Raw genomic sequence first — 111,632 nt, 5'->3', positions numbered from 1 at the left:
GCCCATGCCACAGGATGCCTTGGACAATCTGGGCCACACATTTATGGCCATGGACCTCTGTGGTTCACAGCACAAATTTGGGAACCCACAGCTGACCATGGACACATCACTCATTCTTGAAATGTAGGCCACAAAGCTGCTTTAGTTCTGCTTTTGCTTGTAAATCAAGGGCTTACATATGTAATTGGCCCAACTTTAAGAGCAAACAACAGCAGTGGTAGCACCGTGCCAGCAATTATTCATGCCTGTAATAAACGGCTGTAAAATTGAAAGCCAGCCTTTAAAAATCTGGCTCCTCACTGCACAAACAACAAAAACTCATTTGCAAGGCTTGGCCAGGGGAGTTTTTAATTTGGGGAGAGAGATTGAGGTGGGTGAGGATTTATTTTTTCTCTTTTCATTCTCTAAAAACACTATTCATGCCCACATTTAGGTCATGGATTACACTGGCTACATTTCAGCACTGTGGAATAAACCCAGTGAGAGGCACAGGGGACAAATCTGCCCTCTGCATTCCAAGAGCAGGGCCCTGGGAGCAGGCACAGCTGATCCCCTTCCCCTGGCACGTGGGAGCAGTGAATCCTTTGCAGCCCTTCCTGCCTCCTGCTGAGCCAGCAGCGAGCCTGCAGATGAGCCACCATCCCTGGGGAAGGCACAGCCACAGCAAACCCCGTGCTGCTGTTCCACACCAGGACAGGGATGCTGAGCCTTGCACAGGCCCTGCCAGTTAACAAGAGCATCCTGGCTGATAAATCACTCCTCAGGGTCAAGCAGCAAACATCCCTCTGTCTCTTGTGCCCTCTTTAACCAACCATGGCTGCCATGCAGCGCTCCTGGACTTGCAGGGGCAAAGGTGTGATGAGATCATTCCTTTTGCTATGCACATTTCTCACCCACAACGCCAGAGCAACTCCTTCTCTTCTAGCAACTCTTCAGAGCAACTCTTCTAGCACATGGCTGAAAATCTCCTTGGTGGTGCTGAGCAATGGCACCAGAGATGATCCCTGTTCCCAGCACGAGTAGATTTTTCCCACTCCAGCAGCAAATGACAGTAGCAGGCACCTTCCACATGCTCTGGACAAGATTAGAAGGTCTGAGGCACTGACAGACTTCCTTACTAGGGAATCAGCTGTTTTACATCCTCCTTTGGCATTTCTGGTTGGCTTCCTCCTGCTTTAAGCAGTGGCAGAGCACGAATGGAAGAGCTCTGTGAGGACTGCTCTCCCTGTCTGCTGTGGAAAGCTTCCCTCGTCAGAAATCCCCTCTAACTACCAAGTTGCAGTTTCTTCTGAAGGAAGCCGCATTCATCACAGTTCAGAAGGGACCTTTTGGCCTAATCCCCACTAGAAAAACTGCCAAACTGATCCTCCCATCACACAATTAGCAGCCACGGAGACTTTGCTACACCGGGCGATGCGGTGCTGCTATGACAACAGGAACAGGAGCCTCGTTGAGGGTCTCATCGAGAGGGATAACGAGCAATCATGGCTCCAAGAGGAGCAGGAATCAATGGGAGCTGTTGATACCAGCGCGTTTTGCTGCATCGGGCCAGGTACTCGGGAGCCCTGGAAGCCTGACTCGCATTGTTACTGCACGGTCGCCGCGAGTACAACTTGTGAGGACAGGCAGATTCCTGGGGAGTTGAGATGAATATTCATGAAGGAGCTCAGTTTGGGAGAGGAAATGAATCAAGTGTGACAAATGCCGCCTATTAGGAAAAGAGGGTGTCGTCTATTTTTAGTGGAGTTAAGCAAACATTAAAGCTCACTCTCTAAGAACTCCAAATAATACCACTCCCTGCTCTGCCTCCCCATCTGCAGATAAGAATTTAGCAGCACGTTCCCACCAGCCAAAACCCGCTCGCCTCAACAGAACTTTTCCGATTTAGCCCCCGTGAGTGTTTTATAAAAATACAAATTTTAATCTCTCATCTGCATAGGAAGATGTAACGGCTTCCACCAGGATTTATTTCCCCCCCCCCTTCTCCAGCATCATAAGGCTTGAAGGAACCTTTTTAAGATGGAAGAAAACGCTGCATTGAAATCTCCTAAAAGAGCACTCACGTGGAGCTGTAATCACTTCAGATGCACAGAATTATCAGGAGGAGAAAATTCATCTCACTTAGAATCAAGCCCCAATTTGAAGCAGAAAGGAAGAGGCTTGGTTTGCCACCATGCCAAGCACTCAGACTTTTCACTGAAGTCAAAGAAGCTACAGCTGCTCTGAGCCATTGAAAATCATGCCCAGAATCTCTAGCGAAACTTGTTTGCAGAGATGGCAGCAGGCTGATAAGGATGTTGACTATTCCAAATAGGCCCATGTTATTTTATATTTTTAGAGATACTTAGTCTGTCTATTATTATTATGAAGCAGAGGTGGAGTATTTACTGCCCTTTTCTAGAAATCTGTACAAATGCTGCTTTTCAGCAGGCTTCTCTGTTCTTCTGGTGAATGTTCCTTCTTTTACTTTTCAGGCTTATAAATGTTCAGTTAAGGAAGACAACAATGAGAGGATAGTGCCTAACAAAAACACCACCATGCCCACAAAGCTACTTGAGAGGTCTTCAGCCCACAAGATAAGCTGCTCCCCAGCCAAGATTATGACCAGAGCATTCGGGGAGCAGTAGGACATGGGTGGTCCTAACAGTGATCCCTAGAGGACCCCTGGGTGGGATGGTGGGGAGATGAGCCAGGGGTGAAGGACCCTTGGCACAAACTCTCCAGGCTCAGTCCAGGCTCTGCTGGCTCCTCCATGCACCAAGGGCCAACTCTTCAAGGCAAATGCCCAAACTTCCCCACGTGCAACACCACATGGCCTCTGTCACCCCTCCTGTAGAGCATCAAACACAGTCTCAGCATGTGTTTAAAAAGAAGTTGCTCTGAAATTAGACATGCCAAGTGTTTATTATTGATACCAGTCTCTGGCACCAACAGCAGAGAGACACAGCCTTTCCCAGAGCATCCAAACCCTGGGAAATCCTCTTTGGCTTTGGGATCACAGGTTGTGTCCCTCCCTGAGCTCCCCTCCTTGGCCCTTCCTTTCTGATTGAGCATCCTCATGATTCCCCCTCAGCTTTCAGGTTACAAGCTCCCCTTCCATGTGGAGGGGAAGACACTCATGGTTAACAAATTGTGACTTGTAACTGGGTGCACTGGGGCAGCCTGCATACCCAGCACATCTGGGACCCCACCAGGACAACAGAGCTGTCCATACATCACCTCCTGGTGCTCAGCAGGGCTATTTGTCAGGGCAGTTGGGCCCAGAGTCCTTTGGAGAGCACATCTCCGTCCCTCACCATGCCAGCCCTCAGCAACTGTTGCCATGGTTATTTTATTGGAGTGCTTTTCATCAAGGAGATGCTGCAATTGCTGAATTGTCTCTTGCAAGAGTTATATAGGAATAACTAGCTGATAAGTAGGAATAACAGGTTCAGACTGCACACGGAAGCCAGCGATCCCAATTATTTTTGTTTTGATCCTGCCTTTCTTTTGGTCTCTGCCAGGCTCAGGTTTAAAGCAAGGGTTAGAGATAAGCAGCAGAGAAGGAACACTTCCTGATGGGAAACGCACTTGGCTCTGCCAGGAGATTAAAGGTCTGTCCTCACACAAAGCCTCTGCTTTTCAATCAACTCTAAATAGGCTCTAACATGGCACAGCAATCAACCAGGCAACATATATCCATCCTCACCTGTCGGCTTGGGGCGAGGAACAAGATGTATTTCCCAGTTCCATCATGCTAATTGTTAATCAAGATATTATCAGCACAGCCCCAGAGCCGTCCGTCAGTGGGGCAGTGAGGGATGGCCGGGCTGTGCTCCTGCCCACAGTGGGAGCGGCTCTGCCGCCGGCCCACGGCTCTGCTGGGGCTCATGGTGAGGCGGCCGCTTGCAGACCCACTTTCAGCATCACAGAATGCAGGAATAAAGCCTGCTCTGGAGAGCCAGGGCCGTTTTGTTTAGTGCTGATTGAAAGCTCTGGGTAATGATGGATCTGCTCTTCCCCCGCTGACGGGGTCCCACAGTGCAGGCCATTAGGCTTTGAGCAACAGAAATGCCTTTTTGTGCTCTCTGCTGTCCCTGGCACAGGGCTTGGGTAGGGAGGTTCTGCCTCAGCCCTGGAGAGGCTCATGGAGCCCACTGCAGCCTGCACAGCCACCAGCAGCACCCAAACCCCAGCCTGTGACAGTGGAGGGGCTGCCCAAGGAACAGGACTCTCCCCACAGACGGATGCAAAAGAGCAGGGGAAGATCTCAGCTTCCTTCACAGGAATGAGCCCAAGGGCAAACAAAACCTATTAGATCTTTCTTTCATCTTTTTTGGAGGCATCAGGCCCAGCATTGCCACACAGGCAAGGGAAGGGATTGTCCTGCTCTATTCTGCACTGTAGTGGCCTCACCTTGAGTTCTGAGACAGTTTTGGGTGCCACAACATCAGAGCCCCAAAGCTGTTCCAGATGCCCAAAGGAGGGGCCGGGCTGGGGAAGGCTCTGCAGGTGCCACCCGAGGAGGGCTGAGGTCACTGGGCTGGTTCAGCTGCAGAGAGGAGCCCAGGGAAGAGCTCAGGGAAGGAGGGAATGGCTGCAGGGGAGCTTTGGGATGGACACCAGGGAAAGGTTCTGCCCCAGAGGGTGCTGGCACTGCCCAGGCTGCCCAGGGAATGGGCACGGCCCTGAGGCTGCCAGAGCTCCAGGAGCCTTTGGGCACCAGGGATGCACAGGGGGCACTGCTGGGGGGTCTGGGCAGGGACAGGGGCTGGATGGGGTGATCCTGGTGGGTCCCTTCAGCTCAGGATAGTCTGACTCCAGATGTAAGCCAAGCGCACCTCACACCTGGAGCTGGACAAACACTCTGTGCTGTGCCATGGAGGCACTCAGTAGAGCCATGGGGTTGGACAGGGTGTCTGCCTGGTAGAGACACCTGAGCTGCTACCAGTGGGCTCAGACAGCCAAGCTGGAGCCCCCAGACTGGTGCCAGCCCCTCTCCCTCCCTGGGGCTGAGCTCCCCTCCTTGCACTGGCATAGGCAGACGTGGCTGCAGAGAGCCACAGCCCCTGGCAGCACCTGGACACTGCAACCACACATGAGGGATGGGCCCTTCCTGGAGAGCACTCTGCACTTCTGGAACAGCTACAGGCTAAAGACAAAGAAGTGAATGTGGATGATGTGACCCCAGGGAGATCAGGATTCAGCCATTCTCAGGGTACCAGAAGAGACAGAAGATGACTTTGCCAATTCCAGCTGAAATAGCTGGATTTAAAGAAATTAAATTTGTCAGTTCATCAGTGTGTAACATAAGAATGAAAAAGGCATTTCTAATTCCTGATCCGCTAATCCACAATCTGCTGATCTGCAATCCCCAGAGTCCCCAGGGAAAGAAAAGAAAATCCACAGCAGCCTCATAGTGTCTCTCCACAACTTCTGGCCAGCTCCTGCAGAGAGAGCTCAGCTACAGAGCCTTCCTCCCTGTACAAAACCTACCTCAGCAAACCTGCTGCCACCCTAGGGGGCTCAGGGGTAACAAAAATCAAACTGCACTTGTTGGACTGAGCAAACACTGCATGTTTGGTGAGGTGCTGGGTATGATGTCCCAGGAGTTGGCTCAGCTCCCCACAGATCTGCAGGATCAGCTCATTTCCAGCTCATTTCCACTCATCAGGACAATTAGCAAGGTCTCAATCACCTTTTTAACTGAGAGGGCTGCTACTGCATCACAGGAAGGGATGCTGGTGCCTGTTAAAACACTGTCCTGGCTGCATTTGGGAGATGCCCTCTGTACCTTGTTCCCAGCTGATGGCCCCATGGATGCTATTTGTTATCCAGTTTGCCCAGCAAGACCAGTTCAGTGCACACACACCCTCTGAGCACACATAGCTGTGGGCCCCCAGCCACGTCCACACTTTAAACCATCATCTCCACAGCCAATTTCAACTTCCCACACCAAATCCTTCCTTAAATTATTGCCAACACTCAGCCCCATTTGGCTGCCTCAGGGGGAGGCACCCACAGGCCTCTCTTTGGCATGTGGGCCATGGCAGCACAGCCTGTGCACAGAAGCCAGACCAGCAGTGAGCACCAGGTGGGAAACTGGGAACCCCCTGGGGCTGCCACCACTGCCCTTGACCATCCCCTTCATGCCATTTCCACAAAGAAGTGCAGACATAGCTCCAGAATTTGCCCTTGCAGAGCAACTTTGCCTTCACTTGCTGCATCTCCCCAGCTCAAGAGCTGCTCAGGACCTGCTGACCATGAAAGCACCACCATGAGCAGTAAAGCCAGGGAGGCCTGGCTCCCAAAACATTCTCCCAAAGTTCTCTTCCAGAGAAGAACTCTCCTTTCTGCAGCACCTTTTTCTCCTCCTATCCAGCAGAAAATGCTGTAAATGTCAGTGGCTACAAACCTCAGAAATATCCACTAATGCTAAAGCCACCACACATAACACCACGTGGTGTTTCTTCATTATTCCTTTCCCTCTCACAGGCAAGGATGGGAAACCTGAGGAAACTGTACAGGTCACACATGGAGCAGGAACCCAGAGCAGAGCTCAAATCCCCATTGCTCCACATTGCTGAGTTTTTTGGAGTGTGCCTCATGAAATAAACAGGGCCAGGAGACTTCTTCTCCTTTTTAATGCCTTTATTAAAAGTGATCAGCTCAGGATTGGGCGGCCCGACGGGTCTGCAGCGTCCGTCGTCTCTCCCAGGGCGACTCAGAGGAGGAGGATATGCACAGCTCTGTCCACTAGGGGCAGAGCTGGGGGATCCAGTCCTCGTGGGAGCCTTTAGGGCGTGGTGGTCCCCGACAGGTCTTCCTACTTTTGCCGGCTGTCTTAGCAGGCCCTCATCTCCGGGGACTACTCTCATGGTCAGGGCGAGAGGCTCCAAAGGTGTTCCACATCTCTGCAGACTCAGCACTCGGCTCCTCATGTCCAGACATCACTCCAGTCTCTCAACTCTTATTTGGCTCGTTGTTTTTGGGGTTTTCTCCGTGAGTTTGGGTCGGGGGTCCCACAAAGAATGCTGGTCTTGGAGTCACTTTGCACAACCCCTCCCCTCTAGGTCTCTTCTCCTCACTGTTTGGGAAGGTCCCCACCCGTTACTGTCTCGGAGAAGGGCCATTACCTCAACCTAGCCAGGGCTTTTACTAATATAAAAACAACCATTAACGACAACGACCCGCAATTACCATAACACAGGCAGCAGCCCAGCAGTACTGGTAGCTTTTTCCTCACAGAAAAAAAATCAACTGAATTTTTGTTCATAACACCTCACAACACTCCCCTGCTGCCTGCTGAGCTCCCTGGACACGGGAGCCATCGTGCCCAGCCACAGGAGGCTCGAGGCAGGAACAGCAGCTCATTACCCAAGCACATCATGCACACAAGGACCCCGACACACCACCATCCCTCCCTGCCCCCAGCCCACACCTGGGCCACCCTGCCCTCCTCCAGCCACAGGTCCCACCAGGAGGGGACAGCTCGGGGCTGGCTCTGCCAGGTGGCAGCTGTGTGTCTCCCCCTGAGCTCTTCATGCCTGCTGAATTGATCCCCAGGTGCTGCCAGGGCAGGACCAAGCCCTGATTCCACTGCACTCTTGAAGATTTCAATTAATCAGAAAGCCAATTCCATTTTGGGCTCCATCTATCTTTATTCCTTCAGGGACTAATAATGCCACACCATGTGTTTTCACACACTAGCTGAACTGAAATTAAGACAGATTTCAAAATGAAGTACCTGAGAAGAAAATGCATTTTTTAAAAAGAAATCTCAGAGTCGTTACTGTTCTCAGCTTGGAAAAAACACCTTGTTAAGTAAAACCAGCGGGGTATTAATTTGGAAAACAACTAAGGTGAGTTCCTGCTCATTGCAAGATATGCAAACAAACAAAAATCATATTTAGGGGCTTTTATGACAAAGTATGTATGGAAATATAACACAACCTGCTTCCAGAAGCAGAGGAGGAACATGCATAGGAGCTCACACAGGCCTGAGCAGAGGGATGCTGGCAGCAGCATCCAGGCACGGCCCAGCACCCAGGAACCCTCTCCAACCCTCCCTGTTGCAGTGACAGAAATAGATAAAACCCAAGAACCCTTGTGGTTCATCGTGTATGGCAGGTTTGAGCTGCTAAAGGCTTCAGGAAACCTCATTTACATGTCAGCACACTGTTGGCACCTGGGTTTTGTGTTCCTTCCTCTGCAATCCCTCCATGGGGCCTTTCCAGCCAGCCAGGCCTGCATATCCACTTCAATAAGGCAATTCCCATGTGGATCTGGGGGGTTTTACAAAACAACAGCCCTAATTATTGATCTCAGCAGATGCAGCTACGGATTAATGATCTGTCCCTTGGAACTGCCACTGCAGGGCTGTGCCCATTGTCCCCTGGCTGTCAGTCTGGCAGCACCCTCCTCACCCACATGGAGGTGTTGTCCCACATGGTGACAGCTGAGGCTGGGATGGCCAAAGCCAGCTTCAGGATGATTAACACAAGGGAACAGTTATGGTGAGCCCCAGGAGGGAATAACTGAGGGAGTCATGGCCGTGGGGAGCAGCAGTGACAGGACGTTTAGCATGACCCACATTTCGCCTGGGCTCCAGCTAACACCACCTTACTGCAGGAAGAGCCCTTCCTCTCTCTCATGCCCTGTGTTCAAGGCATTCAGGAAAAAAGGAGAGACAGTCTGGAAAGGATGTTTGCAAGAAATTATACGATGTGCTCTGTGTTGAATTCATAAGAGACATGTGAGACGTGAGAAGTGCAGAGCGCTGAGGGGCACGAGGATTCTGATGGAAGCCAAGATCCTTTGATGGCAGCCTTCTGGCTGCAGTACCTTGGAAACTCATTAAATGCAGCAGAAAGGACAAGATGAGAGAAAACTTATCAAAGCACTGTATTAAGAGAACAGATAGGCTGGAAGATGCCAGCCTGGAAAAGAAGTTGATCCTTCTTCAGTCAGGACAGCCCAGGGCTGTTCTTGGATGCCATGGGAGCCTGTAGTTGCTGGTTTGTGTTATTTTGCCTCCTGTGAAAGATCTGCTGCCCTCTCCCTCAGCACAAGGAGAGGAATGGGAAAGAAAATATGGCTAAATCCAAAAAAGAGGCTACAAGAGGAATTGGCAGCCCCCCAACATCCCTCTGACAGTCCAGTTCTGCCAGTTGGCAATGAAATCCAACAAAGCCACCATCAGAAAGGGCTGAGGTGCAGGCAGCAGGACCTACAGAGGCAGAGATGGGATCTGCACCCTTCCATAGCAAAGAGCAAATGCAGGTGCCTCCTCTTGGTGAGTGCTCTACACCTATTGCTTGGAGGGGATGCAGAGAACATGCCAAGACCTGGGAAAGTCACAGTAGGTCAGGAAAATAATGTAGGTGGTTAGGGAGGAAAATCTCTGAAGCCTATGAAGGCATTAGCAGAGTGTACAGGCTGTAGTAAAAAGGATAAACAGAAAACATAGGATCACAAAATCATTTAGGCTGGAAAAGACATCCAAGATCATCAAGGCCAACCATTAATCTCACACCACCATGTTCACTGCTAAGCTGTGTCCCTAAGTGCCAAATCTGTGTAGCTTTTCAACCCCTCCAGGGCTGCTCCAGTACTTCACAACCCTTTCAGTGAAAAAAAATTTCCCTAATCTAAACCTCCCCTGGCAGAACCTGAGGCTGTTTTCTCATGTCCTACTGCTTGTTACTTGAGGGAAGAGACTGACCCCTGCCTGGCTCCACCCTCCTGCCAGGGAATTGTAGAGAACAAGAAGGATGAATGAATAGTGGCTGAAGAGACAGAGGAATACATGTTGTGTCCAGCTACAGAACCATGTCTGCACTGGGAAACAGCAAGTTTGGGCTGGTTTTTTTGGCAGAAAGTGATGAGCTGGCTGTGATGAGTCTTTCCCTCCCTGCTGAAGCTCTGCTGGAGCAGCTTCCTGGTGCTCCCCATGCCTTTCACAGCCCTGGGCAGCACTGGCTGTTCTGTGGCACTGTGTTTGCAGGGCAGGACACCTCCCACAGCTCTCAGAGCACCAGCAGCTGTGGACTGAGGAGACCCTGCAGGCTCTGGGAGCACCCAGTGCTGTGTGAAGGACTCAGGAGGACAAGGCCACCTGCCTGACCCCGGGTAAGGGGGAGAAGCCAGTGGAGCCCAGTGCTGGGGGAGTGTGTGGGAGCTCACTGCCCACATGGGGTGTGAGGCCAAACACACATTTCATCCCCACTGCTTGACCTCTGTGTCCTCTCACAGCACCAGCCCAAGTCAGAGAACTCACTGCAGAATTCCCCTGTTTTACAGAAAGGACAATGTCCTCAGCCTAAGCCCAGTCCCTCAGCTGAGGCCAAGGTGTCCATCCCCTCTCCAGCAGCCACAGGCACCTGGGAAAACACACCTGGCACAAGGCAAGGGCCTGCCCTCACCCCCTGCCACTCCCAGCCATCAGCATTGCCCCAAATATTTCTCCCTAAAAACCCAGGAGCAAACCTTGGATTCTAGACTTTTCCCTCCTTGTCTTCCTGAGAGCACAAGGATGGCAGTTTACTCTCTAATTGTTAATTACACTTCCTTGTTAGATTTCAGAGGCTGAAAAATGTTTAGGGATTTATTCTTCTGTGTAATTAACCACAATGATGAAACACCCATTTATACTGCACTGCAGTTTTTGTTAAGGTTATTCATAATGGGAAAAGGCTAAATAGGTTGAGTTCATTATCATTACAGAAAAAAAATTGAGGTGACCCAATCAAATTAATTTGAAATTAGGTGCAGTGAGGCTGATAACTTCACACAAGTCAGGAGTTCGAATGAAAATAGAGGACACAATCTACAAAGCAAGAAATTATAAGCAGTCAAAGGGTGGAGCTGGAATTACTGCAACTGGGAGATGAAACACATGGTGTGGGAAAACAGGGCCACTGAAAAAATCAGGGAAAGTGGATAAAGAGATGGGCAAATACTGCAGGATGTAAAAGGAAAAGCTGGAGGAGGAAGGGATGAAGATGGATTGGAAATAAATGGGTAGGGACAGTGCTTGTTAAGCTAATCAGATTTATTTCTCTGCACAGAAATTCTTATGTCCTTACAAGACAACATTGAAGCAAGGTCTTTAATTTTACTTTTCCTGGGTTTATTGCTTGGGCCTCTGTGTTATTTAAGCATGCACCAACCAGTTTCAGTGCACAGCTGGACCTAACTCAAACCCCTTAAATCTGGTGGAAGCTCTTTCCTCTTGTCAGAGGCATCCTGGAGGGGCTGCTGCTTCTCCAACAGAGCAGGGAAGTCTTGTGCTCTGGGAAAATGGGCACCACCAGGGGACTGCTGGACGGAGCAAGGAGACAGCATTGCCACATCCCTCTTCCCTCAGAAAAAACAATGGAAAAGCAGAAGCAAAACCAGGTGGACCCCATGATGCTGAGCTCTGTTGGACACCCCGGCACAACAGCAGGAATCAGAGCCCATCACTCTAGGAGCTTCTCTGAGGTTTCTCTTGAGAAGTAAACACATGTTTTGTGCCTCTCTTGGCTTTACCAGAGTGGGGCAAGCTCTGAACGAGCCTCACAGTTGGTGATACAAATAATAGTAAATGGGGTATTCAGGATGCACATGATCATCCCTTAAGGGGTTTAATCTCTGGGAAACAGCTAAGACAATCCATGGAAAACTCTTGTGTGTGGCTACAGGATCACGCTTCAATTCTCACCAGTGATGAGTTTACTCCCAAGCCTTTACCAAGCCCTGTGACATTATTTTAGCACTCAGGGCCCAAAGGGAGCAGTGAGAGCCCAGCAGTGCTGGGCTTGTGGGCAGAGGCTGTGCTGGGACTGTCCTGTGCCCATCTAGGACACATGGTAGATGTCAGCTTGGACCATCAGTGGGACATCCTTGTCCCTGGCCACCCCACAGGGTGGGCTTTGGAAGGTCTGGCCAAAATGCCACGAGTCTCTCACTGCAGCTGCACAAGTGGCTGCCCTCCCAGTTCCCCACTCTGGTCAGGCCAAAATCTCACCTTCTGAGCCTTCTGCCTTGTCCCCATGAAATACAAACTGCTTCCCTTTGCCTTGAAGGTCCTACACCTACAGCTTAACTTCTCTCCATCCTCACCTCCAACTCATCCCTAAGTACACAGGGAGCGTTTGGGATAAAGCTTCAAGAAATCATTCAACATAAATTATTATTCCCCTTCTAAACGGATTACAAAAATCCTTTTATTACAAAATACTAAAATGTTCAAATTATTGGTGTGGAAAAACATTTCCTGTGGGTAAAATTTTCAAAAATGGAGGTTTTAATCGCACACATAATCCTTTCTGGCTAACATTTCCACTCTTGTGAAACATGGAGATACAGATTGCACAGAGGCCTGGCTGTGCCACGAACAAAGGGAGATGCTGCCTGTAAATAGCTCAGAGGACATCAGAAGACACTTCTCTCATCAGCAATCTTTTTTAGCTTAATATAGCTCCTCTTTGCATAAAACATTGACATTTTTGTAATGTTTGGACCCAATGGTGCGAATGCTGATTGTCATGTGAAGATACTGGAGTGTACCTTCAAAATATGCAGGAACATTTTACAGACAGTAGTTTCACTTGCCTCTAAAATGCTGGATCTTAATATTTCATACTTATATATATTTAAATGTTAGTACCACAGGATAAATTCTAACATGCTTTTATGCTAATGCAATCACTGGAAATCCAGATAATGCTGTGTATTGGCATATACTGTTAGTGAATTATGGATACCTAAATGTACAACCCCACGTGCCTAGCAATTATTTTTGTTAGTGCATTTAACTTTTATTTGCAATCAGAGCACTTGAGGATTGTTCAAATGAAGTTTACTTTTGCAATCCGCTGAATGGAAAAACATTTTGTTAAAGGCTTAAAAACAGTAAGAGTGTGATGAGGTTTTAGTCTTGCAAGAAGGGCACTGCTCAGAGAAATCCACCAGATGGAATGATGTTTGATTTGGTCACAGACTCAGCAATCAAAACCCAAATGCCTGAAGTGAAGGACATATAAGAGAAACATGAGATGAAACCTTGATTTCCTCCCTGTCAAGTGAAGATATCTGCCTCTCCTATGGCAGAGGCTTCCAGAGGCAGATGGATGCCAGGAGGTCAGACCCTGGCAGCTGGACCTGGGACCCTGTGCCCCGAGGTCCCAGTCATGCTATGCTATGGCTGCTTTTCAAGTCTGCTTTAGCCAAATAAATAGGAGCGATAATATCAGGAAGGGGAAATCCTGAGCTGGCCCTGTTGTGCCTTCTCCTCCTGCTGCCTTTGCTGATCCAAGTCTTGGCCAAGCCCCCTGGCCTGTTGGCTAAAGATGCTGATCCCCTGGAAAACCTTTTTGTTCCAATGGGCTTCCAGCACAGCCAGAGCTCTGAGCCAGGTCCTGGCAGGGCCATGTGCAGGCAGGACCTGGGGGCTGCAGCTTTTGTTCCATCCCTTACCTGCTTGACTACCTGAGCAGAGTTAAGGACAGTGCAAATCTGGAGAAGTTCTGGGTATTTCTGAGAGCTGAAAAGTTCTGGATGTGTCCCAGGCATGTCTGGAATCACTCTGTGTCCAGTGATTTCCTCCTGTGTTAAACACTTGTCTACAGACAAGGCCAAACTCCCTCTTCCAGACTGAGCTGTGCCAGGAGTTACTGACCTCCTGTGCCAGGCTCTGGAGCTGCTCTCATCATGCCCAGATTTCCCTCTGGGAATGTTTGCCTGGCTTGAAACCACTGGCCTGAGCCAGCCTGGCTGAAGAGACCTGGGAGGTGGCCACAGACCCATTTGGTGAGCAGCAGACCATTGCCTCTTCCCAGGCTCAGCATCCAGCAGAGGATCTGACACCAGCCCCAGGCACACAAGCACCGAGCAGATCATGTCCCTGCAGCCCAGCGAGCTGTGACACCTCTGGGAATTTACTGGAAAGCCCTACCACCTCTCTAAGAGTCTCAGGAACAACCATGAGGGAAGAAAATAAAAAACAAGCCCTCAGAAAAACACAAAATGCTGTGTGAAGTACCTGAAATGCCTCCAACAGTTTGACTAGAGCATGGAGTAAGCTGAGAAAATGTATGAACAAACGAATTAAACAAGTGAGCACACAGCAGACAAGTTGGCATGTAGGTGTCTACTGAGAAAGCTTAAGCACAGCAAGGGGAGAAAAAGCAAACTCAAACCAAGGCATAATATCCCTCACATTTTGGAGCAGAGCTCTCAGACCATGTATCATCCAAACCACTCCAAATTACCATCTGCCAGAATGTCCTTCAGAGAAAAAAGGTCCACAAGTTTGCAAAGCAGCAGTTTAATGTTGTCATATCAGATGAGAGGCTCTCTCCAAAGAAGATTTTTGCACTTGAGTAAGAAACACTACACAAAAGTGCGACTCTCGTGGCCAGTGCTACACTGTCAGGTACCATGAGACAATGAATTTTTGGAGTCCTGGCCATGTCATGGCAGGTGCATCTGGAAAGAAGCTCTTTAGCAGCCCCTGTCATTTCATAAGTTACCTGCAAATGTTTCCAGATCCTCTGCATGATCTTCTCGGTATGCAGAAAGAGTCTACATAAAGAACCTGAGCAAACCACTCTGGTATTGTTTCAGAGACAAAGATACACCAGAATATGAAGAGCAGGTTTTGTTTCTCATGTATCTTCCTGTCATCCCTAAATGAGGCTCTGTTTCAGACTAGAAGCTGGATCCTTCTCTGGTATAAATCTGGGTACCTGCTCCTGTCCACGAGGCCCATCACTCCACACGCGCTGAGGGCCAACTGCATTGCATATGAGGTTGCCAAGTAAATGCAGGTCTGTGCATGCACCATGTGTTAGACTAGGCCATAAATAATTTATGATGCTGGAGAAGTTGACTATATTTTTAGGTGTAGAAATATGCAGATAAAACAGTCCTGACCTTCAATTTTCACTCTGCACTTCTGATCCTGAATTTGAGTCCATCCAATGCATTTCTAAAGCCTCTGCGCCTCTGAATGAGCAACACATCCCCTGCAAAGCCCCAAAACCCATAAATCAAAAAAGGGGCACCAGGAAAACCTATGGAGCCCACAGGACACCTCCTGCAGCCAGCACTACACAGGATGCCCCAGCATAAGGAAGAGCAGGCTCCTTCCCCTGAACCTCAAACATTCTGCAGGTCAGTCTCCTCTGGATTCTGGCTGCTGACCCTTATTCCTGACCCCACATCTAATCAACACGCCTTTGATGTCAGAGGCATGTGTTCATGGGGCCCAAATCTCTCTCTAAAGACCACGAGAGCTGCTCAAATCAGCACCTTGCCATCATGAGGCAGCCCAGGAGCAAGCATGAGGAAGGACAAAGGTGCTCACTGGGGTGCTTGTAACTGTACCCTCTGTTACATCTTCCCCCAGAGAGAGCTGTCAGTGGGACAGAAGTAGAATTATTCCTTCCTTGGACTTTGTAGAAACAGGGAGCCCAGGGAAGCCAAGAAACAATCATAGATGTGACACCACATTACTTCTGGATGTATCCAATGAGCAAGATAAGGACACACCGAGGAGAAGGGGAAACAGATGTTGCAAGGGCGAGGAAGGGGACAAGACAGTTTTGTGGTGTGTCACAACACAGCTTTTGGTCTCTGCTATCAGAAATAAACCAAGGGAGGTGGAGAGAGGCACAGAGCCCAGGTGAGGGCAGGTTTCACCTGGACAGGGCAGCTCCCAGGACAAAGGCAGCGTGTTCCTTCAGCGAGGCCTCGCTGCTGTTCAGCCCCTCGATCACCAGCCGGAGCCCACCCATGGACAGGAAATCCTTGGCATTGTCCACCTGGGAGAGAACAGCTTCCATCAGCACAAAGCCCCAGCCCCTGGAGAACACCTCCCTTCACACCCACAGCATCCCTTCCCTCCTGCTCTGACCAGCAGGGAGTTTTACAAGGAATTAAAAATTCCAAGGGAATGGCTGTGGCTGAGCTTAGCACAGCCCTGCCCACGAGCAGAGATGTCACAGCTGCCCAGGCAGGGTCCCTGTGGGAGGACATTGTCACACTCAGAAGGCATCACTGGAAACTCAAATACTTGATTATAGCTATCAAAACTGCTCTTGCCATGTATTTTGGCAATTCAGGTGGTGTCAAAAACTCGATATATCTGCTGATGTCATAAAACTCCAGCTCTTTGCTCTCCCCTGAGCAAGCCTTTACTAGGGATCCAGGGAATTGCATGTTTTGCAAATGAAGTTAATTCATTGATGCTGTAATTGTAGCACCAGGAGTCAGGGATGTTTAGGAGCCTGTCAGCACCAACAGGGTGCAAAGGGGGCATGGGAGCGAGTAGCATGGGCAGTTCTGGGAGTTCTCCATGAGTTCCATCAACAACTTCCCATGGACAAGGAAGGAAAAAGCCAGTCCCAGCTTGGAGGGGTCATCCAGGAGCTTCCCCAGGGAGCAGCCCCACAATGACTTTTCTAAGCAAACAATAATGGATTAACTGCCAGTAGGGAAAAGTTTGCACATTAGTGGGAATTCATCAGCCTCTGGCTCTAAGTGGATCAGGGGCTAGCCAGGCACAGTCCCAGTGGGCATCTGCTCTTGGAGAGGAGATCAGAAAAGGCTCTGAGGGCTGACAGACAAAATTTAGAGAAACAGCACAAACTACTTCAAGTACAAAATTCAGTCCAAAGTCACATCAATGCATTTTGGTATTCAATGATTTTTTTTTCAGTTTAAAAGAGGATCTGATGAATGCTCAGAACTGTCTGCACAGAAAAATCAGTTTCTGCCTGCACAGAAAAATCAGGTTTAGAAATTCGACATATCTCTCTGAAAGACAGGGACACAACAGCAATCGTTGGCTGATGGAAACAGAATATAAAAATGAGTTATCAGCAGGGCAAGCCGACCCCCTGATGAGGTGGAACAGGACCACAAGCCATGCAGGGCATGTGGGACCCTCTTCTAGTCAATGACTTCATGCTCAGTGTTATATTTATCTCAACCATGTACCTTCATCAAAATTGGCCCTAAGTCAGATATTTCAGGTACCCAGGAGAAGAAGAAGCTTTGTGTCCAACAGATCTGTCGTTACCAACCAAAGCAGGACCTGGGGAGCTCCAGCTCATCTCTGCTCCCCAGTGGGACAATACCCACCTGTCCCTCTGCAAAGCTGCTCTCTGCAGGTCTGCTGGGGCTGATTCAGGATTTGCAGCAGCTTTTGTATCCTTTCAGATGCTGTTCTTTTAACTGTCCCTATAAACCAGGCCTGCCAGAGCTCTCACTTTTCTGCAGACCCATCTTTATCTACAAAGAAATCTATGCAGCAACCCAATTTCAGCTGCCAGTGGGTCCTTTTATTACTCAGCCTCTGTAAAAACTGGTTTAGTGCTGGAATCAGACATTGACTTCTGCATGAGAGGGAATATATGGACAGGCGAGAATTTGCATCCAGCAGCTGGAGTGGTAAAACCATCCCCTGCTGTAACCTCAGCAGCACCAGAATCCTTTGTGCTGCCCCAGCATCAGTGACACCACAACAGCAGAATGTAAATTGTGCTGTTGTGCTGTAAAGCTTATTCTGAAGATGTGTTTTTCTTTTTTAACCAGAGTCTGTTGTGAGAGCTCCAGTTCTAAAACTAACAAAATCCCCAAACTTAACAACTTGAAGGTATTAACCTCTCTGGGGAGCAGTGTATGCTGCAAGGCAGCAGCTCCTACCTCACTTCAGTCCACTGAAATCAGCACAGAAGTAAAACCAAAGATCAAAAGAGCTCTTGAGTAAAGTACACAGGCAAAGCAGGCGAGGGAAGGGATGGGAGAAGAGCAAATATGACAGCAGTTATTCAGGGAGCAGGTTTGAATTGGAGGAGAAAGAAAATAGGGAGGGAAGGTGAGAGAGAAAATGTTAGAAAACAAGAGCGAGGGAAAGCAGCATGTCAACTGCACACGATGGAGAGGAAATTAGCAGAGAGAGATGGTGTAGCATGTCAGAGCAGAGGAGAGGGGAAGATAAGCAGAGTAAATAATTGAGAGAAAGAGCCTGCAATGCCTGAGAACGGGTCTTGGCTCCACACACTGCTGTGCAAGCACCGTGAATGCTGTTTATGAGTTACGCTCTGCCCTCTTCACATTTGCATTTGGGTTTTCTGCATTACAGATAACCCAGCAAGCCAAACCTTCCTACTCCTTCTCCAAGACGGGCTCCCGAACATGCCAAGCTGAATCGTGGCTGAGGAGAAGCAAACCAGAGCTGGCAACCAAAAGCTGAGCAAAGGCAGAGCCCTTGGGCTGACTCTTCAAAGGCAGGAGAGAGCACTGCCCGGGCTGGGCACCAGCCATGGCTCCCATGACACGCTCCGAGGCACGAGCTGCCCCACACCCACTGCCCCAGGGTGACCACGGCACAGAGCAGGGAGCAGCCTTTGCTTGCACGCCCTCCAGGGCATGGCATTTTCCACTCCACAGGGCATCCTGTGTCCCGGAGACAGCAGCAGGATGGCCGGGAGCTGAACAGTTCTGAAAAGCCACGGCACGGCATGGTACTGCTCTGATGGAGGCTGGGGAAGGTGGGACTTGCAAAGTGGCCCTACACAAGTCCTTGGCCACCCACACCTGCAAGGATCCCCTGCTCCCACAGCAGGGCTGTGACTCGCTGCAGAGGAGTCCTGGCAGTTCAGCCCTTCCAGAGTTATGTGGCACCAGCATCCTTTGGCTGCTCTTCAGTAATTACATTAAGCCACTGCCGCTGAAGTCAGTCCCAAGCAGAGATAATGCTCTGGACGCATTCAACTGACTGGAAGAAGAAAGAGGAGGAAAAGCCATGCTGGCTTAGAGACAAGTCATATTTCTTATCAGCTTCCTGCCTGATGAGAAGGTGCTGCCCAGCCATCTGCCCCGACACCGTGGGCACAGAGCAGCGCTGTGATCGGCGCACAAAGGAGCCCCTGTGCTCCTGCCAGCCTCCTGCCATTCCCCCTCTCTGACCTCTTTGATGCTGCATGTGCTTCCCTTTGATGCTCCAGTCCCTGCTCCTCTGCCATTCTGAAATTGTTTGCCCCATCCTGTGCTGCAGGGATTTTCTGCTGGAATAGTCCAGATCGCTATGCTGGAATTCAAGGCATGCCAGGGCATTTGGGGGTTGCTTTTTAGCACAATGGCCTGATGCTCTGGCACCCTTAATCAGGCAAGATTAGCCCTGAGTACAAATATGAAGCTCTTTGGGTGCCCATTTTTCACAGTTATTCTCTGAGTCACACAGATGCCCTCAGTGACACAAAAGCAGGGAGAACAAACAGCAAGGAAGCCTCTGCATGCCCACAATGACAATTCAGAGTGGAAATTCAAGACAAAGAGCCCTGGAAATAACACTTGTATCAGCTGGCACATGGACTCTCTCTCTCACAGCAGCAACACTTCAGCTACCTGCCTCCAAATACCACATTTGGTTCAACAAGTGCTGTTCCAGTGAAAGGGCTTGCACTGGCACCTCCCAAGAGTTGTCCTATTCACCCTCTGAAATGAAAAAGTGCCATTGGAAACTCTCCCAGTGCACTCCAGACTCTCCCCAGTCACTGGGGAAGGAGAAGCCAAGTCCCTTCCCACAGGGCAGAGCAGAGGCTGGATGCCCAGACACCCTCCCAGGGGTGGCACCAAGGCAGGCACCAAGCCCAGGGGAGCAGAGCTCTGTGCCTGCAGCTGCATCCAAGGGGAGGTAGGAATGTGTGAGCTGAAAGCAGAGAAAGAGAGATCAGAGAGAGGGGGGAAAAGTGTGAGCACAAACCCAAGGAAGCGAGATGCCAGGAAATATGTTCACCCTCACAAAGAGCTAATTAGCACAGCGAGGCTCTGATTGCCACTGCTTACTCACACCAAGACAAAATAGGGGGTTTTGGGTGGCTGTCACCTTTCCTGGTAAAAAGACGTTCTCTGTGAACTGATATAAAGGCATCTACCATCAACCACGGCAGCTTTCCATGGAAGCAGAGAGAAAATAATTATTTTCTGAGCAACCACCACTCTACTTACCCAAAAATGGCAGCTAAACCCCCATTTTGTAACATTAAGGAGATAAAAAAGGAAAACGAGAGGATAAGAAAACCAGCCTGAGAACAGACAACATACTGCTGTCTCCTGGCACAAGTGATGATTAATTCCAACCTGGATATAAAATAAGCCTGCGCTAGTCCTCTGCTGTCTGTTATTGTCCCAGGATTATGGTAATTAAGCAATTTGTATTACCTGATACTGATAAGAAAAATAAAGCCCCGTTTATGACACCGTATCCCCTAGATTTTACATGGTAGTTACTGAGGCATTCTTGTTACCTGGTGAACATAATATTCGAGATCATAAAGCGCCGTGACTTTCTCATCCAGCATGGAGGCAGAGCTGTTGAATTTGCTGATTAATTTAACCATAATTTCATAATCTGTTTCTATCTTCATGTTCAGCTTTTCAAACTCCTCCTTCAGCTGCTCTATGGGCCGGAACTTCTTCCTCACCTCTTCCTCTCGGGCCTTGGAAACAAAAGGAGGAAAAACCAGATGTGAGATAACAAGATAGGAGATGAAGAGAGACAAGACAGACACAGAAAGGAATGCCAGCCCCAAAATTCACAAAGGGAACCTGGCTGTCTGTGCCAATGGATTTATTGCTCTACATCAGAGGTGCAGGGGCAGGGTCCTTCTGAGAAGCCCAGGAACCCAGTTAGCTGTGATATACCCACAATATGAGTGAACAGTAGAGCTCTGTGCACCACTTCTACATCTCTACAGCATTTGTGCACTATTTCTACATCCCATTTCCATCCAATTCAACATCAAGCCCACAGGCAGCAGTACTGCGGTTCTCTGCTTGCCTGCAAGTGAATCTTCTCAAAACCTGGCTGCAAAAAGCCCTGAGGCACCTCCCTGATCTTACAGCTGAACCTCTCTGGAACTGGACATGAGGCTGGAGAGCTCCAGAGGTCCCATCCAGCCCAAAGTGCCCAGTGACTCCAACGAGTTCTCAGACACAGACAAAGATGCTTTTGCCTTTCCAAGCGTTGAGCAAATTCCTGGAAGGGTCTATCTCCTAGGGAGAGGTGTGAGGATAGAAGCTGTCAGAAAGGGAGGCAGAAGGAGCAGTGATAAGCTGGGGGCAGCTGACGTGCTGTGCCATGGGGCTTGGCCAGCACACAGCCTGTCCTGAGCTCATCTCCCTCACAGTAACAGCACTCCAAGGGCTGCCCTGAACAGAGAGCTGACACAAAACATGTGGTGAGGAGGAAAGGCTCTGTCAGAGATCTCAGAGAGCCCCAGAGGTACAGGAACATCAGCACTGGTGGCACTGGGGACAGAGCCTGCTGCTGCAGGGGACAGAAGCAGCAGAGAGGCCATGCTGGAGCTGGGCTGCCCCAAGGACAGGAGAAAGGCAGAAAGCCCCTTTTGGAAGGCATTTGTCACAAATGCCAAGATGTGTTTGTATGCGGAGTGAGCCTCAGCTGGAGGGTTTGCACTGTCCTGCTCCCCATGAGGGATCAGAGAGGGCTGGAGGAAAACCAAGTAAGCAATGGAGGTGAAAGCTGTGTCAATGGAATGATAAATTACCAGAGGTACCACACCCAACCCATCCCTCCCCGAGCTGCCTCGGCCGGAGCACAGAGAGGCTCGGTGTAACTCCATTTCCTCTGACACTGAGCCTTCAGGGATGGATTTCTCTCTGCAGGAGTGACTGCAAATGGAATACTTTAGGTCCATTAGATGTAGCTGCATTTAGCCCAGTTGCTGGGACAAAAGCTATTCTAACAGGGGGTTTTAAAATATGGCTTATTTTCACCTAATAGAGTATCACTAATTTTTGCATTTCAATGATCCTCATTTCCAGCAGCCCTTTTCAGCAGCCCTGCAATCAATCAGCAATGCTGCTATGGAAATAATCTCCAGCAAATGAAATCATGCCGTGCTGCCACATAAGGGAAGAAAAAGCCTTTCTGTGACACCAGAACTTTAGAGCCTTGACTCCTCTTTCAGTTTTTGTTTGAGTGAGCCAAGACCAAGGCAGCAGGAGGAGCGAGGGTTAAAGAAATACTGCTGAGGGGGAGAAGGGAAAGAGGCTCTGATGTACCTGATGAGTCACACATCTTCCCACCTATTTACTTTGGGCTGTGGGTTGTTTTGTAACTAAATGGACAACTTGGAGCTTGTGTAAGGAAACGTCAGCCCCTGCTTCACCATGGCCACTTGGGTTTTGCTATCCAGAGCACAAGGTTGGAAACCCAAAGCAAGGAGAGTAAAGGGAAATAGCATCTGTAAATACTGTCAGCTGCAATCCAGTTCCCTTTGGGGTCTGCAGACATTTTTGTGAATTGAGCTACAGTGAAACAGATAAATTACATTGTTCAGAGCAGCTGTGGCTGCCCCTGGATCCCTGGAAATGTCGAAGGCCAGCTTGAATGGGGCTTGGAGCAACATGAGATAGTGGAAGGTGTCCCTGCCCATGGCAGGGGTGGGACTGGATCAGCTTTAATGTCCTATCCAACCCAAACCACTCACAGAATCTTTGAGTCGTACAGAAAAGTCAGGGAACAATATCACTAACAGGTTAATAAAGGTATTTCAGGTCCATATTCACCACAAAATTAGTTTGCACAGTGTTTTCCAAGCAATCGTTTTAACCATTGTGTTTCAGCAGAGTGTAACAGGGTATTTTCAGATCCCTGCAATGTGCATTGCTTTAGAAATGGGAAACTCACCTTCCTTTCTGCCTTCTCACTTTCCTTCATTTTAGCCAAGGCCTTTTTAAGCTCCTCAGATGTGAATGAATTTGCATCAAGATCAACCTTGCCCAGCCTTGCAGAAGAAACAAAACAAACAAGAACATGCAATGAGTGAAAAATGGTCTCAATTCTATTTTCACTGTGACATTCTACCAATGGCTAAGGACAGGAGGAAAGGAATGAAAAAACCTACCATACTCAAGAAAAGATTAGTCTGAGTGCTGGATTCTGTATCAGGCTCACAGACACCTCCCCGTGACAATATAGGGCTCTGCTGACCCAAATTCTGAGATCCCACCAAAATAAAAACAGCTGATGAATTGATACCTCAGAATTTCGTGTTGCAATTAAGGAACCACCCCAGTGCCACTATATAACTGCAGAGGGCCTACAAGCTACAACTTGCAGATTTCAGCTTAGGAACATTGTACAGAGAGTCACAGGAGACCTCAGCACCTTTCCAGTGAGGGAAGGGACAACAGAGAAGTGGGAGAGGACTCTTGGTCAGGAACTTTAGTGATGAGACAAGGAGGAATAGGATCCAACTGCAAGAGGTGGAAGAGATTTGATGATGGGAAGAAGTTCTTCACTCTCAGGGTGCTTGTCCCTGACACAGGGACCAGGGCAGAGAGGCTGTGGATGCCCCATCACCAGCAACATCCAAGGCCAGGTGGGACAGGGGCCGCAGCAACCTGCTCTGCTGGGAGCTTGCTCAGCTTGGAAACAGATCATCTTAAGGATCCTTTCCAAGCCAAACCATTCAAGGATTTGATCATTCTGCCATCCCGATCTCCCACTGCGCAGCACCCCTGAATCTTCAGTGACATCACAGCTCCCAGAGGGTTCCAGGTGGAATGTCCAGGACCTGGAAACGAGCAAAGCAGACACTGCAACGGCTGCCAAGGGTCAGTTGCTGCTCACTCTGCGCTCTGACCCTCAGCGCTGAGGTGCTGCTGCCTGCTCTGGAGAGCCAATCCCAGAAGGATGTGCTCTGCTGTGCCAATGCAGGTACAGTGCCATGCCAGGCAGGGGGCACCTGGCCTGGGCAGGCATTAGCCATGTGGGAATGGATGGTGTGGGACAGGAAGCCCACTGGGAGATTGTGCTGCCCCTTGCAGACTGACAGAGACACTGTGGAGGACATGGATGTGGACCAGGGGCTGGAAGAGAATGAAATGATGGAGGTGGACTCCTCCTCTACTTAAATGTCCTCTGTAAGGTTTTCTGTGTTGCTGTTCTGGTGGCCTGGAAAGGCCCAGGGATGGCCTTGGAGAGCCGACGCTTCAAAGGACGAGGAGAGACTTCTGATCTTGTCTCGGTCTTGGTGTTTATTAATTGTTTATCTAAAAGATTTTCTTTCAGCCCGACAGAGGTCTGCACAGCAAGTCAGCCATGGGCACACTCCCGAAGCCCCCAGGGCGGTCACTTATCTTTATACTCGAAGTTACGTATACAATATTTATTATTTCTCCCCAATACCTTCTACCCTTGTTAACCGGTGCACTTTTAGTAATGACCAATCCCAAAGTGCCACCACCACCACAGGAGATGGAGGCCAAGAAGAAGAAGAAGAAGGACAGGACACGCCCCAATTCCTCCATCTTACTTCTTTAGACCCCCCTGTACCAAAATCCTAAACCCTGTGTTTTACACTTTAACTAACTTATCCCTTCACCATTCACCCAGTGGGATCCTCCCAGTCCTCATACAGGTCTCATCTCCTGTGTAGGATCAAAATCCTGCCACCAGACACTTCTGGCAACATTCCAGGATTCCCGAGCCCCCCAAGGGTGGTCTCGGCCTCTCTGCACCTCCATCCTGAGGTGCTGAGATCCCACAGTCCTCCACTGTTGAGGACATGGAAGTAGACGAGGAGGAGATGGAGGTAGATGAGGAGGATGACACGGAAGAGATGCAAGTCCATGAGGAGGATGATGAGGAGCCCATGGTCCTTGGATGAAGATGGAGCCCCACAGGTAAGACAGGCAGATGCTTCCCACGCCCTGCCCACACACACATTGGGTCCCCTGACGCCGGGCTGGGGCTGGCCTGGACGGCCCCACTCAGGGACACGGTGCCCGCAGGGGGCCTGGATTGTGCTGCCACAAGCACCAGCCCCGGCCTGCCCTGCATTTGCCTGGGGCCACGCCAGCCCTGCCAGCCCCGGCCCAGCCCCTGGGGCCCAGCTGCCAGCCCTGCTGGGCCCAGTGCTGCCAGCTGACTCCAGCTCTGCTGCTTCCTTTCTAACAGGACTCATGCACATGATGGCAAAGATATCACACCTTTGTAAATACGTTCGAAGCATAGAAGTTCCTTGTAAATATGTTAACTACATGGGAAGTTTTTTGTAATTACGTTTTGAAGATTGTTAGCCCATCGGATCCCATGTAAATATGTTCTGTATATTGTTGTTGTTGTTGTTATAACGATTTTTATAATGACACATATTCTGTAAATCCTAGATTTGCCGATCTTCGGCAAATAAATACTGTTTCTTTTTAACACCTGACTCTTCTTGGCCATTCCTGTGGGCACAGGCAGCATTTGCACACTTGTGGGTTCCACTTGTTCCATGTTCCCAGGGCTGGAGGTCCCTGCAGGTGCTGGCACAGCCACCCCAGGGCTGGGGGTCCCTGTGCACAAGGCTCCCACTGACACCACTCCTGCCACTGGGCACTGCTGCTCTTCCTGGCCTGGGGCACAGCGCTGTCCCCAAGAGCTCAGCTCTCACCAGCTCTCACACAGGGGGCTTTCACAGCACTGGCCCCTGCAGCCATGCCACCAAAGCAGCCAGCAAACCTTCAGCCACCCTTCCTGCTGCAGCCACAGGCACTCCTGGGCCCAGAGCCGCCAGCAGGCCACAGCCATGCAAAATCCACCAGCACACTCTCAAGGCCACCACAGCCTTGGCAACTGGGCCAGCTACATCTGGGCTGCTGATCTTTAAGCCTTGGTGCCTCCATAGGCCCTGGGCTCTGCTTCCCAGACTGCTCTGCACTGCCGTGAGGCCCGCATTGTTCCAGAGACAAAAGCCAAGCCAGGGCATCCTCACCCTGCCCGCATTCCTGCTGCTGCCAGTGGCCACCGGCCCTGGGCCCCACTCGGGTGACAGCTGCAGGGACAGGGCAGCCTGTGCTGGGCAGGGGGCACGGGGCTTTGCGCCCTGGGGCTGCTGCTGCTGCTGCTGCTGCTGCTGCTGGGGGCCATGGGCCCAACAGGGCCCCGAGCTTAGGCCCTGCCCAGCCAGCTACCCCCAAAGCCCCACACTCCCCAAGCATCCCCATCACAGCTGCCAGGGGGAAAATCCCACAGGCTTCAGGAAAGAAATTCCCCATAGTGACTAAACCAAGGGGTCCAAGGGGAAAGTCAGCACAGGCTGAGGTTAACAGCACCTTGACAATGGTGGCTGCAGGGCAGGTGAGATCTCCAGGGCCTCTGGCAGTGCCTGCTCTGCGCGTGAGCCTGTGTGGCTGCTCCCAATGGGACACAGCACCGGGCTCAGGCCAGCCCTCAGCCCTTCACAGCTGATCCCACGGAGCAGGCTCAGAAAGCATTTCCAGACCACTGCCTGCATATATTTCAAAGGACTAAATGTCATTCAAAAAACCCAAAATACCAATTTAGTTTTGGTGTCGTGGCATGAGAAGCCATGAAGGTGCCTCTCAATGTGCACTCAGGGCACTTCCACTGCCATCCCATGGGGAAAACAAATGACAGGCCTCAGCTTTCAGCACTGCTGAGCTCCTTACCCAGCAAGGAAGTCTGAGGTAAATGCAGGAACTGAGTGCACCAGGGGACCTGGCCTCTAATAAAAGGCATAAATCCCTCAGGCCACTCAAACCAATGCCTTGCATGTCTGTACATATTTTTGTCCTTCTCTCATCCTTCATGTCACTTTCCCCAAAACCTACCATTGGACAAATGGTCAAGGCATGCCCCATTAGGGCATCCTTACACCGTGATGCCAGCTTATATAATGCTAACAGTCAGGGTGTAGTGGAGATGCTAGTAGCCTCCCAAGTTTTTCAACAACAAACATGAAAAAGAACCGTGCATTATATGTGGGGAGATGGGGCATTTTCAATAGATTTGTACAAATAAAGGCTATCACCAGGGACCTTCTAACTCTCACAGGCACTGTCCTCACTGCCCCCTCGTCCACATGCTTTCCAACACCAGCAAAACCGGTGGCCTGCGGGAAACACCACAAAGACAAAAATGGCCCTGTGCAATGACACCAAATGCGAGGCTGTTCCGCCCTACTCTCCCCAACATCGTGGAGAACCAGCACAGCGACCTTCTCAGATCCAGCGGGACAGCTCGATTGCTGCAGAAAACTCGACAGAAGACAGCTCTGCCCTGGAACCTAAAGGCAGCTGGTAAGCGCCTTTTCAATTCCAATCCACGATATTTCTGTTCACCATATTCCCACAGGCAAATACAGGCCTGAGGAACATCCCAGAGACATTTTGATTTTAACCAACACCAGGGAAGGGATGGAGACACTCACTATACTACCTGAGGTACTTGCCTTGACGTCTTTGCAGGAGATAACTGTCCAGGCTCTATGCTTATTCCCTCCCCTTTTCATTCCAAAAGGAACAGTTACAGCCAGAGCCTACCTCCCAGGGGACATGATCCCCACACCAACTGATCCAATGGTGATGTGGGCACAGATTATGGGCCCAAATAGACCCATTCTAAATTGTGCTTTGTTATGTAGGGGGAGAAATAGATGTCTCTTGCGACTATTAGATACCGGAGCTGACATCATCATAATTTCCTGCTCTGATTGGCTAAAAGAAGGGCCCCTGGTTCCAGCTGCTGGGGTAATTATTAGCTACCAAGGGAGCCACTACCAGCTTCTGGAGTCAAGGTACCATCTGCATGGAAGGTCCTGAGGGCACAGTTGCTAGAGTAAAATCATTTGTATCCTGGGCACCAATAACACTTTGGGGAAGGGACCTCTTGTCCCAATGGAGGAGAAGGCTAGAGATCTGTCATGGTTTGATGCTGGCACAATGCCAGTGCCCCCATGAAAATACACACTCCCTTGTTTCTGCTGTTAGATGTGACCAGTAATAAATAAAGGAGGGTCCCATTTAGAAATAAAGAAAACTTTATTAACTAAACTACAAGTAAAAATAAACACAGAGGGAAAATGAAGACCTGCCAAAAACTTTTCCTCCTCCCCCCACCAAATCTCCAGTACATCTATCCCCAAATCACCACCTCTTGGTCCAGCACCCCCCTTGAGATAATCAATACTCAGTTCATCAAGATGAGTGGAGTCCTTCTTGTGCCATAGGCTTCCCCATGAGATGAAGTGGGGGTCCATTCTGAATTAGGTTAAGTGCCTGGAAGAGGTGAAAGGTCTGTGGGGCCAAAGCTGAAGAAAAGGCCGCATTCCAGAGACAGCAAGGAGACAGAGAAAGAAAAACAGAAATTACCGCAAGGTCGATGTGCCCCAGACCTAGGAATTCCTCCGATAAAGAAGAACTAGTGCTAAATGTCACGCGGAATGAATATGAATGAACTTATTGTGAAACTGTATGCATATGCATTTGGGGGGGGAATAAAAGGCGACCTGAGGTCTTCAGAGGTACGCTTGCCTATTGGGGAGGCTTGCGTCCGGCGCGCGCTGTAATAAAGCATACCGGACTTTACAACTTTTACGAAGTTGTGAGGTTCCTTCTTTTCTCCGCAAAACATTCTTGGCGAGCCAGGCAGGAGAAGGAGACACTTTTCGTCTCCATCTCTGTCCCTGCAGGGGCAGGGAGGGGACCGACGGACTCCTAGGCGCGCCCCAGGATTTTCCTGGCGGGGCTCCGCTCGTCTCGGCTTGCCTCCTGCTGGGACAGACAAGGACCTGCTGGCCTGCGGAGGAGGATACGGTATGTACTGAGGGGCCCCGGGGGGGGGGGAGGAAGGAGAACAAGAGAGTAAATCACCTAGAGACCCAGAGACGTCTGAGTTCAGCTGATAGAGCAGCTGAGTTCAGCTGATAGAGCAGCTGAAAACTGTATTAGAGACGGGGTTCATCGATTCTGATAGAGCGGAACCGCTAGCAGCTCTGGGGGTGGGCTGGGTGAACCCGTGTATGCGTGTATTGGGGTTCATTGTTCTGATAGGGCAGATCTGGACCCGTGTATGTTTTCTTTGCGTGTGTGTGTGAGTGGTGTCCGGACACTGTGTGGCTGTATGTTGCATTGAGTGATCAGCGCGCTGTATTTGCAATTGTGCAAGTGTATGAAGTGTATGGTGTAGATCCATAGTGCTCTACTGCACGGGGGGGGGAGGTCCTACCCGCCGCTGGAGAAGCAGAGTAAACATCGGCCGAAGCAGGCTCGCGCGGGGGGGGGGAAGTCCTACCCGCCGCTGGAGAAGCAGAGTAAACACCGGCCGAAGCAGGCTCGCGGGGGGGGGGAAGTCCTACCCGCCACTGGAGAAGCAGAGTAAACACCGGCCGAAGCAGGCTCGCGGGGGGGGGGAAGTCCTACCCGCCGCTGGAGAGACAGAGTAAACACCGGCCGAAGCAGGCTCGCGGGGGGGGGGAAGTCCTACCCGCCGCTGGAGAGACAGGGTAAACACCGGCCGAAGCAGGCTGCGCGGGCGGGAAGCGCCCGACAGAGAAAACAGAGGAAAACGGAGTAAACTGTAGAAAAGTGTGGGTGAGGACGGTTATTGGATAAAGGTGGTAAATTGTGGTGTAGGTTGTGCACGCTCTCACCGTGGCTAGACGAACCCGGGGGGTTCCTCTGCCCCAGTGGTTTGGACTCGACCCCTGGGAGTTTGTGAATCCGGTGAATTATCGGATAGATAGAGGAGAAGAACGAGTTAATTTAGAGGGGCTCTACCGGACTTCAGCTGGTGCTCTCGTAAGTCTGGACTGGGAACAGCCTGCCGTAGAGGATTTAGAGCTCCCTGTAATAAATGGAATAGCTTGCCTTTGCGGGAAATTTCCGGTAGCCTTTGGTGCATCAAGGGGCTGGCACGCTGCGTGGGTATTATTACAGTGCATAGTTTGTGGGAAACGCTGGTATTGCTGTTCTAGCAGGCGACGGGGCACTTGCCCCAAGTGTAAGTTAGAGGTTTCTCATCGAACTAATTCAGAGCCTAAGATTCTAAAGCTTTTGTGTGGAAAATCACATCTGGTACCTGCCACTTGGAGTGTGTGGGAGAAGGACTGGGAAGCTACTGTGAAGTCCTGTGAAAAGAGGTTTGGGTGGAAGCGAGAGAGGGCAAGAAGGAAGTAATGGGAACTAACCAGAGCAAGGAAGTTCCACGGGCTAGCCCCTTAGGGTGCATTTTGGCCCACTGGAAGGAAATCACTAGCTGGAGGGGCTCTGAGAATAAAAAGGATTTAATCCAGTATTGCACACGCTGGTGGCCCTTGTACAGGTTAGGGGACAGAGCAAGGTGGCCACCCACTGGAACCCTGGACTATAATACTTTACTGCAGTTAATGTTGTTTCTAAGACGGGAAGGTAAATGGGATGAGGTTTCATATGCTGATATGTTTTTTGTTTTAAGGAATCACCAAGAGTGGCAAAAGGACTGTGGGATTAAATCACCCTCAGACCCACTGGTTTTGGCCCTTGAAAAAGATAACAAGGCAAAGAGAGGGCAAATCAAACGCTGTTGTTCAGCATGCAGTATAGGACAACGGTGTATGAGATCGGATAAGGTCTATCGCTCTGAGGAGCAGGAACGGGACACATTTGAATGGGTGAAAGGTCCTCCAGCTCCTCCCCGGGGGGAGGCGGAGGAGGTTGAGGCTGAAACTGAGGATGAGGAGGAAGGGAACCTCCCCAAAAAGGAGGAGGACTCAGGTGGGGAGGGCACATCTACCAGAACCTACCCCACGCATGGGAGTCCAGTTGCATCTAGAACTAGGAGGCAAGTAGTGCTACAGGCCCCTCTGCGACAGGCAGTGGGACCAGAAGGGGCCAAACTAATGATCAAAGTGCCATTTACCACCCTTGATTTAGAAGCATGGGAAAGGATTGCAAGGAATTATCGTGTTGACCCGATACTCACTGCCAAACGCCTACGATATGTTATCAAACAACACAATCCAGACTGGGCTGACATCCAGCTACTACTAGATGCTTTCACTGAGACTGAAAAACAGCTGATCTTAAAGACAGCAGGGAATTTGGCAGAGGATTACTGTAAGGCCACACAGCAGGATGTAAAAGAACATTTCCCCCTCCAAGATCCAGAATGGGATCCTAATGTGTCGGCAGAGGTAAAGAAATTAACAGAGTATCAAGAGTGGATAGCAACAGGGGTAGAAAGAGCTATTCCAAAAACCATAAACTGGTCTGCCTTATATTCCCTTAAGCAGGGGCCTTCTGAGACTCCATCTGAATTCCTAGAGCGTTTGAGGGATGCTATGCGTCGTCATACATCATTAGATCCGGAGTCTGAGATAGGGATAAATCAACTAGTTAATTCATTTTTGGGGCAGTCTGCTGGAGATATCAGGCATAAACTTCAGAAAATTTGGGGACCAGATGGGAGGAATCTTGAAGCTTTGTTAGAGGAAGCCTGGAGAGTATTTAGTAACCGGGAGGAAGGATATAAACAAGGAATGAAAAGGTTGGTGGCAGTGGTACAGGAGGAAAGGCAGAGGAAATACAACCAGAGACCGCCGAGACAGGGACCACCTTGGCTGGAAAGGAACCAGTGTGCAATCTGCAAAAGAATTGGTCACTGGAAAGGCCAATGCCCAGAACGAAGAAGGAGTGGCCAGCAGATGGCTTCAAACGTGCAAGACAACTGAAGAGGACCGGGGGATTCTACCCCAGCGGATCCACTGGTTATAACAATGAGGCTGGGGGAAGAAGGGAAAAGGGTGGAATTTTTGGTTGACACGGGGGCTACATATTCAGTTTTAAATAAGGCTTTAGTACCTGTGGAAAAAGATTATGTTGTAGTGCAGGGGGCAACTGGCCAGTCTGAAAGGGCATATTTTTGTAAACCTTTAAGGTATAAATTGGGAAAACAATGGGGTATTCATAAATTCCTGTACATGCCTAACTCACCAAGAGCACTCTTAGGGAGAGATTTATTGGAACAGTTACAAGCAACCATTACATTCAAAAAGGGGGAAATTACTCTGGAGGTAAATGATCAAAAGTACATAGAGTTATTAAGTTTAACTCTGACAGCTATTGGCATTAAGGAAGAAATTGATGGAGAAATACTGAGTCAGGTATTTCCTGGGGTGTGGGCCTCTGATGTGCCAGGGAGGGCGAAAAATGCCTCTCCCATAATAATTAAACTCAAGGAGGGGGCGCAACCAGTGAGAATCAAGCAGTACCCCCTAAAGAGAGAGGATAGGGAAGGAATCAGCCCAATAATTGAAAATTTTCTGTGGTTAGGATTATTGAAAGAATGCCAGTCTGATTTCAATACCCCCATCTTACCTGTTCGGAAACCTGATGGGTCATACCGGATAGTACAGGATTTGAGGGCTGTCAATAAAATAACAGAAGATCTGTATCCGGTGGTAGCCAATCCATACACTTTATTAACTTGCCTAACACCTGAGCTAACCTGGTTTACTGTTTTAGATCTAAAGGATGCCTTCTTTTGCCTCCCCATCCATGAAGCCAGCCAAAAAATCTTTGCATTTGAATGGGAAAGCCCTAAGAGTGGGCGCAAAACCCAGCTCACATGGACCAGACTACCCCAAGGCTGGAAAAATTCCCCCACTTTGTTCGGGGAGCAACTTGCAAAGGATTTGGAGTCCTGGGAAGCTCCACAGGAAGAAGGAAGGCTTTTGCAGTATGTGGACGACCTTCTAGTGGCCACTCAGACGAGAGAAGCATGTGTGGCCTGGACGGTAAGCCTTTTGAATTTCCTAGGACTCCGAGGATACAGAGTATCAAAGAAAAAGGCACAGGTAGTGAAGCAGAAAGTTATCTACCTGGGGTACGAGGTGAGTGCTGGGCAACGGACTTTAGGGCAGGCTCGCAAGGAAGCCATATGCCAAACCCCAAAACCCCAGACCATAAAAGAGCTCCGAACCTTCTTAGGCATGGCAGGATGGTGCCGGCTGTGGGTTTATAACTATGGACTGCTTGTCAGACCCCTCTATGCCCTGATTGCCGATGGAAGCAGAGATCTCCAGTGGACAAAAGAAGCAACACGGGCCTTTCACCAGCTGAAGAATGCCCTCATGTCAGCTCCAGCTTTGGGACTTCCAGATGTGAGTAAACCATTCTTCCTGTTTTCCCATGAGAAACAGGGAATTGCCCTGGGAATACTGGCTCAGGACTTGGGTCCATACCGGAGGGCGGTTGCCTACCTCTCTAAACAACTAGATGCAACAGCCAAAGGATGGCCAGGTTGCCTCAGAGCTGTAGCAGCAGTTGTGCTGAACATTCAAGAGGCACGCAAGTTTACCCTGGGACAAAAATTGACTGTGCTAGTGTCCCACACTGTATCTGCAGTACTGGAAGTAAAGGGTGGCCACTGGCTTTCGCCACAGAGATTTCTGAAATACCAGGCCATCATGGTAGAACAAGATGATGTAGAGATCGTGGTGACTAATATTGTCAACCCAGCTTCCTTTCTCAGTGGAAACCAAGGAGAAGCAGTACACCATGACTGCCTGGAGACCATCGAAGCGACCTACTCCAGCCGCCCAGACCTAAAGGACACTCCTCTGGAGGATGCAGAAACCTGGTTCACTGACGGGAGCAGCTACGTTGCCAATGGGAAGCGGCATGCTGGGTATGCAGTGACCACCTGCAGAGAGGTAATCGAGTCTGGACCCTTACCAACAGGTACCTCCGCGCAGAAGGCTGAGATAATTGCCCTGACCCGTGCCTTGGAAAGGGCAAAAGGGAGGAGAATAAACATCTACACAGACTCGAGGTATGCATTCGGAGTTGTACATGCACATGGGGCCATCTGGAAGGAGAGAGGACTGCTTACCTCACAGGGAAAGAACATCAAACATGCACAAGAAATAATCCAGCTGCTGGAAGCAGTTCAGCTGCCTGAAAAGGTAGCAATTATGCATATTAAGGCACACCAAAAAGTGAGCTCAGAATTGGAAGAAGGAAATGAGCTGGCGGATAGAGAGGCAAAAGAAGCAGCAAAAGGTGAGGTAGCTACTGAAGGAGCCCTTATTCCAGATGGACAGATCTCCCCTGAAGGTAAGCCAGAATACAACAAGAGAGATAGGAAATTAATCGAAGATCAAAAAGGGACGTATAACCAAGAAGGGTGGGCTACCATTGAAAAGAAGCTGGTAATCCCTTCCCATCTATTGTGGTCACTAGTAAGGGAGGAACACCAGAAAACACACTGGGGAATAGATGCCCTATACACCTACCTGATTGAAAGAATTGTTGCTAGAAATTTATATGCCACTATTACTCAGGTGACCCGACAGTGTGATCTTTGCCTCCAGACTAACCCCAAAAATACCCCCAGACCGAAACTCGGTCAGATTGGGAGAGGCCATGGGCCTGGACAACAGTGGCAAATTGACTTTTCAGAACTCCCAAGGAAAGGGGGGTATCGATATTTGCTGGTATTGACAGACACATTTTCAGGGTGGCCAGAAGCGTTCCCCACAAGAACTGTCAAAGCTAGAGAGGTGACCAGAGTACTATTACAAGAAATAATACCACGCTTCGGAGTTCCAGCCACAATATCCTCAGATAGAGGATCACATTTTGTTTCCAAAATAGTACAACAGATTAGCAGCCACCTGGGCATAGACTGGGAACTCCACACCCCATACCGCCCCCAATCAAGCGGCCAGGGGGAGAAGATGAATCATTTGATTAAACAGCAGATCATAAGACTGGGGCAGGAAGCTAATCTACCCTGGCCCCAAGCTCTTCCAATAGCACTGTTGCGAATTCGAACAAAACCTCGAGCTAAAGAAAAGCTCAGTCCTTTTGAGATACTTTATGGAAGACCATATGGAATACAAAAGGGAGTGTCCACTCATATTGGAGAGGTAACACTAGCCACCTACATGGTGGCTTTAAACAAACAGCTCAAGGAAATTGAGAAACATGTGGCTGGAACTCGGAGCAGGGAATTAGATGGGCCAGTACATAATATACAACCTGGAGATTATGTATATGTTAGGTCTCTTACAGAAAAGACCTTGGAACCACAGTGGGAAGGACCATTCCAAGTGCTTCTCACCACCTTCACTGCCATCAAAATCAAGGAGCAGAACACCTGGATTCATCACTCTCGGGTGAAGAAGGCCCAGAAACCTCTTGAGGAGTGACGCCAGGAGACAATGAACTGAGACTAAAACTTACTCGGGCAAAATGAGTATATTGCGGTCGGGAGTAGCTCATATTTTAGTTTGTAGAATTGTTTTGTGTGTAATCATAACTGAAGTTTTAGGAATTGAAAGTACCCTTATTCAGAGCAATGCTGAATGGCCTTGGTCCCAGGCGTTTAATCAGTATACTGGATCCATGGGAAAATCTTCTGAGATAAAGAATTTAAACCTATCCACTGTGGTAATTCATGGAGATCAGGTATATGAGGAGCAGGAATGGCAGGAACGGAAGCTGTGGACACTTCAAGGGATCAGAGGGGAAAGAATTAAGGTAGGATGCCGGATGACAAATGGGACAGCTTATGAGAGACCAAATGAAATTAGTGTCTCCACCTCTCCTGGTGTACATGAACGCCAGGAAATCTGTGATAGCCCAAATGAATCAGACTGCTGGTGCAATTTCACCTTAATACAGCCTGTAGAAATAACTTGCCTTTGGGCACAGGAAGATATCGGGCTTTCATTTAAATTCAAAATAGATACTACACCTTTTACCACAGCAGGACCCTATACAGCCCACACCGAGGCTCAAATAGTTCAGACTCAACCCAAACTTGAACCTGAGGTGTATGGGGTAGTCCCCTATGTAGTAAGGAATGTGGGTGAGCAGCAACTATTATTCAATCCAGAATGGTCTCTCAAACGTGTGGAGTTGATAATGCAAATTAACATCTCGAAAATCCAACCAGCCTGCTCCTCCTTCCTAAAAACTTCATTTGGGGGCTGGACAACATGGTTACAAAAACAGGCATACCTCAGGAGCAGAACAAAAAGGGATCTAACTGGCATATTAGGGACAGGATTAGGAGTTTTAAACGGAATAGATTCAGAAATACTGATGAATAAATTGGCCACTGCAGCAGGTAGCCTAACAAAATTGAAGCAGCCCTTGAAGTCATCTCTACTGGCACTAGGAACTAGCCAGTGGCAGATTTCAAAAGTTCTGTCAAAATGGGAAACGGCCGGGGACCAAGACCACAAGCTGATAGCAGAAGCACTTGGTACAGTTCAAGATAATGTGTCCTTAGCTTTCAGTTGTATACAAGCACAGTTATGGATGCAGGCAACAGCAGCTCTGATCATACGGGAAGGGAGCGAAGGTAGTTTTCCAGCTGAAATTCGGAAGGTTGTGTGGGATAATGCAATTGATTTTGAAAGGAAATTTCAGTCCTGGTGGACTATGGTGAATTTCACCTATGATCCTGTTTCTAGTGTGGCAACTGCCTTTGTGCTTACCATACGTAATGCCACTGTTTATGTTATCCATCCCATCATTGCCCTAGGATTAAACCACGAAAAAACTATACTCTATCCTTCAGAACATAGAGTGTGGGCATGAAAGATGAATGGAAAGTGGCAGACAGTAAACTTAGAATCCTGCATTACTAGAGAACAGATGGGATTCATTTGCGAAAGTAATACTATTAATGCTCAGGATGTGTGTTTGGACACTGAACAGAGTATTTGTCACTTTGAAATTCATCCAGTCACTGACCAGAAAACTGTGCTCGTATATGCTGGAAAAGGGTGTGTGTGTTTGAGGACTGCTTGTGTTGCAGTAAATATTGATAGCAATGATGTTATTCTGTCTAGTAAAAATCACTCTAACTTCTGTATTTGTAATTTTGTTAAGATTATCGGGTGTGACTTTTCATACTTGGCCCCAGTGACATCCCACCAGCTGATTAAAGCTAATTACACAATGTATCACAGACTACCACCTGCCCCTATTGGGATGAACCTTACATTAGTGAAACAATTAATTGAGCACCAAGACTTATTGGAAATCCTGAAGGAAATCCAAGAAAGTGGAAAGAAAACCTTAATTACTGTCCAACACGATACAAAGGAGATAACCAGGGTTCTACAAAGAATAAAACAGAATATAGATCATCACTGGTGGGATGTGATCTTTGGGTGGTCACCAACTGCGAATGGAATCTTTAATAAGTTGTGTCACCCCATTGTAGTTTTACTAATATTAGTTGGGATAAGTTTAGGACTATCTATTACATTGTTAATTTGGAACTGTAGGATGCTACAACGAATAGCTGTACTAACCTCTTTGTCAAACGTGCATGGGGAAGCATTAAAAGACACTTATCGTCGTGGGGGTTTTTCTTAAGTAAAAGAATTTACTTATTTCCTAGGAAAGGGGGGAATGAGATGAAGTGGGGGTCCATTCTGAATTAGGTTAAGTGCCTGGAAGAGGTGAAAGGTCTGTGGGGCCAAAGCTGAAGAAAAGGCCGCATTCCAGAGACAGCAAGGAGACAGAGAAAGAAAAACAGAAATTACCGCAAGGTCGATGTGCCCCAGACCTAGAAATTCCTCCGATAAAGAAGAACTAGTGCTAAATGTCACGCGGAATGAATATGAATGAACTTATTGTGAAACTGTATGCATATGCATTTGGGGGGGGAATAAAAGGCGACCTGAGGTCTTCAGAGGTACGCTTGCCTATTGGGGAGGCTTGCGTCCGGCGCGCGCTGTAATAAAGCATACCGGACTTTACAACTTTTACGAAGTTGTGAGGTTCCTTCTTTTCTCCGCAAAACACCCAGCAAACACCATTGAAACCTCGTGTGTTCCCATGTCACTCGTGGCACCACCCAGAGAACATCTGCCATCATGACCTCTTCCTTCCATCTCCAGTGCTCTCACCACTGCACATGGACAAGAGCTGCTTCTAGGGTCATCTTTTAAGGATGCTTTGTCCCGTTCCAAAAAGAGCACAGTCTCACTTTTGGGACACCTGTCTCCCCCAAATTTCACCTCCTGGGGCCAAGGGGTACCAACACTGAACCCTCTTGGTTCTTAGCCATTGTCTCCCCCTGGATGCAGTCTCTGTGTCACAGAAAACATGGTTCTGTCCATGGCTATAACAAGAAGAGTCCAGCTAAGGCCACTTCATCATCTCTTCCCACCTAAGATTCTTCTCTCCCAACATCTTTCACTTGCCCAGACCTTCATCACACTTGCCCATTTCCTTCTTAATCTTCCACTCTATCCCTCTTCTAGGGAAGGTTAATGTTCTGTAAAGTTTTTATTGTACAAAAAGGGGTTAAACACTCAGGCTCTGCCTGCCCGGAGACTCCCACAAGCGGCCGGACACCTCCTCGCTGCACCCCCCTTTGTCCGCAAGCCAGGCTGTTCTGCCAGGACATGATATTAAATTTCAAGGCGGTCCAGGCTCTCTCTCTCTCTGTCTCCTGGGGGGGTCTGCCCGATGCCTCCTGGTGCTTCTCTCTCTTTAACCCCTCCAGACTCGGGGACGGGCCTACCTCTCCCGGCCGCATGGCTTTTACCCTCCCCCCGCCCAGCCAGCAGCTGGAACAGGGGTGAGATCCCAACTCTTTCCCACCAGAAACCCAAAAGAGCTTCCCCCGGGGTGTGCTCTGGTTTTGAACCCCTGTGTTCTCAGAAGCGTGTCCAATGTCCCCAGTGGCCAAACCAGGTGCCAATATTAAAATCTGAAAACCTATTGGTGTGACAACAGCGTCCCAGAAAACTTACTTCCTCTCAAACCACGAAAGATCCTATTCTCACCTCAGGATTTCTAGACGGCGCAACTGAGCAGCCCGCCACACTTTGCTCAACCTGGAAGACCAACGACCCTATATGGGTGGATCAGTGGCCCCTCCCAGGCAGAAACTTAATGGCCCTGCAGTCCCTCGTGCCGGAGCAGCTGCCTGTGGGCCACATTGTACCATCTACTAGCCTCTGCAATGCGCCAGTCATTATCATATGAAAGCCTGGCAAAGACAAGAGGCGGCTCCGGCAGGACCTCAGGAAAATCTACGAGGTCATCGAGGACATGGGTGCCCTCCAGTCCAGCCTGCCCTCAGCCTCCATGTTACTTCGAGTTTGGAAGATGGTTGTTACAGATCTAAATGACTGCTTTTTTGACTTCTCCTTGCACCCCAATGAAAGCCCCTTGTTTGCCTTTTCCGTCCCCAAATCGACAGCACCGTTACAGAGGTACCAGTGGACTGTATTGCCTCAAAGAATAAAGCAGAGCCCAACTATTTGTCAATGGCTTGCAGCCTTTTATTACATGGGTGATACATTAATTTGTGCAGAAGCTCAAATCATTTTGGATGTTGCAGTACAAGATGTCATCACTGTGGTACAGGAGAAAGGTTTTGAGATTGCAGCAGATAAAGTCCAAAAGACAGCCCCCTGGAAGTTCCTCGGCCTAAAAAGCACAGAGAGAACCATCACAGGCTAAACACTGCACATCAAGGACAACCCAAAGACTCTGCAAGAACTCCAAACACTCTGTGGAAGCATCAGTTGGGTACGTTCACTGCTGGGAATCACCACAGAAGATCTCGTGCCACTGTTCCTGCTCCTTAAAGGCAGAGAAGGACTCAATTCCCGTGATCACTGACACCAGAGGCAGAAACAGCTGTACAAAAGGTCTCCTGGGTGATTCAAACTAAACAGGCACACAGATACCACACCACTTTTCCTTTCTCCCTGGCAATCCTTGGTGTAAGTCCAAAATTCCATACATTATTGTTTCAGTGGGACTATACTATCTCAGGTGCCCTGATAATAATTCATTGGGTTTTCAGAGCACACCAACCTACTGAAATGATAACAACCCAACAGAAAGTTATTGCACAACTTATCAGGAAAGCTAGAAAGTGTCTGTACTCCCTATCAGGAACAGACCTTGTGAATATTTACTTACTTCTCACTCAAGAGGACCTCAATTGCCTACTTCAAACATCTGAACCACTGCAATATGGCTTAGATAGTTTTTGAACAGGCTGGGATCAGCCACCAATTCTACCATCAAAAAATTCCTGCGCTGCTCAGGATGTTCAAAATTACCCCAGACCTGGCAAGATCCCTTGTTGCCACCTGCCCAAATTGTCAGGAACATGGCCTTGCTTCTCTCAGAGCTGGAGTCAATCCAAGAGGACTAGAGAGTCTCCACATCTGGCAATCAGAAATCACAAACTAAGCCCTTTTTGGCAGACTAAAGTGCATCCACGTCTCAATCAAGACCTTTTCCACTGGGATTTTTGCCTCTGCCCATGCTGGTGAATAATCAAAGACGCTATAAAACATTAATTTTTAATTTCTCCACCTTAGCAATTCCACAGGAAATTAAAACTGATAATGCTCCTGCTTATACCTCACACTGATTCCAACAAGTTTCTGACCACTGGGGTATAAAACATGTCACAGGCATACCACACTCCACCACAGGACAGTCCATAGCTGAGAGGGCACACTGATCCATCAAAAGGATCCTTGATCAACTGAGAGGGGTAATCCAGATATTATCTTCCATTGACAGACTGGCCAAGGCCTTTTATGTACTCAACTTTTTGAACAACTCATTCATGGAGCCAACTCCCCCAGTCATCAGGCAGTTTACTAATTCAACTGCAGCCCAATTAAAAGAAAAGCCACCTGTGTTGAGCAAAGACTCTGAATCTGAACAAATTATGGGCCCTTTTCCATTAATTACTTGGGGAAGAGGAGATGCCCTTGTCTTTACAGCAACACTCCTAAGATGAATCCCAGCAAAATACATAAAAACTGTTTCTGGGAACTGCGAGGCAAACACCAGAGCCACCATCAGAAGAACAGAATGAAAGCTTAAGAGAGACAGCAGCAGCCTGGGAAAGAAGAACAAGGACAGAAGATCTCCTAAGCAGCGTTGACCACACACACCAAGACCAAGATAGCTCAGACACCACTAACCAGGATCTATGTCTTAACATTTGTAAAAATTATATTTTAGCATTGATACATGATTCTTCTAATAAGCTGTGTTCACACCCTTGGCTTATAGAAGAGAAAGTTTAGTGGGAACACAACTTAAGTTTCATCTTCTCATCTCTTTATCTGTTTACTTTTAGCCCAACCAAGCCTCCAGATACGAAATTAGCCCAAGTCAGAGGATGCTGCCGTTTGTAGCCGCTGCAGCAGAGAACTGGATGCTCCTCACTGAGCCGCATGCCTTCAGCTGGCTGCTTCCACAGACAAGCCACAATTTCTTCTCCATGGCCATGGCGGTCAGGCACTTGAAGGCATGTGTTTTTTCAACCTGTTCTCACATAGGGAGTCAGTATACCAGGGCATCCAGCTGCTGAAAGATCAAGGAAAGAAGATCCAGATGGAAGGCAAAACGACTGGTTCACTGGAACTTTCAAACACTGGGTGATGAAAGGCTGCTTTTCATCTTTAGTTAAGACTGTTTTGTGGACTTTGTTTATTGTAATCATTGTGCAGGTTATATTATCCTTTTTTGCTAAATGCCTGCAAAACTCTATGGCAGAAGCCTTCTTTATAGGCAACAAAAAGGGGGAGTTGTGAGGGCCCAGGGGCCTACCACTGGAACTGTAATACCTCAGGGCAAAGTGACCAAGGTAAAAGAGAGACACCACTCTGAATGCAATGGTGTCGCCCATGAGCATTTGCAGGCTCATGGTGATGCAGCACGTTTTGTTGATATCACCCAGTTCAACTGCTGCATTCTCCTTATATGTACTCCCCCAAGAATGTTCTCCCCTCTCTTGTACCATTTTGGTTGAGGCTTACTGCATTGCACCCCTGCTTTTCCCCCCCTCATTTTCCAACTGTGTGCCCAGCCCCATTTTGTCTCCCTTCCTGGACCCTCTTCAGGGCAATCCACAGTGTTTGCACTTCCACACAAAGATCCCTCATTTGCCTTATTCACCAGCAGTTTAAGCAAGCGTGCTCCCAGCTCTGGGAATGCAGGTCGCTCAGAGAGGCTGGCTGTGGGCAGGCTAAAACACAGGAACTGAGTGCAACAGGGAGCCTGGCCTCTAATAAAAGGAATGAATCCCACAGGCCACACAAACCAATGCCGTGCATGTATCTTTTATTTCCGCATTCTCTCATCTCTTGTGTCACTTTCCCCATTTTCTCTGACTGGGAATTTAGATCTCTCTCTCCTGTCTGCAGGTTCAGCCAAAAGTGTGACCCTGCAGGGAGATCCTGACCCAAAGGGAAGTGGGACAGGACTCTTGGTCAGGAAATATAGTGAAAGGGCACAGGAGAGTGGGATCAAACTGCAAGAGGTGAAAGAGATTTGAAGATGGGAAGAAGTTCTTTACTCTCAGGATGCTTGTCCCTGACACAGGGACCAGTGCAGTGAGGCTGTGGATGCCCCATCCCCAGCAACATCCAAGGCTAGGTAGGACAGGGGCCGCAGACACCTGCTCTGCTGGGAGCTTGCTCAGCTTGGAACCAGATCATCTTTAGGGTCCCTTTCAAGCCAAACCATTCAAGGATTTGATCATTCTGCCATCAACATCTCCAACTGCGCAGTGGCTCTGAAACATCAGTGACATCACAGCTCCCATAGGGTTCAGAGGGTTCCAGGTGGAACGTCCAGGACCTGGAAACGAGCACAGCAGACACTGCAACGGCTGCCAAGGGTCAGTTGCTGCTCACTCTGCGCTCTGACCCTCAGCGCTGAGGTGCTGCTGCTGCCTGGGCTTTTGCTGCTGCCTGATCTGGAGCGCCAATCCCAGCAGGATGTGCTCTGCTTTGCCAATGGAGGTACAGTGCCATGCCAGGCAGGGGGCACCCGGCTTGGGCAGGCTTTAGCCATGTGGGAATGGATGGTGTGGGACAGGAAGCCCACTGGGAGATTGTGCTGCCCCTTGCAGACTGACAGAGACACTGTGGAGGACATGGAAGTGGACCATGGGCTGGATGAGGAAGAAATGATGGAGGTGGACTCCTCCTCTACTTCCATGTCCTCCCCTGTTGAGGACGTGGAAGTAGACGAGGAGGAGACCATTGAAGAGATGGAGGTGGATGAGGAGGATGACATGGAAGATATGGAAGTGGATGAGAACGATGAGGAGGAGCCCAGGGTCCTTGGATGAAGATGGAGCCCCACAGGTGAGACAGGCAGATGCTTCCCTCGCCCTGCCCACACACACACTGGGTCCCCTGACGCCGGGCTGGGGCTGGCCTGGATGGCCCCGCTCAGGGACACGGTGCCCGCAGGGGGCCTGGATTGTGCTGCCGCAAGCACCAGCCCCCGCCTGCCCTGCGCTTGCCTGGGGCCACGCCAGCCCTGCCAGCCCCAGCCCAGCCCCTGGGGCCCAGCTGCCAGCCCTGCTGGGCCCAGTGCTGCCAGCTGACTCCAGCTCTGCTGCTTCCTTTCTTAAAGGACTCATGCACATGATGGCACCGATCCGATGCCTTTGTAAATACGTTTGGAAGTTTAGAAGTTCCTTGTAAATACGTTCACTATGTTCCAAGTTCCCTGTAAATATGTTCACTACGTTCAAAGTTTTCTGTAAATACGTTTTGAAGATTGTCAGCCCATCAGATCCCATGTAAATATCTTCTGTACATTGTTCTTGTTGTTATAACGATTTTTATAATGACACATGTTCTGTAAATCCTAGATTTGCCGATCTTCGGCAAATAAATACTGTTTCTTTTGAAAACCTGACTTCTCTTGGCCATTCCTGTGGGCACAGGCACCCTTTGCACACTTGTGGATTCCACTTGTTCCGTGTTCCCAGGGCTGGAGGTCCCTGCAGGTGCTGGCACGGCCACCCTGGGGCTCGGGGTCCCTGTGCACAGGGGCTCCCACTGACACCACTCCTGCCACTGGGCACTGCTGCTCTTCCTGGCCTGGGGCACAGTGCTGTCCCCAAGAGCTCAGCTCTCACCAGCTCTCACACAGGGGGCTTTCACAGCACTGACCCCTGCACCCATGCCACCAAAGCAGCCAGCAAACCTTCAGCCACCCTTCCTGCTGCAGACACAGGCACTCCTGGGCCCAGAGCTGCCAGCAGGCCACAGCCCTGCAAAATCCACCTGCACGCTCTCAAGGCCACCACAGCCTTGGCAACTGGGCCACCTGCATCTGGGCTGCTGCAGGGGCTGATCTTTAAGCCTTGGTGCCTCCATAGGCCCTGGGCTCTGCTTCCCAGCCTGCTCTGCACTGCCCTGAGCCCGCTTTGTTCCAGAGACAAAAGCCAAGCCAGGGCGTCCTCACCCTGCCCGCATTCCTGCTGCTGCCAGCGGCCACCGGCCCTGGGCCCCACTCGGGTGACAGCTGCAGGGACAGGGCAGCCTGTGCTGGGCAGGGGGCATGGGGCTTTGCGCCCTGGGGCTGCTGCTGCTGCTGCTGCTGGTGCTGCTGCTGCTGCTGCTGCTGGGGGCCATGGGCCCAACAGGGCCCCGAGCTCAGCCCCTGCCCGGCCAGCTGCCCCCAAAGCCCCACACTCCCAGAGCATCCCCATCACAGCTGCCAGGGGGAAAATCCCACAGGCTTCAGGAAAGAAATTCCCCATAGTGACTAAACCACGAGGTCCAAGGGGAAAGTCAGCACCAGCTGATGTTTACAGCACTTTGACAATGGTGGCTGCAGGGCAGGTGAGATCTCCAGGGCCTCTGACAGTGCCTGCTCTGCACGTGAGCCTGTGGGGCTGCTCCCAGTGGGACACAGCACCAGGCTCAGGCCAGCCCTCAGCCCCTCACAGAAGATCCTAAGGAGCAGGCTTAGAAAGCAGTTTCCTGACCACTTCCTGTAGATATTTCAAAAGACTGAATGTAATTTAAAGAAGCCACCTTGCACATTTAGTTTTGGTGTCATGGCATGAGAAGCCATGAAGTTGCCTCTGAATGTGCACTCAGGGCCCTTCCACTGGCATCCCATGGGGAACACAAAGGACAGGCCTCTGCTTTCAGCACTGCTGACCTCCTCACTGCAATGATATCTCAGGAGAACGCAAGGTTGTGGAGGCCCAGGGGCCTATTACAGTAATTATAATACCGCACGACAAAAATGAAAAATTACAATAAAGTGAGGCAGCCCTTTCAATGCAATGTTTTATCAGTTTAATCAGGGCTTACTGAATGCAACGTTGGCACCCTGCAGCAGCAACAGGGCCAGCTCAGCTGCTGAAGCTCAGGGGACATTTTGAAACATCTGCATCCAGCACCACCAGAGCAGTGAACTAGGGGATAGCCACCTGCAGTGCAGGATCCTTGGGTGATTTTTTAGTCCTGTGGGTGGGCCACCCTTTACATCAGGGGCAGCTCTGAGTAACAAATTATCCAAAGCTGAGAGGTTATGGTAGTCTCTCCTTTCAGAGTGGAAGACTTTTACTAAGGGAAGTTGGAAGTCATTTGTTCATTGGCTGTTTACGGAGTTCCCAGATATTTCTGTATATTCTGTTCGTTTTATAGCATTCTGGGACTGAGTAAGGAAAAGTCTCTATTTTTAGAAAACTCAGGTAGTGATAAGAGGTGCAACATTTTACCCAATTTTTCATATGATTTATAGAGTTTTCTCAAGGGTTCAAAGTTCTTATATTCAATCCAGTCTTTGCGTTCTGCCCCCCGCATTCCTGAACTGTCTGACACCAATAGGATGAGAGACAGAAACTGCTGAAAAGTACAGACAAGACACCTGCTATCTGCCATCTCCCCTCCTTCTCTACCCCCTGCCCAGGTCACACAGGCCTGGATTCTACCCTAACTCATTCTCCAGTACCTCTCCTCACTGGATCCCCATCAGATAGCTCACAAAATGGAGTCCCTCCTCTGGAGGGGGTCATCAATGTCAAACTCCCTCCCACTCCCAGCTCTTTCATCGGGTCTTCCCCCTGTTTGGGTCCTACCCCTGCATCAGGAACCACCCCTGCATTGGGATCCAGCGCTTTCTTGCCTACTCCCGCTGGCCTACCCCCTCCAATTCAGCCCCTTACGGATCCCACACTGTCGGAGCTGGAAGTGTGAGGGGCGATAACCGGAAGGCCGCCATCTTGGCTACCAGAGGCCCACAACACCGGGCCTGGCCAGGCACCTCAAGGCCCCGCTCCTCTGCCAAAGATCAAGTTCCCTCTTCTGGAGAGGAAAGGGAAGGTTCATCCCACCTTCAGCATGAGCCTGAGGATTCTTAGCAGAGGATGGAAAAGCTGGCAGCTGAACAGGGGGACTGGGAATTGGTAGCTAAAATACAAGCAGCACCGGTGCAGTACCAGAGGGGGGCTAACACCTGATGGGAAGCTGTAACACACGGGGAGATGAAAGATCTTTGTAAAGCAGCGAAAGACCATGGGAGGGGCTCACCGTACTTTAATAATTTGTTAAATGCCATCTTCACTGCACATGTTATTGTGCCTCACGATCTGCTCCATTTTATGCACATCCTACTTTCTCCCACTGAAATTATTCTGTGGGAAGAAATGGGGAAAAAACTAGAAAAACAATTATTAAAAGACTATACTAGGGAAGACAGGTGGACACACCTAACACTAGTCCATCTAGCCAGTGAGGTAGATTTAAAAAAACCTCATTCAATAGACCTTCCCTGAGCTCTGTTAGAAGAGATAAAAGTGCTGCAAACACAGCTCTCATGCAGACAGCCAATGGAGAAATACCTACTCTAGATTTCACAGACATTCTGCAGGGACTGGGCAATCCTTTCTAAAATTTATTGACCACATTCCACAAGCAATAGAGAAACAAGCTGAATATTCAAAAGCCAGGAAGGTACTCCTTACTAAACTTGCTGAAACAATTGCTAATAACACCTGTAAAGACATTTTTCCTTCGCTACCCCTTAACCCAAAGCTTACCATTGCACAAATGGTCGAGGCATGCACACTTAGGTCATCCCTACACTGTCACGCCAGCCAAGCTAAGGCTACCAGTCAGGGTGTAGTAGAGGTGCTAGTAGCCTCCCAAGTTATTCCCTGACATACACATGAAAAAGGACCTTGCTTTCAGTGTACGGAGATGGGGCATTTTCAACACAATTGTAAAAATAAAGCCTATTACCGGGGACCTTCTTGCTGTCACAGCCACTGTCTCCACTGCCCCCCTCGTCCACATGCTTTCCAACACCAGCAAAACCGGTGGCCTGCGGGAAACCCTACGCAGACACAGAGAGGCCCTGCACGATGACACCAAATGTGTGGCCGTTCCGCCCCACTCTCCCCAACACCATGGAGAACCAGCACAGTGACCTTCTCAGATCCAGCGGGACAGCTCGATCACTGCAGAAAACTTGACAGAAGACAGCTCTGCCCTGGAACCCAAAGGCAGCTGGTAAGCGCCTTTTCAATTCCCATCCACGATATTTATGTTCACCATATTCCCACAGGCAAATACAGGCCTGAAGGATGGCCCAAAAACATTTTGATTTAAACCAACACCGGGGAAGGGATGGAGACACTCACGATACTACCTGAGGTACTTGCCTTGACGTCTTTGCAGGAGATAACTGTCCAGGCTCTATGCTTAGACTTTCCCCTTTTCATTCCAAAATGAACAGTTACAGTCAGAGCCTACCTCCTACGGGACATGATCACCACACCAGTTGATCCAATGGTGATGTGGGCACAGACAACATGCAGAAATAGACCCGTTCTAAAGTGTGCTTGGTCATTTAAAGCGAGAAAGAGAGGTCTTTCAGGATTATAAGATACAGGACTTGACACGACCATAATTTCCTGCTCTGATTTGCTAAAAGAATGGCCCCTGGTTCCAGCTGCTGAGGTAAATATTAGCTACCAGGGGAGCCAGTACCAGCCTATAGAGTCACAGTAACATCTGCATGGAAGGTCTTGAGGGCACAGTTTCTACAGTAAGATCTTTTGTCACCCGGGCACCAATAACAATTTGAGGAAAAGACCTCTTGTCCCAAAGGGGGACAGGGCCGGCGATCCTATCAATACCTCAGGATTTCTAGACGGGGCCACTGAGCAGCGCGCCACCCTTCAGTCAACCTGGAAGACCAACGACCCCATATATGGGTGGATCAGTGGCCCCTCCCAGGCAGAAAGTTAAAGGCCCTGCAGTCCCTCATGCAGGAGTAGCTGCCTGTGGGCCACACTGTACCATCTACTAGCCCCTGCAGTGCACCAGTCATTATCATATGAAAGCCTGGCAAGGACAAGAGGCGGCTCCTGCAGGACCTCAGGAAAATCAATGAGGTCATTGAGGACATGGGTTCCCTCCAGTCCAGTCTGCCCTCAGCCTCCATGATACCTCGAGATTGCCGATGGTGCACCATGCCGTAGTTGAGGGTGGCAGTTTTTGGAGTCCTCCTTTTTTTCGGATATCTTCTTTGCCACTTAGGCTGTGATTGATGGAGCCTGAGCATAGGAAGAGCATTGCTTTTAAGATTGCATAGGTTGAGATGTGAAGGAAGGCTAGTTCAGGGAGGTTTAGTCCAATTGTAACTATGATTACACTGTTATTGGCAGATGGTTGATATAGATCTTAATGACTACTTTTTTGACACCCCCATGCAGCCCAATGACACCCTCCTGGGTTGCCTTTTCCGTCACTAAATCGACAAGCACCTTTACAGAGCTACCAGTGGACTGTATTGCCTCAAAGAATGAAGAGTAGACCAAATATTTGTCAATGGCTTGATGTCAAAATTCTCTCGCCCTAATGCTAATCGCTTTTCGTTATATGGACCATTAAATGAACATCCTAATGCTATCATTTTTCATTACATGGACATCACAGTCATTTGTGCAGAAGCTCAAATCATTTTGGATGTTGCAGTACAAGATATCATCACTGTGGTACAGGAGAAAGGTTTTAAGATTGCAGCAGATTAAGTTCAAAGGACAGCCCCCTGGAAGTGTCTCGGCCTAAAAACTGCAGAGGGAACCATCACACCACAAACACTGCACATCAAGGACAACCCAAAGACTCTGCTAGAACTCCAAATGCTCTGTGGAAGCATCAGTTGGATACGTTCACTGCTGGGAATCACCACAGAAGATCTCATGCCACTGTTCCTGCTGCTCCTTAAAGGCAGTGAAGGACTCGATTCCCGTGATCACTGACACCGGAGGCTTAAGCAACTGTACAAAAGGTATCCTGGGTCATTCAAACTAAACAGGCACACAGATACCACACCACTTTTCCTTTCTCCCTGGCAATGCTTGGTGTAAGTCCAATATTCCATGCATTATTCTTTCAGGGGGACTCAACTATCTCAGATCCCCTCATAGAAATTGAATGCGTTTTCAGATGACACCAACCTACTAAAATGATAACCCAACAGAAAGTTATTGCACAACTTATCAGGAAAGCTAGAGAGCATCTGTGCTCCCTTGCAGGAACAGACCTTGTGAATATATACTTACTTCTCACTCAAGAGCACCTCAATTGCCTACTTCAAACATCTGAACCACTGCAATATGCCTTAGATTTTTTTTACACAGGCTAGGATCAGCCACCAATTCTACCATCAAAACATTCCTGCGCTGCTCAGGATGTTCAAAAACACCCGAGACCCGGCAAGATCCATTGTAGCCACCTGCCCAAATTGTCAGGAACATGGCCTTGCTTCTGTCAGAGCAGCAGTCAATCCAAGAGGACTAGAGAGTCTTCACATCTGGCAATCAGACATCACACACTAAGCCCCTTTCGCCAGACTAAAATATATCCAGGTCTCATTCGACATCTTTTCCAGCGTGGTTTTCACCTCTGCCCATGCTGGTGAAAAATCAGAAGATGCTATAAAACATTACTTTTTAGTTTTTTCCACCTTAGCAGTTCTACAGGAAATTAAAACTGATAATGCTCTTGCTTATACCTTGCACTGATTCCAACAAGATTCTAACCACTGGGGTATAAAACATGTCACAGGCATTCCACACTCCGCCACTGGAAAGTCCATAGCTGAGAGGGCCCACTGATCCACCAAAAGGATCCTTGATCAACTGAGAGAGGTAATCCAGATATTATCTTCCACTGACTGACTGGCCAAGGCCTTTAATGTATTCAACTTCTGGAACAATTCATTTATGGAGACAACTCTCCCAGTCATCAGGAATTATACTAGTTCAATTGCAGTCCAATTAAAAGAACAGTCACCTGTGTTGACCAAAGACCCCGAATCTAAACAAATTATGTGCCCTTTTCCATTAATTACTTGGGAAAGAAAAGATGCCCTTGTCTCTACAGCAACATTCCTAAGATGGATCCCAGCAAAATACATAAAAACTCTTTCTGGAAACAGTGAGGCAAACACCAGAGCCACCATTAGAAGAACAGAATGAAAGCCTAAGAGAGAGAGTAGCAGCCTGGAAAAGAAGGAGAAGGACAGAAGAAAATCTCCTAAACAGCGTTGACCACACACACCAAGACCAAGATAGCTCAGACACCACTAACCAGGATCTATGTCTTAACATTTGTAAAAATTATATTTTAGCATTGATACATGATTCTTCTAATAAGCTGTGTTCACACCCTTGGCTTACAGAAGAGAAAGTTTAGTGGGAACACAAGTTTCATATTCTAATCTCTTTATCTGTTTACTTTTAGGACACCCAAGCCTCCAGATACTAAATAAGCTAAAGTCAGAGGATGCTGCCGTTTGTAGCCGCTGCAGCAGAGAACTGGATGCTCCTCACTGAGCCGCATGCCTTCAGCTGGCTGCTTCCACAGACAAGCCACAATTTCTTGTCCATGGCCATGCCTGTCATGCATTTGAAGGCATGTTCTTTTTATACCTGTTCTCACATAGGGAGTCAGTATACCAGGGCATCCAGCTCCTAAAAGATCAAGGAAAAAAGATCCAGATGGAAGGCAACAACGACTGGTTCACTGGGCTTTCCAAACACAGGGGTTTGCGAGGCTGGCTTTCATCTTTAGTTAAGACTGTTGTGTGGGCTTTGTTTTTTGTATTCATTGTGTTGGTTATATTATCCTTTTTTGCTAAATGACTCCAAAACTCTATGGCAGAAGCCTTCTTTAGAGACAACAAAAAGGGGCAGATGTGAGGGCCCAGGGGCCTACCACTGGAACTGTAATACCTCAGGGCAAAGTGACCAAGGTAAAAGAGAGAAACCGCTCTGAATGCAATGGTGTCGCCCATGGGCATTTGCAGGCTCATGGTGATGCAGCACGTTTTGCTGGTATCACCCAGTTCAACTGCTGCATTCCCTTATATGTACTCCCTCGGAATGTTCCAGCTCTCTTGTATCAATTTGGTCCTGGCTTACTGTAATGATCCTGCACTGTTCACCCCCATATTGTGTGCGCAGCCCCATTTTGTCTCCATTCCTGGACCCTCTTCAGCGCAATCCACATTATTTGGATTTCCACACAACGATCCCTCTCTTGCCTCATCCGTCAGCCATCCAAGCAAGCCGGCTCCCAGCTCTGAGAGTGCAGGTCCGTCACAGAGGTTGCTGTGGGCAGGCTGCAACACAGGAACTGAGTGCACCAGGGACCGGGCCTCTAATAAAAGGCATGAGTCCCACAGCCCACGCAAGCCAAAGACTTCCATGTCTTTTCTTTTTCCTTATTCTCTCAGTTCTCAAGCCACATTCCACATTTTTTCTGACTGGGAACTTGGCTTCTCTCTCTCCTGTCTGCAGGTCCAGCCACACGTGTAACCCTGAAGGAACAGCCTGAAACACAGGGAAGTGGGAGAGCACACTTTTTCAGGAACTGTAGTGACAGGACACGGAGGAATGGGATCAAACTGCAAGAGACGGAAGAGATTTGATGATGGGAAGAAGTTCTTTACTCTCAGGATGCTTGTCCCTGACACAGGGACCAGTGCCGAGAGGCTGTGGATGCCCCATCCCCAGCAACATCCAAGGCTAGGTAGGACAGGGGCCGCAGCAACCTGCTCTGCTGGGAGCTTGCTCAGCTTGGAACCAGATCATCTTTAGGGTCCCTTTCAAGCCAAACCATTCAAGGATTTGATCATTCTGCTATCAACATCTCCCACTGAGCAGCGGCCCTGAAACTTCAGTGACATCACAGCTTCCAGAGGGTTCCAGGTGGAATGTCCAGGACCTGGAAACGAGCACAGCAGACACTGCAACGGCTGCCAAGGGTCAGTTGCTGCTCACTCTGCGCTCTGACCCTCAGCGCTGAGGTGCTGCTGCTGCCTGGGCTTTTACTGCCGCCTGCTCTGGAGTGCCAATCCTTGCAGAATGTGCTCTTCTGTGCCAATAGAGGTACAGTGCCATGCCAGGCAGGGGGCACCCGGCTTGGGCAGGCTTTAGCCATGTGGGAATGGATGGTGTGGGACAGGAAGCCCACTGGGAGATTGTGCTGCCCCTTGCAGACTGACAGAGACACTGTGGAGACGACGGATGTGGACCATGGGCTGGATGAGGAAGAAATGATGGAGGTGGACTCCTCCTCTACTTCCATGTCCTCCCCTGTTGAGGACAAGAAGTAGATGAGGAGGAGACCATTGAAGAGATGGAGGTGGATGAGGAGGATAACATGGAAGATATGGAAGTTGACGAGAAGGATGAGGAGGAGCCCATGGTCCTTGGATGAAGATGGTGCCCCACAGGTAAGACAGGCAGATGCTTCCCACGCCCTGCCCACACTCACACTGGGTCCCCTGATGCCAGGCTGGGGCTGGGCTGGATGGCCCCACTCAGGGACACGGTGCCCGCAGGGGGCCTGGATTGTGCTGCCACAAGCACCAGCCCCAGCCTGCCCTGCGCTTGCCTGGGGCCACGTCAGCCCTGCCAGCCCCGGCCCAGCCCCTGGGGCCCAGCTGCCAGCCCTGCTGGGCCCAGTGCTGGCAGCTGACTCCAGCTCTACTGCTTCCTTTATTCCAGGGCTCATGCACATGATGGCACAGATGCAATACCTTTGTAAATACGTTTGAAAGTTTAGAAGTTCCTGTAAATATGTTGATTACGTTAGAAGATTTCTGTAAATACGTTTTGAAGATTGTTAGCCCATAGGATCCCATGTAAATATGTTCTGTACATTGTTGTTCTTGTTGTTATAACAATTGTTATAATGACACATGTTCTGAAAATCCTAGATTTGCTGATCTTCGGCAAATAAATACTGTTTCTTTTTCAAACCTGACTTCTCTTGGCCAATCCTTTGGGCACGGGCAGCCTTTGCACACTTGTGGATTCCACTTGTTCCGCGTTCCCAGGGATGATGGTCCCTGGGGGTGATGGCATGGCCACCCTGGGGCTCGGGGTCCCTGTGCACAGGGCTCCCACTGACACCACTCCTGCCACTGGGCACTGCTGCTCTTCCTGGCCTGGGGCACAGCGCTGTCCCCAAGAGCTCAGCTCTCACCAGCTCTCACACAGGGGGCTCTCACAGCACTGGCCCCTGCACCCATGCCACCAAAGCAGCCAGCAAACCTTCAGCCACCCTTCCTGCTGCAGACACAGGCACTCCTGGGCCCAGAGCCGCCAGCAGGCCACAGCCCTGCAAAATCCACCTGCACGCTCTCAAGGCCACCACAGCCTTGGCAACTGGGCCACCTGCATCTGGGCTGCTGCAGGGGCTGATCTGTAAGCCTTGGTGCCTCCAAAGGCCCTGGGCTCTGCTTCCCAGCCTGCTCTGCACTGCCCTGAGCCCGCATTGTTCCAGAGACAAAAGCCAGGCCAGAGTTTCTTCACCCTGCCCGCATTCCTGCTGCTGCCAGCAGCCACTGGCCCCTGGGCCCCGCCCGGGTGACAGCTGCAGGGACAGGGCAGCCTGTGCTGGGCAGGGGGCACGGGGCTTTGCGCCCTGGGGCTGCTGCTGCTACTGCTGCTGCTGCTGCTGCTGCTGCTGGGGGCCATGGGCCCAACAGGGCCCCGAGCTTAGGCCCTGCCCAGCCAGCTGCCCCCAAAGCTCCACACTCCTCGAGCATCCCCATCACAGCTGCCAGGGGGAAAATCCCACAGGCTTCAGGAAAGAAATTCCCCATAGTGACTAAACCAAGGGGTCCAAGGGGAAAGTCAGCACAGGCTGAGGTTAACAGCACCTTGACAATGGTGGCTGCAGGGCAGGTGAGATCTCCAGGGCCTCTGGCAATGCCTGCTCTGCGCGTGAGCCTGTGTGGCTGCTCCCAGTGGGACACAGCACCGGGCTCAGGCCAGCCCTCAGCCCCTCACAGAAGATCCTAAGGAGCAGGCTCAGAAAGCATTTCCAGACCACTTCCTGTAGATATTTCAAAGGACTAAATGTCATTCAAAAAACCCAAAATACCAATTTAGTTTTGGTGTCATGGCATGAGAAGCCATGAAGTTGCCTCTCAATGTGCACTCAGGGCACTTCCACTAGCATCCCAAAGGGATCACAAAGGACAGGCATCAGCTTTCAGCAGTGCTGAGCTCCTCACCTAGCAATGAAATCTCAGAAAGAGGCAGGAATTATGTGCTCCAGAGATTCTGGACTCCAATAAATGGCCTAAATTCCACCGGCTATCTAACCGAATGACCTGCATGTTTCTTTTTCCTCTTTCTCTCATCCCTCATGTCACTGTCCCCAAAACCTACCATTGCACAAATGGCCGAACATTAACCATTAGGATATCCTTACACCATGATGCCAGCCTAGCTAAGGCAACATTAGTTTGAGCAGAAGCTCAAATCATTTTGCATGTTGCAGTACAAGATATCATCACCGCGGTACGGGAGAAAGGTTTTTAGATTGCAGCAGATAAATTCCTAAAGACAGACTCCTGGAAGTAGCTCGGCCTAAAAAGCGCAGAGAGAACCATCACACTCCAAACACAGCAAATCAAGGACAACCCAAAGACTTTGCCAGAACTCCACAGGCTGTGTGGAAACTGTTTTGATGTCGTGGCATGAGAAGCCATGAAGTGCTCTGAAAGTGCACTCAGGGCACTTCCACTGCCATCCCAAATGGAATACAAAGGACAGGCCTCTGCTTTCAGCACTGCTGAGCTCCTCACCAAGCAATGAAGTCTCTGGAAGATGCAGGAATTGAGTGTACCAGGGAACCTGGCCTCTAATAAAAGGCATGAATCCTACAGCCCACCCAACCCAAAGCCTTGTATATCTGTACCTTTTTCTTCTTCTTTCTTCTCTCGTGTCACCTTCCCCATATTCTCTGTCCGGGAGTTTGGCTTCTCTCTCTCCTGTCCGCAGGTTCAGCCACACATGTGACCCTGCAGGAACAGCCTGACCTGCAAGCAAAGGTCACGTTATTTCAGAGCACTGCACTGCTCCAGCTTCGGGAGGAACTGGGAACTGGAGACATGTGCTCCTCCTTGGGAGCAGCTCCTCCCCATCCCATACAGCAAGGAGTGGGATATCTACTACTGACCTCGTCCCATGCAGCAGCACCCCTGAAGTGCTGCTTTTCCCTCCCAGAATTGCCACCCTGAGCCACCCAAAGTGTCCCTCCGCTGCCAGGCTGGCTCTGATCCACAGTGGAGGTGGGGAACCCTGAGCCCAGCAGACACTGATTCCTTCCCTTCTAGCCCAGGTCCTAGCAGAGCACTAAAACTCCACACCAGGAGTGGATTTGGAGGCTACATGGAGATAGGGGAATTGTGTCTGATTGGGGCAGACAGAATAAAATGCAGCTGCCAAAGGGAAATCAAAGCATCCCACAGAGTACAGCCAGGTACGCTGCACATCAAGGCTGTGCTGGTGTAGAAATACTGTATTAAAAGGAATTTATGATCACTACTATCTGCCAACAAAAATACACAGAATACATTAAGCTTCAGTTTTAAATGCAGAAAAGATGGGAAATTCAGAGTGGTTTTCACCACAAACACATCTCAATGGTCAGCCCAGCACTGGGGTCAAGGGGAGGCAATATTTTGTTGCTACCTCTTGATGGCATTTCTTCTTCTCCTAATGCAGGAATTCTGCCTGCCCAGGACAGCAAGGATGCAGGTGAACAGCCACAGAGCTGCTCACAAATGGACAGACAGACCAAAGCTGCTCATCTTCCCCCTTCTGAGGAGGATTTCTTATTCAGCCTTTCCTTTCTCTCTTCCTTTTACCTAAAAAGATACCTGGGATAGAGTAACAGCTTGCAGGAGACAGGGAGCATCTCCTACCAAAGGGAAGTGAAGGCAAGGGTAATTATTTTGTAGAATAAATACATGTACTCACAGACAAAAAGCTCTGGTCTTGGGAAAAACTGGATTGATCCCTCCCTGCTCAAGACCAAAGAGACATTTCCCTGATCAAAGGACCTGGTCCCTCCTGTGTAAGACTGGGATGTTTGTCACAATTCAGACAGAAACATTTCAAAGCCTGTAGTCATCCAATAGGTATAAATGCTTTTAAAAAATGCAGGAAAATCCATCTTCGAGGATTTCCTATTAAAACAAGGTTTGTATTTCTGGTAGACTCTCCTTCTCTCCATCAGTCCTGTCCACTGGAAGCTGCATTGGTTGCATATGTGAGAGGACAGGTGTGATTATCTCCCCATTTTAGGGGAGGATGGGCTACATGTGCCTCCTCCACACTTGGAATGCTTTCCATGGACAGATCCCAACCTCCTACTGCCCCTTAAATTTGTGATACACAGGACCTTTAATCTCTGTCTATCTATGGGAGCATCCTCCCACACTGAGAAATCGGGCTCTGCAGGAATTTGGTGCCCTCACCAATGTGTGCCCCTTGCTGGTGGTGGAGTGCTGGTCAGAAAGGAGTTGGTAGGATCTCCATGAAAAGGCCAACACCACATCTCCTGTCCCTGGCTCGGGCAACACCAGGACAGGGCTCTGCCAGCAAGGAAAACACAGCCAATGCTAACCTGCTCTAGTGGGAGACGTCCCTGCCCACGGCAGGGAGGTGGAACAAGGTGAGCTGTGAGGTCCCTTCCAGGCCAGGCTCTGAAGGATGAAATGCCATCGCGGGCTGAACGGGAGGCGGGAGGACGATCCCCTCCTCCGCAGACACAGCCAGGGCCCGGCTGCCTCCCCCCAAAGCCCAAAGCATTCCTGACCGTGCCACCAGCGCTGGGCAGGCCAGGTCACAGCCCCAGCAGTGGCTGTGGCAGCTCTGGGCTGTCACACAGCCGGGAATGGCCCCTGACAGGGGGCACAGCACAGCTCCAGCTGCATCCAGCCACAGCAGCCTGCCAGGGAGGGGAAGGAGGTGGATGGAATCCCATCGAGGGAATCACCCAAAGGGAAAGCACAGGAGCAGGCTCCAGAAGGGTGGGGGACTGGGGGGCCCAGCCCTCCTGTTTCTGTTCTCAGTGTGAGAAATGCTACTCACTGCCAAAAAATTTAAAAGGTTTATTAAAACCCTATCAAAAATAAAACAGAAGACTGAATAGAGACAATATGACAGTGCTGGGAGGAGAGGATTTTCCCCACCATGTGCTCACCCACACCAGGGAGGTTTCATCTTTTAACCCTTTAGCCCCCCCAAAGTTCTGTCCATCGACTCCTCCTTCCCTGCCCAGGGGTGGAGATCCCTTCCTGACACCCTGAGTGGGGCTCAGGTGCTGCCACAGGAACGAGTGACCCTCCCAAATGTCCAAAACCCAGGGCATCCCTGATAACAACACAAGGGGGTAAAACACAACTATAAAACTTCTGTTAACATTTCCCTTTTAAATGTGAGAGTCAACCGTGGCATTACTCATCTGTCTAATCAGCAAGCAGAAAACAAAACCAAACCCAGGCCTGGTGCTCATGAGCTGCACCCCCAGCACAGCCAAATCCCCGAGGCTGCATCAGCCAAGGCACAAACCCTTCCTGCTCCTCCTTTGCACACTAAATGGGATTTAACCAGGAGCATCCGAACCCCAGAGCAAAACTCACAGCCCTGATGTGTTTAAGCAGCTCTTGGTGCTCCAGAGATTTCCCCTCCCCACCCAGCACAGCGACCCAGGCTCATGGCACAACAGGACAAATGTGCTGCTTTAATAAATAAACCATGAAAAACATCTCTGTTTTCAACAAAAAGATTGACACTGACACATAAAAATGTTACAGCTGCTCAAGGAAGGTCTTCTGTCTTCTTTAGTTTGGGGTATTTTGAAGTCAAAAGTGTGTTTGAGGGTAGGTTGGCTTGAATAATGTGATTAAAATTGCTGATTTAGACGAGTAAGTTGGAAATCTTGAATTTTAATCATGTTTCAGTATGTAGCTTCTAGACACTTCCCTTAAAAATAGTTGATTCTCTTTGATTCCTATAATTTGATACTATTCAACAACTGGGAGCACAAACTGGAGCAATACATGTGTAAGCAATTACACAGCTTCACATGCTGCTAAAACAGAACCATTCGGTTAATAGCTTTTTCCCAAGAGAAATTTATTTCTTACTTATTGTTTGCATTAAGTTGCATTTGAGAAATGAAACTCAATTGAAAAAAATACAAAACCATGTTTTCATTTAAGCAATTTCGTAACATTTTTTCTCCTTGACACCTCAGACAAATAAAATATGTGTATCCACAGGTAGGCACTGCATAGGTGTGTTACTGAATCGTCCCTCTTCCCTGAGAGCTGCAAATCCTACAGCTGCCAGACCTCATCCCTTGCTCCTCATAAAGGGAAAGAAGAGTTTCCATTCTAGTTAATTTTCCAGCTTTAAATCAACTACCCAGTGAGCAGAAATAGCTGTGAAATCCCCTCCACAAACCTGCAAGAAGGGTTCCAGCTGTGGAGGGGGAAGCAGCAAATTCCTGCTTCCACAATTGGTTTGGAACCCTTACCAATTAAAAAATATCCCACTCTTGGGATTTTTTTAACCACAACTAAAATAAATTAAAATCAATTAAAAAAAAGATCACAGAATCACAGAATGACTTGGGTGGAAAGGAACCTTAAAGCTAATCCACTGCCACCCCCTGCCACAGCAGGGACACCTCCCACTCTCCCAATGTCCAGCCTGGCCTTGGGCACTGCCAGGGATCCAGGTGCAGCCACAGCTGCTCTGGGCACCCTATGCCAGGGCCTGCCCGCCCTCACAGGGAAGAATTCCTCCGTAATATCCAATCTGAACCTGCTCTCAGTTGGAATAGGTGTTATTGCATTGCCTTGGCATGATGGATCAGGAGAAAGCCCCAGGGTGTGAGCAGAGCTCCCAATGCTGCTGCTGGGGACGTGCCACCCACCTGCTCCTCAGTCACTCAGCTGCCTCACAGCCAAAAAGACAGTGTCCAACAGGAAAAGTACTCCCAGAGGATAAAACCCTTGTCACTGCACAAATGACAAGGCCTTCATTGGGAATAAATGTCAAAGCAGAGTGACAGCGTTTATTTTCCAAGCAGGAGACACTGATCCTGTGGCGACACTGCAGGGATGGTGTTACTCCTGCTCCTGATTTAATCCCTTTATCAGCTGCAGAAGCACCAGGACAGGCTTTGGTCTCCCATGCCAGCTCTGACGCACACTGCTGTCCCCACAAGCTGTCCCCACCCCTGGGTGCTGCCTCTGCAGCCCAAAGCACCTGGAGGTCCCTCTGAGCACTGGCACTCCTTCATTTGGATGCACTCTGTCCATAAAGATGCTTAAAGAGACGCCGAGGAAGACTTTAATTTATAGCCCCATTCTTTTAATCTTGGTCAGCCAGATTTTTTCAGACATCTGTTTATATCTCCTTATAATATATTGGCTGGAGCAGCAGCACCAGGCAGCAGCTCCCTCACAGGGGCTCTGCTGACATTTATAAACCAAAGCGATTTCTCTCGTGTGCTTTATGTTATCAGCTAAACTTGTCCTCTTAAATTATTGCCTTGTAACCAAATCACAACTATCTGTTACTCTGCTCTGTGCACGTTTCCCAGGCTCTATACCAATATCAAGCTTTGCAGAGGTTAAAAACAAGATTATAAATTAATAAACAAATGGAAAACAGGACATGCTTCCACCAGGCTCACAACTGAGGGAGGATCAGGCACGTTGTGCACCACATTAGTAAAAGCAGAGGGCTGCTGTGTGGAATATGCAGCACGCAGTGATAACCAAAGAACCCCATCTCTCTTCTTCTAGAGCAACCAAATGACCAGCTGTGTTTCCTCACTAAAGGAGAAAGGTCTCATCCTGGGCTCCTTTCCAGCACATCATTCCACATTCCACAAGTGGTTTTGTGTTCAAGCATGGGGACAGGGCTGAGCCCCAGCTCACTGCACAGCTACAGGCTGGAAAGTTGTACATCACACACTGACCTGCAAACCTCCCACCAAGGTTGTGCAGTAACTCACTGCACTCCTGAGAGTGGCTTCCCCATTCCATCCCATCCCATCCCATCCCATCCCATCCCATCCCATCCCATCCCATCCCATCCCCACCCCTTGAACAAAGCTGCCAGCCACTGACTGCCCATCAAGAGGAGCCCAAGAGGGACAGGAGACTCTCCCCCTGCAGCACCACCCTGCCCCCTTGGCACAGGAATGTCCCCTGGGAAGGCTGAAGCAAGCAGAACAAAGGTGATCCAGCTCACTGAGGCAGATTCCTGGCTTGTCCCCAAGTGAGCATCCTTGTTTGCCATTGTAAGAGAATTCAAAAATCTATCAAGGGTTTGAAAACAAGCCCCAGTTATGAGTCAGTAAGTGGCTCTGCCACTCTCAAAAATTACCTTGGTGTGTGAGCAAGCCTCAGATAACATCTACCTTCCTTTACTCTTTGTTTCTCTCCACGCAAGGAGTGAGGGAAAAGGGACTTTCTTTCTAGTACAGGCAACAAAGGAATTTGGAATCCAAATGTGAATGTTTCAGCAAACCACACTGGCAGTGCTGCAGTACTGAAATAATCACACTGCCAGAGCATCCATAATAAGTTATCTGATGGCACCACACCTTCCCCCTTAATAAAATAATGATTAAAAACCACCAGGAAACAAATCCCAGCGAGCAGCAGAGCTCCCCACAGCTGCGTCCCCAGCTCCAGGAGCCACCAGTGCCAGGGCTGGGGACCCGGCTGAGGCTGGGGCATCCCGTGCTGGTGGCACATGGGGATACTGTGTCTGACTCCAGCTGTGCCTGGGTGGATGGGATGTCCCACACCAGCGTGCTCAGAGGAAAACAGAGGAGCCAGACCCAGTCTGGGGGGCTCAGCTCACACCCTGACCCCAGACTCTGGTTAGAGCTGCTGAGCAACGAAGCAGCAAAGCCTGCCTCCGTTTTTCTTTCCTTTCTTTCCTACAAAGGCAAGTCTACCACTCTCCAGATTGTTACTTCAAAACAGAACATTTTTACACATGCAAAAGGAAGACATGTAACAGACACAGGTAAGAATGAGATGGATTACTGATGGGAAGAAGAGGCCCAGAACCTGAATCTCATTTTATTTCTTTCTGTCCCTTCTTCACTCAGCCTTTTCCATTAGTTCACTGTCTGGCTTTTACTGCTCCTCCCAGTTAAGCGCCACTGGAAAATGTCATTAATATGCTCTATGTCACCTCCTCCTGATAGCTGGTGGGGAGGTTTCACAGCACCAGGCCTGGAAGCTCCCCCAGCAGCTGCCCCAGCACCCCCAGCATTCCCCACCTCAGGCAGGGAGGAAGCTCAGACACCTGTGTGCACATCCCAAGTACAAACTCCTCTTCCTGGGGAAGAAATGCTTTACAAATGCACTCCCTGGGCAGCTCCTCCTCCCACGGTACTGCTGGGGAGCCAGAGCTGCCTGCTGAGTGCAGCATCTCCTCAGAGCAGCACCAGCCTGGGCACTGCCTCTCCACTGCTCAGGTAACCAGGGACAGCAGGGGCTCTGCAGGGGATGGGATGCAGGAGGAACCCCTGGGGTGATGCACCATGCCCAGTGCCACGGTGCCACCTCTCCCAGGCGCTGCCCAGCTCAGGCTGGAGGAGCTGGGCTGCCTCTGCCTGTGAGTGACCAGCCCTGGTGCTGCCAGCCTGGTTTCATCGCTGTTCTGTCTGATCATTGCCCAGAGGGCTGGCAAGGATAGAGATGTTCTTCTCTTCCTGGGATTGCAGAGGAAACCCTCAGAGAGGAGTTCTGTCCTTACAGTATGAGCAAACAATTGGCACTGCTGCTTCCTTCTGCCTCCCAGGGCACCCCGATGGAGCAACACAGGGGTTTGGATGGTGGATGCTGCTGCCTATTTCCCAATAAGCATCTCCTTGGAAAAGCTGCTTGGGTAAACATTCAGGGAGAGCAGCCAAGTCCACACACCACACTCACCATGGCCAGTTCAGCCACGAGAGGCAGAAGGGCCTTTTGTATGATAAATTCCAGCAAAGGCTTATTCCAGCGCGCCAAAGGGGAATCAGAGACAAAAGAGCTGGCCATGTGGTGTGCACAGGGTTAATTAGGGGTCAGTGGCCAATGGTCCAAAGGCACTGGGGTGGCACAAAGGGCACGGCAAAGGGCACTGCCCTACAGGGAAGACACAGAGCCAGCCACCAGGGATACCACAACCAATGAGGGAACAGGGAAAGGAGAAACTACCAGAGTTTGGGACAAATGGGGAAAGGAATTGGGGTGGTTCATAGTGTTGTGCAAGGCTCCATGGTGAAGTTTTCTCTTGCAGCCTAGGTGGCTGCAAGACTCTATAGCATAATTTAGGGCAAGGGCTGGGGATTGCCCTGAGGGATTCAAAGGATTCCACACCCAGACACACAGGGAGCAGGCAGGGCCTGATCCCCCAGCCACAGACCTTGCAGAGGCTCTTCCAGAAAGGCCTGAATGATATGAATTGTTGAGAGACTAAATGAAGAGTTCAAAGCACCTCAAGAAAACCAAGGAAGTCTCATGTAAGAACTTCAGTTAGCTAGTTTATCTGACAAACCTTTCTGTGACATTCCAAGCTATGTTAATAAACATCCTGGAAATCAACCTGTCAGAATGGTGATGTCTAAGTATGACATCTTCTCCAGCATCTGATTTTGTTCTGTGCTGCACTGGAGCAGGGACAGAAGCCATCTGAAATGCTTTCAAGCTTGCCAAGGGTGAATCTGTCCCCTGTTCAACATCCAGCACAGCTGCTGGCAGCAAAGGCATTCCTGGGAAAGCCCCAAAGCCACCCTGTTCTGGTACATCCCAACAGCAGGTGTGCTCCTGCCCAGGCTCCTCACAGGTCCCAAAGCAGCAGCACAGCTTTCTGCTTGAACCCCACTTGAACAGAGGCAGGGAACGAATTATGGAATGGTTTGGTTGGAAGGGACCTTAAAGATCATCCAGTTCCAGCCCTCCTGCCACAGTGATGCCACCCCAAAAGGGCTGATCCCGTTGCAGTTTCTCATTTAGCAAGAGACAAGTGACCCACTGGTGCTTGCTGTGCTGCTGCTCTCCCATGGCTGATGCCACAGAGCTCAGTGGTGGACTCAGGGTGTTAAGGGCTCCTCACACCAGGATTACAGGGAGACAACCTCCACAGTAACCCCTGGGAGAACTTTCTTGCACCCAGGGATTTTTAACACCAACCTTGCTGCAGTAACCACATCTTTAAGCACCATCCATCAGGCCTTCAGCTCAAACACTTGTTTGGCTGAAAAGGGTTTTAGAGCCACTCTTTTGTCACAGTGCTGAGAGGTCTTCTCTGTAATTTGTTCCCCTCAGCAAATAGAATGAAAACGTTTTTAAAATGATGCCAGAATCCAATCCCTCCTCCCGTGATTTAATCCACAGCTAGCAGAGAACAAAGCCTCACAAGGAAGGGGCTCTCCACTAAGTAACCCTTGATAAGAGATGTGAAAGCACCATTCCATTTGGACACTGGGCTGGACAGCGCTCACAACTGGCCCTTTTCCCTGAGCCAGGGCTCTCCTGTGGCACTGGGATTTATGTTCTCCCAGCTGATCAGTGGGTGCTGAGTGCTCTGAACGCTGCTATTCAAACAGAGGCACCCTGTGGGGGAGGCTGGGCTGGGCTCTCTCCTCACACCGCTTGCCAAATCCACTTGGCTTCTCCTGCAGCTCCTGCAGCAAGGGGGAAGGAGGGGCAGGTGAGCCCCTGGGACAGGCAGGGATGTGGGGACAGGCAGGGCCTGGCAGTGCCAGAGCAGGTCCCTGTGACTGCCACCCACCCTCCATGGCAGCCAAGGTGACGATGATGATGGTGGTGGCATACCAGGGGGCTCAGCCTCATGCCCAGAGCTGAGCCTGCTGAACACACACCAAAGCTCATCCCTCCCGTGCAGGGGAGCCACAAGGACAGGAGGGGTGTCTGTCACACACAGGGCACAGCATGGCCCTCCCATGAGGTGCCTGGGCCCCCTAGGAAGTCTGGAAGTGATGGAATTGAAGGTGGAAGCCAGCGAGGAGCCTGGGGAGGAGGGATCTCAGGGAAGGAGGGGTGACAGGAGGGCTCCAGGGGGAAATACAGGGCCTCTGATGGGGGCACTGCTGCAGCATCTGCTGATGTACCTGCTGCTGCTGCTGCTGCTGCTGCAGGAGGGAAATGCTTCCTGTGGCAAAGAGCTCATCCAACAAGTGCTCCATTCTCCACCTCCCTGCTGGGACGGCTGCTCTGCCTTCAGTGCAACAGCAGCAAACACACCAGGAAAAAATAACCACAGGGAAGGAAGAAGAAGGGGTGTCCTTTTGTAGAGTGGGCACAACCTGTTTTCACTTTGCCAGCAAACCCTTCTCCCCAGTTTCAAGGCAGGCACTGTAGTGAGTTAGGGTGCAGCAGGAGCCATGTGCTCAAGATTTAATACAAGGCACTTGATTTATTTTTTCTTCTGATACTGGGCTTGAAGTCTGTGAACTGCAGCAGTTTAGAGAGTTTAATCCCACAAAGGTCCAAGCAGAAGAAACAGAGAGACCAAACGTATCCAGCCACACTGATATTTCATCTCTCAAATGGCACACCAGGCTGCAGAGACACTGCAGTGACCTTTGTCTCACCATGTCCCAAGTCAACATCCATGAGAAGCTTACTTACAAATGCCAGTTTTAATTCCTTTCCAACTCCCTACAATATTTATCCCCAAGCCAATGCTACAATCCATTCAATAATTGTCATTCCTCAGGTCTATTTGTTACTCCAGAAAGACCATCTGGGATGCTGAAGGCTTGGCTACGTTCAGAGAATATCAATACAGGATGTAGGCAGAGAAGAACAAGGCAGCTGACCAGGAGAATTGAGAACCTGACAAAAGGAACTGAGGATGATATTAATTTTGTGGGATTTTAGGCATTTAATACCTTTTGAGAGAGGCTTCTTTACTATGATGGAGGTTAGCACCTCCAGAACATCATCAACCATCGTGTCTCCCACATGTGTCACTCTCAGCCTCTCCTCCTCTCTCAGCGACTCAGGAGAGGGCCACCAAAGAACCTGGCAATGTGGAGGCACGGAAAGGACACAATAGGGGGGAATAATCCATCAGGACCAACACCAGTGTGAGAATCAGGAGGTTTAAAACAGCCACGGTTAATCTGTTGTTGGAAACAAGGAGTTAAAGGCTAAAAGGGCTGAACTTGAGGAGGGTAAAGGAGCTAAAAAGGAAACTATTTTCCAGGGGAGGGCTGGAAAGCTCAAGAAGGGGATTCATGACCAGGCCTCAGCACTCTCTGTTCCTGTCCTCAGCTTCTGAGTCTGTAACTCAGTGCTGAAATTGCAAGGATGAGACACGCACAACACAAACTCCCTTCTCCCAGGTCCAGCTCCCAGTGGGAGCGTTTCAGGACACGCTGTGCCACTGTCAGGGCGTGCAGCTGACTGCCTTGGATCCCCTCTGTGCTCGATGGGTGTCAGCTGCCTCCCCTCACCCAGGCCCCAGCCCCGTCCCAGCAGTGGTGCCCCCCAAGCCGGAGCATCCCGGGGCCGAGGGCTCCGCAGGGCTTGGCCGGCACTGCCCAGGCCAGCCTGGAGGTGCTGCTCCTACCCCTGGCTGCCAGACCAGCAGGATGGATGGGCAGAGCTGCCTGCCAGCCCTGCTGCCAAGGCAGAGTGAGAACAAATTCGGATAATAAAAGCTGGAATAAGGAGATGCCTTGGAGAGGGCGCTGGAATAGCGCTTTGCAAAGCTTCAATTTAAAGCCTTGTTTCTATAGCTAACGCAGTCGTAAGGGACATTAGCCTAATTTCTGTCAAGAGAACTTGCCAACACTGCAGTATTTAAGATAGACACTAAAGATATGTTTTATCTCACAGATAGATCACTGGGAACAGAAGGAGCTGTGCCACACTTGGTTCACAGGAAAATAAATTGACGTTCTCCCTGGGCCTACTTGGTGGATGCTGTTTTATATCACCACATGCACGAGCAGCCTCCCATTTTATCAGTGTGCAGCTGAGATTGGTGCCAAATCCACTAGAAAGAGGGGTTAGATACAGGAACCCACAGGGACGTGCTTCAAATGGGCACCCAAGGACACAGAGCTGGGCATTTTCCAGCCACAGAGTATCTGAAATATTGGGCAATGTCCTGAAGGGTCAGGTCCTTCTACTGATGGTGCTCACCAGCTGAGCCATAGTTGGTGGGGGAACTTTCAGGGCCAAGGGGAGAAAACTGGGGATAGAAGAAAAGAACGGTCTTGGCTTCCTCAGGACCAGCAGCAGGAACTCACCTGGCCTGGTTTTCAGAGATGCTCCATTGTGAGTCAACAGAAAGTAAAGAAAAGAGAGGCTGTACCCTGAAGCTTTAGGAGAAAAGTGTTGCAAGCTCCTGCTCCCATCATACCCCACTCTGAGGAACTAAAACATTCCCAGGAGTCCAAGTGTATTAATGACGGTTTCTCCTGGCTGATTTATGACCGGAGATAGCTCAGGGACGCCACTTGTTGGTTTCTCGGCTGTTTAGGTGGCCTGGAAAGGCCCAGGGTGGCCTTGGACAGCCCGGAGCTTCAAAGGATGAGAAGAGACTTCAGATCTTTTCTTGGTCTCAGTGTTTATTAATTGTTTATCTAAAAGATTTTTCTTTCGGCCCGACAGAGGTCTGCACAGCAAGCCAGCCATGGGCACACTGCAAGCCCCCAGGGTGGTCACTTATCTTTATACCCGAAGTTACGTGTACAATATTTATCATTTTTCCCCAATACCTTTTACCCTTATTAACCGGTGCACTTCTAGTAGTAACCAATCCCAAAGTGCCAACATCACCACAGAAGATGGAGGCCAAGAAGAAGATGAAGAAGAAGAAGAACAGGACACACCCCAATTCCTCCATCTTACTTCTTTAGAACCCCCTGTACCAAAATCCTAAACCCTGTGTCTTACACTCTAATTAACTTATCCCTTCACCATTCACCCAGTGAATTCCTCCCATTCCTCATACAGGTATCGTCTCCTGTGTAGGATCAAAGTCCTGCCACCAGACACTTCTGGCAACATTCCAGGACTCCCGAGCCCCCCAAGGGTGTTCTCGGCCACTCTGCACCTCCATCCTGAGGTGCTGAGATCCCACATATTAAGGCTGGCATGGCTCCACAAGTCCCATGTGCCAGCCTTGGAGCTGAGTTTGAGACATGCCCAAGATAATGCTGGTGCCACAGCACAAAGGCTTGTCCCAGACTTGCAGCTTCTGCAGTGGAAAGTTGAAAATGCCCTTTTATTTGCAGTTGTTACACGGAAATAACAGCCATGTAACCTTGTCCCAACCTTGGAACAGAAATCAGCTTGCAGAGGAAGCCTGAGGGAGCGCGACCCTGAGCTGCAGGCTCGAGGGCAGGAGGGTGGCTCTGCTCTGCCACGGATTCTGCACTTGCAGAAGAACTAAGTCACTACAGCAGCCTGAAATGTCCCTCGGGAAGGAAATCCTCTCAAAGACAAATCAATAACTCAGTGTAATTTTAGCATGCAGCCAGGAGAATTTACATTGCCACGAAGGCTGAGAGCTCTGCCACAGAGACAGAGGCACAGCATAATCAAACAGCCCTGCAGCAGACCCTGCACAGAGCACGGGCTCTGGGTGTTCACTGCCAAGCCACGAGGCTGGGCTCTGCATTTTGGGACCCCACAGACCCAAATAACAGGGACAGCAGCAGGGATGTGGTCCAGCCAAACTCCCTTGGGACAAACCCACCTTTCCCTTTTCTCCTCTGCAGCAGCAAGGCTGCAATCATGGCAGTGCTGGCAAACACTCCAGATCCTCCACTCCAGGGTGAGACACACAAAGCTCAGCTAAACCAGGCTCAGGAGCAGAGGGGGAGTGCTCCAGCCACAGCCCCCATCCCTGGCCAGGGGGTTCCCACCAGCCAAGCCACCCACGAAACAGCACAACAAGGATGTGCTGCAGCCCCTAGTGATTAATGAGACTGCAGTTTATGTAATTATATTAATACTAAGTACACTCGGAGCAGAAAGTTCAAGGGAACTGATGACACTGTAGAGGACAGTTCAACACTGAGCAGTAACTCCAGCAAAAAGGGGGGAGAAAAAAAAAGCCCCTGATTATTCAGTAGCTCTTCTCCCAGATTCTCAGGGTCAGCTTGGAGGAGAAGGTGGCCTGAATTATATTTTCATTTCCAGAACATCAACAGAATTGCTAAGTGAGTTCCAGCGGCAGTGTCAGAGCCTGCCCATTGTTATGCATGCCAGCCCCATCCCCTCCCAAGCTCTGCTGTGTCTCCTGCCAGTGCTGCCACCACCGAGCCCTGCCCCACCGGGGACACAGGACCAGCTCCTGTGCCAGTGCCTGTCCTGGTCCCCAGCACGGACAGACAAACTGCAACAACCAATTCCTCAGAAGCCAGGTGTAGCCTCCATGTCTGAAGGTGCAGGAGCCTGTCCAGGATAAGCCTGAGGAGCAAACAGCCCACTCCAGCCAGCAGAGGTTTGTGCACAGCCAGCCCTCTCCAGAGTGCCTGTTGGCACAGCCACAGCCCCTGGCAGATGTGGAGCCTGTGCCAGGGCATGCAGAGCTGGGAAGGACTGTGCCCACACACAGAGTTCTTCCTCTGTACACCCACCTGGAGCCATGGACGCATTTTGGAGCACCTGTGCTGGCCACAGTCCTGTCACTCCTCACAGGTTCCTTTGGTGCCAACAAGCTCTCACACAGATTGTGCCATCAGTGCTGATGTGCTCCAAGAGCCTCAGTCTGCAAATCCAGCTTTACAGCAGTTACCAATGCACACTGGGCTTCTGCATTGCTTCATTGAGACTTGAACCTTTACAGGGGCTTGGAGTGCCAGGACACAGGGAATGGCTTCCACTGCCAGAGGGCAGGGATGGATGGGATATTGGGAATTAGGAATTGTTCCCTGTGAGGGTGGGCAGGCCCTGGCACAGGTGCCCAGAGCGACTGGGGCTGCCCCTGGATCCCTGGCAGTGCCCAGGGCCAGGCTGGACACTGGGGCTTGGAGCAGCCTGGGATGGTGGAAGGTGTCCCTGCCATGGCAGGGGATTGGAATTGGATGAGTTCAAGGCTCCCTTCCAACCCAAACCATTCTGGGATCCAATGACTCTGCACCTCTGAAATGCTGAGATCTGCCTGCAGAGCTGCCCCAAGGGCCAAGGTCAGTGCTGGAAGCTAAAGGTGCATTATGACCACCCCACACAAAGCCAGGACAATGACTTGTTTTGCTCCTACAACACAGAACATGAAGCTGCCTGAAAAGCAAGGGCAGAACTGCAAAGACTACACAAAAGAGGAGACCCCACAAGCCTCATGTGACTCCTGTGTCTGACTGAAAACCAAACTGAATTAAATGAGAAGTCACAAGTTTGGTGTCTCAGGATTGCACTCAGAGCTCTCCTGGTGCCTTCCAAGCTCAGCAGCCACATCCAGCAAGAGGGAACATGCAGAAGGCAACTCAGTGATGATTAGGAAGACACATATGAAGTTATCCATCACAGAACAACCTGTGTGCACCTACATGTCCTGCAGTACAATCAGAAATCAATAGCAAGATGCAGAAACCCTCAACCACTCAGTAAAATATGAAGAACAATTGTAATATTGATTTTAAAAGCACCTCTGTAAAGACAGTTGAGAAGAAGCCAGAGAAACCAAAGTAAAATGCCTGAATTGAAACCTTTTTTTGTTCCCTCAGAAAGACATTAATAATGGATTTTTAATGCAAGAAGAAAAACTGAAACCCACACCATATTCTCCTGGTAATAACAGCTTTCTGCAAAGCCCAGCTATTAATGTAACAGGGACGTCCATCAATCAAGCACACAGAAAGTTCTTTGAGAGCTAAAAAAGGAGCATGCAAACATCTGCATTTGGCAACTTAAATTTTGCCCTTAAGCATAAGAAACATAATAAATTATCAGGAGGTTGGGCTTGAGCTTGTTTTCCTCCATCCTGGACCTAAATGCTCCTCAGCATAAGGATGAAGGTACACAAACATGCTGCTGCTGAGATTTGTCATGACAAAAAGTGGGTGAATGGAGCACGATTTCATTTGCATTTTCATTTGAAAACACTGGTGCAAGAGGACACCAAGACGGGGTGTAGCATCTCCCTGTGTGCAGTTCAGGGAGCTCCTGTGAACCCTTTTCCACCTCCAGCATCCTCAGCACATCCAAGACTTCTGGGGTGGTCCCACAGTGGAGTGACAATGTGCCAGTGTGCTCCAAGGTGCCCATGGCTCCCCCCTCGCCCAGCTCCTTCCCTGCTCCCCGTGGAGCTGTGGTGATTTTGGCAGCTCCTCAGTCCCTCAGTGTTCTCTTCAACCACCACATCACACCTGGGGTCCATCCACGCAGCCAAGCACTGCCTGGGGTGTCCCAGCAACCCCAGAAAAGCTGGATTGGCACCAGGGGAACGGCTGCAGAAAGCAGCTGGGGTGTCCCCACGCCTCCAGTGTCTCCCCCCTTGTAAAACACAGCAGGTCAGAGCAAGTGCTGGAGATAATGAACACAATTTATGGATTCCAGCACAGGAGGCTGCAGGCATGGCTGCAATTAAGTCTTAATAAATTCTGAAGAGTGACACCATAAAATGGCATTATGGAAGGCTGTATTTATTGTCTCCCCATGCTTCCGTCTCCAAGGTGCCGCACTACACTTAATAACAGTTTTCTCCCCAGCTGCCAGTGTTGCAAACCCTGACAGGCTAATGGTCGGGCCAGCCCTCCCCAAACACACACATCTCACCCAGTACACAGCTTCCATGGCAGGAACAGGCAAAAAGGATTAAACCAGTGCTGCCCAGCTGCTGCCCAGCCTGTCCCCTCTGTGCTGGCTCTGCAGGGCTCCCTGCCACGCAGCAGGAGAGGAGTTCTGTCCCTGGAAGTGATGCAGAGGAGGAACAGCTGCTGTGGGGTGGTACCTGCATGCCCAATGTCCTGCTGGGACAGGAGCATCCCTGCCCTGCCCTGCTGGGAACACCAAGGCCCTGCCAGCAGAGCAGCCCCACCTGAAACTGCTGCCTGCTGACACAGCAAGCTCTGGGCAAGGCACCAGCACAGCCCTGGGGGGAACCATGGGGAACCAGGATCCTCATGGAAAACCAGAGATCCTCATGGAAGACCATGGAGAGCCAGAGATCCTCATGGAAGACCATGGAGAACCAGAGATCCTCAAGGAAGACCATGGAGAACCAGAGATCCTCAAGGAGAACCATGGAGAACCAGAGGACCCCTGGTTCCTGGTGCCAGAAGGGCAGGAAACCTCCCCATTCAGCATGCCCACCTCCCCTACCACTGCAGTGTGCACTTCCATGGTTCCATATTTAGCTTTTGGGCCACGCATACAGTTTTTCTGGAGCATAATCTCCACTGAGTTTCTTGTTCTCCCTGCTGGTGTAGTGTTCAAAGCCTGCAAGAAAACCACTTTGAGCTTCAGGCAGTGCCTTGGGTGTGGATGGAGACTTGACAAGTATAAAGATGCTGCTGTTCCATCCCTGCCTGTATCACCTGCACTGCTCAAGGCACAAAAAAATCATGTGAACCATCTTTAGTTCTCTTCAGAATACACAAAGGTAACAAAAATGCCCAAACTCACATCTATCAGTTTATCAAGTACAGCAAACAGTACAAACAGGAGTGCAGGTGTGTTTGGCACTCACAGTGGATGGAGCTGAGTGTGAACATCTCCTCACCCAGTGTGTCCCCCCTCTGGCCTCCGTGTCCCTCCCCTCTTGCCAGCTGACAGCGACCAGCTCTCCTCAGCAGCCTGGCTCTGCTCCTCCTCCAGGACAAGTCCTTTCCCCTTCAGAAAGCAAACCAAAGGTTTGGAGAGCATCTGAAGAGATCAGTATGTGGAAGGATGATGAAACAGGAGTCAAGTGAAAGCCCCTTGGCTTCTCTTCCAGCAAAGGCTCTGCCCTCACGGACCCCCTTCCCTGCAGCCTGTGGCTCCTGGCTCCAGCCCTCTGGACCCACAGCTCCCCAGCAGCTCAGACATTTCCTGCTGCCTCTTTTCAGAGGAGCCCTTTCTGTGCTTGCCCTGCTCAGACTGCAGCTGATGTTAGTGGGGCAGCAGTCAGCACCACCACCAGGGCTTGCAGCTCTCTGTGAAGCCACTGTGAGATTTTCTGTCTCAAAAAAGGCACTGCCAGAGAGTCCCTGATAGCTGAGCCTGGAAACACCTCTGGGATCAACCCCTTCTCAAGCAGTGTCCCCTCCAGCCCCAGGCCTGTGCTCAGGAGGGTCTGGGATGTCCCAGGACTCCATCACCTCTCTTGTGGAGATGGCCTGCTCCAGACACCCTGCAGTAACCATTTTTCTGTGTTTAAGCAGTGTTTTCTGTATGTTTTGCTGCTGGGATGGCAGCACAGCCAGTGGGACAGCAGCCACTCCTCCAGCCTTCCCTCAGACAGCCTATAAATACCTGCACTCCACCTGTAAAACCCATCACCATATGCAACCCCCTTAAAGCTCCAGCTAATCCAGATACAGCCAGGGATAACAAATTTTTTTTTGTATTATCTGGTGAAGAACAGAGAGATAACTGTAATTAGTAGCACCCTGGTTAGGTGAAATGATAGTGTAATTAATGAAGATCAGGTAGGCTTTGTTTCAGATAAGGAAAGCAGCAGATTCTATCAAAATGTAAATGCAGCTCAAAATCCAGCCTCAGTGATCACTTAGAGGTGCTTTTAGAAACACCACCAGCCTGAGATGCAGAGGTTTCGCTTGGGCTGAATGACACATCCTAAAAATAAACCCTGGTCCGGGGCTAACATGTAAATTGTTGATTAGATCTATTTATTCACACCCTGCAGTGATGGGGGAGATTGCAGCTCCCTGCTCCTCCTCTGGCTTTGCAGGATCACAGGCACATTCCTGTTATTGCTGCTTGCAAGGACTCTGCAACCCCGGGAGCTCCCCAGCAGCAGAACAGCAGCAATTCCAAGTGACAGGCTGCATACAATAATTCTGTATTCACATAACACCCTGTTGCAAGTGAATGATGCAAGCAAAACTTCCTGCAGTCTGAAGGATCCGGCAGAAAAATCAGAAGAGAGGAGCCTGAGTCTTTTGAATCAGAAATGTTGTCCCTCATTAGAATTTCCAACACCACCACCCTTACTCCTTCCAAAATGTAAACACATAATAAAAAATTAAAGGTTAATCTGGCGTGGAAGAGTTCTTTCAATAAATGGGAATTAGCTGTACAAAACATCAGGACAGACCCAAGGAGATTACATTTCCTTCCCCAGCTTTTGCTGGTAAAGCAGGGCTGGGAAAACAGAGCCATATTTATTTTTTAACTGGGAAGCTTCCTCAGGATGCCAAAGGAAGCAGCTTCAGTAAAGCAGAGCCATTTCTCTCAGTGTGCGTTCAAGTACGAACAAATGCAAAACCAGCTTCTAGACCTCAGGGAGCATCAAATAGCTTTTTAATTTATGTCCCAAATTCCTTGCAGATTCTGAAATGAACAGAGGGCAGGGTTCTGAGAAAATGCCTCGCTCAGTCAAGACAGCTGGATGGATATTCTGAGTTTTCCTCAGAGGAGAAGGTGCTTTTGCACCAGAATGGAGCAGGCACAGCACGTGGCTCTGGAAGGATCTGTGGAAAAAGCAGACCTGTTGCTTGTGTGACCCTATAAATAAATGTATGGAAAACTGAATAACTCAGGAAAGAAAAAGGAGAAAAAAAAAAAGAAACTGGAGCCCCATCTGAGCAAGAGGACAATTTGCAGGCAAGACCTGTGCAGGAGCAAGTGAAATATTCCTCACAGGAGCCATCTGACTGTGCTGACTACCTGAAAACCCTCTGGCCGTGTCCCTGCCCGCCCAGAATCAGCTCTGTGGAAGTTTCAGTAAGTCAGGCTTTAACCCACGGGGGAAACTGCAGGGAGGAAGGGCCTGAGCAAGACCATGGAAAACACTCCCTAATTATGGAAAAAGATAATGCTGCAAAACTGTGGGTAAGGGATGTATATGATGCAGACTGAACAGCAAGGAAAAACCAGGGATTAGCCCCTAGAGCCAAGTTCTTTTGTAACAACTGCCACACACATCCCAAGGCCCAAATCCAGCAGCTCCTGGAGCATATGGCCACATGTATCCTGGGAAAAGAGCTCAGAAATTGTCATCCTGGCCACAGGCTCAGGCACCTGTGCTCCAGCAAACCTTGAGTCAAGGCAGGGTCTGGGTACAGAGCCAGCAATGCCAAAGGGACAGATGTGGAAGGAGGTGGAAAGATGGTGCATCCCCTCAGGGCTGGGGCTGCCTCCTTCACCACCAGCAAATGACAGCAAACGCAGGAGAATGGGCTGAACACACAATGTCTGCAAGATATCTATAGGTCAGGGCCGAATTTATGACATTACAGAATAAAGTTGACAAATTTAGGAAAAAATAATCTCTGCAGAAATGCCTGACCCCCAGAGCTGCCAGCCTCTCCCAGAGTGTGTGGTCAGTCACATCCTGCAGCAAACACTGCAGTGCCTGCAGTGCCTGTCCCACACAAGATCACACATTTGAAGCCTGAGGGAGTCGCTGTGATTATGTTTGATCAAACCTTCATAACTGTTTCAGTAACCCTGGGACCCAAGTCCCATGTTTTGAAAGCATATTCCCCCAGGAATTTTCCCATTTCCCAAGGAAAATGTTGGAGCTTTGGGCCTGCTGTGGCTTGCTGGCTTTGGAAAGAGGAGAGATGCTAGCCAGACTGGAAATTCAAGATAACCAAGGCTGGAGGCACTGCCAAAACATTTCAGAGGAGGGAAAACATTTTTGTTCCAAAGCACTGTTACAAGCTTGAAATAAATGTGCAGACTGTTAGATAAAGACAGAGATAAAAATAGGCCTGTTATTAAATACCTCTTCTTTAATGAGGTTCATCCTTCTAAACAGCCACGCGAAGGTTATTGGAGCTATTGCAGCAAATCCAGCCTACTTGCACATAAAAACCAGAGCAAGGTATTCCTCATCACCCAGCACACATTTGAGCACCTCTCAGCAGCTCACAGGCTCACAGCATCCCCAGCTTGGCAGGGAGGAGATAAAAGCAAGGAATGAGAGATGTCTTCCCTGGGAAACAGTCTCTCTTCCTTCAAAGCACTTTTCCCCCACCAAACAATGTACATTTAACCACAGGAATGGCTCCCACTGCTGATGTCTGCTGCTATTACAGCACCAGCAGCCTGAGCATCATTAAAGTGAAGTTTGAAATTATTCTGAAAGCTGCAGCTTAACCTCCTCCTGTTGCACTAAAACCACTGCTTGACTCTCAGCACCTCATCCCCTGGTTTATGGCCACTCCTGACCACCTGGAATACCCTGCAGGGCTCAGAACTCCACAAACCACTAGCAGGAGTCATGGCTTGGCTCATGAAAACACAGCCCTGCACCCTTGTTTTGGCAGTGCCCACAGCCTAGCCCATGGCTCTGTGTTACAGAAGCTCAGATTTTATTCTGGCTGCTCAGAAGCACAGTTAGTGTTTGGCAGAAGGAGCATCCCTGCAAAAGTCTTTTGTAGCCAGTTTGAAACCAGTAACATCATGGCCAGCAAGGGACAGGACTGACCTGACACACCAAAAACCCACCCCAAGCCCACTCTGCTCCTAAACCTGAGCAAGCATTGTAGGGCTTTTCCTCACCACACCAGTGCTGCCAGGACACTGCCACTTCTGGAAATGACAGAAGAGAAGTTTTACCTGCATTTGGGGAGCAAAAGCTGGCTCCCAATTCATGGAATTGGGGGTCCCAATTCTGTACAGAAATGCTGAAACCAAGCTGCAGGACAGGACACACTCGTGCTGTCTCCCTGACCAGAGCTGTCATCCTTCAAACACATCCTCCTGCTGGAGCAGGGGGCTGGGAACCCCTGTCTGATCACTGTCCCAGCATCTCCTGAGCCCCAACCCTGTCCTTTCACCAACAGCTGGAGGGAAACACCACTGTCCCTCTTACCCAGACCAGGACCAGGGCATGGAGGGTGTGCTTGGTGAGCCCCATCTGCCTGGCACTGCCCCACACGCCAGGCAGGACCAGCTCCTGGAGCTTCAGCCCTGGCACTTCTGCCAAGGACTTGGAATTAGGCACAAGTGTTAGGGACACTGTGCCTCCTGTGATGTGAAGATGAGGGGCAAAGGGAAGCTCACAATGGTAGGAAGCTGAGAGAGGAGCCCATGAAGACAGCTGACACTAAAAACGACAGCCATGAGATACATTTAGGAGATGAAAAGCCTCAGCTCTGCAGAGGGATCTGGACAGGCTGGAGCCATGGGCCCAGGACAATGGGATGAGGTTCACCAAGGCCAAGGGCCACGTCCTGCCCTGGGCTCACAACCACCCCAAATTCCTGGCTGTGCCCTGCCCCTGATCCCCACAGCCTTTCCTGTTTCCTTCATCCCTGCATTGCCAGGGACTTTCTGGGACAAGGGAGCTCTGCTCTGGGGATGGAGGGAGGTCCAAGTGCAGCCACTGGAATGGGAACCACAACTCATCAGGTTTGTGTCCTTTGGGGGTCAGGAACTGGTGAGACTCAGAGACATAGGTTTTTTATCTTCATGGCCAACAGACCATAGTTGAACAGGGCACAATTTATTAACAATCACGCTCTTCCCTGAGCTATGTGCAATGTCCCAGCAGTGTCTGATGAGTGCACCATCCACAGGTGATTTCCATACTAAAATTAATTTTAGACAAACATGGTTCTGTGATAGATAAAAAACACAATAAAGTTCTTGTATCAGGATGTTCATCCTGGAGTGGGGGCAAAACAGCTCAAACAATTCCTGATTTGCAAAGCTGTCAGTGGTGGATGGAGAAGGGAGGTCAGGCTGCTCTTGGTGTTGAGGAAATGCTGAAACCAGCCTGACTCATTTCATCTCCTCCTGTCCTGGCTGATCTCCCCTCTTTCCCCTTCCACCCATCGGCTTTTGTCTCCCACCAGCCCCCTGGTGAAGAGTCTGGCTCTGTGTTCTCCATCCCCTCCTCGCTGGCACTGCCAGGCTGGGATGAGGAGCCCCTCAGCCTTCCCTGCGCTCCAGTCCGGACAAGCCCAGCTCCCTCAGCCTCTGCTCACAGCCCAAGGGCTCCAGCCCCACCTTGGAGGCCCTTCCCAGACCCTGCTCCAGCTGCCAGACATCTTTCCTGCCCTGGGGAACCCAACCCAGGCCACAGTGACCTGGATAATCCCTGTCCTTGATGTCCTGGTCACACAGCCCTGGCCCCTTGTCCCCTGTCAGGCTCTGGGGTGGATCCTGTGGAACATCCTTTGGTGGAGGCTGTGGCTCCAGGTGGGCCGGGGGGATCCCGGGGGACAGGGACCCCGCTGGGCACGGACAGCATTGGACTTGTTGGGAGAAACTGTGAGGGGGAGCTGGGGCGGAGTGACCAACCCAGTAGCCCTGCTGGGATGTCACACAGCCCCTCTGGGATGTCACAGTCTGCTCTGTGATGTCAGACTGCTGCCCTGTGATGTCACAGCCATCTCTGTGAGGTCACAGACTATTCTCTAATGTTAAACAGCTGATCTCTGATATCACACCAGAGTCTGTGATGTCATAGTCTGCCCTGTGATGTCACAGCTGGATCTCTGATGTCACAGAGGTGGCCTATGATGTCGTAGCTGGTCAATGACCTCACCTAACCCACTCTGTGATGTCTCAGCCCACTCTGTGACCTCATGTTACCAGATGATCAATTGTCTCCATCAGGTGAGCTGACACCTGGAGCTTCTTCTCCACAACCCCAGGCCTGTGGAAACCACACAATGCCCATTGTGTGAGAAGGGGAACTGGAAGTTCAGCAGCCTCAGTGTCCTGCAAGCTCAGCCAGGCCCACTGGAATATTGGGGTCCACGAGCACCAGGGACCAGCAGAGAGACCCCCAGGACAGAAGAACACATGGGTTCAGGAGAGGGGAAATATATTAATGATTTTGGGGAAATGATTATCACATGTGTAAAAAAGAATGGAAAATCACCAGATTTACAGATGACACCAAGCTGGGTGTGAGTGTGGATCTCCTGGAGGGTAGGAGGACTCTGCACAGGGACCAGGACAGGCTGGATTCAGGGCCCAAATCCAAAAAGGTGATGTTTAACAAGTCCAAGTCCCAGGTCCTGCACTTTGGCCACAACAACCCCTGCAGCTCTACAGGCTGGGGACATGTGAAGGTCCGCCCAAAATGAACGGGTGACGAATGATTTTTGGGTGCAAAAATAACCAACAAAGGCACAGGGGTTTTGCAGTAACAAATCAACAAGGTGCAATTTTATTGATTATAACCACAGCTAAATATGTATTTGGTTAAGGGATCCGGGGAAGAGAAGGGTAAGACAAGGAAAAAAAGGAGGAAAGAAGGTCAGGGAATGGGGTATAGCTACCAAAACGTAATGTCTTTGGGGTCCCGCCGCTGAAACTCACTGGTACACGTCTTGGGGAGTACTCAAAGAAGCAGTCGAACTGAACCCCAAGATATACTGTTCTTGGTTGGGGGAAGGGTGAATAGGAACAAGAGGAGGGGGTGAGACTGCTCCATTGTTTTCATGGCCGAATGCTTACAGGTACATTAGGTTTTTCCCCCTCCCTTAGTTGGGAGGGGGTACAGTCCCAGTCTCTGGAAGGAGGTTGCCAGGGGGGGTGCAATGGGGGTGCCATGGGGGTGCCAATAGGGTGCCAGAGGGGTTCTTGGTTCCTTGATGAGGGGATTCGCATCTCTGTTGGTCCATCACGGTGGTTGAAGACAGGCAAGGGGGGTCTTCTCATGGAGCGGGGGAGAGCCACCCCAGAGCTCAGTCCAGCCAGGTCAGGAGTTTGGAAGAAAGTCCAGTTCAATTGTCCAGAAAAGGGCAGCATGCCCCCTTCGAGTACAGCATGGCGTGTTCTGCAAACAACACTTGTGAACACACTAGATAAGCAGGAGACTTTCTTTCCCAACTGGCTCAGCAGTTTTAACCCTTCGGTAGCCTTTTCTCATGACAATTGTGAGGCAAAAAATGAAGGATTTTCGGATGGACTTCTAGTGTCCAGGAGAGAGTGGCTGGAGAGCAGCCAGGCAGAAAGGGACCTGCAGGGACTGATGGACAGCAGGCCGGACATGAGCCAGCAGTGTACCCAGCTGGCCAAGAAGGCCAGTGGCTCCTGGCCTGGATCAAGAATGGTGTGGCCAGTGGGAGCAGGGCAGGGATTCTTCCCCTGTGCTCAGCACTGCTTGGGAAGCACCTCGAGTGCTGTGTCCAGTTCTGGGGCCCTCAATTTAGGAAGGACATGGAGGGGCTGGAGTGTGTCCAGAGAAGGGCAACAAGGCTGGTGAGGGGTCTGGAACACAAGAGCTTTGAGAAGCAGCTGAGAGAGCTGAGGTTGTTTATCCTGGAGAAGAGGAGGCTCAGTGGAGACAAGGCGGTGTCAGGGCACAGGTTGGATTAATGTTTCTGAACGCATCCAGTTACCAGTCTCCACACTGCAGCCTTGAGCTCCTGGTTCCTCAGGCTGTAGATGAGGGGGTTCAGGGCTGGAGGCACCACCAAGTACAGAACTGACAGGGCCACATCCAGGGATGGGGAGGAGATGGAGGAGGGCTTCAGGTCAGAAAATATGCCAGTGCTGAGGAACAGGGTGACAATGGCCAAGTGAGGGAGGCAGGTGGAAAAGGCTTTGTGCCGTCCCTGCTCAGAGGGGATCCTCAGCACGGCCCTGAAGATCTGCACATAGGAGAAAACATTGAACACAAAACAACCAAGTGCTAAACAGGCACTGACAGCAATGAGCCCTAGTTCCCTAAGGAGGGATTTTGAGCAAGAAAGCTTGAGGATCTGTGGGATTTCACAGAAGAACTGGCCCAGGGCATTGCCATGGCACAGGGGCAGGGAAAATGTATTGACCGTGTGCAGCAGAGCATTGAGAAAGGCACTGGCCCAGGCAGCTGCTGCCATGTGGGCACAAGCTCTGCTGCTCAGGAGGGTCCCGTAGGTCAGGGGTTTGCAGATGGACACGTAGCGGTCGTAGCACATGATGGTCAGGAGGGAAAACTCTGCCACAATAAAGAAGAGAAAGAAAAAGAGCTGAGCGGCACATCCTGAGTAGGAGATGTTCCTGGTGTCCCAGAGGGAATTGTGCATGGCTTTGGGGACAGTGGTGCAGATGGAGCCCAGGTCGCTGAGGGCCAGGTTGAGCAGGAAGAAGAACATGGGTGTGTGCAGGTGGTGGCTGCAGGCTACGGCGCTGATGATGAGGCTGTTGCCCAGGATGGCAGCCAGGGAGATGCCCAGCAAGAGGCAGAAGTGCAGGAGCTGCAGCTGCCGTGTGTCTGCCAATGCCAGCAGGAGGAAGTGGCTGATGGAACTGCTGTTGGACATTGCTTCTGTCTTGGCACGAGGATCTGTAAGAAAAGAAATCATGGAATAGCTGGGTTTGGGGAGCACTTTAAACATCCCAGCACAGCCTGGCAGCACTTTCCCCCCACTGCCTGCCCAGGGCTCTGCTGCCTGGAGCTGTTTCTGCCAGCAGCTGCTTCTCTGTGCCCAGGGCTGGGCCCTGCCAGTGCTGCCAGAGCCCAGCCCAGCCCTGGGGCTCAGCTCTGCCCTGCAGACCCCTCCCAGCTCTGGCAGTGCCCAGGGGCAACTCTGGCTCAGCCAGCTCTGATGGCAACCCTGAGGAGGTTGGAAAAGCAATGATGCTGCCTGGGTGGGGCCCTGTGCTGATTTCCTTAACTCCCTGGTTTAGTGAGATCTGAAAAAAAATTTATTGTTCTAGACCTGAACTGAGAGATGAAGATCTGTGTACAAATTCCATCCAGGAAATCCAGAGCATTAGAATAAAAAAGTAGATTTTTCCCTTTTCTGCAGTCCTTGCCTTGCTCTGCTCCCTGCATAATCGACTTAGAAATGTTCTGGAGTTTAATGCCATGCTAAGAGCAGACCTGAACAATGCAGCATCCCCACAACAAAAGTAGAACATTTCCAAGCCTTGCCAGCTGTCTCCTCCCACCCAGACCTTGTCCCCCTGTGCTGGGAGCAGCTGCCAGGGGTGGCTGAGAGCTGTCCCTGGCAGGCAGCAGAGTCCCTGCCCTAGCACAGTGCCCTGGGCTGCAGGATCCTGCTCTGCAGGACAGACCTGGGAACCCCTGGCTGCACTGCACAAGAGACAATCAGAGAATGTACTCACAGAGTCTGTAGGCATTGGGATGTTCCAGCTGTAGGAGATGGCTCGAGGAGCTGCAGCTGCATTGTCCTGCAGCCAGAGGTTCCTGTGCCAAGGGCTGGCAGTGATTCTGCCCCAGGCACTTCTCAGCACCTTCCCAGCCCTGACTGATTGAAGCTCTCTGTGCCTCTGTGCTGTGCCCGGGGTGGCTGCAGGCAGTGCCCCAGCCCTGCTGGGCTGGCAGAAGAGCTGCTCATCAAGAGAAATGTGCTTTTGAAGCTCTTCTTGGTTACCAGGAGCTGCCTCTGTGCCAGGAGCCCAGCCCAGCTCAACAGCAGAGACACAGCACAAGGACTTTAATGAGCCTCTGGGGCTTTGTGCTCAGGCTCTGAACATCAGTCCCTGAGAGGGAGCTGAAAAAACCTCTGCAGAACTCCAAGTCAGAACCCAGCTCCAAACTTTCTTGGACTTTTAATGGGTCCCACCGAGAGACACGACTGAGAAAGTGTCCCCAGGCCCCAGGCAGAGCAGAGAACTGGTGGTAGTGATGACAGGTGGGGACAAAGAGAAGCCAAGTCTTGGTGCCCTGGGGCACAGCAGCAGGGTCTGTGCCACCAAGGGCTGTGAGGAGACACCTTGTCCTGAGGCACTGGGGCCTCCTGGCACAGCTTCAGCCAGGCTGGACACTGTCAGCTCCTTGTCCTATCCTCAGCATCCCCCCTATCCCACATCCCGGTGGCCTCAAGGATCTGCTGGAAGGAGTCCTGGGGAGCCTTGCTCAGGAATGGCCCTGGGAGCTCCTTAATGCTCCCTGCAGGGACTGCAGGTTTTTCAAAGGACTTTGGGTTTGGCTTTTGCCTTGGAGTCTTTGAGAGGTTTGTGCCATCATTGTCTCCAATTATCTGCTTTAATTAATCCCTGGAGAGGCTTTGTCAGTAACAACACTCAGTGAGGCTCATTAATGTTTTCAGGTACTTTAATTATTATAAGGTACTTGGTGTTTCCATTTTGATACAGACTATGTGAGAGGTTTGTGCAATCATGGCCCCAATTATCTGCTTTAGATAATCCCTTGAGAGCTTTGTACTGATACTTAGCTGGGCTCAGTAATACTTTGAGATACTCAAGGTGTTTAAGGTACTTTGGAATTTCCTGTCTGCACTGAGTCTCAGAAGTTTTTGTGCCATTCTGGCCTCCAGTTCTCTCCTCCATGGTGTCCATGAGGAGCCTGTATTGGGGATGGACCTCAGTGGGACCCATTCATGCTTTGAGACACTTTGGGTGTTTCCTCTGACTGTGACTCCTGGCAAGGTTTGTGCAATCTCCTCTCAGGCCCTGAGGTTCCAGGATTCAGCTCCAAATGCACCACAGGGCTCATTAGGATCAAGGAAGTCCTGACAAACCATGGCTCTGCCTTGATTTCCCTCTGCTCCAGTGCAGTTCATTAGAAAGTTTTCCTTTTTTAAAGTTATGGAGAAATATTTCAGAGACCTTCTAAGCAATATTTATTCCTATCTTAAAGGGTGTTTTTTATTGCTGTTTTTATTATACAAGAGGTGATTGCAGCCTTCTGTTATTGATATTGATCCAGGGTATCTCCTTAGGAGGTCTGGCCAGGTCAGAGAAGTTTTACCTTGAGAGCTGACCCAGTGTGGACAACCTTGCCCCAAATTCCCCAATCCCATGTTAGAAACTATTTTCCCTTTCAAAAATTTAAATGCTTTATTAATACCTTATCAAAATACAATAGAAGACTGAATCAAGAAAAGATACCAAATCAGGAGCAAAGGATTCAGTCACCATGTGCTTATCTACCAAGTGGATGTTCTGTCTTTTACATCTCTAGCCCCTCCCAAAGTCTTGTCAATCAACACCTTCCTCACTGTCCAGTAGTGATCACGTTCTTACACCTTGATTGGAGGTCAGGTGCTGCCATAGTAACATTTGGCATTTAACAAATGCCCTGACTACTGAGGCCATCCTGTGATAACAATGCAAAGGGGAGGGGAATGATAACTATACATCTACAAAATGTCTCTTAACATATATTTAATATTCCCCTCTTAACATATTTTTAATATTCCCCCCTTAATTGTGAGAGTCAACCATGGGATTACTCTTCTATAACAAACTCACTTTTTTTTTTCTAAAAGTCATTTTGTTCGAACAATTGAGTCAAAAATTTTCTATCTCTCTTAAATGAGTCATACCAGCATTTGTTGATGTGGGCAAGGACAGTGGGAACAGGAGAAAAAAATCTCAGGTTTTCCTTAGACACACTTATTTGGAATGGACAAAAGGGCATCACAGAGGTCCAGTATGGCCTTGACACCCATCTACCATGCCTATGTGGCTTCTACCCATAGTCAGTGTATCTTAGGGGTGAGTACAGAGGCCAACTTGGTCCTGCTCTCCAGTCCCTGTTGAATTAAAAAGTCAGCTGAGGAATTATAGAGGTCTGGTATGGCCTTTTGTCCCTACCTTACCATGCCTGCGGGGTTGCTACCCACAGCAGGGATATGGAGTTTTCTTGGTAGTGAACAAAGGGGCCAACCCGGTTTTGCCCTCCTCCCTTTTCTTATTTTCTTAAAGAAGCTGTCCCATTGCCTTTTACAGTCCCTTGTGTACTTCCCCTCAACAGATGCTGGTAATTCTCACTCATGAAAACAGGAAGACAGTTCTCAGCTAGTTGGTAGAAGCTTGAGTCTACTTTTTGGGTGTCTTGGTATTTTTCTGGTTGTCTCTCAGTCTCTGCTTGAGAGTCAATCATGTTTCACCCAGCCTAGATGTTACAGTCCATTCTTTGGGTTCTTCTACTGGGCCTTTGACTCTGTTGTCATGAGTCCATCCCCACTCTGCAGTTCGCATGGCTGATTCGGTGGTGAGCAGTATCTGAAAGGGACCTTCCCACTGAGGAGTTAGAGGCTGATGTCTCCATGACTTGATCATCACCCAATCCCCAGGATTAATATTATGGATTCTGAAATCCAGGGTGGGAGTTTGAGGAATTGCCCCTTTATGTCTTAGCTCTTCTAAGGTTTGTGCTATGGACATCACTTATTTCTTGGCATTGGTTTCCCTTTCCTCATAGGTGGCAACCTTCTGGGGTGAGGTCAAGAAGGGAAACCCAAACATCATTTCATAGGGTGACACCCCCAGATCTGACTGGGGTTGGGTTCTAATTCTTAATAAGGCCAAAGGGAGACATTTTATCCATGACATTTGGGTTTCAATCATTAGCTTAAATAGAGCTCTTTTAAGAGTTTGATTCATCCTGACCAGAACTCTGTGGGTGCCTTGGAGTGTGTAATTCCCATTTTACTCCCAGGGTCTGAACAACTTTCTGCAATATATTCAATGTGAAATGAGTTCCCAGGTCTGAATCAATCCTGTTTGGCATCCCATATTAGAGAATGATTGATTTTAGAAGTGTTTTACTCACAATACTGGCATTGGCTTTCACAGTGGGTACCACCACTGCGGGGCACGGAGGTTCAGGGACAACACACCATGACATATATGATGCAGTGAAGACAAATTTATTATCCATGAAAAGACTATGTTTATAATAAATCTTTACTGTCCACGCATCTCTACTTAATACATGATTGATTAATCCTAGCTGTTCAGGCATCTAAATTAGAATGCTGATTGGATCATCTAATTTTTCACACGTTTTGCTGTGGTCGTCTGGCCCACTCATGACTCACTTTTTTCTGACTTTTCCAAACTTTCTGACCAACTTGCTGAGTCCTGATGATTCTTCTTCTTTTATCTCTTTCAAGGATATTACGAACCCATTTCTGAATATTCATTGTTTGTGAATGTGTCCATTGTCCATTAGTACAAACAGGCTGGATTGTGCATCAGCTGAATATGGCCATTGTCTAACAAAAACGCCTCAATCTGCAAAAAACTCTCAACAGTTCCCCACTTTTGTTTTTGCACAAGCCAGACCGATTTAAAAGCACGGTCAAGTACTTTTTGCACACAGCATAGTAAGCAAGGCACTATAAGCAGACTTGAAAAAAGAATTAAAAGCCAATAATACATTGAATTATTTATTAATTACATAGCCAAGTATACATAATGCCAAAGCATACTAAGTCCTTGAGCCAGCCTGTTATTCCCCAGGATTTTAGCTACTCATCAAAAGAATTCTCAACCACTGTAAGCTTTTTCATATTCTCCTTAACCAATGACAGTTTCTTGTGAATAGATTCAGAGTGGTCAGAGAGATTCATGCAACACATCCCTTCAAAATCTTCACACCCATCTCCTTGTCCTAGCAACAAAAATTCTATAGCAGCCCTATCCTGTAACACAGCGTGGCCTATGCTACCTGCATCAGTGGTGAGCTCATTCATTATTGCAGATGTAATATTAATTTGTTTTCCTGTCCAACAAGCCAATTGTTTGAATTATGTAAGGACATTTGATGAAGCTTATCCTGGTGTAAAAAGTGATGCCAATTTAAATGAAGGCTAATTCCACAATTCTACATTATCCTTGCAGTCTGAGCCTAATATATGCACGCTACATTTTGGACGTTGGAATTTGTGCCTGATGTCAAGCATCTGTTGAATGCTAGGGGCAAACAGTGTCCATTTCCCAGAAAAGCACAGTCCTCCTAATGCTTTCTGAGGAATTGCAGACCAAGTTTTATCTCCACAAAAGAGAAACGAAAGTAGAAAAAAGTTATTGCAGAAGTTACTGTGGAAGGGACTTTTCTCTCCAATGATGTAGAAGCTTTTCTTGTAGTAACTAATGCTGCAAGAAGAGTTTGAAAACCTTTCAATTGGAAGATTTTAGAAAAGTTGAGAGCTGCAATTTCACAATTTGGTTGAAAATGCCAACTTGCACAGTCACTTCTGCAGTGTATTTTTCCATCTAACACATTAATTCCAGCTGATGTGCATACCCTAATAAGACTTAAAATGCCACCCCATCAGCAGATGATGTGTCATAAAAGCTGGGAGGAAAAGTGTGCTCAAGAAGCAGCAAGACCTAGAGTGCAGGGTGATCCTCTGTATGGTTTAACAGTACAACAGTTATACTTGGCAAAGGGCCCTGAGCTACTGCCACTGCCCAGGCTAGGAGCATTGATCAAGTCTTTCAGATGAGCCAAAAACTAGCATATAATGCATTTCTTGCACTTCCAGATAAGTTACACACTATGTCTTTTACACAGATTTGTCAAGGAAAGAATGAAGACTTTGATAAATTTGTAGACAAATTGCATGAAGCTATCTATAATCATTCTGATTTAAATTCAGACACAAAGATACAATTGTATGGACTTTGGGATCATTACTTCATTCCAAATGGCTTTCTCTTCACAAGAGGCTTCCATCTCTTCCAAAAATTGCCTGCTGAAACTCTTCTGCTCCCTTCCAAATCAGTTCACAACTCCAGCAGAACCCTTGAACCATGGACAGATGACTCTTCAACTAGTTCTAGTAGAAAAGAAGGGTATTTATTGCAGCGCTGGACACATGTGAACTAGTTTCCAAAGACATGTGCAAGGAGTTGCAGACTCCTGCTCTCTATTTCTACAGAAAAGGTTTTACATTAGGTTCATAAGGACCCATAATGCATAATTATTACCTGCCTATTTTGCATTTTTATCAGCTGAATATCTATTACAGCTGTGCAATTGTACTCCCTCAACTGGGTTGGTGGGTTTTGAAATGAGGGAGTGGTTGTATGGGAGGAAGAAAGCAGTCTTCCTCATGGTGAACTCTTCTCCCATGGCCAGCTGGCGAGACCTTTGGACCTGCTGCTCATGGTCCAAGCCTCTCCTCACTGTTCAATTATTCTTAAGGCAAGGTATTTCTATGGTCTCCGCTTCTTCACAACTGCTTCCTCTATCCCTGTCAGTCCTAGCTTTACGTTCCTAATATATTTGGTACTCTTTGACTAAGGTATGTGATTTCTGCTAGCTCTATTACTAACTTAGCTTCTTTCCTCATTTGAAAATCTTAACTAAAACATGCAATCTTCTACTATCCCAATTCTATTCCCAGCTGGCCCCTGGACTCATCTGCACTTTTCAGTTATCCCAATTAATTTTCAGCTAACCCCTTGACTCACCTCAGGCACATCCCCGACTGCCTCTCTCCCAGCAGCTCAGAGCTGCATTGCACAGCGCTTGCTGTGTGCCAGAGAGCACAAAGCAGGCTGGCCTGGTGGGCCTGAATATTTCTGCCAAACACTCTGCATCTCACACCTTTGCTCTGGCTCAGTGCAGAACTGCAGGATTGCAGGCGCTTCCTCCCAGAGCTGCGTGAGGCGCTGGCTCCTGCAGATGGGCCCTGCCAAGCTGTCCCTGCCTCACGCTGGCCTCGCTTCCCTGGCACAAGTGCCGGGCCTGAAGGAGCTGCCCTGTGCTCCAGCCTGCCGAGCAGCCCGGCTCCCTGCCCCGCTGCCCAGAGTGCTGCACACACTGTTGGCCTTTGCCAGGAGTTGCAGGGCAGCCGGCAGAAGAGGAGGAATCCTCAGCCAGCCCAGCGGCCCGCGGCTGCCCTTGGCCTTTCTCTGCTCCTGGGAACACTCCAGACGGCCAATGCCTCCAGGCCGGGCTGTGCCCAGCATGGCTGCACTACCCCTCGGCAGCAGCCAGCTGCCACCTGGGCTCTGAGAGCGGAGGATTCGGCCGCTCCCGGGAAAAGGCACCCAGGGCCCGGCTGCTGCCTCTTGCAGCTCCAAGGGCCTCCTTCCAGCCTGCCTCTGCCGGGGCTCAGGCTGCTCTGGCCTCTGCCCGGGCTCTGCTGGGGCTCCAGCCCGGGCAAGGCCGGGCCCGCTCTCACCTCACAGGCGCTGACAGCTCTGCACCACAGGAGACCTTCCCGAGCACCCTCTCTGATCTTTCTGCTTTCTCTCTTGAGCAAGGTTCTCCTCCAGCCAAAGAGATTATTGCATTTAGGGATACAAATCCAAGTGGCAGGAACCCCAATGCTCTTCAGTCACAGCTCAATGCCTGAATCTGCACAGGATGTCTTGGCTGCCCCACTCATCCTTTGGTTTTGCCTTCAAATGCCATTGCCCTTACTGCCTCAATCAGAAGTGTCACAGATGTACCAAAATGGGCTAGTGTGCTGGCCAAGGGCAGTGTGCTCTGGAGATGATGAATGAAGAGTCTTCCCAACTTTCAAAGCACACTGCGGAAAACACCAATCCCTTGCTTCAAAATTTTAAAAGTTTAATAGCAATAAAATGGTTATTAAGATAGTAATAAAAGTTAGAGTAATAAGAATTTGGACAATCAGAGTTAGAACAGTAAGGGACAATGAAACAAAGACATACAGACAGTCCTGGTGCCTCCTGGGCAATTATGCCCCAAAAGCACACAGGCTAACAAAGGATTAGCCCTTAAAAGCAATAGCCTGTTGCATAATCATATATCTCATACATGATGCATAAATTCTTTTCAAACAAGGGGTGTTCTCTGGTTATTGTCAAGTTCTCCCTGTTGATCCTGTTGGCTCCTCAAAGTCGGGAAGGAGCTGGAAGAAAGTTGGTCTTTTCCAATAACGATGCAAGAATTCTTCTCTTGGGGCTTTAGGTGTCCTGTTGCTGTTATCTCTGGGCAAAGAATTTCCCGGTTATCCCATCCCTTTCTTGAGCTAGTTAAAAAGTATCTTACATCGCATAGTTTCTATTTTACATAATGTTATAACCTAAAACTATATTAACCACTGAAATAATTACCAATATAGCCGGACGGGACGGACATGAGCTTGTCTGGTCTTTGCTGCTTGACCAAATAGCAGCAACTGTGGAATTTTACCCCAGAGACACTTTTGGCTAGCTGGATGCTGCAGCTGGGTGCTTGGAGGCAAGTCCAGGCATGCAGGAGCTCAGGTTTACCTTTGGTGGAGAAGCTTTAAGGCAAGATGAAGGAAAGGAGTCGGTTCTGATGGAGGGTTTTGATCCAGAGCTTTATTCCTGCCCCACAGGCCTCTGAATCCAGTACCGGCTCCTGGAGAACTCCCAACCGCATGGTTTGCTCGCCCTTTTACCTGGGGCAGAGAGGGAGGGAAGGAACACAGGGACCACCAACCAGGTACGGGGTGGGAAGTCTCAAGGGACAGAGGAACCTGGATGGCCCAATGTCCTTCCAGGAGGGGAGAGCATCTTTTGAATTCTGCCAATCACTCAATGCCCTTCTGGAATGCCAGGATTGTCAGCGCTCAGCAGGGGTCAAGGTGTGGAAAGGAGGGATGATTGACACATCTGGCAGGGAATTATCAGGGAGGAACCTGGGGTATCTGATGCAAACCGTGACATCACACCACAACATACCACTCTACTTAAAAAATTACAGTACTACTAAGACAACATAATACATATAGTATATTAATATTTTTATATATACAGATATTCATTTTAATATCTGTGTATCTGTGAAGAGCCTATCCTGTAATATGTACTTTTCACAACACCAAAGAAGCCATTTGCACCTTTAAGAGACAGCTGACAACTCAGAAGGAAATGCTCAGCTTGTTCACATGGTGAGAAAGAAAGGATTCTTCCAGATGAGATAAGGTTTCAGAAACTTTATTTATTTACAATCCTGCTCTATAATCCTCTGGGGTGGTATTTACAGAAAAATGGACAGGCACTAAATGAACCAGCCTCACCTTCTAGAGCTAACTAAACTAACTAACCTTCTAGAACTAGGTCAGGTTTTTAATAAAGCTGCATTCAACTTTGTGGATAAAAAGGTGATGTTGTGAGCAGAAAGAAGAAGCAGAAGAGTTGCTGACCGACAAAGGGGTAGCAACCCAAATAAAATTACCCTTACAGCATCTACCAATTAGATTAAGAAAAAAATGCTTGCCTCAGGACAAAATAGAGCTACCAGTCAAGAGATGCATGCACATAGTGCAACAACCAACCAAACAATGCATGACTATACAGACCTATAGGATAGGAAGTAATTATAAACTATGTTGAGAAGCACAATAAATAGCTTCTCCTTGATTCACATTGAATTGTGCAGAGTCTTTTGTCTTTTCTTCACATAATCCTACTCTAAATCCTACTCTACAGTCCTACTCTGGAATCCTACTCTAAGATGGCTATGGAGAAAATGGTCCTGATATGATTATAGCAATGTTTGCTTCTCCATCCTCCTCTTCACTGTGATGATGAGTGGTGCCAGGGTGGATGCAGCCTCAGCTGATGTTACAAGTGGATGCTGTTCACAAAAACCCCAAAAAACCAAAAAACAAATACAAAGCCAAAACAAAACAAAAAGAAAACAAACAAAACCCAAAACCCCAAAAACAATACAAAACAAAATAAAACAAACAAACCAAAAAAACCCAAAACAACAAAAAGACAAAGAACAGTGAACCACTACTTTCCAACCTCAGTTCTTCAGACTCAGTTGGGATTGCTCTGGGTCCTAAAAAGACCCAGAAAGAGGAGTAATGGGACCATCTTCTACCCAGCAGTCATGTGCAGGACCCTGCCATCACAGGCAAACCTGGCCCAGAATCCCACTCATCCATTTATTCAGGTTTCTTTATCTTGTTGGGATTTTTGCCCTGCCAGTGCTCTAGAAATGGTGCTTTCTGTCCCTGGGTTTTCTTCCTTTCAGGAAACTCCAATGACTCACATAGGTCCCTGCCTTTGAGAGACAGGCACTGTGCTGATTCCCACAGGGACAGAAAGCAGTGTCTACCTTTCCATGCCCTGCCCCTCGTGTGCTGGATGGCACCTTCCTTCCCAGCAGGGCCAGCCCAGTGGCACTGGGCCCTGCAGTTCCCTCTCTGCCACACAACCTGGCAGTAACCCTGGCACAGTTCCTGTCTGCTTGAGCGTGCCAGGCAGCAGATGGGGCTGGGACAAGTCCCTCCCAGCTGTCCCTGTTTGCGTGGCAGAAACCTCTGAGGGTGGGCTGGGGGACACAAACCAGGGCCCCTCAGAGGCTCACAGTGAGCCCCCCACAGCCCCTCCTGCCCACAGCCAAATCTCTGACTGCTCAACTGGGACTGGCTTCCTTGGGTTCCTGCACCTCCATTTCATGTCTCTGTACGCTGCATTGCTCTACTTCAATTCTTTTGCCATTAGATAAAACTGAACACCCCACCAAATTACAAAAGAGGGCGACAGAAACAGTCAAAGGACAGAGCACCTCTCCTCTCAGGAAATGCAGAGAGAGGTGGAGTTATTCAGCTTTGTGAAGAACTGGCCCCAGGGAGACTTTATTGCCATTTTCCAAGACTTCACAGTGGTTTTAAAGAAAGTGGGGGACATCTTTTTTAACAGGGCCAGTTACAATAGGATGTGGGTGAATATTTTTAAGCAAAATGGGGATCAAGTCAGAGTAAGGTCTAAGGAAGAACTTGTTTACTCAGAGCATGGTGCCACCCTGGCACAGGTTGCCCCAAGAGCTTGTAGGTGCCCCATCCCTGCAACCATTCCAACTCAGGTGGGAAAGGGCTCTGAGCAACCTGATCTCTTTGAAGATGTCCTTGCTCATTGCAGGACACTTGCACCAGAGGACCTTTACAGGACCCTGCCAGCCCAGCCCAATCTAGGATTCCTCACCATTTTCATTTGAAGAGCACCAAGAGTGGAGGTGAGGAAGAAGGGGGCTCATCTGATGCCTTGGACTATTACCGCGCCTGAGTGGGTGCAGCTGGTGAGAGAGAGACAGTGAATCTTGTTTCTTGAATCAGAAGGCTTGATTTATTAAGATATTATATATAATACATTATTACTATACTAATAGAATATAGAGAGAGGTTTGCAGAGCAGCTAGGCTAGGCTAGGAAGAGATAGAAAAGAAATCCACAACAAAGCTGTGGCCAAGGACTCAGTCCCCTGGCTTGCACTGGTGATTGGCCCTTAATTATAAACATAAAACATGACCCAATCACCAATCAAAATAGGTGCCCCTGTTGCATTCCCCAGCAGCTGATAATAATTGCTTACCTTGTCTTCAGAGGCCTCTGGCCTCCCGAAGACACAGAAATCTGAAAGAAAGGATTTCTGTGGAGAAATGTCTGCGACATCTCACCTTTCTAAATTGTATAAAAATAAAAGCAAAATGCTGATGTGGAATGAACAGGAAATTCCTTCACCTATAAAATATAGAAGACTAATAAATCACTAAAACAATCCTACAATATAAGAAAATTGCAAAATACAATGTAAAGAGAATTTGAGTCCATGCAGCTGAGTTTCAGGAACAGTCCATCAGCTGAAGTTGTTTCTTTTGGACATCTGAGAGTCCTTTTTGTCCTGAAATCAGCATAACAAAATTTTAAACAATTTAAAGCAATTTAAAACAATTTGAACAATTTTGGAATGTCCTTTCTGGCCCTTCAATGCTTCAGCGCTTCAGAGCTGCTGCCCACTATTTTCAATCTTTTTTATTTAATTTTAATTTTTTTTTTTTTTTTTTTAATTGAAAGCAAAAGAGCAGCAGCAGAGCAGTGCCAGAGAAGGAAAGGCCCTGGGGGCCCTGGCCCATGCTGGACCAGGAACCCCAAAACTGGCTCATAAAGGGGGACCAGGACCGGTAGGAGAAACCAGAGTCCCCAAAAACACAAGGACGCCACGCAGTGGGGCCAGCCCAGGAATTTTTTGAGCCCAACGGCCCAGGCCAAACCCATGAGGAAGGCTGTGCATTTCCACAGGCCTGAACCCAGCTGCCAGCACAATGGCAGCACGGGTAGTGAGACGCTTCCTTTCCCCTAAACCACTGAGGCATGCCAGCAGCAGGGAAATAGAAGCTGCCCCGAGAATCTTCATCTCGGGTCTGGGAATGTTTGTTTCCCGCAGCAACACGGCACCACCCCCACCGGGCTGGGGACCAAAGGCAGAACTTTTGGGAGCCCCCTCCCCCTCGCCGCTAGGGCACAAGAGGGGCGACAGAGATAGCAGCCTCCATGGGACAGCAACCGAAACACCACCCCCAAAACAGCAGAGAACCCCGAGCTTGAAAGCCGGCAGCTGGACTGCCGCAAGAGTCAGCTGGCGGGCAGCCCCCGCTTCACTGAAGGAGAGATCCCCCCCCCCGGGGCGGCTGCTGGGGCAGCCAGTCCGGGATGGTCCGAGTTCGAACAAGCCGCCGGTGCCATGGCAGTCTCTGACGCCGACCCAGAGGGCAGAGCCGCTGGGACGTCCGGTGGAAGCAGCGGGGGGGGGGCCCAAACTGGGGAGGGAACCGCGCTGAGCGTGGGATCCGCCGCGGGCTGCTCCGAGGGTCCCGCAGGTTCAGTGGCGTTTTCTGCCGCTGACTCCAGGGTCCGCTGCGGAGGCGCAGTCGCAGTCTCTGTCGCAGCGCAAACAGGCAGCAGCGGGGTCGGGAGAAGCGGCGGAGCATCGCTGTTGCTTAGCAACAGGTCAATCGCCGGAAGTGCTGTCTCTTCTGCCTTCTCCGACACAGGCTCTGGCGGGGGCGGGGAGGCCGGAGAAACCACGGGCGGGACCGCCTGGAGAGGCGGAGACGGGATCTCCTGGAGTGACGGCTCTAGCAGGGGAGTGGAGGAAACCTCAGAGACCGGTGCCGCCCCCATGTCTGAAGGCGGAGTCTGAGAGGCCGGCACTGGCTTGAGCGGCCACTCCCATCCCCCCGGGGAGAGAGAAGGGGGGGAAGGAGAAAACTCCATCTGAGCATGCTCCGGAGAAAGAGTAAAAAAAACTTCTTCGCGCCGCGAAGTTTCAGCCCCCCCCGCCGCGAAGCAGGGGTGGGGGGAAAGCCCAAAGTCATCACCCACCGGCTCTTCTGCCAAGGGGGGTGGAAATGGAGCTTGTCCATAACAGTTAGAGATCCCTTGAAAACAAGCTGCTCTGCGCTTCAGGACTGGGAAAAGCTTTATAAATGCTGGGTAGATAGAAGGCAACACGTGTCCCTGACTGTAGACGCACTGGATAATGGAGTCCATGCACTCCCAGACGAAAACATCTAAAGCGTACAGGACATCAGTAAAAAACCCAAAAAGCTTTGCCCATCTAAAGAACCCATAGATATCTGTTTCTGACAAAAAGCAACCATCTTCTCTGCACCAATATTTCCAGAGGGCAATAAGCTTTTCCTCTGAAGGGGAGAATTGAATCTTTTCTGGCAAGGCATGTGTCTGCCATATGAATAGCCACAAGCTATGAAGGGCTGGTTCATCAGGGATAGAAAATTGAACAGTACCTTTTTCAAAAGTCCAGCTTGCTCTGGCCAGCTCCACAGGTCTGCTGCTCTTTTCCATCATCTTTCCTGATGGTTTTCCAGAAGAAGGTTCTGTTGTGGTCAGCCTTGGCTGTGAACTCCGTCCAAATCTTCAGTTCTTCAGCTCCTGGCTTGAATCCACTTTTGTGGTCACTTCAAAGCAACCATCAAATGCTACACATACAGGATTTTACCCAGTGCAGCAATTTTGCTCTTCTGGTCTTATTAAATTAATTTCTGCTCTCACACATCGGGTCACCAGATATTACCGCGCCTGAGTGGGTGCAGCTGGTGAGAGAGAGACAGTGAATCTTGTTTCTTGAATCAGAAGGCTTGATTTATTAAGATATTATATATAATACATTATTACTATACTAATAGAATATAGAGAGAGGTTTGCAGAGCAGCTAGGCTAGGCTAGGAAGAGATAGAAAAGAAATCCACAACAAAGCTGTGGCCAAGGTCTCAGTCCCCTGGCTTGCACTGGTGATTGGCCCTTAATTATAAACATAAAACATGACCCAATCACCAATCAAAATAGGTGCCCCTGTTGCATTCCCCAGCAGCTGATAATAATTGTTTACCTTGTCTTCGGAGGCCTCTGGCCTCCCGAAGACACAGAAATCCGAAAGAAAGGATTTCTGTGGAGAAATGTCTGCGACATTGGACTTTAGTGGAGGAGGAGCCCATCCCTCAGAGCCTGTTTCACCTGCAGCCCCTTCACATTTTACCTGCAGGAGTTCCTTGGCAGACCAGTGCTGCGCCTTGTCTGTCTGCAGGCAGCAGCTCAGGAAGTCACACGACAAAGCTGAGAGGAGCTTGGGATGCTGCAGTTTTGGGGTCCCTACTGTGGCTATCAGGCGTCAAGCCTGGAGAAAAAAAAATCCACGAGGCGCCACCTCCTGCTTTCACATCTCTAAGGCCCTCCCAGATCCCTTTGTTTAACCTCTGTTCTTCAGTGGCAGTTTCTGCCCTGGCACAGACCCAGACATGACTTTCCTTTACCAACCAAAAACCCAAACCCCGATGCAGCCACAGCTTTTCCACCATCCTGCAGATCTTGCCTTGGCAGCTGATTTCATTGACTGACCTAGGTAGTGGGAACTACATCAGCAAAAGGACATTTGCTTCTCTGAGGATTCATACCAGCTTGAGAGACTTTTTGGAATAGTAACTTTGCTATACTAACTAATTTCAAGGGTTAGTACATGAAAGGCATCTCTGCACTGCTTGTTGGTCCTTTAAGAACACATGCCTTAGAACAAAACTCATCACGCTTTTTGTGCTGTTCTTGAAAACAATGGGAATTGGAAGAAAAGAAAGAAAATCCATCAGGTAATCCCCAGGTAAGGAAATAAAGATTTACAATCTCATCTTCAGCACAGCCACATTAAGATGCCTGCACAAGTGTATTGGGATGGAAATGCCTGCTTGGGCACACAGGAGCCACCTGCAGCTCTGTCTCTCAGCAGTCTGAAAATTTCAGCTTCCCATATTGCAGCAAAAGAAAAATGGTCATGGTCAGAAGAAGGAGAGGTTCCATCCCTATGGTCACCCTCTAGTCATTTGGCTACTCAAGTCAGCCCATCCCAGAAAGTGCCAGGAAACAAACAGGAGGTTTTGGCAGGCTCTCCACATCACCAGGTTCTGGCTTGGTGACACAGAGAACATGCCTTGGGTTATGAGAGAAACACAGTCACTAAGTGCAGTGCAGCAGCACTGCACACGAAGCAAAAGAGACTCAGTAGCCTTTACACCCTCATGCCCAGGTTGCAGGCATGTTTCCCAGTGAGAAGAAACTGTACACTGGGTTAGGTTCCTCTCTAAAGACCACAGTTTTAGAAACTTTGTTGGATTTGGGTTTCCTTCCTTCATTTATGGAAAGATAAGAGAAGTTCTAAGATGCTTGTTTCCTGTTTCTGGGGCCATCTACACAGACAAAAGAACTGGAACCACTTACAACCCAAAGGAAAGTGTTTCCTGAGAATGGAGTTTGTTTGCATGTGGTAAGGCTTGAGCTCCGCCACTGATGTATCCAAATCTACAGCAGATGCTGATGTGTTGCAGGGACATTTTTAGAGGGGACCTTGGTGGAAGTAGTTCCAGCAGATGGCAATGGGATTTTGTCCAATGGCACGCAGGGCATGGGACAGGTGAGAAAGACAGTGGGATCAGTGAGTATTTGCTGCTTACCAAGGCATGACTTTGGTCCCAGTAAGGAGGTTCTTGTTCTATCATTTCAATCCCCACAATTCCAAAAGACCATATGTCCACTTTGGGGCCATATGGTTGACCTGTCACCACTTCAGGCACCATCCATCAAGGAGTCCTGGCTACCAAGCATGGTCTGCTCTGCACAGAGTTGAGCTGAGTAGAGAGGCCAAAATCAGCTGAGGAGAAAGCAAAATACTGGTTTTATTTGAATTCTGTTCAATTAGGAAAGCAAGCAAAAGAATTCCTCAGTAGAGCTTTGAAAATGTGCTGTTGAATCTCCTGGCTTTGGCAACTTAAAAAATGCCCCCATTTTTTACACTGCCTCCAGCAGTGGCTTTTGTTCTTTGGAAGCTTTAGACTTGCAACTCCCTCCCTCTGGAAGGGACACACACAGAGCAAGGCCACTCTTGACTGCTTGTTCCTTGTGCTACCTCTGTGCACGTGGCAACTGTGCCCTCAGCTCGCAGCAGGGGGTCCCTGCACTGTCACCAGCACCATTTTTGGGGAACTGGCTGTCACTCCAAGCAGCCCCACACCCACATCCCTGGAATGCTGCACCTGACCAAGAATATATTGACTCAGCTTGACAAAGCCGTCGGTTCTGAGAAGGATATTGTCACTCTTCACATCTCGATGGATCACATAGTTTGAATGAAGAAAATCCAGTCCTTGTAGGCACTGAGAGAGAAAACAGAAAGAGGAGGGCAAAAATGAGTGATGTGATTTCATCACATGAGAAAGAAACAAAGAATCTAAAAGATTCCCTCTCCAGGGGAATGGGGAGTAATGGCAGAACACAATGCCACTGAGAGGAAGAGCTTGCTGCTCCAACACTTGCAGAGCAGGACCTTTCTGAGGAAAGGCATGTCAGCTTTTGAAAGAGCAACAGCACCTGCTCTTTTAGACTTTCCCCTGCAAACCAGCCAGGATGACTCCTGCTGCAGTGCATGTGCTCAGAAGCAAAGAGCATTTTGGCTGCACTCCTATCCTTTTTAGCTGAGGACTGAGAGAATCTAGTCTCTCTTTTTTCTTTGCAGTATCTTTCAAATCCTGCCACCAGCACCTTTGCTTTTACAGGCAAGGAATGCAGTGAAGACAGAAAAAAGTTTAGCGAGGCAAGATGGGGAACAGCAAATACAAGAGGTGGAGTGAGAGTACAACAGCAGGAGATAAGAGTACTGGCACTGAGTGCAGTGAGTGCAGGGGACTGGCAGGCCTTTCACTTGAGATGCTTTTACTTGCCCATAGCATACCAGCCACACAGAAACAAAGCTTGGCACATGAAATCACTCCTAATCACTCCTGTTCCCAGACAATCCTGCCCAAGCCCTCAGAAGCACAGATGGGATTGCTGACCTCCCGACTGATGGCTGCAATGTGGTCTTCAGACAGGAAGGTCTTGTGGATGACATCACTCAGGGCGCCTCCATCCATGTACTCCATTACCAGCCAGAGTTCCTCACCCAGAAGGTAGCTGAAAGAAGGAAACAAGGCCGTGGAGATAAACATGCATGGCTACCTTGATGTTTTGCTTCTGGGTTTCTTGTTTCCAGGTGCCTTTGTGACTAGGACAGAATCAAAGGAATAGACAATCTGCAGTCTGTGCAGTCTGGATGAGAAAGGCAGTGAAAAAGGAGATGTCTTAGATGGCCAACAGGTGAAAAATGCAGTTTAGTAACAGCCCAGATAAAAACCTGTCAGGCATGGTGTTTCTGGAAATAAGTACCTAGTCTTCCTGCCATGCACAGCAATGACAAAGAGGGGCAACGATTTAAGAGAAATCTACTTTAGGATGATTCATTGTTGTATTCATATTTCTCAAGTCCCATATTGTACCAAGCTGTCCTTCAGTGCAGCACAGTTCTTCATGTCTTCTCAGAGGCTCCTCCTGGGCTCTCGACTCACCCCTATTTATTCCAGTTACCTTCACGAGCTACAGCTGCTGCCCAACTAAGGACTTCACAGCTGTAGCTCATTTGGAGCAACTCGGACCCACACAGATCTTACAATACATAGATCTTAACAGGGACTCTCTCCATAACAATACATATATTCAGGCCCCCACAGTTCATCAGCATTTAAGAAACTTTAAAAAATCAATCCCAAAAAAATGTGGAGGCAATGTACTTTGAGGGTATTGACTTAGTAAGATACAGCTGATCCAGGTTTGAATAATTTTGGAATAATTTTCAAATGACAAGTGGCAGGGAAAACTCATGCAGACAAGATGCACTCTCTTCTCATCCATTGGAGATGAGTGGAGAAATATGAATAAATAAAAATTAACAGCTCTACTTTCTGCCACTGACCAAAGTGGGTTTTTAACCTCTCATGTTTGCTGTATGTAAATGCCCATTGATGGGATAAGACCATGACCTCTCACCTGTCTAAATAATTCACAACACTGGGACTCCTACACTTCTTCATTATCATGATTTCATTAACAGTTAGCTCCTTCATTCTCAGTCCTTGAAGATATATTTTCTTTATGGCCATCTAAAATGACATTGAAAATCAGTAACTGGAGAAGTTGGTGGCATGAGACGACAATGCACATGGAGTGAGTGATTTTGCAATGACACAGCTGAGCTGTGCCAAACTGACTTGTGATTAGGCACTGCAGTAATTAGGAACTGACATTTCAACAGCCCATTTCTCTGCTCCCTTGGGGGACACTTACAGGACACGTGGGGCCACTGGCGTTTTGCCTTGTCCACTTGGTAACAGCGGTGTCTCAGCTATCACCCACAAAACACTGACCACACTCTCTGCTGCTTGGTTTGGGATTCAGAAGAAGTAATCCATGTCTTAATGTACTCTGTGGATGATAGTGGAACCCTGGAAAAAGTTAAAGATAGAATCTAAAATGTTAGGCTTTGTGCTTTCCCAGATCAACTGCACCTGCGTAAGCAGTATGATAAATTATATAATTGTTAGATGTGATGATTGTTTAGTAATTAAATGTAATTATTATATAACCATAAGGAGAATAGTGAGAAACTATGTTGGAAATTCAGAGAGGGGCTAAATTTATGTATACAATAGAACAATATAAGTTTAATAACTAACATGGAAGTTATGTAGCGATAGAGTATAAAACACGATCATTTCGGATGCATGGTCGGAGTCAGATTTGGGTTGAATATACCCCGATTCCCAGAGCTCTTAATAAAAAGCACCGCATATAATCGCTCCGTGATTATGTGTTTTTGAACGCTAACATTTTGGCGACCCAGATGGGTCCCTTGTGAGTGCTGCTGAGCGAGTTCGCGACTCGATCACGCTCCAGCTGGCACCGAGGGATTCTCGGGGAGCCCATCAGCCGCGACCGCTTCCACCACTCACAAAAGTCCCCGTGAGAAAGGTAAGGTGCTTTTTACTTTGGTTTGGGTGCCTGCCAATAAGACGCAGCGAAAGCTACGCTTTGTTGGGCTAAAGGAATTCCTGTTGGTGTAAGCCTAGGCGCCGTTCCGTAAGACAATCGCGAAAGCGTTGCAGGTTCGGCATTTGTGGCATTTTTGAAATGGAGAAACTTAAAGGGATTTTGGGCAGTAACACTCCTATCCCGCAAAATTCTCCTTTGGGGTGCTTATTAGCACATTGGAAACAAGGTAACTTTGCCGAAGGATTACGTAAAACTAAGTTGATTGATTATTGTAATTCATGGTGGCCAGAATATGCCTTGGAGAACGGTGAAAAATGGCCAAAATACGGTACTCTGCAATATAACACTATTTCGCAGTTAATGTCGTTTTGTAAACAAGAAGGAAAATGGGATGAAGTCCCATATGTTGATCTGTTTTTCTGCTTACGGGGAAAGCCAGAATGGCAGAATGAATGTGGATTATTAATGGTTAAAACATCTGCAAAGTGTGGGGTTTGTGAGGAACATTGTTTAGAACACTTGGCGTTAAGAGAAAGCTTGAGTAGAGAAAATTATACAGATATTGATTTACAAGTAGCTCCAATAGGAACAAGAGAACCTAACCCTATCCCACCTGTTTCATCTGTCCCTATCCCACTACCTGCTCCTCACCCACCTACCCCTGAACCTGTTTCATCTAGTACACCTTTCCCTCTTTATCCTCCTCTCCCATCATCACCCGATCCCTCTTCCTCAGAAGATGAGCAAAACCTAACTATGATAGAAAGGGGAAAGAGGTATGTGAGTGAAAAAGATAGCGATGGTAATGAATCAGTGACCCCAATAGCTCATAGAACCCAGGGTCGGGCAAAGCTCGTTCCGGTTGTGCATAGAGATGGCATAAGGAAACAAAAACAAACTGTGATTGCCCCCTTGTGAAAAGGTGTCGGAGTGGAAGGGCCAGTATTTGTAAAAGTGCCTTTTTCCCCGGCAGACTTAGTAATTTGGAAACAGTCAGCCGGAACTTATAGAGAAAATCCTGATAAAGTGGCACGTGTAGTAAAAATGGTTATGAAAACGCAAAATCCTGACTGGGATGACATACACGTGATATTAGATACTCTGATGGATTCTACTGAAAAAGAAATGGTACTTAAGGCAGCCAAAAAGAGGGCAAGAGAAGATATTAGAAATGGGCTGGTAACAGGGAATTTAGATGTGAATTTCCCAATTGAGGATCCAAATTGGGACCCTAATTTATTGTGTGATATGAGGAGATTACGGAAATACCAAGAGTGAATCCAAATAGGAGTTCAGAATGCTGTGCCCAAAACTATAAATTGGTCCAAACTATATGAGGTTCGACAGGAAAAGAAGGAATCTCCCACTGCGTTTTTGGAGAGGCTTAAGGAGGTAGCAAGGAAATATACAGACCTCCAAATGGATACAGAGCAAGCAAAGGTTCAGCTCGCTCTCATATTCTTGGGCCAATCACAGGATGACATTCGTAGAAAATTGCAAAAATTAAAAGGGGAAGAATTAAGGAATTTGGATAAGTTACTCGAGGTCGCCTGGAAGGTATATAACAATCAGGAAAAAGAAGCTAGTAGAAGGCAGCAGCAGAATCTTTTGGCAGTAATACAGGGGAGAGGGAACTCAAATTTCAGGGGGCGTAACAGGAATGGTCGGGGTAGGAGACCAGTTACCCAGGGGTTAAGCCTGAATCAATGTGCATATTGTAAGCAGGAGGGGCATTGGAAGTGAAATTGCCCAAGTTTGAATAACCAGTTTGACCAGGGCAATCAGTTCCAGCAGGCTACCAAGGAGATGGTCCTGGGGGAGTATACCAGCTGACTAGACCTAGAACCGGTAGAACAAGTTAAGGAACCTGTTGTAAATATACAGTTAGGGCATAAAGAGGTCAGATTTCTAATAGATACGGGTGTTGTAATGTGTTGTTAAGTTTTTTGTATTGCTCCCCCATTTTATGTATTGTTTCCCCCCTTTCCAATGTAAGATGGTTCTGTCCTCCCCAGTTTTCCCGCCATAGCCCTCCTGACAGTTTTGTTGCTATGGTTACCCCTGCCCCTGGGTTTGTCAGTCAGTTAAGTTATGTGATTTCTCCTCCCTTATTTCTCCTTATAAGTAAACTTTTTCTCCTCCCTGGGCCCAGTCAATCACCCCCCACTCCTCCTAGTCTTCGAGAACCTTCTTCTCTCTGGGGGTCATGGTTGGCTGTGGTCCCGGGGCCCCTCCTTTACTTTGTATTTATTGGATATTTCTGTATGCCCATTATGTTAAGTTCCTCCCTAAGCCTTTCCCTATTGGTCTGCTGTGAATCCCTCCCTTATCCACCCCGTATCTTTAAAACCCTACTTCTCCCGCTCCTCGGGGCCATTTTGCTGGTTGGCTGTTCCTCGGTTGGTGCCCCTGTGCCATCGAATAAACCGACCTTCGCCCCCAGCAAGGTGTGCGGCTCCTTCTTCTCGTCCTTAAGCAGTGAGTCCAGTCCGCAATCCAGCCCAGCCTGAGGCCAGGACGCCAAAGGGGGTTGGCACTTTATGCAGTTGGGGTGTCGGCCACCTCAGCTAGCCGGACTTCACCTTAGTGGCCACATACACACTGTTGCATACAGGAGCTACCTTTTCTGTATTGAATGATTTGGAAGGACAAATTGGGGACAAGGAAACGACAATAGTCGGCGCTACAGGGAAAGAGGAAAAACGGCCTTTCCTGCAACCCCTAAATTTGTGTTTTGGAAATAAGGTCATGACACACAAATTCTTATATGTACCTGAGTGTCCAATTCCGCTTTTAGGGAGAGATTTGCTAGCAAAACTTGATGCGGTAATAACCTTTGGAAATGGAGAACTTATAATGAAAATACCTGAATCAAAGACGGGACAGATATTAATGATCAAAGAAAAACCTGTCCCCTCTATCCCTAGGGAGGTAGAAGATGCAGTGATTCCCTCTGTATGGGAGACGGATATACCAGGGAAATCTAAATTGGCACAACCAGTGCATGTAGAGTTAAAAGAAGGGGCAAGGGCTGTACAAGTCAAACAATATCCCATAAAACCAGAAGCACGGCAAGGAATAGTAAAGATTATTGAGAAATTATTGAAATACCAAATTTTAGAAGAATGTGAATCAGAATTTAATACACCAATATTTCCAGGAAAGAAGCCAAATGGTGAATATAGATTAGTGCAGGATTTGAGAGCAATAAATAAAATAACAAAGGACATTTATCCAGTGGTAACAAATCCTTATACATTGCTAACATCCGTAAAGGAGATATATAAATGGTTTACCATAATTGATTTAAAAGATGCCTTTTTCTGCATCCCCCTTGACAAAGAAAGTAGGAAACTATTTGCCTTTGAGTGGGAAAACCCAGGGAATGGAAGAAAGACCCAGCTCACCTGGACACGATTACCACAAGGATACAAGAACTCGCCGACCCTATTCGGAAACCAACTGGCAAAGGAACTGGAAATTTGGAGTGAAAATGGGCAAGTACCAAGAGACCAATACTTATTGTTGCAGTATGTTGATGATATACTAATAGCTACAGAAGAAAGAGCAACCTGTATAAAGGTAACCATTGAGATTTTAAATTCACTGGGGATGGGAGGCTATAAAGTATCCAGAGGAAAGGCACAAATCGCACAACAGACTGTGATTTACCTGGGATGTGAAATTTCACAAGGGCAACGAAAACTAGGTACTAACCATATCCAAGCTATTTGTGCTATTCTAGAGCTCCAGAATTTACATGCTGCGAGTCTTCCTTGGGATGGCAGGATGGTGTCGCTTGTGGATCATGGACTATGGACTGATTGCAAAATCCCTGTATGAAGCTCAGAAGACACAGCCATTCACCTGGGGCAAACCACAGAAAGAAGCCTTCCTAAAATTAAAGGAAGCACTGACAACTGCTCCAGCATTAGGGTTACCTGATCTGTCTAAAGATTTTCAGCTGTTTGTACATGAAAGGCTGCACCTAGCACTAGGAGTCCTGACACAACGTCTGGGAAGCTGGAAAAGGCCGGTGGGCTACTTTTCCAAACAACTCGACAACATAAGTGCCAGGTGGCCCCCATGTCTGCGGGCAGTCGCAGCTACTGTAATCCTGATACAAGAAGTCAGGAAACTTACTATGGGAAGGCACATAGATGTCTATGTACCACACATGGTAACCACTGTCTTAGAACAAAAGGGGGGCCATTGGCTATCTCCCAGCAGGATGATGAAATTCCAGGTAGTCCTGACTGAGCAGGATGATGTCACATTAAAAACAACTAACCTTTTGAATCCAGCTTTGTTCCTAGGTACCACAACTGAAGAAGGCCCATTAGAACACGACTGTGTAGAAGTAATAGAGTACACCTATTCAGCAAGAGAAGACCTGAAAGACGTCCCACTAGAGCAGCCGGAGTGGGAGCTGTTTACAGATGGGAGCAGCTTTGTGGAAAATGGAATCAGATACGCTGGATATGCGGTAACAACAGTCAATACAGTAGTGGAGGCAAAGGCATTACCACCAAATACATCTGCCCAGAAGGCAGAACTGGTTGCTTTAACCAGGGCACTAGAATTAAGTGAAGGGAAAAAGGTAAATATCTGGACTGACTCAAAATATGCTTTTGGAGTGGTGCATGTACACGGAGCACTGTGGAAAGAAAGAGGACTGTTATCTTCTCGGGGTACGCACATTAAACATCAGGATGCAGTCCTGCAATTGATAAAGGCAGTACAAAAACCTGAACAAGTAGCAATCATTCACTGCAAAGCACAGCAATCAGGAAACTCCAAAATCTGTGAGGGAAATCAAAAGGCAGACTGGGCAGCCCGACAGGTTGCTCGAGAGGTACAAACAACAATGGCATTGATACCTTTGAAGCTTAATGTATCCAAATTCAATTTGCCTCCAAAACCAAAATATTCAGTAGAAGATGAGAGACTGGCACGTTTGCTAAATGCACAAAAGAATTCAGAGGGATGGTATGTAACTGCACAAGGACAAATAGTGGTACCCCCCTTGATAATGAGAGAGGTTCTACAAATTAAACATAACGAATGTCACTGGGCAGCAGAGGCATTGGTAAAATTGCTAAAGCAGAGTTTCATTTCAGTACGGATGTTAACAATGGCAAAATCAGTAATGTCAAAATGTGATATCTGCTTGAAAAACAACCCAGTGGCCAGGCGACAGGCACAACTAGGAAGAATTCGGATAGGAATAGAGCCAGGAGACTATTGGCAGGTAGATTTTGTAGAACTACCAAAGACTCGAGGATACAAATACCTGTTAGTGGGGGTTGACACATTCTCTGGGTGGCCAGAAGCCCTTCCCTGTTGCACGAACCAAGCAAAGGAAACGGTTAAGTGGTTACTACAGGAGATTATTACCAGGGTTATCATCAGATAGGGGACCCCATTTCATAGCTATAGTAGTAAGAGAGGTAAGTAGATTGCTGGGGATAAATTGGGACCTCCACACACCATGGAGACCCCAGTCAAGTGGACAGGTAGAGAGGATGAATCAGACACTAAAAAGGCAAATCAGTAAAATATGCCAAGAAGCCAAATTGCAGTGGCCCCAGGCTTTGCCAATAGCACTGTTGAGGATTTGGATAAAGCCTAGGAGTGGGATGTCAGTCAGTCCTTATGAGATATTGTATGGGAAACCATATGAATCTCCTGAGCCTAACCCTAATGTACATGTCACAGGAAAGCAGGAAGCATATAATTATGTTCTGTCTCTTGGGAAAACTTTAGCTCGGCTCCGGAGTATCCTTGTGTGGAATAGACCACTGACTCTCGAGAACCCAGTCCATAACATACATCCAGGAGACGAGGTGTACATCAAGAACTGGAATGAGGAACCGCTGAAAGAAAAGAGGAGTGGACCCCATCAGGTACTACTGACCACCTTTACAGCAGTCAAAGTAGCCGGCGTGGAACCCTGGATCCACTATACCCGAGTGAAGAAAGTCCATCCTGGATCACAGACTGTATCAACTCTGGAATGAACAAAGGCTGCAGATAAGACGTGTTTAATTGCTTTCAGAATGCTATCCGTAATTGTGCTAACGTTATGGTTATTAATATCTTTGGGATGTGGAATGCAAAATGATCAACCAACCACTCTTCATTCTAGAATGAAGAGAGAGGTACAAACGGAAACACAAGTGATAAAGGTTTCTAATGCAGTTCGGGCTGAGAATGTAATGATCGGATTAGTCAAAGATTTTGCCATAATGCAAAACACCAGCCGAATAACTGCCTGTCTGCCAATACCAAAGGCAGCAGGAGACCCAGTAAATTGGGGAATCATAACATCAAAACTACCTGAAATACAAAAGAACAAAACAATTACATGTAAACTGGTATCCGAATTGAGGCAAGTTACAGAAACAACTGGTATGGGAATGTGAGGCCAAGGATAGGAAAGATCAGATAGAACCTTGGGACAGTGTGTGGTCTGTGAGTATTCTTCAAAGATTCCAATATATGGCAAACACCCCTTGGTGTATTAAGTGGGAAGGCCCCGAGAATGAAACAGATCCAGCAATAACGAACACTGACACTAGTAGCAGAACAAGGGCAGACAAAGTAAGTTGGTGGGCATGTAATAAAACTTACGACTGCACTTCAGATGATGAAGAGATAAAACAGATGCCACCCCTGGCAATAGCCCTACAAATTGGTTGTGCTTGCAGAGGGATCAAACATAAACAAGGCAAAGTGAATTATAAAGCAGTTATAGGGTGTACCAGGATTACAATCCGAGGTCCAGAACAATTTGTACGGGCAGCAAGTGATGGTACCTGGACAACACATCTGCCTATAGACGGGAAAGTAAAGGAGATTACTTTAGGCCTCCCAACCTTATGTCCTATTTGGAAAAAGTCCCCATTTAATGGAAAACATGAACTTCTGCAGATAAGAGCAAGACGAGAAGTTCTAGACAATGAAAATCCAGATGACACTTGGCAAGAACCCTCTAGTGGAGTGAAATTTGGATGGGCCCTAGAGTCATTGCTTGGTCCTATAGCAAACTATCAGAGTAGAGAGATGCTGTACAAACTTATAGGGCAGGTAGGTAGACTGGCAAGAGTCACCGGGAAGCATTTAAAGAATTAAATATACAATTACAAGCCACCACAAAAATGACTTTACAAAATCGATTGGCCCTAGATATGTTACTCCTGAAAGAGCATGGAGTATGTGGATTTTTAAAGGGACAAGTTGATCATTGCTGCGTTCATATCCCAAATGTAACTGCAGATGTAGAATATGACATCAATCAGTTGAAACAAATAGATCATGAAGCACAAGAAGAGCAAAAGGATTTGGCTACAAGATGGTTAGGCCAAACTACAATTCTCGACAGGAATCTCCTGTCCTTGTGGCAGGAGCCCTTGAGAGTGAGTGCAGGACTTGCTGTCCTGCAGCCTTCCTGAGGCTTCTCTCTTTGAAGGTGCCTTCCGGGTACAAGTGCAGGACTTGGTGACTTGGAGCTTTTCCAAGGCATCTCTCCTGCAAGTTGCCATCAATCCAGTCAGAGATATGGAGCAGAGACCGCCGAGAGTGCCCAAGCTGGCCTGGGTGGAGGATGAGGAGGAAGAAGGCCCTAGAGCTGCTCCAGCCCTGGAGACCGAGGAGGTGGTGCCATTCCAGCCACCACAGGAGGGTGAGTGACAGAGCTGGGCCGCAGTACTGATGCCTGCAGCCGGCTTGACCCCATGCAATGCCATGCCATGCCATGCCATGCCATGCCATGCCATGCCATGCCATGCCATGCCATGCCATGCCATCCCCTGGGGACATGCCCATGGACAGGACGGAAGAGGGGCCGGGCAGACACCCCACAGGGGCCATGCTCCATCCCCTGGCACATCCCAGGCCTGTCCCTGCCTGGGGAGCGCAGGGCTGGGCCGTGCTCTCCAGCCTCTCCCGCAGCCCCTCAGCTCTGGCTGTGCTCGCTCTTTGCCAGATGCAGCCCTGGAGCGCACACAAGAGCAGGAGTCCAGCCGTGGCCGCTTCCGCAGAACAGCACAGGTACCTGCAGCCACCCCCACCTGGGCTGGGCCTGCTGTCCCTGCTCGGCCCAGCACCGTGTGTGGAGCACTCCATGCAACATCCCCGGCTTCCTGCGCTTCTCCTACAGCTCGTCTGCAAATTCATCAAGAGAATGCAGGAGGAAGAGACCATCGCCATGGGCATTGGCCTCAGACCCTACTCGCCCATCTTCCAAACCAAGACCAGCGCGGCCCTCCTGTGTATGCTTGTAGAAGAACATTTTTACTATCCAAACCAAGTAAGCAGCCTGTGGGCAGGGTTTGATCCTCCCAGGAATTGCTTGGCCTCCTAAGCCACGCATGCTGGTTGCTGTGAGCCTTTCAGGCCACATGGCAGTGCGCTGGGAAGGGAAGCACTCCTCTGGGGAAGCTGGGAACATTGCTCCCTCTGGCAGCTTTCCAAGTCTCCCTGTGCCTTTTCCAGGTGCCTGCCATGGTGAGGTTCATCCACCAGTGGCTCGTGGCCAAGGATTGTGCTGAGCACAGGCTGGACAAGGCCCTGCTGGATCTCACCGAAGCACAGCCAGATGACACAGTGATGACGTTCCTGCGTGTGGCCCCGTTGTGTGACAGGTATGGGGCCCACCTGCCCACAGGGCTCAGGCCTCCCCAGCCCATCACCCTGTACAGCCTGGCCCAGGTGTCTGAGCAACAGACACTTCCAGGCCCCTCTGGCTGCTGCCTTTCCCAGCCCTGGCACGTCAGCCCCTGAGCCTGCTGCCATGCTCCCTCCCTGCCCCTCAGGGCTCTGTCCCCACAGGGCTGGGCTGCCTGGGTGCTGCTGGCCAGGACCAGTGGGCAGAGGCAGAACTGGCAGCCAGCTCAGCTCCACCCGGGGCTGTGTCTGAGATGCCCCTGAGATAGAGCTCTGACCCCACAGAGCTGCCATGGCCATGTGGAAGACCATCATGGGCTCAGCCAGGACTGCAGAGCTGGTGCAGCTGATCCTCCTGGATGTGCTGGGGAGCTGGCCAGAGCACAGCACGTGCACCTCCGATGGGGACAAAACGGGTGTCTTTGCCCTGGCTGTGAGTTTCTGCAACTGGCCTTTGCTGGCCCCAAGGCTCCCTCTCCAGCAGCTCTCCATCCTCCTTCCCCCACTGCACCTCCCTGCCTCAGGCGCTGGCGTGAAACCTGGCCCAGGGACAGCTTCAGGCCCACCAGGCCCCGTGCTCCCCCTGCCAAGGTCTCTCCGGGCCTCTACCTGCCACGCTCGGGCCCTGCCACACAGACACCTCGGCACTGAGCGCTGTCTCGGGGGCTTTGTCCTTTGCAGGCAACCGTGGTGATGTGGAAGATCCTCCAGGAGCCCCCTGTCCCATGTATATTGAAGGTGTATTTCCCCCGCCTATTTGTGCGTCTGCTATTCCAAGTGTTCCTAAGCACAGAAGAGATGACAGAGGAGGTCGATACCTTCTGGAAGGGATGCCAGGAAGAGCACGGCCTTGCCACCAGCCCCAACAGGTGCTCCATCCCACTCCTCCTGTCGCTGCCACGTGGCCTGCGAAGGAGCCAGTGCTGCCAGTGTGACCTGGGCTTTGCTGTGCCCACAGGTTTACAGTGCAGACCTTGAAGTCCCTGCTTTGCCAAAAGCAGTACAACGGTGTGGTGGTGGCAATGGAACGCAGGTGTGGCTGGGACATGCTGCTCGCTGTTGACACCCGCCACTATGCTGTGGCTCTGCTGGCCAGGTGTGACCCCCTTATACCCACTGCCTCAGACATTTGTGCTCTGTGCCCAGTGTGACCCACACAGTCCCCGTGGTCATGGGCCAGAGGGCCTTGTCACTGAGGGACGGCCAAGCACACTGGAAAAGGCTGGGAGAGGAGGGTGCCCATGAGCAACCAACTCCCAAATGGCCCAGGTCCCCTTGCTGGAAGGGTGGTGGGGAAAGATGAGAACTCTGTGAGTCAGTCCTGGCAGGGATTTGCCTGACTGGCTCAGGGTCTTATTGCCTTTTTCCTTTTGTCAGATTAATTTGCCATTCATCCATACACTTTTGTTCCGGGATTGCATTTTACCTGCTCACCATGCTCGGTGAAGAGATGCCATACTGGGATTTCCCTGTCCTGGCATTCCTTGTGGAGGTGAGCCTCAAGGCCAGCACTGCCTGGCTGAGCTGCCTCCCAGCTCTCTTCCCTCTCGCAGCCACAGCTGCCAGGATGGTGCCCGTGCCCTGTGCTGCTGCCTGGGCCCGGCCCTGTGCGGCTCTGGGCTCCTGCCGGCCGGCTCCCCTGTCACTGCCCTGTGCCTTTCAGGTCTTCGAGTGCCTGGACTTGAGGGAATGCAGTGACAGTGTTCTGGAGATCATGGCATGGAACCTACAGAGCAAGGACAGGGAGAGGCGTCACTTGGCACTCAGAGGCCTCGTAGTGCTGGGCAAGAATCCCTGCATGGTGAGAAGGGGGCAGTGGCTGAAGCTGCACAGGCAGCGTGGGGCTGGGCAACGCAGTCGCCTGGCCTTGCCTGGGCTTTGGGTGCTGGGGCAGCTGCTCCCAGCTCTCCTGCCTCCTGCTTCAGCTGCCCCAGTGCTTCGGGACAGGCCTTTGGCCTCTGGGCCCTGCGGCAGCAGGGCGGCCTTTCACAAACTTGTGTTCCACACAGGCTGAAAAAATGTGGAGCCTGACTGAAAGTCTTGTGGAGCTCCTGCAGGAAAATGAAAGCAATGTGATCAGGATGACCATTCTTCTACTGAGATATTTGCTGCTGGATAATGGTGCCCCAATACCCACCCCCATCGCCCTGCAGCTGGCTGAGGCGCTCCTGCCACTCTTTGACCATGTAAGGCTCTGTGCCCACAGCCACGGCCACTGGCTGCTGCCCGGACACTTGGTGCCCTGTGGAAATGCAGGCCTGTGCCCTGGGGGGCCTGAAGCAGCTGATGCTCAGGTCTTTTGCCTTTCCTTTCATACAGGATGATATCCAGGTGCAGCTGAGCTGCATGTGTGTCTTCCAAGAGATGCTGGACTTGTTAACCAAAGATGGAAGAAAGGCCTTCAAGTCCCAGGTGCGCCAGAGCCTGGTCCCACTCTACTTCCACTGCCATGATGAGAATCAGATTGTTGCTGAGGTGAGGACTGCTGCGAGGGGGCTGGGCTGCCTCCTGCCCATGCGCCTTGCAGACTGCAGCCTCCTCCCGGCTTTAGAACTGGCATGCAGGTCCTTTGCCCTGGGTTATGTGGGCATTTCCACGTGTTTGCTGTTCTCCAGGCTTCTGCAGAAACGCTGCATTGTGTGGCCAAATTCCTGAAGAGGAGGGACCTTGACAAACTGTTGAAGAAGAAGAAGCTGTGCATGTTCACAGACAGCCTGGTAAGGAGGGCCTGGAAGCCCCAGGCTCAGCCTGGAGAAGGCCCCTGAGGGTGGTGCTCAGTGTGCGGGCTGGGCAGCTGTGCCCCTGCACGCTGCTGCAGCCAGAGGCCGCGCGGGCTCTTCTCCAGGCTCCCGTGGGCCCGAGCCAGGTGCCCATGGAGCCTCCGCCCGGCAGGGCTGCAGGCTGGCACTGCAGCTCCCTGGGCAGCAGCCGGCCCTCTGCCCCTGCCCTCGGGAGCCCTTGGCCAGCGGCTGCTGGCTGCGCCTCAGGGCTGTGCGGGCAGGGGAGGCTGGGGCTGGGCGCAGGCAGTGCCCGGCCCAGGGGCTGAGTCCGCGCCAACCCTTCCCTCCTGCCGCTCTCTGCAGCTGGCAGAGGACA

The 111,632-nt window shown here is 49.4% G+C and overlaps 2 protein-coding genes across 6 annotated transcripts; one reads left to right on the top strand and one right to left on the bottom strand.

The window, feature by feature from the left end:
* Positions 1 to 15,662: 15,662 nt before the first annotated feature.
* On the bottom strand, positions 15,663 to 68,577 carry LOC131559638 (nucleotide exchange factor SIL1-like). Its single transcript, XM_058808054.1, has 5 exons — positions 68,568 to 68,577; positions 54,834 to 54,954; positions 22,688 to 22,784; positions 20,280 to 20,471; positions 15,663 to 15,788 (listed from the first exon to the last, which is right to left on the bottom strand). Exons 1-5 carry the CDS (start codon positions 68,575 to 68,577, stop codon positions 15,663 to 15,665), a joined length of 546 nt encoding a protein of 181 aa, XP_058664037.1.
* LOC131560012 (uncharacterized) lies at positions 28,418 to 37,484 on the top strand. 5 transcript variants are annotated; one of them, XM_058808625.1, is made up of 2 exons: positions 28,418 to 28,605; positions 34,835 to 37,484. In XM_058808625.1, the coding sequence occupies exon 2, from the start codon at positions 35,026 to 35,028 to the stop codon at positions 36,379 to 36,381; it is 1,356 nt and encodes a 451-aa protein (XP_058664608.1). In that variant the 5' UTR covers positions 28,418 to 28,605; positions 34,835 to 35,025; the 3' UTR covers positions 36,382 to 37,484. The 5 variants fall into 5 exon arrangements, with proteins under 5 accessions (XP_058664608.1, XP_058664611.1, XP_058664610.1 ...); XM_058808628.1 differs by having other exon boundaries at positions 28,551 to 28,605; positions 34,846 to 37,484; XM_058808627.1 differs by lacking the exon at positions 28,418 to 28,605 and adding an exon at positions 29,330 to 29,589 and having other exon boundaries at positions 34,846 to 37,484.
* Positions 68,578 to 111,632: the final 43,055 nt, after the last annotated feature.

The sequence above is a fragment of the Ammospiza caudacuta genome, chromosome 7, assembly GCF_027887145.1.
Source record: "Ammospiza caudacuta isolate bAmmCau1 chromosome 7, bAmmCau1.pri, whole genome shotgun sequence".
NCBI classification, from domain to species: Eukaryota; Metazoa; Chordata; class Aves; order Passeriformes; family Passerellidae; genus Ammospiza; species Ammospiza caudacuta.
Note: the sequence above shows the minus strand (reverse complement) of the source record. Positions and strands in the feature narration are given on the sequence as shown.

Coding starts and splice junctions, on each gene's coding strand:
- LOC131560012 (XM_058808625.1), top strand. CDS start 35,026: ATGAGTATATTGCGGTCGGGAGTAGCTCATATTTTAGTTTGTAGAATT.
- LOC131559638 (XM_058808054.1), bottom strand. Junction 20,472..22,687: donor GTGAGAAGGCAGAAAGGAAG/GTGAGTTTCCCA, acceptor TTTGTTTCCAAG/GCCCGAGAGGAAGAGGTGAG. Junction 15,789..20,279: donor TCGAATATTATGTTCACCAG/GTAACAAGAATG, acceptor GTTCTCTCCCAG/GTGGACAATGCCAAGGATTT.